We start from the raw sequence: 144179 nt of genomic DNA on the forward strand, positions 1-144179 counted from the left end.
CGTGGGTCTGCCCTGTGCCGTCCTCCAGTTAGGACATGCCCAGAACACTTCACCCAAGAGGCGCCCAGGTGGCATCATAGTCAGATGCCCAAACCACCTCAGTTGGCTCCTTTCGATGTGGAGGAGCAATGGTTCTACTTTGGCCCCTCCCAAATGGCTGCACTGTCTCTAAGGGAGAGGCCAGGCACCCTTTGGAGGATTTCTGCCGCTTGTATACTTGCGGTCATTACCCAAAGCTCGTGACCATAGGTGAGGGTAGGGACATAGATTGACCGGTAAATTGGCAGCTTCGCTTTCACGCTCAGCTTGCATAAGGTTAAATGAATTCATTATAACATAGTTTCACACAAATGTCTGTAGGATATAAGATAAAATGCTAATGTGAAGGCGTAATCATTACAACAAGGTAAAGGGTCAAATTCAAAGTGACATCAGAGTGTTTTGCAAAAATAAAATTTTTGTGGTCAATATTAAATGTCATAACTTGGGAAAAGTGAAGGAGATTGCGACCATATTTCACATTTGGCCAGAACCAGGAAATTAATCTGGTGCACACATCTTAAATTCCTTTTTCACTTAACTACATGTATTATATGAATGTGGACAGACTGCAAAACAGGCTAATTTATTAGTATATTACCTACAAATGATTACTTTTGGAGAAATTAGGAAAACTGCTCTTTCTGATACCATAGTTTTATAAATAACAGGTTTAACTGATTTTGTATTAATCCTGAAAACAGTATTCAGACTTGATTTTTCTTTCATATTTGTGGGTATACAGGCTGTCTTCCTCACTGTTCCTTCTTAAATGTCAGTCACGCTCTCATCTTTAGAATACTCTGTCTGCCCCGTCCCTTCTTTAGCTCTTTATATTGCAGGAGCTCTTTTAAAAACCTCCCTTTATGTCACTCTATCAGTCTCTCCCTTTTCCTCTGAGATGTTAACCCTGAGGGGCTCAAGGATTGACGCACGATGGCCACATAGCAGTGTGGAACATGTACATTCATTATACACACTCACATCTGTATGGACACTCAATCCTCCAAGCACATACATACACACACATACTATAGTACAGAAAAGTACAAGGACATATTCATAATAGGGAATAATAGGAACACAGCGACACACACACAAACATAGATTCACTCACACAAGAGTAGTGGACAACCTTAAAGCAATTTGAATACACATGCTGTGTAACATTTGCAACCAGAATGCGCTCAGTAGAGCATAAGCCATCATCAGTGAACAACTGTTACAGCATTTACAGTGTGTTGCTGGCTAATTCACTGCATTAATGTGACTGAGGAGAACAGCCCTACAGTGAGCTCCTTTTTAGGTCAGCTTAAAATGCAAGACTGACCTCCCCAAAACATGTGTGAAAACCAGTGCCTCAAAACAACATGCTTATGTTGAATGGTTAAGGATTTATTAGGTTCAACCACTGCAGAAGCAAGGTTGTTTCAGCCCTGCAACACAACAGCAAGAGAAAAATATTGTGCATTAAAACTGAGTCATAACAACCTGCTGGTACTAAAGTTCGATGAGTATTGCTTTAGTTCTCCTAAACATGTTGGACTGATTTTAACCCAGGGATTTTTATTGTTTATAGACAACAGAATGCAGGCATTCAGTGTGTGGTTGGGGGACTCAGGTCAACAAAACAGACATTAACAGACTTTGTTTCCCATTTCAAAACTACAGTCAACTTTGGTAATTTAAAGAACTACTCATAAAGGATTAGTTTTAATTTAGCTGGTTGGTTGGTTTTTGAGCCCATAAAAGAGACTTCATTTTAAAGGCCATTAGTTAGTGAGGTGGTTGAACTGGAGTGCTTTTTCTAAAATTTTTTTATTTTTCTTACTATTTGTTCACTACTTTTTTAAAAATCTGCTCTTATGTTAAGAGCTCTTATATTAACCCCATTCCCCCCATTTTCACACTGTCTCCTGTACCCCAGTGTCAGTGTCTGTCTTTCATTCTTTCACACTTTTTCCTGTTTTACACTAATTGCTTTCCCACATGTCAGTTGCTCTCTTGCCAGTTACCTGCCTTGTATTGCGCTCACTCAGAGGAAGTTGACAGAAAACAAAAGTACTGTACGTATGCATGCCATCACATTTCATTTTTGTCCATGCAATCTTGTCATGCTCCACCTAGTCAATCTCTCACTCCCTCTTTGCTCCTGCTGCCAAACTTGGTGGCAGCTGGAGCCAGTTTAGGAATATCATTCTTCATTGACTCTTTTCAGCCCGCTGCTACAGTTCTCTTTGCCCAGCCATCATGCAATACAACATTGTCTTCTTCTGTTGACCTGCAGTGCGCTTTGCACTGGCCCCCATTCTTCGCTGTGGACCTGATAATTTTCAGCTAGCCTACCTCTAATACAGATCAAGCACACCACTTCACTGCCAAGGAGCTACAAACTCCTACTGTTCAAGGCAGAGTATGGTTCCTTTTAAAGTTTACTGTAGCTCCCAAAGAATCTTCTCTTGGGCATTTGCCCTGCTCTAAATACTGATCTTATGAACAAATCTACAAAAACAGAAGTACAAACAAAATGAACACTACCAAAGTCTTTAAAACACAATAATAACACAAAGAAATCATTCTAAAACTTATTTCTAACACTTAATAGTCCACATCCAACTAGTGTTCCTGTTGTTTCCATAATATGTAACAAAAAACATATCCAAGTATCTGACAGATCAAATGGTGTGTTTCACAACAAGAACCATTAGACTTCTTTCCTCTTGACAGCAAAAGCAAGAAACCCTGACAGTCTTCAATTTGAAAAACACTGAACAATCTCTGGTAGATTGCTAAAAACAAAAAAAGGTTTTAAAATCTCTGAGGTCACGGGCCAAAAAATACCTTTCATGTGCTGAATTCTTCTCTATGTACTAGGGTTAGCAATAAACCAGACTTTTCACCGACAAATCACAGAGTACATAATGGCTAGAGCTACATCTTAATATTATCATAGAAACAATGCTATTTGTAGACACGGCTCTTCCCTCTTTCTTCTACCTGTCATAGTGTTTGGCTTTGCTTGTCATGTCCATTTTTTCACTCTCCTTGTTTCCAGTCGTGAGCTTAGCTGTATGATTACAGTCTCCATGAATGTTATTTTACCCTTCATGCTTGTTTAAAAAAAACACGTTTCAAAGAAGGTGGTATCTGTCGTTTTGCCATTTTGCCTGTCTCATTCTCCTTTCCTTCATCACCACAGTGATTGTGTGCATTTCAGCCATTTTCTTCTTCCCCTTTCTCTCTCTTTTTATTTCTACTGTTCTGCTATTTCCTCCACTCGGAGCTGAGGAACCACAATGCTTGTTATTAACTTTCTCATGCCATTTATCTCCCTCTCACCACAGCCATTACCTCCCCCTGTTTTCTGTCATCTTCTCCCGGCTCCCCGTCTCTCCTCTCCTCTCTGTTCTTCTCACACGCCATTTGTCTGTTACTGTCTCATCACTATTCTCCCTCTCTTGCAGACAGCAGGTTAAGTTCGGAATCCCCAGCCCACCTGCATACCTCACTATCCCTATACATTATTATATCTCCTGATCAGAGGTGCAGAACTGTTCTTGTTACTCCTGCTAGTGCAGCCATTACCAGTCGCGACAGTTTGGCAGGTAAGGTTTTCACCTTGTGAGTCTGTCTATATATGTGTCTGTCTCATCATGGCAAAATGTGGTTTTAAAGACACTTACTGTAACAGAAAAAACAATAAAGGAGGTTTTAAGTACTTTTTCGGATCCATGACTACTGGGTAAAGGGTTCCCAGAGTAGGGCCTAGAAGGCCATTAAAGGCTATCAAAAATAGTTGTGATTCAAAATGTATCCATTTAAAAAATATCAGTGCATTCATTTATGTAACTTCACTTGATGTAATAAAGGTTCATTTAAGGGATGCCCAATGATTTACTTTGAAGCTGAGAAAAGGAATTCTGGACCTGCCCACTTCACACGGTCAGCAGTTATTTCACCTGAAGTCACTTGAAGTTGTCGAATGTCACTGACTTTATACCATGCTACTGCGAATTCTAGCAGACAACACTCACAAAAGATAGATGCTGCTACACAGCAAACAGGGTCAAAACTGGTTGCTGTACTATGCCAAAAACTGAACCATGGATGGCAGGAGTTAATGTGGGCTGGAACAATCTGGAACAGTGTTCCAGCACCTGCAATTAATGAGTACCTGTAGTTAATGAGTAATTTAATCCAATAGGCACTATAGGCACTATATCACTATAGTACTATTGCTATTGAGTTAGTGTTCTTCCAGCGACTCCATGGAAATACTTGCTTAGTAATAAGAAAATAATGATATCCCACTGCTCACTTCCACCTTCAACACATCCCTTTTTTACTTCTCAGCCCTGTGATGGTATTGTGATAATATTTATTAATTCACAATAAATAAATATCTTATTTAGGGGGAAAGCACTCACTTACTACAGAGACATTACATTTACTACTGATAGTGATGCCTCCAGCTACGTGAGGTATTACTTTTGTTCAGGCTGTCAGTTTTTTACATGGGGAGAGCCAGTGAGGGATCATTTTTCTCTTTGTGTTTTAAAACATAATATATATAATATATAATATAATATATAATATAATATATTGTAATTATGAAGTGTAACAAAACATTTTATAATACTACAGAAAAAATATAAGTCATAGAATTATTGTGATTGCAGTTCAGTAAAATGTTATGTTTTGGGTTTTTTGGCTGAGTGAGCAGCACAGTAGGAGCAAAGTGCCTCAGAGTAGCAATTTTTAAAAAAAAAACAAAAAAATCAGTGTCATGTTCTCTCTTTTGCCAAGATAACAAGCAAGCTGAATGTAGATACAAAGTGAAGTGAATTCTCAGCTTGTGCTGATTGCTGTTTGTTTTAAACCACAAACAGCTCATGGACTAACTCAGCTGCTGTGACAACAAGCAGCAACTGTGTTACAGAGAAAGTGGCTTTAAGACATAGCAAAAAATCCAGTTCTCCTCTGTTTTTCTTTTTTTTTTCTTAAAGTTTTGCCATATAAATCAAAACAATATATTCATCAGTTTGAGTCAGTTCCTTGTGGTCGTAATCCATGTGTCAAAATGAACTCTGCAGGACCAAATCCATCTTTTCTTAGATTTGAATCTGACTCCTTGATGAATTTTTGGACCAACTAGTTATAGCCACAATTAATATTTTCATGGTTGTTTGATGTTTGAATCCACAGACCAGCAGAGCTATGGAGTCATAGACAGGGAAAAATGTCTTCATAAATTGAACAGAGGCAAGCTTCATTATTCATGACAGAAGGCTAGGGCGTGCGGTACCGGTAAATGATCAAAGATTTTTTTACTTTTAATTTGGGTGCCTGTGCCAAAGACTTCTAGGAATATGTTCAGGAACAAAATTAAAGATTGTTTATTTTCCTGTCACATCAGGATGCATTTGGTTTTGTTAAATTCCCCATGCTACCAATAGCTGTCAAATTCAGGCTTGTGATAAAAAGCCAGGTGTTTGGTTGCCCATTTGTCAAAATGTAATCAGAATATTTTTCTTCACTTGATGCAATTAAGGCTAAAAACCTTCTGATGACTGGTTTAGAGCTTTCACCAAACTGTATGTTTAATGGTTATATGAAACTGAATTTATTTTTTCATTAAAGTGTGTTAGTAAATTATAAATGTCTGTGATCCTTGATGTAAGTCTTATTTTCTCAGCTTCTAAATCTTTAGTACTTTAAGAATGTAAATGTCTATTCATATATAGATTTACTAATTGCTCGTTAGAATATTTTATTCATCAGTTTTATGAGTGTCCTTTACAGTTCTTTTGAATTTAGCTTGCATTTTACTTTTTTAATTAAGAAAAAATGCTGTACAAAATATGCAGACTTTCTCCCACACAAATATGATGAAAACACATTTTTGTCTAATTGGGAGTGTCTGAAAATAATAACAGGATGATGCAGCTGGCATCTCACCCATGGACACTCGGGCATGTGAAGGTTTCAGAGACTGAACAGACAACTCTGAAATTAGCTGAATTTTTATGTTGCTTAAAAAAAGCCTAATGTATGGACATCCTGGACTATTCTGATGTATGTGCTCTGATTCCAGTGGTTGCTCTCTCCCATTCCTGTGATGTTTTTCCTGGATGTCCCTGTTTCCTGATCACCTGCCATTGTCTGTCATCAAATCCTTAAATAAACAGACATCACACCAAAATGCAAGGTACTGCAAGCCCACAGTATGCACGTACTGTACACACACACACACACACACACACTGTCAAGCAGCTCAGTGATATATTATAAAAGGAACCCATCCCTTTCCTGATTAAAGGTGAGTGTGCAGCTACATATGTAAATGTCCGTATATCCGGGAGGTCAAACTGTTTCCTTGATGATGTGACACTCCTGTCAGCTGTTTGCAAAGAAAACTGTGGAAAATGGGACACTATCATGAAAAAGGCCAGTGAGGAGACTTTTAAAAAGAAAAGAAAAGAAAAGATTTGGATGTCACAATATTAGTTAATTACCATGAAGTCTTTTTTCCTAATTATCAAATTAATAAGGATATCGGTTAACATTGGTGAACTGAATCTAAACAGCAGGATCTGAACTTAAACCGGGTAGACTGGGGTAGACTGATTTTCTCGCAGATTAAAATGTAACTTTTTTAGCTTACAGTTTGATTGTGTTAGCCTGCCTGAGTGAGGATGTGTTATGCTGATGATTTAAATCGTGATCCTGACTTTTACACACTTTGCAGCACATTGAACATTATTGTAGGTTTAGTTGTTTCCTGTCACACATTAAAAATTGTTAAATGATGGCTGAAAACTATTACATTTGAGTATAAGACAGTGAATAATTGATGAAACATGACTGGAAAGGTGGTAAAAAATACAGAAAAAAATTATGGAGAGTAAACAGTAGAACGCATGAATATGCAACAGGCCTGTAAAGCAAAAGGCAAGCATATATAAATTATATAAATAACAGGGGAAAAATAAGAAAAATAACACCAGCTGCTTAGAAGGTATTTTCAGACATGCTGAAACATGCAGAAGGCATCTCACAGGTCAGCTCTCCTGCTGTTGAAAACAGGTATTTAAAGGAGGTGATGAATGTAAATGGTGAACTTAAGGTTAAGAGAAAACTACAAGAGCTGAGCGGAGCGAAGGACATTAAAGAGGAGGAGGTGCTCAGACGTGAAGCAGACGTGTTTGTGTGTAGCCTCCGAGGGTGATAAAAGAGCCACTGCCTGACGGCAAGCTCTCCTTAAAGTTTAATGGAACTGCACCAATCCGCCACCAACACTGGATGAGAGTTTTAGCAGCTGAGAAAAACCCTGTGTCATTTGAGTCTTCTCACACTTTAGCACCTTTGTTCTGTCTCCTGAGCATCAATGCTCTAACCGTTTTTTTCCCTCACAGTTTTATTAGAGTGTGTATGTGTGTGTGTGTGTGTGTGTGTGTTTCCTGCTATTGTATTTTATTCCAGTGTCCACCCAGCAGTACAAGTGTGTTCCATGATGGGTCATGACTTTTTGTCATGCTAGGTATTCCCAAGTTTGTTCTAAATACCTAGGTGAGCTTGTCTTTACATCATGCTGTCCTTTAATTTCTGTAAAATTGTGTGATCATTTATCATGAAAGTTTTAAAGATTTTGTGTTTTTTAGTAACTCACTGTAACTATAAAAGCAAGAGTAAAATACATATGATTAAAAAAAAAGAAAAAAGAAAACATTCTGCTATTGAAGAAATTGGAAAGTTGGAAAGATCCTCCTCAACCATGTTCCTTTCTAGGAGTTGTGAAATCTCTGCTGGACCTTGAAAATATGGACATTCATGCAGGCAGGTAATCCACACACACACACACATCCACAGACAGACAATATTGGTACAGAAAGAGGGATTCCTAATGGACAAAACTTGTTACTATTTGGATACAAGTGTATGTGAGCCCTCATTCCGTCTACTAATGCATCTAATATGTCGTAATGAATCTCTTAAAAGGAAAATGGATAGAAGGAATGATATGTAAGGATGAGACACTTGAGAATTAACTGCATATGGCAGATGGGAAAAAATGTCCAAGGTGACAGGAGAAATGCTGTTCAGGCTAAAACACTTCAGAAACCCTCCTCCTATCCTGCAAGGCTAAATATAGGCTCATTAAAAATCTAAAGAGCCCATCAAGGGGAGAGGGTTGGGGGTTGGGGGGGATAGATGGAAAAAGAGGTTGTCAGAAACACAGAGAGTGAGATTAGAGGGAAAGATGGACAGGTAAAAGAGATTTTAAGGGGAGGCAGCAATGATGAGAGATACAAAGTAATGTTAGATATAATGAAAAATTGAGGCATAGAGAGTGAGCAACGCGGCATTTCTGTTTTGTATCACACAGGACAGAGGAGCATGTCACTTACATCACATAGCAGCAACCAGCTTGCCCACTTTCCCTCTTTATTCTCTGGTCTCATCCAGTATTCAATAGCCTCTCCCCTATTTGGCCAGCAGAAATAGATAAATGCCTCTTTGTCATGTTTCACTTCCATTTCTTCTGTAATTGAAAAGTGAGGTGGAGAAGAAGGGGGTTGGGGTTTCAAAGGAGAAGAATAATGTAGATAAGGAACTGATGAAAGTTGTAATCAAAAGAGAAATATTTTTAGAAGCATTATATTTAAAATGAAGTTAAAAGTACACAAAACACAGGATAGAAAAGATGCAATATTCACTCTTCAGCGACAAAAGTGTTTTTCACAATTCCAATAAAACCGTACGAAACACAGATAACTGGTCTGGACAGCTTAGTACAATGCACAGTCACCTCTGATTGTGACAGAATCTTCTAGCGCAGTGGTTTTCAGACATTTTGTGCCTAAGGCACACCAGAGGGCAAGTCAAAGTTTCAAAGCAGACCCTGTAATCATATCTTTGAAAAATAGTCTCAATGCCATCTGACATGTCATCAATATTACTTTATTTGCATTGTCAGATGAAGGCACTTCTAATCATTTGAATCTAGTAAGACAACTATCAGGTAATGATATCCTCTTAGGATAACAAATTAAGGAATTTCAGCTGACAAATAATAATAACAATGTAATAATGAAATTAAAACAAAGTGACCTAATCTGTGGTCAGCACTGGGTTCAGTGCTCCAGAAAGGCACAGAAGATAGAGAAAAACAGACAGATTGTTCAAAACATCTAGCAGAACCAAAAGTCACCAAAAAGTATTATAAAAGAAAAAGGCTTCAGCCCCTGCAACCCTAAATTGGACAAGAGCATGGAATGGAAGATGGATGGTAATCTGTATCTCTTTCCTTATTTAAGAAGCTTAGATCTGTTAGATCTAAAACAACAAATCTAAGCACCTCATCGTGCCCGACTACTGATGCAAACAAAAATTTGTGTTATATAATTCAAGGAATTCAGACACAGATAAAAAACTTTCTACCATTTTGCTTTTTGCACCTGCTGCTGGCTGGAAACCTGATTTGTTGAAGTCTGAATTAGTTACATTTTGACAGAGAAGGCTTCCATGGAGCAAGCCACTGGAATTCAGGGGTTTCAGTGCAGAGCAATGTTGTTATGGCAAAAGCCAAAAACTTTGTCTTACATTTACAGCAGTAGTTCTTTATTTGGAGACATTTCTGTTTTTCACAAATCAACCCAAGCCAGCGGCATTACAGAAGCTTTCACTAGTGAATGCCAGCTGAATGGGTTTGCTTTTTGTTTAAAAAAAAAAAAAAAAAAAAAAAAAAAGCTAGAGTCATTAGATAAAAAAGTCTTGTGTTTATTTCTGTGTGAAACTATAGACCACTCACTTTTTTTTTAAAGAATTGCTTGAATTTTGAGCTTGAATGGCACAGCAAACAATCCTAATGCATTAACCATAAGCACTGCTATGTTAGTTTTTTGGAACAGAAGTTTTTGCTTGAGAAGAGCACCTAGTTTAAATTTTTTTTAATTAAATTTTGACTGTAGCTGTCAAATTTTATGGACTGAACGTAAAGTTACAGGTCACTAAAGGTTAAAAAAAAAAAAAAAGGTTGTTTCATTTTCAGTCTTAAACAAATAATTTGAAGCATGAACTCTCTGGTTTTGAGGCTGAATTTTAAGGTTTCCAGATGAGAAGGTATTCACCACTACACCAGATGGAAATAGACAAGGAAATGAAAATGTCCTCATGCTAGATGATTTTTTAAATGGATTAGATAAGTAATAGAAATCTAGAGAATATAGAGTGTGTGGAGGTTTGTATTTTGTAATGAGGTCTGAGAGGTACCCAGGTGCAAGTCCATGTAGACTCCTTTGGAGTCATTTGGAATAAATACAAGTACATCACCGTGAACCAATGGATGACACCAACTGAGCTCTGAAGAGATAAAAGAGAAACAGACAGAAATGGAGAGATAGGTCTTGAGAGGAATGAGAGCAGAAGAAGAGAGACAGCCTTTGAGGAGAGAGCAGCTGTTCAGTGGAACAGCCTAGGGGCAAATTTCAGAATGCATGACAAGGGGAACCTCCAAGGCCTGGGTACATACACTGACACACAAACACATCCAAGATGGGATATGATTCATGCCATGATGTATGCTTGCACATGCATGGACAGATGTGCATCGTCTCTTTTTGCATAGACGTACAAAAAATGAATATATTTCTCTACAAACATATACCCAGATACACATGCATGATAAACAAATGAGTGCACAGGGGGAAAAAATAGCATTTTCAACCATGGGCAGCTAACCCAAACATCTAGTCACAGGAGTTTCAAGAAACAAAGGGGTTCATTTAGAACACCGGTTCTATAAGTTTAGTGACAGATGTTTTGACTTGCCAGTTTTCATGTCATAATAAACTGTGCCACACCAGTCCATGTGGTGGCAGTAAAGCAAGACAATTACCCAATCCATCAGAAATTATTCAGTGCTATAGTTCACACCCACACTTTTGAAAATTTTGAAGGGACTTTTTGGGGGATAAAATAAAGTTTGCACATGAGACTAATTTAGTTGCATAGCATGTCCACTTTGCAGCTTCCCTGCTTGTCACAAGAACAACAACCAGCTAATCTAAACTGAGTTGGGTAGAGGATAAACGAGTACCCCACAACTTGTAGCAATAAAAGAATCATATTTTTAAACTTCATTATTATATTATTTTGGTAAGGACTCTAAATAACTACACATAACAAATGTTAGTGAAATTTGTTTATCTATTGTGTGTCTGAAAGAAAGAAAATATTAGCCAATATTTCAGATTTTTAAATCAGTATTGGTTTAAAAATATGCTCTATTACATATGTTAATGTGTGGGCCTGAAAATTTCACCCAGGATGGCTGTAATTGTATAACAGAACTACTGCAGATGCAGCTAGTTATACTGTGCCAGTGATACATATTGTAATAATAATAATGTTAAGTAATATTTCAGCCACCTAAAAATGAATTAATTTAAAATAGTTTCATTTACATCTATACACACATTTCCCACAGAAATGTTTGAAATTAGATTTCATGTGGTCCACCCACACTTTTTAATAGTTACTTGTAGATGTAGCAAATAACACTTAATCTTTGAACTAGACTGTGATTGGTTGCACCCATCTCAGATGTACTTACATGACACATTTTAGTATATGGAGTTAACGTCAGCTTGTAGCAGTCTCCGCTCTAATTCATCCCAAAGGTGTTCTGTCGGGTTGAGGTCAGGACTCTGTGCAGGCCAGTCAAGTTCTTTCACACCAAACTCACTAATCCATGTCTTTATGGACTTTGCTTTGTGCACTGGTGCACAGACATGTTGGAACAGGAAGAGGCCATCTCCAAACTGTTGCCACAAAGTTGGGCACATGAAATTGTTCAAAATGTCTTGGTATGCTGAAGCATTAAGCGTTCCTTTCACTGAACCTAAGGGGCCGAGCCCAACTTCTGAAAAATTAATAATAACTCAAGATTAAATGCAGAGTGGTGTATAAACAGAATAAAAAGAGATGAATGAAACAGAAATACTCAGTGTATCATGGGACCCCCCCCCCCCCCCCCCCCCCCCCCCCCCATCAGCCTAGGTCTATAGCAGCATAACTAAGGGATGGTTGAGGGTCACCTGATCCAGCCCTAACTATAAGTCTTATCAAAAAGGTAAGTTTTAAAAAATAGAGAGGGTGTCTGTCTCCCAAATCCAAATTGAGAGCTGGTTCCACAGAAGAGGGGCCTGAAAGCTGACGGCTCTGCCTCCCATTCTACTCTTAAGTATCCCAGGAACCACAAGTAAGCCAGCAGTCTGAGAGGGAAGTGCTCTATTCAGGTGATGCAGTACCATGAGGTCTTTAAGATAAGATGGGGCCTGATTATTTAAGGCCTTATATGTAAGAAGAGGGTTTTTAAAGTCAATTCTGGATTTAACAGGAAGCCAATGAAGAGAAGTCAATATGGGAGAAATATGCTCTGTCTTTCTCTGTCAGTACTCTAGCTGTAGCATTTTAGATCAGCTAATGGCTTTTCAGGGAGCTTTTAGGACAGTCTGATAATAATGAATCACAATAGTCCAGCCTAGAAGTAATAAATGCATGAATTAGCTTTTCAGCATCACTCTGAGACAGAATGTTTCTAATTTTAGAGATACTGCACAAATGCAAAAAAGCAGTCCCACAAATTTGTTTAATATGTGCAGTGAAGGACATATCCTGGTCAAAAATGAATCCAAGAATCCTCACAGTCTTACTGGAGGCCAAAGTAATGCCATCCAGAGTAAGTGTCTGGCTAGGCATTGTATTTCTAAGATTTGTGAGTGCAATAACTTTAGTTAGTCAGTTTTATCTGAATTAAGAAGCAGGAAATTAGTGGTCATCCAGGCCTTAATGTCTTTAAAACACTTCTGCAGTTTAACTAACTGATGTATCATCTGGCTTCATGGATGGATAGATAAAGCTGGGTATCATCTGCATAACAATGAAAATGTATGCAATGCTTTCTATTAATACTGCCTAAGGGAAGCATGTGTAGAACACAGAACCCTGTGGAACTCCATAACTAACCTTAGTGTGTGAAGAAGACTCCCCACTTACATAAAAAAAAAAAAAAAAAAAAAAAATTGCAGTCTATTAGATAAATATGATTCAAACCACTGCAGCACAGTACCCTTAATACCTATGGCATGCTCTAATCTCTATAATAAAACATTATGGTCAAGCGTATTGAAAGCTGCACTGAGGTCTGGCAGGAAAAGTAAAGATATGAGCTCTCTGTGCAATGTTCTTGAGCTGATCTGAAGATTGGAGGTCTGTAGCAATTGACTCCAGAAAGTTGGCAACCTCTGCACACTATGCATCTCAGCATCCGCTGACCTCACTCTGTGGTTTTACGTGGCCCACCACTTTGTGGCTGAGTTGCTGTCATTCCCAATCACTTCCATTTTGTTATATTACCACTAACAGCTGACTGTGGAATATATTTACACACCAAGACTTGTTGCACAGGTGGCATCCTGTCATGGTACCAGGCTGTAATTCACTCAGCTCTTGACAGCAACTCATTCTTTCACAAATGTTTGTAGAAGCAGTCTGCATGTCAAGATCCTTGATTTTATACACCTATGGTCATGGAAGTGTTTTTAACACCTGAATTCAATGATTCTGATGGGAAATACAGTGCATGTCTACATAAATTGTATATATAGATGCATTAATTAATTTGGATAAAGCTTACTATATAAACTGCCTAGAGCAGTAGGATTATCAACATCTATATAGCTTTTGGGAATTATTTTTTAACACTCAAATCCTTACAAATGATATATATTATGTGTACTAGCTGATCTCAAAATAAACAGTGACGTTATATCTACATTGCGTGCACATGTATGTTGTTGACATTACCTGTATAATGTTTGTACACTCCTCTGTGAATCGCCACCTTATCGTGGTGGAGGGGTTTGTGTGCCCCAGTGATCCCAGGAGCTATGTTGTCCGGGGGCTTGTCCCCCTGGTAGGGTCTCCCATGGCAAACTGGTCCTGGGTGAGGGTCCAGACAAAGAGCGGTTCAGAAGACCCCTATGTTTGCAACAACGAGGGAACAGTTTACCCTGCCCGGGATAGGGTTACCGGGGCCCCACCCTGGAGCCAGGCCTGGGGAGGGAGCTCAAGGGAGAGCGTCTGGTGGCCGGGCATTAGCCCGTGGTGCTCGGCCGGGCGCAGCCCGAAGAGGTTACATGGGCCCGCCCTCCTGTAGGCCCACCACCCGCAGGAGGTGTCATAGGGGTCGGGTGCAGTGTGTGCTGGGCGGTGGCCGAGGGCGGTGGCCGAGGGCGGAGGCCGAGGGCGGAGGCCCTGGCGGACCGATCCCCGGCTATCGAAACTGGCTATAGGGTCATGGAATGTCACTTCTCTGGTGGGGAAGGAGCCTGAGCTAGTGCGTGAGGTTGAGAGATACCAGCTAGATATAGTTGGGCTCACCTCAACGCATGGCCTGGGCTCTGGAACCAGTCTCCTGGAGAAGGGCTGGACTCTGTTCCAGTCTGGAGTTGCCCTCGGTGAGAGGCGGCGAGCTGGGGTGGGTATTCTTGTATCCCCCCGGCTTGCTGCCTGTACGTCGGAGTTTACACCGGTGGACAAGAGGGTAGTTTCCCTGCACCTTCGAGCTGGGGAACAGGTCCTGACTGTTGTTTGCGCTTATGCGCCGAATGACAGTTCAGAGTACCCACCCTTTTTGGAGTCGCTGGGTGGGGTGCTGGAGGGTGCTCCATCTGGGGACTCCATAGTCTTGCTGGGAGACTTCAACGCTCACGTGGGCAATGACAGTGAGACCTGGAGGGGCGTGATTGGGAGGAACGGCCTGCCCGATCTGAACCCGAATGGTGTTTTGTTATTGGACTTCTGTGCAAACCACAGTTTGTCCATAACGAACACCATGTTCGAACATAAGGATGTCCATAAGTGCACATGGCACCAGGACACCCTAGGTCGCAGGTCGATGATCGATTTTGTAATCGTATCATCAGATCTGCGGCCGTATGTTCTGGACACTCGGGTGAAGAGAGGAGCTGAGCTGTCAACTGATCACCACCTGGTGGTGAGTTGGATCGGGTGGCGGGGGAAGATGCTGGACAGACCTGGCACACCTAAACGTATTGTGAGGGTGTGCTGGGAATTCCTGGCAGAAGCCCCAGTCCGGGAGATCTTCAACTCCCACCTCCGGCAGAACTTCAACAGCATTCCGAGGGAGGCTGAGGACATTGAGTCCGAATGGACCATGTTCCGCACCTCCATTGTTGAGGCTGCTGCTCAGAGCTGTGGCTGCAAGGTGGTTGGTGCCTGTCATGGTGGTAACCCCCGAACCAGATGGTGGTCACCGCAGGTGAAGGGAGCCATCAAGCTGAAGAAAGAGTCCTATCGGGCTTGGTTAGCCTGTGGGACTCCAGAGGAAGCTGACAGGTATCGGCAGGCCAAGCGGAATGCAGCTCGGGCAGTGGCCGAAGCAAAAACTCGGGTGTGGGGGGAGTTCGGTGAGGCTATGGAAAAAGACTTTCGGATGGCATCGAAGCGATTCTGGCAAACCGTCAGGCGACTCAGGAGGGGAAAGCAGTGCTCCACTCACACGGTTTATAGTGCGGGTGGGGTGCTGCTGACTTCAACTGAGGCTATAGTCGGACGGTGGAAGGAATACTTCGAGGACCTCCTGAATCCCACTGACACGCCTTCTGTAGTGGAAGCAGAGTCTGGGGACGAGGGAGATGACTTGACCATCACTGGGGGTGAGGTCACTGAGGTAGTTAAACAACTCCTTGGTGGCAGGGCCCCTGGGGTGGACAAGATTCGCCCTGAGTTCCCGAAGGCTCTGGATGTTGTAGGGCTGTCTTGGTTGACATGCCTCTGCAACATCGCGTGAGATCTGGGGTAGTGCCAATGGATTGGCAGACCGGGGTGGTGGTCCCCATCTTTAAGAAGGGAGACCGGAGGGTGTGGTCCAACTTTCGGGGGATCACACTCCTCAGCCTCCCTGGTAAGGTCTATGCCAGGGTGCTGGAAAGGAGGGTCCGTCCATTAGTCGAACCTCGGATCCAGGAGGAACAATGTGGTTTTCGACCTGGTCGTGGAACGCTGGACCAGCTCTTTATCCTCTCAAGGATATTCGAGTGTGCGTGGGAGTTTGCCCAACCAGACTACATGTGCTTTGTGGACTTGGAGAAGGCATTCGACCGTGTTCCTCGGGGTGTCCTTTGGGAGGTTCTGCGGGAGTATGGGGTGTCTGGCCCATTGTTGCGGGCCATTCAGTCCTTGTACAACCACAGTGAGAGCTTGGTCCGTATAGCTGGTAATAAGTCGGATTCGTTTCCTGTGGGTGTTGGACTCCGTCAGGGCTGCCCTTTGTCACCGATTCTGTTCATAATTTTTATGGACAGAATTTCTAGGAGTAGCCAGGTGGCGGAAGGCTTCTTCCTCGGTGGCCTCAGAGTCTCATCTCTGCTTTTTGCGGATGATGCGGTTCTGTTGGCTTCATCAGGGGGTGGCCTCCAGCTCGCAGTGGAACGGTTTGCAGCCCAGTGTGAAGCGGCCGGTATGAGAATCAGCACCTCTAAGTCTGAGGCCATGGTCCTCAGCTGGAAAAAGGTGGAGTGCTCTCTCCGGCTCAGGATTGAGTTCTTGCCCCATGTGGAGGAGTTCAAGTATCTCGGGGTCTTGTTCACGAGTGATGGGAGAAGGGAGCGGGAGATCGACAGGCGGATCGGGGCTGCCTCTGCAGTGATGCGGACGCTGCACCGTTCTGTCGTGGTGAAGAGAGAGCTTAGTGTAAAAGCGAAGCTCTCGATTTACTGGTCGATCTACGTTCCTACCCTCACCTATGGTCACGAGCTTTGGGTAGTGACCGAAAGAATAAGATCGCGAATACAAGCGGCAGAAATGAGTTTCCTTCGAAGGGTGGCTGGCCTCTCCCTTAGAGATAAGGTGAGGAGTGCGGCCATCCGGGAGGGGCTCAGAGTAGAGCCGCTGCTCCTCCACATCGAAAGGAGCCAGTTGAGGTGGCTCGGGCATCTGATTAGGATGCCTCCTGGCCGCCTCTTAGGTGAGGTGTTCTGGGCATGTCCCACCGGGAAGAGGCCCCGTGGTAGACCCAGGACACGCTGGAGGGATTATATCTCTCGGCTGGCCTGGGAACGCCTTGGGGGTCCCTCCGGATGAGCTGGAGGAGGTGGCTGGGGAGAGGGAAGCCTGGGCTTCTTTGCTTAGGCTCCTGCCCCCGCGACCCAGCCCCGGATAAGCGGAAGAGAATGGATGGATGGATGGATGGATGGATGGATGTTTGTACATAAATTTTGCTAAACAATTTTTAGTGAACTGGCACTTTGGAGTAACTGGAATGTGTTGCCATGCATATCTGTAAGTAAGTGTAAATCAAATAGTGATGCTAATAGTGCTTGTAACTGATACTTTGCCTTTTAGAATTAATATGTAGTTTGACAAGAAGGTGAAGCAATATATTTATTTATTATTCATTCGTTTGGTGTTTATGAACATTCGTTTTTTCCATCTCACTATATACAGGAGAATAAGGAAGATTTTTAAGAAAAATACCATGATAATTAGCATACACCTCTGTGTTGAGTGAAGTGAGCAAGCACTGCAGGCCTGGCAAAAACTGCCCATGGGTTGGGTTTTTTCTATTAAAACAAATTTGAGTAGTTTAATTTGTCAAAATAAGTAAATTCACTTTAGGGTTAATTCTGGTAAAGTATTATACAGGTGCTGGTCATAAAATTAGAATATCATGAAAAAGTTGATTTATTTCAGTAATTTTATTCAAAAGTGAAACTTGTATATTATATTCATTTATTACACACAGACTGATATATTTTAAATTTTTAATTCTTTTAATTTTGATGATTATAATTGACAAGTAATTAAAACCCCAAATTCAGTATCTCAGAAAATTATGTAAGACCAATACACAAAAAGGATTTTTAGAAATGTTGGCGAACTGAAAAGTATGAACATGAAAATTATGAGCATGTACAGCACTCAATACTTAGTTGGGGCTTCCTTTGCCTGGATTACTGCAGCAGTGTGGCGTGGCATGAAGTCGATCAGTCTGTGGCTCTGCTCAGGTGTTATGAGAGCCCAGGTTGCTCTGATAGTGACCTTCAGCTCTTCTGAATTGTTGGGTCTGGTGTATCGCATCTTCCTCTTCACAATAGCCCATAGATTGTCTATGGGGTTAAGGTCAGGCGAGTTTGCTGACCAATTAAGAACAGGGATACCATGGTCCTTAAAGCAGGTATTGGTAGCTTTGGCACTGTGTGCAGGTGCCAAGTCCTGTTGGAAAATGAAATCTGCATCTCCATAAAGTTGGTCAGCAGCAGGAAGCATGAAGTGCTCTAAAACTTCCTGGTAGATGGCTGCGTTGACCTTGGACCTCAGGAAACACAGTGGACCAACACCAGCAGATGGCATGGCACCCCAAACCATCACTGACTGTGGAAACTTTACACTGGACCTCAAGCAATGTGGATTCTGTGCCTCTCCTCTCTTCCTCCAGACTCTGGGACCTTGATTTCCAAAAGAAATGCAAAATTTACTTTGATCAGAGAACAGAACTTTGGAGCACTCAGCAGCAGTCCAGTCCTTTTTGTCTTTAGCCCAGGTGAGACGTTTCTGATGCCGTCTCTTTTTCAAGAGTGGCTTGACACAAGGACTGCAACAGCTGAAACCCATGTCTGCATACGTCTGTGCTGGTGGTTCTTGAAGCACTGACTCCAGCTGCAGTCCACTCTTTGAGAATCTCCTCCACATTTTTGAATGGATTTTGTTTCACAATCCTCTCCAGGGTGCGGTTATCCCTATTACTTGTACACTTTTTTTAACCACATCTTTTCCTTTCCTTTGCCTCTCTATTAATGTGCTTGGACACAGAGCTCTGTGAACAGCCAGCCTCTTTAGCAATGACCTTTTGTGTCTTGCCCTCCTTGTGCAAGGTGTCAGTGGTTGTCTTTTGGACAACTGTCAAGTCAGCAGGCTTCCCCATGATTGTGTAGCCTACAGAACTAGACTGAGAGACCATTTAAAGGCCTTTGCAGGTGTTTTGAGTTAATTAGCTGATTAGAGTGTGGCAGCAGGTGTCTTCAATATTGAACCTTTTCACAATATTCTAATTTTCTGAGATACTGAATTTGGGGTTTTCATTAGTTGTCAGTTATAATCATCAAAATTAAAAGAAACAAACATTTGAAATATATCAGTCTGTGTGTAATGAATGTATATAATATACATATAATATAATATAGTTTCACTTTTTGAATGGAATTACTGAAATAAATCAACTTTTCCATGATATTCTAATTTTATGACCAGCACCTGTACATGTCACTGTCTGTTTTATTTTGCTAGTGTCCTGGTCCCTGTGGGTTGTGTTCAGTTTTGCTTCCCCTGTCTCATTAGTATCATTCTGTACACCTGCCCTTCTAAACTGGTCCCTCTTGTCTCATTACCCCTTGTATATTTATTGCCTCAGTTTCCCCCTTGCTCTTTGTTGCGTCCTCATCTTTTTTGGTCCCCTTCTGCTGTGTGTGCTCCTGTCTATGTCTAGTCAAGCCAAGCCAAATTTGAGTTAGTGTTTAGTGCTGCTGATTCCCCACCAGCTCTGTTTATGTTCTGCATTTTTGCTAATAAAGCTTAAATCAAAGTTTACAGTAGTTCTCGCTTAAACTTTGCATTGGGGGTCCTATGCCTTGCCTGCCACAGCAGTTCCATGACAATAGACACCAATAGGAACAGGTTTGGAGCAATATCAAGAGAAGGTGTGAAAGTGGGCAGGCAGGTGAGTATTTTGTTGGTCAAAGTCAAGCAGGGATCTGAGGGAAAACTGCAAACAGGTAGGGAGAATCCAATCCAGCTACCAGAATAATCAGACATGCACCACAGAATAGGCAGGGTAAGTGCTTAGCCACAAGAAGTGAATACAAACACACACTAAACTAGAGGCTGACCTTTACCACTCAAAGAAGCTACACGATCTGTCAAAGAGTGGATGAATTAACCGTTCTTTAAATACACAGGCTTTATGAGGAGACAACCAGGTGGATCAGACAACGGCTGATTGAAAGGCCTGCCTTCATATGGGACCTCACCAGGGCAGGGAGGGTCCTCCACCTGAGAAGAGGCAGGAGAGGAAGACAAGGCAAGAGAGAGAAAGGAGAAGGAAGCAGGCAGGCACTGCCGGACCATAACGTGCAGTATAGTTTCTCCTTCATTCCTCTTAAACACATTACATCCATTTTACTTACTGTCCTCTCTATCTAACAGGGCTTCAAGGCCAATTATTTTATTGCAGCTCTGGTTTTACTGGCTGGTGAACAATGCTGTAAATGCAAATTAGCACACACACACACAATTACAACTCCCTGTTTTGCTATGTTTGTCTCTTTTATACCGTGCGCACCCCTTCGGTTTGTTGCTATAAACTTAAACATTTTCACAATAAAACAGAAAATAATTTGAATGTTCAATCAAAAGAAAACTGGTGGTAGAAACTGATTAATTTTTTCTAAAATTACATCTAAATTTGACCCTATTATTTCAGGTGATTTCAGTATTCACACGGACAACAGCAACAATTCCAACACCAAACAGTTCCTCGGTTTATTAGAATGTTTTGATCTTAACCAGCATGTGACTGACCCCACGCATGCAAAAGGTCACACACTAATTTTTCCAGAGGCCTCGATGTCAGTCACAGATGTTCTAGGTGTTGCTGTTTCTGATCATTATTGCATGTTTTCAGAAGTTTATTTATCTGTCAAAATAGCTACCAACCAATCTATCAATAAGCATCATGTCACTGCCAGCATGGCTGATGCATTCATTACTGAATTTTCGAAGTGTATATTACTGTTACTGCCATCATGTGATGAAATGATGGACAATTTCTCGTATGCAGTTTCTCAAATTATTGACCACCTTGCTTCTATTCAAAACTATTAATATATGTGGTCCACCAAAAGCACCCTGGAGAAACTGTGAAAAGGTAAAATTGGCAAAAAGAATCTGCCAGAAAAGTAAACTACAAATGAATCTTGAAATCTATAAAAAAAAAAAAAAAAAGCACTTTACTGCTACAACAATGAAATAAAATTAGCCAGGCAATCCTGCATCTCCCAGCTGATTAACAATAACCAGTCTGACTGTGCTTTTTCATTTTCATCTGTTGATAAAACTGCTTAATCCCTCCAAAACCGTACCAAATGAATTTCTTTCAGCAAATAAGTGACTAATTTGCTTCTTTCTACAAGAACAAAGTTTATAATATTAGAGGTAATATCTCAGCACTCTCATAGTAATTTATCTAGTGCTGTCTCACATTCTGATCAAATTACTGCCACAAGCACAGTATCCACATTCTCACCTGTAAATTCATCAGTTAAAGTTTTGCAGCTCTTTACGTGACCCCATCCACACTCAACTATTCAAATCTGTGTCTCATTGTTTTACAAATCATTTATTAAATATTATCAACGACTCTATACAGACCGGAAATTTCCCTGTTTCTCTTAAATGTGCTGTAATCACACCGCTACTCAAGAAAAATAACTTAGATCCGTTGGTAATTAATAATTATGGACCTATTTCTAAGTTTTCATTCCTCTGGAAATTATTTTTATAAACTGTTAAACAGCTGAATGAAAACCTTTCATCTTGCAATATTAACGATAAGTACCAGTCAGGGTTCAGATCCAATCATAGCACAGAACCAGCCCTTGCTAAAGTCATCAGTGACCTAAAGGTCAACAGTGATTCACAGTCTGAGTTTTAGTTCATCTTCAGCTCACTGCTGCTTTTGACACAGTGGATCATGACATTCTAATTCAAAGGCTTCATGAATCAGTTGGTCAGGTCAGGTTCTTTATTGGCTTGCATCATATCTAAAGGGTAGATGTTTTTATGTTTTAATTAGCAGTTTTAGATCTGTACAAATCAAAATTTATGGGTGGCTGAAGGGCCTGTCCTTGGTCCAATAGTCTTTAACCTTTAAATGCTTCCACTTGGTACTGTCATAGAGAATCATAGTATATTCTATAATTCTTATGCAGATGATACACAGTTGTACTTATTTTCCTCTGATGAGCTAACCTCTGTTCACAAACTAATGAGCAACATTAATGACTTCAACTGCTGGATGTTTCGAAACATTTTAGAAGTGAACAGAGCCAAGACAAAAATACTTGTTAGTCAAAATAGTCAAAGACAGAAAATGTTTTCATATTTATCTTCTGTCTCTGAAACACTCCGAGCAAGTAATTATTGTCTGGGCTTTGCCATATAACATAAAGTGCCTTGAATTGACTGTTTGTTGTGATTTGACACTATATAAATAAAATTGAATTGAAATTGAACTGAATCTTGGCATCATTACGGACAGTGATTTCAGTTTTGATAATCAAATCAATAAGGTTACCAGAACCGTTTTCTATCACTTAAAAATACATATTTAAGCTTAAAACATTCCTATGTCAAACAGACTGAGAAATTGGTCTGTGCTTCCATGTCAAGCAGGTTAGATTATTGTAACACTGTGCAATATAATAAGCTTTAAAATTCTTCTATTAGTCAGTGGTTTGGCCCCCCAGAACATCTCTGACTTGCTCACTGTCCACAGCCCAGTCAGACCTCGCAGGTCATCAGTGCAGTCCTTTTAACTGTTCCCAGAATTAGATCTAAGTTTGCTGAGGGTGCTTTCAGGTATTGTGGAACAAGCTGCCTGCTGACCTGAGATCAATCACATCCCCGCATACATTCAAAAACAGACAAATCCCCTCTTTATTTACACAGGTTTACATGTAACAGGTGTTGTTGCTTTATTTTTATATATTTTTTTTGTTTAATTTTGTTGTTTCACTGTTTTACAGCATTGTAAACCTACACAAGTTTTTATGTTTTTATCTTCTGTGTTAAGCACATTCAGTTTACATGTAATGAAATGTGCTGTATAAATAAACTGCCATTGCCAAAAGAAATTTGTCTAATTTTGGCATTTAAAAGACGTTTTACTGTACACTACATAAAATAAATCTGTGTACTCAAAAATCATATTTTTTTCAAATATATTAAGCATTTTTTTAAAATAACTGTATATGTTTTTCAGGATTTACTTACAAAATATTTTAACAAGAAGAGAGTTCAACTAAGAGAAGTGATTTAAATAATGACATCATACACACACACACCAGCATGTATATTTTGAGTATATAAAATGCACACTTACATTTCAATATGAATTTTCATATTTCACTCTTGAATATATGACAGACCTTGTGAGCAAATAAATCCAATACAGTATAATGGAGCCTACTGGGCTTGAGCATATAATCATTACTAGCCATATCAGCAGCAGAGAGCTCTTCATGAGAAAGCCCATCAGAACCACACCTGCCTATATTTGAGTGTCTGTGTGTGGGTTTGATTGGCAGGTGCAGAGCTGACCTACTGGCAACTCTTCAGTGATGACTGTTGTGCAGAATATATATATATATATATATATATATATATATATATATATATATATATATATATATATGTATTCCATACAGCATGTGAGCCTGTACACCAGAACATTCTGTCTCTCACACAGTCACATGTAAACTGTTAAATATTGCTTCTTAATCTTTTGTCTGTCAAAGAAAGACTTGGACCACACATTTTGCCCATAACTCTGACTTTCCTCTGGAGGGCTTTGCACTTGTGTAATTGCACGAGAACGTGTGTGATGACTAATACATCAGCCCTGATAAAGCTTAAAAGAAAACCTTGACTGTCGTTCCAGAGGTAACGCCAGCCTTCCTGTGGAATGGAAGGCAAGAAAACTGACATTCACAGACAGAATGGCACTTTAGAAACTTCTCAGTCTCCTTCAAAAGAACACACTCTACGCTATTTCCTAAAGAGGCAGCGTCTATTTGCACATGTGTGGGATTTTGTATGTATTTTTAAATGTTAAGGAACTCTGTGTGTCTTACTAATGTTTAAAATGCATGACATAGCTCAAGGCTGAGAACTAGAAAGAACAAAATTTAAATATTTGTGCACATTTGCATGTGTGTCAAGAGGGACAAACTGAAGGAAGTGGCTCATAAAGATACCATTAGAGTTGATGAAGAAGTAGAGATGAAGCGACAGGGCAAGTGTTTGTCTTGTCTGTGGAATGAACTGCAGCTTAATGAGCTTTTTTGATTAACTGTCCTCTGCTACAGCGTCGTCTGCTCAAAATGTATGCTTTCTTCAACGCAGACTACAGCATTATTAGCTTTTGTGTTTAGACAAAGGCAGCTCTGTTAAGGTTAGGGGGGAGATTTGATGTAGAAAATATCGACACTGATTTGGAAAGCAGCAGTCTGTGGTATGACGATTGTCTGCGTGGTAAGCTGATGGATGAATTTAAGACAGATGTCACTTAAAGACTGCAGAGTACATTCTTGACCCTCATTACTGAGACGTCCAGCTGAAACCTCTCTCCACCTTGAGAGGATAAACACAACTTTTCAGTTTGCTGCTAGTCTCTGCTTATGATTTTCAAACTTGAAAAGCGCTGCAGATCGTTTAATGCTGTGACAACCACAGACAAAATTCCATTGATCTCAGTTGTCTAAGGGTGCCGATAGAAATCAATAAAATCTTGGCAAATAAAGTCAGAACTGTGTGATTTTTATTTGGCATGGTTAGTGGCATTTATTTGCTAGCTAATAGCATGGCTAGATGCCACTAGCTATGGCATTAAGAATGAGAAAATGTACTTTCTTGACATTAACTAAACTAAATTAAACTTGGAACATGTACAAGTATTTCATTTTGTGAAGAAAGAGAGTTTATTAGACCAGTAAACACATATCATTGTTCTTCAGGCTCTTTGCTTTGCAAATTTAATATGAGATAACTGGTTACACTAAAGTTCCAGGTTTAATTTCTCAAGTTTAATATACAGTTCTTTCAGTATTGAGAGAGCTGTATGGGAATCTTGTAGCACAAAATTTCTAAAGTTTAGTAGCCAAAGGTAAATGAAAAAGCATATGAAGTCAAACAAAATCATGGAATTTTTTTTTCTTTTTTTAAATAAATAAATGGCAACCTGAAGTCTTGACCCACAGACACAAGACACTGTATCATCCCTGGTGATTCTCTCTCCTGGGTCTTTGGTGCAGCCACCTTCAACCTTTGCTTGCTGCTCACTTGTGCAGTCTTTTTGCCTGCAGTTTGATCCCCAGTGAGTGCTATGCAGTTCAGAATCATCAAGAACTGTCTGCCTCTTTACCCTGTAAAAAGTTGTGTTGCTTTGGCAACAACATCATTAAATGATGATATGCCATTTGTGTTTTGATGCATTTTGCTAGATTTTAGACTACAGAATACCTACGAATACCACTGCATTCATCCTGTTGCTTCCATTAGCAGTGTAATCATCAGTCCCAGTGCCACTGTACCAGTTCCATTGGTTGGCATACATGTCCAAGCCATATCAGAACCACTGTTTGAGTCATGGCATGTTCCTTTCTTTCATTTTTTTTTTTTTTAAAAAGGGGGGGAATGATAAAGGGTTTTTCATCAGTCTTCAAAATATTTTATGGTTATCAATAACACTTTCGGTCTTCTGTCTACCAGGTCATTTGGTATAAAGCCTGTTCTCATGTGCACACCTTGCTTTTTATTACCCTCTTTGCTGGATAGGGCACATCGTTTCCTGTTTTCCGCTTAGACTGAGGTGGACAGACAACTCCACCTGAATCTAAGTGGAAAGTTTGACCTCTGGGTAAACTTGCCATTTGTGATTTATGAATATGCTTGCAATTTCGACATCAATCCATTTTCTTAACTGCTTGCCCAACCGTAATGAAGGTTTGAAGCCTATCACAGCTGACACTGAGCAAGAAGCAGTGTACAGCCTGGCGGTCCATTACAGGGCTAAACCAGAGAAATACACAACCATTCATCTTTACAGTCAAACCTACAGGCAATTCAGAATCAGCAGTTAACCAAACATGCATGTAATTGGACTCTGAGAAGTAACACGAGCACCAAAAGAAAACTGATGCTTATCCAAAAGAACATGCAAAGTCCAAACTGAAAAAGCCACAGCCTACCAGCAGGTTTGAACCCATAACCTTCTTTCTGCAAGCAATACAAGCAAAAATTTGGAAAAGATGTGTTCAATAAATCTCACATTGAATATTATACCAACTCCAATAAAAGCTAAGACAGAACACTTATATTTAAGGTTAGTCAATCATATATTTCCATGTGTTTAGACTGAATTTGCATTTTTATGTGATTTATACACTTTTATACAATTTTTTCTATAAATTGGATCACATACTTTCTAAATGTAGAAAATTAGCTTACTTAGAGCTTTAAAAAAATTATTTCAGTGCTTTTGCTTTAAAATTTTATTTTTAGCTCTGACTGGACACCACAAAATTACTTGCTGCTTACTTTGACAGCAGAAATTATATAATTATAGTACCCAACTGTGCTAATCAAAGGTATACAATTTGATTCAGTACAAAAGTACAAAAACAGGGTAACCTGCTCAGCAACTGAGTCAGGCTGAAGGCTATAAGAAAGACACAAGAAGACAATGGCCCAGAACATAATTACTTGTTTGAACAAACCCAGAGAAACTGGAATTAATATCTTGCGCTCTGTCTCTCTCTCTGTATGTGTGTGTGTCTGTGTATGTGCCTATGTGTGTGCATGTGGAAACATGTGCACTGTAACAGAAGTGCTTCTCTTTTTATTTTTATTGGCTTCAGAGGCCATAAACCCAACATTCACATGCACCAATGTCAGTGCACATAGTATGTGGATGTATAAAATGCAAGCTTTTATCACTTCTTTTACACACATATTTTCACACGATTTTGAGGGATGCTTAATCTGCACATCCTATTGCACTGACATGAGCACGAGCTCCTTGTCACTGACAGATTCTTGCGTCCTTCTGCAGTGATCCACTTGTTGTGAAGTCGTGTAGAAGAAAAGGTAGTTTCAGCTGAAAAATGCTAACACATTTGTGAAACTTTCTGAGAAACAGTGGCAGTCTTTTTTCCCCCCTGAAATAGACATTCATACAGGGTTTATATATTTATTTATTTATTTTGGCACTTTGAGTACCACAAGGCAAATGCCATTATATTGCCAATATCTCCCAAACTGGGCAACTCACACAAAATGATATAGATGGATAAACAGCCGGAGGAAAAATATGTAAATTTGTTTCAGGGGCAAGTTGTCCCTGTTAATAAATAAATAAATAAAATAACTAGTCAGTATATTTCCAGTGAAGAAAAAAAATCTGTGCTAGCTTGGCAATAAAGATGATAAAAGTTGTGCAGTATTATTGTCATCGTAAGGTCATCATTTAAGGACCAAACTACACAACTTAAGTTTCTTCTGCATTGTTAAAATGCCAGCATTTTGTGATCGTGAGTCACTCAGTATGACTCACAAACTCTGCAACAATAAACAATACAGCCAATTTAGCATCTGGAGGTGTGTGGAGCAAAAAAAAAAAAAAAAAATTAGGGAAGCTGACAGACTCCAAAAGTACAAAGTTCAACAGCAGTAGAAATATTAGAGAAAAACCTGAATAGTCAAGTTATGATAAAAAGAAGCCAGCATAAACCAGCATTTACTAATTCTGCTGGCACACTGCCCTTCCAAGTTTTGCATAACATCATCAACCCATCACAACCCAATTATATTCAAATAGAAAACTCAAATATCCCCACAAAGTACGTCATATTCTGGCTTAATTGCTTTATAGGAGCAAGAACAACTGGTGATGTTGCCACAATATTGTAGCTGAGAGCCAGGCAGGAAATAGGAAAGGAGAAATCTATGTTCTTTCCCATGATCATTAGCATGGACAGTGCATACAAAACATATGCATGAATTTCACATGTGTGCATCTTCACTGACTACATTTACAGCCACAAAGTGCTTAATATATTTTAAGGTGTACAAATTAAGACACATACGCTCTTCTGAAAAAATTGGAAGATAACAAGAGTTTGATAACCATGTCAGGATACTCAAAGGTAGTCACACAACATAACATACACACATTGTCATACATAGATATTTCCTCATATCATTCTGGAAATGCTCATATGACCCATACAGGAAGATACTGATACTGTCATTCGGACTGGAGGACAGCAACAATTCTTTTAATACAGAAGTAGCTAATCTGCAGTAGCTGCAACAGAAATGCAGAATCAGATCAGCTTTGATAAACTCCTTATAAAGTTTTACCTTGAGTTTTGTTAACTGCAGAATGAGAATGTATTTTTGAGTGGCAATAAATGCTTGATAAAATGCATGTAGTGCTTCTATTTTGTGGAGGCTGTATAGAACATCTGAAAATGTGTAGCTACAACAATCTATACACTTTTACTATAGGACAGATTCTATTTACATTTAAACTGTGCATTAGATATCATTTTCACAGGTTATAACAGCTGCAACTGGTTTTGTTCCTCCCACATGTCAATTAAAGAACACTTTCAGTGACTCATAACTCCTGTTTTTTTTCAGTCGATTTTATGGGTGTTTTTTAATGGCTTGTTCACTAAAAGCGTATAGGTTTAGGAAGAAAAAAAATTTGTTTCAGTATTGCTTTGGGCAAATATGTAACTACAAGACAACAGGGTTTGGTGTCAAGGTGGATTGAGTGGCAGAAGAAGCAGGAGAGAAATTGCAAGTTTATTCATTCATGTTGGTTTGGAGACATAAAAGCAGATAGAATTTCTTCTGTATGTGTTGAGAAAAAGCAAACTGTGTTTGTCCTGGTTTCCTTGCAGCTCCCGATTCATAATAGCCTGGCTACTGTCCAATAAACAACCACAAGAAGAATCCCAATTTAAACCTAATCTCGATATTCATGAAGCCAAACTAAAACACTACATTATACTAATAAGTAGTCAGATTCTGTTACTCTGTTACTACTATTGTAAGCTTTGAACCTTGTCTAGGAGATGATGCCCAAGGTTCACTCTTATTTTACTTCATCTTACACCACTCCTCTTCTTTGCTTCATCCTACAAAACATCTTTTCTTCTTCTTTCTGTTTGCAGCATGAATTTCCAGAATTGCTCCACCTTCTACCTTTGGCTAACAGGGAAAAGCTGCAGAAACAGTACCAGTCAAAAGTCTGGACACACTTATCCATTCATAAGAATTTGTTGTCCAACTCCTCTTGGATGGCACATCAATACGTGCCATTGCCAGAAGGTTTGCTGTGTCACCCAGCACAGTCTAAACAGCATGAAGAAGATTCCAGGAAACAGGCAGTTACTCTAGGAGAGCTGGACAGGGCTGTAGAAGATCCTTAACTCAGATGTGACAGACCCTTTCAGACGTGAAAGGGTCTGGAGAAGCTGTGGAGAACTTTGTGCTGCCTGTAACATCATTCAGTTTTGGTGGTGGGTGATTGATTGTCTGGGGAGGCATATCCATGAAAACTCTACAGGCTCAGGAATAATACCCTGACTGCCATTAGGTATCAGGATGAAATCCTTGGACCCATTGTCAGAACCTATGAACCCACTGTCATGCATAGGTTCACCTAATGCATGACAGTGCCTGGCTTCTTGTGGCAAGAGAATGCAAGGAGTTCCTGGGTGTTGAAGGAGTTGATACCATTGACTGACACCCACACTTGCCTGATCTAAATCCAATAGAATGTCTCTGGGACATTATGTTTTGGTCCATCTTACACTGCCAGGTTGTATGTCGGGCTGTCCAGGAGCTCAGTGATGCTGTTGTCCAGTTTTGGGAGTACAGGCCAGGACACCATCTGTTGTCTCATTAGGAGCATGCCCCGACATTAGGCATGCAGGTGGGGGCTATGTAAACTACTGAGTACCATTTTGAGTTGCTGCAATAAAATTACGGCAAAATGGAAAAGCTTATTGAATCATTAGATGATGGGAATGCAGCATTATGGAAATCCCTACTGCAACAATCACTGAAACCAACCAGCTAATCTATTCCACAGCAACATGTGCTTTTTGAGATACTTGGCTACAGGGGCGTAGGAATACGTTTCCTATTGGGGGGAACACATATCGAAAACCTGAAAGATCCATAAATACTCTGAGCAAAGCATAAAAAAAATGCTATTTGATCTTTTACTTTCTTCTTTTTCAAATGTTTCTTGGAAAAATAGTGCTGTGTACACCTACATTATTGCATGTATAATTTACATATGTATATGTTTTATAATCGTAAGATGTGGGCAAACTGGCTTGATCACACATAAATGTTACCAGTGCATAGATAATTGTTACCAGTGCATAGTTACCAATGCACAGATAATTGTTACCAATGCATAGATAATTGTTACCAGTGCATAGTTACCAGTGCACAGATAAGTGTTACCAATGCATAGATAATTATTACCAGTGCATAGTTACCAATGCACAGATAAATGTTACCAGTGCACAGATAAATGTTACCAATGCATAGATAATTGTTACCAGTGCATAGTTACCAATGCACAGATAAATGTTACCAGTGCACAGATAAATGTTACCAATGCATAGATAAATGTTACCAGTGCACAGATAAATGTTACCCATGCATAGATAATTGTTACCAGTGCATAGTTACCAATGCACAGATAAATGTTACCAGTGCATAGATAATTGTTACCAATGCATAGATAATTGTTACCAGTGCATAGTTACCAATGCACAGATAATTGTTACCAGTGCACAGATAAATGTTACCAATGCATAGATAATTGTTACCAGTGCATAGTTACCAATGCACAGATAAATGTTACCAGTGCACAGATAAATGTTACCAATGCATAGATAATTGTTACCAGTGCATAGTTACCAATGCACAGATAAATGTTACCAGTGCACAGATAAATGTTACCAATGCATAGATAATTGTTACCAGTGCATAGATAATTGTTACCAATGCATAGATAAATGTTACCAGTGCACAGATAAATGTTACCCATGCATAGATAATTGTTACCAGTGCATAGTTACCAATGCACAGATAAATGTTACCAATGCATAGATAATTGTTACCAGTGCATAGTTACCAATGCACAGATAAATGTTACCAGTGCACAGATAAATGTTACCAATGCATAGATAATTGTTACCAGTGCATAGTTACCAATGCACAGATAAATGTTACCAGTGCACAGATAAATGTTACCAATGCATAGATAATTGTTACCAGTCCATAGTTACCAATGCACAAAAAAATGTTACCAGTACACAGATAAATGTTACCAATGCATAGATAATTGTTACCAGTGCATAGATAATTGTTACCAGTGCATAGACAAATGTTACCAATGCATAGATAATTGTTAATAGTGCATAGGCAAATATTACCAGTGCATAGATAATTGTTACCAATGCACAGATAAATGTTACCAGTGCACAGATAAATGTTACCACTGCACAGATAATTGTTACCAATGCACAGATAATTGTTACCAGTGCATAGACAGATAAATGCCTAGGGCCCCCTGGTGGTCAGGGGGCCCTAGGCAGCGCATATGTCACCTATGCCTCAGGCCGGCTCTGTTCGTGGCAACGATCCCAACAGACCGTTTTACCTCATTCAGGAGTTTCTGACTCCTGCCGCTGTCTCCCGCCTCCCAAACACTCAGAGCCGTTCAGAGGAGGCGGGGGGAGCGCATGTTGTGCCTTCAAAATAAAAGCACGCAAGTTATCGATTTCAAAATCAAGTATTTTTCCCCTCCGCTGTGTAATTTTTGGTTGGGACAAATGCACCTGTCTCCAATATTGGAGGTCTTCTTTACCCCTCATGGTAAAGAAGACTTGAGGCCAAGATCAAGGCAGCATGAAAAGAAGTTAGCTAACTATCAGAGCTGCAGAAAAGTGTGATGAAGAAAGGGTGGCATAAGAAGTAAAACAAACTGCACATACCTGAGACCTGAGCAAAGATTCATGGCCTTGGCTAACTGCTTGAAGAGGTATATCAGAGAGACAAAAGCCAGGAGAATAAAGCAGATGTTCTCTACTGAACCATCCAAGGTGTGTTGTCAGTGGCAGTGGAACAATATGAGAACAACACCACCATGGCTGGAGATGAAGAGATACAAGAAGAGCATATCAGAGAAAGATAACAACAATGCTCATTGGCTAGTGGATCTAAGAGCAGACCACAGCAACTTCCCTGAACCGGATCCAGTAATCAACATAGTGGCAGACACTGAAGGAAGAGTAAAAAGTAAATAGTTAAAAAAAAGAAAGTAAATATATAAAGCTAGACAGCACCAGGTCCTCACATGATTCACACATTCTGGCTAAAGAAACTAACTGCACTCTGTGAGTGCCTGGCAGCTCAAATGAACCAGCTGCTAATTGCTGAGATGCCCTGGAATGGCTGATCGAAGGCCATACAGTCCTGATCCCCAAGGATCCCTGGAAAGGACCAGTCCCATCTAACTACTAGCCAATAACTTGCATCAGCACAACATTTAGTGGCTGAAATGAACAGGCATGTGACTCAATATATGAGTAGGGCCCAAAAAAGAACTGGCAGAGATACCAGAGTAGCAAAACACCAGCTACCAATAGACAGAGCAGTTACTCAAGACTGGAAGACCAAATTGACCAACCTGTGCACCACCTGGATTGACTAAAAGAAAGTCTATGACTCAATGCTTCACACGTGGATCCTGGAATGCCTAGAACTATACAAAATCAACATGACCGTAAGAGTCATGGGATGTGGAAAACAACACCAGAGGCCAACTTCAAACCATTTGCACAAGTCACCATCAAGTGTGGGATTTACCAAGGAGATAGGTCTGAACCCCCCTCTGCCAGATCAAGAAAGAAAGAAAGAAAGAAAGAAAGAAAGAAAGATCCTTAGCATGCATGGAGAATTTCACCCCAAATCCAGCACCCTAAGACTGTACACAAAGCGGATGTAAGGAGGCCGAGGACTAGTGAGTGTCAGTGTCAAAACCTTTATCCAGGATGAAACAATAAAGATCCATTAGTACATCAGAAAGATGGCCACAGCTGATCATGTGTTTAGTGAATATCTCAGGCAGCAGAAACCTAAGAAACAATAAAAGCAAGAACAGGAACCATCATGGTAGGACAGACCCCTGCACAGTATGTACCGCTAGATAGAAGAAGTGGCTGATATTTAAAAATTCTACCAGTGGTTGGACAAAGTTGGGCTGAAAGACAGCACAGAGGCACTAGCCATGGCAGCACAGGAACAAGCTTGAAGCACAAGCTCGATAGAGGCTGGGGTCTACCACACCAGGCAAGATTCTAGGTGCAAGCTGTGCAGAGATGCGTCTGAGACGATCCAGCACATAAAAGCAGGGTGCCAGATGCTAGCAGACGGGGTATACAGGGTCATCTGTGCCTGTGTGTGGCCTGGATGTCCCAAGGTCAAAATGGGACATCCTCCAAAGTTGGCTGAAAATGACTGAGCTAAGACCCTATGGGACTTCCATATACAGATGGACAAACTGTTGATGGCTAACCAACTGGGCATAGTAATGGTGGACACGCAGAGGAAGAAGGCTTTAGTGATAGATGTAGCAATACCAAGTGATAGCAAGATCAGGAAAAGCAACACAAGAAGCTTGAGAAATGCGAAGGGCTGACAGAAATACTAAAAAATATGTCAAAGGAGTTGCACAGTAAGTCATTCAAGTGCTTTAAGCAGATAATTGAGACATTTTAATAAATCCCCCAAAGTCTCTGAATGACTCAGTAACTGATATACCAATCTCACTGTAACTATAACTATAACTAACTAGAACCATAGAGATATATGTAACTATAAATCAAAATCCATGGTTCCCTTGGACAGATCCGCACTTCTATAATGCTTTTCTATGACATCAAATATGCAACAAAAAGATTTAAGCTGCACTTAAATCAAACATCTAAAATTTTCAATGAAACCTGTGGTTGCACCACCACAGGACACACATACTGTACACAAACTAACACCACTTGCAACAACAAAACCAACAAGATGACAATAACAAGGGAAGTTCAAATATTAATTACTTAACATTTGATAGCATGCCTCCCATAAGAACAGTCCCCATGGGCTACTTATTGAAGGTACATTCATAGGTTTTCTCATAACATGAATAGGCATTTCTAAACAAATAACATAGTGCTTACAGTATGTGCCATTGGCTGTGTATGTGCATAGGTGCCTATGTGTGAGTAAGGGTGAGGGGGAAAATGGAAGGGGCTTTTTTATGCATGTTCGCCATTAGCAGGGTAGAGAGTGGCCTTCCTAATCTGCTTTCTCCTAATTAAAAGTCTGTGACTAAATGGACCAGCACCGGAGCTGTCTGCCAGGGAAATTAAAAAACGAGAGATGATTAGAGGACAGAGGAAAGATGGAGGTGGCAAAAAGGGACAGAGGGACAAAGGATATAAGACACTGAGGATGGAGCATAACAATCCAAAGGGAGGGAGAAGGAGGTAAAGTACAGTGAAAGGGTGTGAGTCAAAATAGAGACAGCTTTGAGGAGGTGAACAAAATGTAAAGAGGCCAAAATTGAGACAGGAATAAAATGAGATATGGATATAATGGGATGAAGAAAAGTTGGATCAAGGAAATGAGAAAAAAGTCACAAAAAAATTGGATAGATGTAGATGACTACAGTCGTCTAGCTATACTTGAATCTAAATGGTAATGTTTAGCAGTGTGTGATAATCATGTATTCTGTACTTGTGTTAACATTTGCTACCTTGCACTAAACAGAAATTGCAGCTTCTTACAGATGAGAAGTCATTATTTTGCAAGTTCCTGGTCTTGTAATATGTGTATAATCTCGATGGCGAATCTTGATGAAGCCAGGAGATTGACAAATTGTTGAGAGATTTCAGTCAGAAATAGGGCTGAGCCTGGGGACTAATTTTCTGGTCTTTTAAAAGTACTGCAGAACAGCACTAGTTGGCATGGCTAATTCACAACTTCAATTCACAGAGAGCGAGAGAGAGGCCCAGCCATCTGTGAGAGCTACAGCCCTGGATGGAGGCCACTGGTGTCATAAAATCTTTGAACTGGTACCTGCTGTTGTACATTAATAAAATAAGAAAAATATTTTCAACTGACTAATAATTCTGGCACTGACTAGCCAGGGCAGCAAAATTCAAACATCTGCCTGTGCACATTCCTAGTCAGAACCAGTGATGGACAGACTTAAATTGCCTTCTTAAATACTTCAAATGGAGTACTGGAAGAAACACTCATAATTTTTTTTCTTTTTTTTTTAAGCAGAGTGAAGATCAAAAGAAAATGTTGCTCAATTCAAGGTATTATCTCAGTGCAGAATACTTCCACATCCAACAGTAACAGGTGTGAACAGGACCTTTGGCATTGCTACAGAGAACTTTTGTCCTCCAGCACATGTACTGTACCTAAACTTTAGAGGAAGCAGTCTTATGTGCTACTAAGCTTTGCACCCATAAGAAAACAAAGATTGAGAGTACAAGAAAAACGGCCAGAGAAAGAAAGAAGGGGGGTAAGGGTGGATATAACAGACAGAAAAGATACAGAGGAGAAAAAAGTGCCCTCATGACCAGACTGTTTGATCATCCCAGCTGAATCAGCCATGTACTTTGGCTGAATGTAAAAACTGATGCTGAAACTCTGCAATACATTTATATGTATCACTCACTCCCCTCTCTCATTCTGTCTCCAAGAATCTCTTTCCCAGCAATAAAGCATGCCAAGCTTCTCCCTTTTGCATCCAAACAATAAAAAAACATTCCAGATATGAATGCTTATTTCCCTCAGTTGGAAAAATTGCCAAAAATGGTTTAACCCCACAGCTTTGAATGTACAAATAAGAAAATATAAATGTAAAATGAAATACACACTAAGTGAATGTAAGTGGGTGCTCTTATTCAGAATGGCTAGAGGTGCAGTGGGTGAAACAGCAGTAACAGCCCGACACCAGTGTTTGGACTGGCAAGCAGTACATGTTTTTTAGCTGCTTGCAAGAAGGATATCATCATCTCCATTTACAGTTTGCATTTCGTAAGTGCCAATCACGCTTCACTATGAGCCAAAGGGGAATGAATAATTAGCTGGTAAATAACTGGGCTATGAACACAAGCAGTTGTTGTCTAGATTGTTTGTCTCAGGGGTGGGACAGAGCAAAACAATATCAATCTTCCCCATTATTCAGCAACAGTTTGAGCGTGGGCAAGGACAAATTACTGTCGGTTCTTGGTAAAAATACAATGTTTGCATGATGGTGCCGCCATCCTTGTTGCTTCTTAAAACTACAGCATGCTGCTGCACTGTGAAAAAAAGACCCCCCCCCCCCCCCCCCCCCCCCCAAAAAAAAAAAAAAAAAAGAAAATATACCTCTTGTAAAACAGATCTATTATAAAATAACAACAGCAAAGAAGGACATCAAGTTGGCCAAAAGACTGTCTGGCATACTGATTGAGAGACTAACTGTATGTTCTCATGCGCTGCCATAGCTTTGACTGACTGCAATGGTGATCTTGCATTCATTAGTAAAATAACAATAATTATAACCTGATTCACTTGCAACTCAAATTACCTCCATGGTAAATGTAAAGCATTCCTCAGTGACATCATTTATGTGGTCTTTTCATGTTGGCTGAAATGCTGGCAGTGCTGCCAGATAGAACAACACACATTTTATTTCCATGATTTTCCGTGGCAGTGCATGCAGATGTGATAGTGATTATGGGCAGAAAAAGATTGTTTTATTAACTATATTGCTTGACAAAAATACACATATCAATGTCAGAATAGCAAGAGCAGAAATTAGAGTAACTCAGCAGACCTTAAGATCTCACCGTGGTTGTCCACAAGTGCACTGCTATATTATCATTGTAATGGATTCATCTGTTCAAAATATTACCTTGTAAACATAGTATTATGTGCCCTTGGCATAATGAGGAAATTGACAGCTAAACACTCACTGCTGATGTGTCAACAGTGTCTGACAGTTTTTGTTTGGAGCTTTGGAGTCACCTTTAATTTACAATTATATATATAGTATATATATAGTACTTCTGTAAGAAAAGTCCTTATATACTTACATCCCAGTGTATGATGAGTTGGTAAAGGTATAAGCAGTCTTTTTTTTTTTTTTGTTAATGAAAAACACCCCAGAGGATCAAGTATTTTGTGTCTAAGCACTTAAAAAAAGGGGGAAAAGTAAGGCATTTTTACTCTCTAGAAAAAAAAAAAAAACAATGCCAAGTAAGTAATCGCAAATGCTGTCATGGTAAAGTTCTCTTTCAGTTTCAGTGGTGGTGACCTAAATGTGAGAAAAGGCCATTTGAGAAGAGGATCATTAGTCTGATCCTCTGAATTGGCAGAAAGACTAGCACAAACACAAAAAACAAGGCAAATAAGCCCCCGCTGCTTCAGTGGAGTAGCTCAGTGGTCAACAGTGGCCCCCTGTTGTGACTATGCGAAATGCAAGTGTGTATGAATGTGAAATAGGGCACTGTTTAAAAAAGAGGTACCCTGAATGAACAAAGTTTGACAAAATTATCACTAAAGCCAAAATAGGCCACAGACCTGTTTCCACTGAAACCCCAAAAATGAAAGAAAAATATCCATGAATATTTTAAGAATAATTAGAGTGCATGGATGAATGCTGTAGTCTGAATGGATGTCCTTGCCTTAACTATGCAGCTGTGTGCTTGAGGATCAGGCTATCCTGTCACGTAGCAGAGTAAATACCTCTGCAGACCACCACCAGCCAAGCACGGGGATTAATGGGCCATTTGAGGCTACTTGACATTTCTGACTCCTATTTCTTCTGCAGGGAACAAGAAACACAACCCTGGAAGCCCCCACAGCACTGTCCCCAACATGATCACACAGAGGAGCCCCCCAAAATGCAGATCTTAGGATACTGTGGCTGCATAAAAATATCTTACAGATTTGACAAATTCAGCATATTTTAGCAAGTTAAATACATGTCCACCCATTCCTAAGGTGTTCCCCACATGCACACATAAACTAAATTGCACAAAGACATGAACAGAGGAAGAGATGTGGGTAAATAAAGCCAACTGATGGATTTACAGTGAAATAATATCCTGTAAACACACGTATGGTCCTGTTTCATAATGTTCTTAATAAATGTAGTCAGACTCTCAGATTATTCAGTGTGTGCACTTTGTAACTGGTGATAGATCTACCAAATTAAAAGACACATTTAATGAAACAAAATCTTATCAAAGTTTACTTTTGCATGGCATGCAAAATTACTGGCATTAATCTATGTTTTGCCAACATAACTAGAATTTAACCTGAAACTTCAGTAAAGCAATGCATATGAATTAAATAATGTGCCATCTGAATGAGGTTATTTGAATATTAGATTATCTATCAAGACAAAGAGAAACTACTTCATCAAAACTGTGCCCTGGATAAGTGGAGCCACTTTTTAGTAAAGCTTAGAATGCATTCTTTGCTTCAAATTTTAATGTTTAGTGCACAAAAAGGACATTCTCAGGGTAATAACCTATGGATTCCTCATGAATCAGTTTAAATGGCTAGACAGAAACCCATAAGAGAAAAATATGTAATAAAACTCAAAAGGCAAACAAAAGGTTACCAAAAAGTGTACTAAAGTGTACTGGTATTTGCTTTATTACTAAATAGGGGACCATACAGCCATTCCAGACATCTTCTGTGGGTTTTCCATCATCTTCTGTCTAATGGCTAAAAATCATATGCTGAGATAATATTAACGTTCTATTCTACCAGAATATCATGCTTAACAGAAAACTTAACAGAGATTCATTTAGAAGTATAAAATTTTTTTTTTGCTGCACAGGTGGCACCCTATCACGCTTCCACGCTGGAATTCACTGAGCTCCTGAGAGCGACCCATTCTTTCACAAATGTTTGTAATAGCAGTCTGCATGCCTAGGCGCTTGGTTTTATACACCTGTGGCCATGGAAGTGATTGGAACACCTGAATTCAATGATTTGGATGGGTGAGTGAATACTTTTGGCAATATAGTTTAAGTAACTACAGTACTGCCGTCGGTCAGCTGTGTGGCAGGCAGGAGATGGACCCAAAATGCAGGACTCAAGAACAGGATTAAACTCAACTTCAGCTTTATTCGCCGAGTGAACAGGGTTTATAAGGTTATACTTTTTAAGTCAACATTAATTGTATCTAGATTCTTGTGGATGAATTGTGCATGTGTGACATTCCGGTATTTAATGCTTAGGCAGTAAATAAATTGTTTATTTTTGTGTTTTCGTTTAAATCATGTAATGACTGTAAAGGATTTAATTTCACATTTTATGACTCTGTTGTGTGCTTGATAATACGAACTAAGGCAATTGAGCCTTATCAGCTGTGTCGGGAAGCAATATGTACACTAATCATTTGTTGTGTATAGTGTGTGTATGTGTGTGTGTGTGTGTGTGTGTGTGTGGGGGGGGGGGGGGGGGGGGGGTATGAATACATTACCAGTCAAAAGTTTGGACACACTCACCTATTCATATGAATGGATGAGTGTGTCCAAACTTTTGACTGGTATTGTACATTCATTGGCACTGTATGTGCATCTGTTTGACTCCAGTATGAAACAAGCATGTGCTCTAAGTGCTTGTATATGTATGGTGGGTTTTTGTGTGCACTGGTCCAATGTCCAATGCCTGTTAAACCCTACTATTCTTGTATTCATGCTGAAGGTGTGTATTTGTACTCGAGAGATTCCGAAATAACTTGTGTATGTCATACATGTGTGTATGCATTTTCATATAAGTGTGTATATCTTTGAGTGTGGATATGTGCACTTAATGTCTGCTTGTTGGCTTTATATACAGTGTGTATATTGTATGTGTGTTGTTTTGTAAATTGTAGGCAAGAGAATTGTGCCAGTGGAGCAGAGAAAATTAGACAATCGATATCCTCGCAATCCCCCCTTTGCCTTGTTGCCTTGTGTTGCCTTGTGTCAGATAACAGACAGACCTAAACAAAATATACAAATATGCATAACTTGCATATACAGTAACTGCAGCCACAAAAAACAAAACTGCCATTATTAAATAATAATTTTGTGACTTATGGGTCAAACCCAAAAAAACACACTGTTGTAACTAGAGCCTGTTAATACACAAAATTTAGTGATGCTTATTGATATAACACTACACTAAAAGTTTTAGTTTGAACTGCTTGACAAAAATGTGTTTCAACACATCCTTCAAATTCCTGCTTATCCAACTATTGTTGAAGGGGTCGGACTTTAAATAAAAGCATTTCACAGCAAAATAAAAGGGCACACAGACAAAGCAAGCCGAGTCCAACACACAATCAATACCCAATCTTAAAAGTTCAAAGAAAATGTTTTCTTCCTTTGTAGGTTTTGTGAAATCTTTGCTTCATCAGACGAGGAAACAAATTGGCACTGAATACGTCCACCTCTTGTGGATAAGCAGTGGGAAATCCATGCAGACACATAAACCAGAACTGGATGATCCACACTTTTTCCTCCACACCCTGAACTTAAGTCTGCCTAAACAAGCAACTTCTAGGAAGTTTTCTTAACACAGTCATTAAGTGCAAGACTGATGTGAGTTGCACAAGGACTAGTGATTCATCCTCTTTAATTTATGCTTTATAACCTGTACACTACACGTTTGCTTTCCTCTTTAAACTTACTGGCACCTAGACAGATAATAATATCAGCCTTCATATTCTGAGACACCATGCAAATAATCTCACCCTTGTAGTCAATGGTATAATTCTGTAAGTCAGTGACATATGTCAACAGTAAAATTACTGACAAAAATTTTGTGCATTTCAAAAAATAAGACCAAGGATCTCACTGCACTCACTTGATGCACCATGGTGACACTGACAGTGAATTCCAACTCCAGCAGAAATGTGACACTTATCACTTCCCTCTCCCTTTGGGAATCAATTTTCCCACTGGGCTTCCAGTGTCCACAAATCATGCTGCACCAAGATGCTCCTGAGAGGATTTATGTCTTTCAACAGAGACGCCGCCAGTTGTTCATTGAATTCAGACATGCATCAGTGTAGTAGAGGACATTCCAGTTATCAAACAACCAGCAAGGCTTGGAGAGGTCATAATTCCAGTTAGGGGGATAGCATAGCTGGCTTTGTGCTTTCTCACAAGCTGTAGTTGCTTTTATCGAGAAAAGTGACCACTGTGTTTGAACAGTATTTAAGGTGTATATTCATCAGTGATAGGAAACAAAAATATTAGTGGGAAACTAGGAGAAAGCAAGTTCACAGACTGGATCCCTGTTGGTTCTTAATGGCTGTCCATGTTTTGCTCCAAATCTGTTTCACTTTAACTGTTTTTTTCCTCAGTCTTCTATACTGAAACTAAAAAAAATCAAATAATAATAACAACAATGTGAAAGGTAGAATAAATTCTATGTTTTAATTACAGCAAACATTTTTTACTAAATAATACTTCAAATTAATGGCGGGAAAAAAGGTAATCAATCAACAATGTGTGTGTGTGTGTGTGTGTGTGTGTGTGTGTGTGTGTGTGTGTGTGTGTGTGTGTGTGTGTGTGTGTGTGTGTGAGTGACTGTGACTGGTTTGTGTGCTCTTGTTACACATGACAGACACAGGTTCTCCTTGCAGTAGATACAGATGCCATAACTCACACCAGAAATACAGAATCTCTAATTACTGAAAACTGGAAATGGAACGCAATATGGTCCACACACGTCTGCAAGAAAACACACAAACATGCAGTCACGATCACGCACACACTCAATTAGGCATTCATATCAACGCACTCCACAGACAGGCACTCACCTCTCTCCCTGCCTACACACCCACACGGTGCAAGCACAGCACAAAAAACCAGGAAGTGCATGCCTCATTGCTCACATTGCGACACACACAAACACCTACATGGGTAAGCACGCACTTGTGTCTTCATACAAACACAGAGTGTTGAGCTCATTAAGAGATTCTCAGAGGGCAGCCAAGAAAGACAGCCTACTGTGGGAACCTGGAGGAATCTGCCGCTCTGACCTGAACATACACATTTTTTATGTACAGGAAATAAAAACAACACAAAAAAGACAATATGTTGCTTTGTTCTGATGAGGGACTATAGACCACTGGTAGCTAGACCCACTTCTGAGCATTTTTGTTTTGTTTTTCTAAGTAATTAAACTAATGGAGAATTAACTCATATCTAAATGGAAAACAGAATTAGAAAGCTTAAAGTGATACTTCAGCCTACGATGAATGATTTTAGTGTCAAATAATAACCCCAAGCTTTATGCCGAGCTTTGGCAAAGGTCTTCCATTGAAGGCTAAGATAATAACTGCTTTGGTTATAATTGATTAACTTTACATTACTTATAAGTAAATATTCATTACAGAAAAATAAATATCAGAAAATATAGAAATATCTAAGAAGAGCTGTTCAACATAATCTACTTCTATGTGGCCAATATATTCTAAACTCACACACGAAGATAAATTTAAATGTATTAAAGCAGGTAAATTGTTCCAGCATGCTGAAAATGCTACTTCTGCAAAGTGTTGTCTTTTCACTTGGACTGCCCAATCTGAAACTCGCTTCACTTACTACATTTTGACTTGTACAGGTTAATGAGTAAAGGTTGCTTCAGGTTTTATGTCATGGCTCCAAGGCTGATCAGGCTGATCAGTACACACAAGTTGCCCATGTGCTAGTGCGCGCGCACACACACACACACACACACGCACACATGCACACACACATTCCACACTAAAACACTGGGCACATGTCCATCTACTAAAACTAATCCCCCTTCATCTAATGCTAAGCCAAAAGATGGAAGGATGAGAAGGTGAGCAGAGGATGAGCCAGCGAGAAAGAAGAAAGCAGAGAAAAGCTAAAGAGAACAGTGTTCCTTGCCCTATTACCCTTTGACCTGTGGTGTCGTGGCTATTAATCCGATGCAGTGTGTCTGCAGAGATTTTGATTAATCAGTTAAGATAAGATTTTTATTTTGCACATTTTGACATGCAGACTTGTAGTTTAAAACTTTTTCAAACACCAGTTTTTTGTTGAGTATTAAGATCATTTTAATGAGAGATTTTTCACAAAAATATAACGAAGCTTTGACTGTTTATGCAAGCTCACATGCACCATAGAATCAAATAGAATCCACAGAATTGTGCATTAATACAAGCAGCTAAGAACAAGCAATTGCAATCAACATATAGGGCGATACTTTCCTGGAGGCACTCAACCACTAATAGAGCGATTTTTTTTTGTTTCTTTCCTTCCTACAATTGTCTTTCCACTCCTCTCAGGAAAATACAGCCCAGAGTGAGAACAAATACACTTTTTTGTGTGTCTGGTCTTTACAAAAACTGGGAGACTGACACATTTTGAGACTTAACATTGAATACACGTATAACCTAAAAACTATCTGACTGAAGAAACTCTATGTCAAGTTAATCTTCATTTCTTTCAGCCTTAATAAAGTACAGTCTGACCTCATTTGAATTCCAGCATTGGTGTTTCATTCTCAAATGTAACATAAACTCTTTTTGTTCCACTCTTTATCGCTTTGTTTTCTTTTCATCCTTTTCTGAATTTCCATTCCATTCCTTCTTTCTCTTTTTTTGTTACTTATATGATTTGGGGCCATTTGGAGCTGGCCCCAAATCATAAGGTCTTTTATTTATATCATGAGTATTGTTATAATTAGGCAACAAACACATAGAGATGTGCAATCTCTCTCAGTCTCTCTCTCTCACACAGAAACACACAGACGCATGCACACTCACAAAAACAGACATTCATGGATATGTCATCAAGACCGCACCGATCTCTCAGTAACCCTAGCCTGACTGGCCCAAAACCAGAAACTGTATAATAACTTTTAAGCGTGGGCGTGTGCCTGCAAGAGAAAGAAGTGAATAGTACCTTTGTAGTTAAAGATTTTCCTCAATCAACTAGTTTCTCACAACTCTTGACAGTCAAGGTATTTGTGATTGGCATGACTATATCTTAAAACCTTGGATTATCAGAGATGTACAAGTGAAAACAGCATTGTCATCAACTTTATTAACTGCAGCTTGGTAGGTGTAGAATTGGAGCACATAGTTGATGGTACATATTTACATAGATACAGCCAGGGGTGGCTGTTGCCCTCTGAGCAGAATGGATCATCTACCACTCAGAAGGTTGGTGGATCAATCCCCGGCTCCTCCGGTCAACATGTGCTGAACCTTAAATGCTTCTCAATGCATACATCTGTGTGGGGGTTATAGATTTAAAAAAATTGTACAGAATAGACAAGTGCATAGAATAAAGTGGTATGTGAATGGGTGAATGTGGCTTGGAGTTTAGACGTGCTTTGAGTTCTCAGTGAGTATAGTAAAGTGCTACCAGTTTATACAGTGCTGCACACAAGTTTTAGGCACTTTATATGTTTAAAATCTTCTCTGTAGTGTCTTCAGGGAGCCATCTGATCAGTCCCCTCATTCTGACAACAACCCCAATCATCTAGCCATATTCACAAAGAACTACAACAGACATTTTGGCCCCTGCAGGACCCCATTCCAAACATCATCAAATCAGTCTGGGATTACATGAAGAGACAGAAGCGCAGTCTTAATCTACAGAGGAACTGTGTGATAATTCTACCCTTAAATATATTGTGGCTCTGTGATTTTGTTTTGGAAAATAGTTAATAGAAAGGTAGCAAATTCTTAAAATGAGTCTGACATGCAAATCTTTTTAATTCTGTTCCAAAATATTCCTTAAAATATCTTAATTTTAGAAGTGTTATAATCACAAGTCATAGATCTCTGAGCCCAGTTATACTTTGCTAACATTTGATTAGGCACAGAATGAGATTATTATGAAGGTGCTAAAGACATCCTGGCAAACCAAGAGTGAAATCTACACATACTCTGGATTATCAAGATCAATATTCAGACTTTGAGGCCACAGTGTTGCTTCACCAGGCTCAGAACTATGCAGAGCTTTGCTCAAGGTAACTTCCAAAGTTACAAGAGGCCTGACAGCGCTGAGGATTAAACCAACAGATTAGGAGGAAAGCCCACTTCACCCATAAACAAAGACACACAATTAGACATTAGTGTTGCAAAACGTCCATGCAATGTGTGGCTGCTTTAGGAAAAAAAAAAAAAAAAAAAAAAAAAGTTTGTTTACGCTGACACAGACACAAACATGCCAAAAGTAGAAAACACTGAAGATGTGAGTGAAAAAATCCTATCTGCATTTCAATCTGCTAATGTTCATAGTCTACATTGAAACCAGTGACACAGAATATCCTTAATGTAAAATTGATGGTAATTCAGTTGCATCAACATGGCTACTGTAGTTGGTCTCAGCTGTGAATGTGATGTTATTTTCTCCATATGTGAAATTAGTGTTTACTTTTAAGATCCAATAACAATTCCCTTGTTACTACATTCTTGGCAGGTTAATGCTGTAAGAAGGTTTCTTCTCTGTGCGTGTATGTGTGTGTGTCCATATACATGGTGCATGATACATGTGTGCCAACCACTGATCTCTATGTGTACAGTACTTACAAATTCCCTCCCAGGGTGCATATGCCTTTGAAGCTCAGCAGGGTAGTCTAATAGCTTTTAATTTTAATTAAATTTCTCTCTCAATTAATAACCTATATAATTCCCTAAGTGGTTCCAAGTTTTAGAGGTGCTGCATTAGTCATTAGCCAATTGCTCCGTAATGGGAAGGCTTTGCGCTGAGTCAGCAGAAACCTGAAGTTGGCGGGTTCATCCCATAAAGTCTAAACTCAGAGAATTTGATGTGATTATGCACACGAACATGGGGCAAAAAATATAATTAAAAAGGAAAGCAAACAAGACTTGTTAACGATACTTGTGTGACCACGGAGTGGAAGAAGTGATTAAAAAAAAAAAAAGTGAGTGGGAATTAGTCCAGTCAGAAACACACTCATATTATATTGCATAATAGTTCATGTAATAGTTTATTTGCAGATTTATCACGTACTGTATACTCTGTTATCTTGGGTTGCATCTGCTCATTTTAAATAAGAGTGACCAGATGAAGAAAACTTACGCTCAGTGAGGACAGCAATGCTGTCATTTGCTGTGACTGCTTGCTTTTAGCCAAGTATAGTTTGCCAGTATAGTTCAAATACTGAAGAGCTAAGGCAAGCAAATTCCCGATCCTGAGTTAGTTCATGGCACGTTTCCCTTCGTGTTACTGGCGACCCCCCCCCCCCCCCTGCACCATTTCCTATGGATTTCCCAAAAAAAAAAAAAAAAAAAAGTTTCCTCTGTCGCCTCTCTGCACTTCCTCGTTCTACTTTGCAAAGTGTGTTCGAACAGTAATGTAAAGTACTTCATTACAATACAAACCATAGATAGATATCCACTCTAACCTAACACCTAAGCATCTCACCCACAGACCCACAGCAGTCTAGACGCTCACACGCCGTGCGCACGCGCCACTCATTTGGTCTGACGCCCTAACTTTCATAGTGCAGATGCGTTAGAAACTGGAGAACTATGCGGGATATTTCTCAGTGACAGAACAGAATTTTTGGTTTCACAGTGATAAGAAGTTCGGCGCCTACACTCGCCCCTCTGACCGTGAGCGTAGCTATATTATCCTCCACCTGAGTTTTGCACTTGGTACGTCTGTGCGCGCATAACTTTTAAAAGAAGGCAAAGACTTCCAGATTTTGGCACTTTGGCACAAGACGGGACCTCGAGTGCGTCAGGCTTCATGCGCTGGAAGCAACAAGTGACTCCAGTTTACGGGTAAAGGAGAGAAAGATTCAAACCTCAAAGTTATTGGAAATGTTAATGGACAGCTTTAGACAACTTTAAAGTACATCATCTTTCCCTTGAGCCACAAGACGGTGAAGAGGACATTTACAAAATATTACTGCTGTTCGTTTTAACGTATCATTTCTAGCACCATGACAGGACCGGTGTTTTTCCACATGTGGATGGTTGTAATTTTGGGAACTATAACCGGAGTTGTGAGGGCTCAGGTCTCTACGGCCAGAGTGATGAGGGGCAACAACAGAAGAGACGGTGAGATGCGTTTTTTTTTTTTCCTCCTTTAGCTTTAACATCGATGTAGCTTTAATGTCGTTAATAGGCTCAAATAATTAAGTGATAAACAGTCATTTAGGTGCACTGACTGCTCGTTTTGTGGTAGGCTGTGTGCGTGTGTGTGCGCGCAAATGACTGACTTGTCTGTTATGAGAGAAAACTTGGACACACTGGTGAAAGTTAAGTGATCTAAAGTAAGTGCAAAAGAAGCTGTGGACAAACAGCGAAATTTCGCTGTATAGCAGTGTTCCATTTTTTTCCCTGATTTTTGACAATGAAATAAAGAACAGGCACCACCTCACCCAACTGGATGATGAAAGCCTTTTGTAACACAATTACCGTCCATCTCTAAATAATTTAAGCTTAAGTCTTCAGATTCTCAGAGGCTTGTGGCTGTAAAAGTTTCTGGATATGTGCCATGCTTACTTTGCTCTTGTGCCTGAGGGTAAAGTCATGGTGAAGTACCTTTGAGTGTTGCACCCAAACAGCTGCAGCATTGCTTTTGGCTGGAAAGCATGAAAATACCTCTGTATTAGGTTCTAACTGGGATGGCTGCCCCTGAGACCTGTTTGACCAAACTCTCCTGTGTGGCTGTAGAAAACAAAAGGTTGCATGGAGAAGTAAGCCATGAATTAAGGTCTGACACATTATATACCCTAAGACCCATTAAACTGTGTGAAGTTTATTATTATTATTATGAATTGTTTATTTGCTGGGTGTTTTTGTGGTTTACCATTTTATGAGTCACCTCAGCCAAACCTGTCTGCAAATTTAACCACATTTTGAATCTAACCACATCAGTGTCAGAGTTTTATCATTTGAACCCAAGGGTGCAGCATCCACCTGAAGGATGTTTCACTGTCACCCTGTTAGATAAATGCATGTATTTACGCTTAATAATGTAGCACATCACAGTAGCCATTACTGTGCTGTAGGAGCATTATGAGGCAGAGGAAGAAAAGCAGTAAATGATAAAGAAATGGCTTGTTAAAAATTAAAAGTTGGTACTGTAAAAAGACAACAGTTGCATCAAAGTAGCAGCAGGATGAAAAGAAAACAGTATTAGTTGCAAAGATCAGAAGAAGGCAGTGTTACTAGAGTAAGTTTTTAAAATACTGTTGAAATATGAACTTTTAATACTTGTTCCAACTTTGTTTTTCTTTTTTCAGTGCTGCATCATAGCTCTGTTGAATATCTGTCTTGGCAGTTGCTATTGTTTTCGTGTTTCATGTTACTGAAGTCTGTCTGAGACTACAGTTGTAAACACAGCTATTCTACTCTTTTAGTTTGCCAGATACTCTGATACCAAAGTCAGTATTTAATAACAATATTTGACCTTTATGACCTTTATTACAGCAATTTCTATCAAGGCTCCAAACAGTTTCTCTTGTTTGTGTTGAGCTTTTATGCATTTTTGTTAAGAACTGTGTGTGTCATGAAGTTATTAGAGCCCAATAGATACTGTATATTGGCCAATATTAGTTATTTTCTGATATATCAGTATGGACATTTACAACAGTTGATAAATGGAAATTTTAAAAGTAAAGAAGATGTGGGAGAAACACCCTTCAGACATGTTATCAGTGTTGACGTTGCCTAGTTTGGCACTCTGCCCCTTTCCTGTTGAAACACCACAAACACAAGAACCAGCTGATATGAGTTGGGCAGAGTGTAAACATGTAAACCACGGCTTACTATGAGAATAAAACAAGATTATTTTTAAATTACACTGTCATATTACCTCAATAAGGACTCATAAATAAGTACACACAACAAATGTTAAGGAAATCATTTATATTTTGTCCTTCCATCCATTTTTTTCCCGCTTATTCGGGGCCAGGTCGCTGGGAGCAGCAGCCTTAGCAGAGAAGCCTAGACCTCCCTCTCTCCAACCAACTCCTCCAGCTTATGCGGGGGGAATGCTGAGGCATTCCCAGGCCAGCTGAGACATACTCTTTCCAGCGTGTCCTGGGTCTGCCCCTGGGCATCCTCCCAGTAGGACATGCCCGGAACACCTCACCCAAGAGGTGCCCTGGAGGCATCCTAGTCAGATGCCCGAACCACCTGAACTGGCTTCCTTCATCCCTCCTGGATGGCTGCACTCCTCACCCTATTTCTAAAGGACAGGCCAGCCACCCTTCAGAGGAAGCTCATTTCTGCTGCATATATCCTTGTTCTTTCGGTCACTACCCAAAGCTCGTGACCATGGGTGACGGTACAGATGTAGATTGAAAGCTATGCTTTTATGCTCAGCTCCCTCTTTACCACAATGAACCAGTGCGGCATCTGCATCACTGCAGTCGCAGCCCCAATCCATCTGTCATTATACTGCTCTCTATCCCGAGATACTTAAACTCCTCCACTTGGGGCAACAACTTGTCCCTGACTCATCCCAGGTCCAAAAAGCACATGTAGATTGGATGGGCAAACTCCTACGCACACTTGACTATCCTTGAGAGGATAAAGAGCTGATCCAGCGAACAGGACGAAAACCACATTGTTCCTCTTGAATCCAAGGTTCGACTAACATACTCTCCTTTCCAGCACCCCAGCATAAACCTTCCTAAGGAGGCTGTGGAGTGCAGTCTCCCAATAGTTGGAGAACACTTTCTGGTCCCCATTCTTAAAGATGGGCTTTTCTACCAAGACAGTCCTACAATATCCAGAGCCTTTAGGAACTCAGGAATGTTGTCCTCTTCAGGGGCCCTGCCACCAAGGAATTGTTTAACCACTTCAGTGACCTCACCCCCAGTGATGGGTGAGTCATCCCCCTCATCCCCAGAGTGACATATTTGGCAGTCCTATTAAACATTACATTTATATCTGTTTATCAACAGATTATTGAAATAAATTCAGTGTGGCATTAGAGTTTGCAAAAGTCATTAAAACAACAGTGTTTAATCAGTCTAAGTCACAAGAGTTTTAGAGATGAAAGGGTAACTCTTTTTACACACTCACACTAAATAAGATGAGGTCAGCCATTTGATAAGAGAGCCTCCTGACACAGTTGTCAAACCTTTTATATTTTGTGATAATACTAAATCAGAGTGATGTTTCAAAGTGAAATCACAGTCACGTGGAATTGAAGCAGCTGTTGAGTCACACTCATTGTTAGATGCTTAGATTTAACAGCTCTTTAATCCATTGCATAGTCTTAAAATAATACACTGCTGAGAAGTTATCTTTACTTGTGTGTTTGTATCTAGTTTTTGCCAAAACAGATGGCTTATGTGGAATATGAGAGCTTGGCTCTGTTATTTGATTGACTGGAACTGATTAGAGTTGTTTCTATGTGCAGGAGTGAACCTAAAGCTGATAGGGCCTCCCCAGTTTTCTTTTATCCATTAACCATTGCGAATGTGCTCGTGTGTGTATTTGTGTGTAAATGTTCTGACGGAATGCCTTAGCTTATTTCAAGGAATTCCCCCCAAGGTTTTCCTCTCCTGTATTTGTTCAGCATTTTTCTCATTCTTTTTGCCTGCTATTGAAGTGAGTCTACGTGCGCATTAAAGGGGTTTGGGTGGTGTGGAGATGGGAGGGTGGGGGTAAGCCAGGGAGACAGCGCCTTTTTGTAGAAAAGGAAACACAAAAATACACATGTAAACACATACAACAAAGTAAACACTATTTGGCCTTTCTGCTCAGAGCAATTTGTCATCTCCACTGAAAAGACCAGATGACCCAAATACGATAAAAACTAATACACAAGCACAAACATACACACATGCTCAGCCACTACCATCAAAAACATCATAAAATATCACAGATGTTTCCCAGACTGCTTATATTATGATAGCTGCTCTAATTGTTGTTCTAGATAATTATTATACCAATAGCAATTTAGGGAAACGTGTTAATATGCAGCACACTGTGCAGTGAAATATTTAGAAATTGATGTTAAGTGTGACTGCCCTACACTGGCTTTTAAGAGAAGCATAACTCAATACTATCTGAGTGAATTCAGTATTCATCTCAGCGAAATGATATCCTCAGGTTTTCAGAATGTATTAGAAAATCATGTTGCATGCAAAAACCCACGCTATCATCATAGCTGCCTTAATTCTTCTTGGCATAGATTCAACAAGGTGCTGGAAACATCCATCAGAGATTTTAGTCCATGTTGACATGACAGCATCACACAGTTGCTGCAGATTTGTCAGCTGCACATTCATAATGAGAATTTCCCATTCTACCAGTGAACTCATAGTCAAGAAACCAGTTTGAGATGATTTGAACTTTGTAATATGGTGTGTTATCCTGCTGGAAGCAGCCATCAGAAGATGGGTACACTGTGGTCATAAAGGGATGGAGATGATCAGCAACAAAACTCAGGCAGGCTGTGGTGTTAAAATAATACTCAGTTGGTACTAAGGGCCCCAAAGTGTGGCACGAAAATATTCCCCAGAACATTATACTGCAACCAGTGGTATGATGAACCCAGGATACAAGGCATCGTGAATCCATGCTTTCATACCATCTGAATGTTGCAGCAGAAATCGAGACTCTTCAGACTAGGCAAAAATTTTGCTGAGCCTGTGAAAATGTGGTCTGTGGCTGTGGCCTTATGTTTCAGTATCCCATCTGCTATTCTTTCTGCTGCTACCTTGGTTGTAACAAGTGGTTATTTGAGGTATTGTTGCCTTCCTATCAGCTCAAAGCAGTCTGGCCATTCTCCTGTGATCTCTGACATCATACTTGGTTTGACCAAGGCTGCATGGTGTGTGTGTGTGCATATATATATATATATATATATATATATATATATATATATATATATATATATATATATATATATATATATATATATATATGGGGAAAACAGAAATATAAGATGGATATTTGGTGAAATATTAATCTAGTTAATATAACATCAACAACTCCTGATGGAATCATGTAAGGAGCCTTCCTCCTATCATAGCCTGTACTGCATTTTTTATGTAAATTAAAAACTGCTGACATCAGCTGTACTGGAAATGCTAAAATATTCATTTTTAATTAATTTTTATCCATATAGTATATTAAGATCTGTCCTTGTAATATTTAATTTTATCGTGAAGCTGGGCTAATCTGAATGCACACAAATGTGTTTAGCATACTGAGGTCTAAGGCAGATGTGCAACTTTTTGAGAATGAGGTAACGTGAAATTCTTCAGAGATATAAGAGCACTATCTTCCTTTAACTGTTTGCTTCAGGATTATGGAAGTTATGCAAAACTAAAACATGCACAGAAACTGAATTTGAAAGCATATCCCATATTCAGGGGGGTTTATGGTACCACACTTGTGTCCAGTTTCAGAGGTATTTGCCCTTGCAACCTACGTAGGTATGCAACCTACACAGACATGTTTGTGTGCAGTCCTCTGAAAAACCAGCGGGTCCCAGCTCAGCGTAGATAACACAGTACATCAGAAAAGAAGAAAAAAAACCCCTGAAAAACACAGACAGTGGCTAGGATGGACACGTTTCCTTGTTTTTAACAGTCACTTCAGCTCTTTGCATGTTATAATGTCAGTCCTCTCTGCAGCTGGCGGAAGAGCAAGCATGAATAGCCCACAGACTGGTTGTTTGTGACATTGCCACCTGGTGACAGTAAAGAATTGCAACATGTAGACGACTGTAGAAAGCTGTGCGTAGGCTCTGTATAGGACCAAAGTACAACTATGTTTGAGCCATGAGCATGCATGCTCTCATGCACCACACACACTTGGAGTTACACTTTAGAGAGTAACCGTGATCGCAGTTAATCCCAATGAAAACCAATTCTTAACAACTAGCAAAAAGGTTTCGGTGTTTTTGTTGTGAAACCATCATTTAGTCATTGAGTGCATCTGCTGACTTTGCTGGACAGAGATGATAACTTATATTCCTAGTAGTGAGCACAATATTTTTTTTTTTATTAAGAGTCTTGGCAAATCCTTCTGATTTCCTCTCCTCTTTCTTCCAATAATTCTTATCTTTTGCCATCCTCTCGGTGCCGTCTTATCAGTCTGTGCCTCACTACATATCACTTCATCTCTCCAGATCCTCCTCTTTCAATCTCTCCCTTTCTCATGTCTGTCTCTATCTCCCAGTCTTCACCCATCTGTTTCAGCTGTTTTTAATCAAAAGCTATTTCACCCCGTTGGCTCTGTAGGCAAATACAATGTGACAAACAGTGTCACAGACATGCACACCGGCGTGCTAAGACAAAACAGAGACACCTGCAAAAGGATAACACATTTAGTCAAATGTGGTTTGTAAACCCACAGATATTCTATCAGACACTGTGGATGCACCTGAATGACCTTTATTTACTTGCCTACTGAAAAAAGGGGCACAGATTGCGAGAAATAAGCAAAAAGCCACACGCTGAACTGTAATTCACATAGCTACTGGTACAGATAATGTCCTCACAAAAAATATGTTTGCATTATCAGGAATTGTGATGTCCTGCGGGCTTTCAATGTTTTTTAGAATTCATTGTGACCAGCAACACAAAGTGGCACAATCATCCACTAATCAAAACAGTCTATTTCATCCATGCACCACCAGACTTGCAATACACTAATGGAAACCCTTTGAAGAATAGTTCAAGGTAGAGATTCATGTTTGACTAACCAATTTCACCTTTATATCCTCTATATAGCTTTTCCAAGTGTTTATATTCTTGTGGAACTGTGTATTCAATTTTCCATTTCCTGGACAACTTTAAGGACTCTTTTCCTTCATGTTGGCTTAAAAGTCGAGATCCAAAGTTTGTACTTGACCTTCTTGAGCATCACCTGACAACACAACACCTGAGTGGACTAGAGTAATGATGTCAGTGCTAAGTTCAACAGCATGAGAAAGTGGAAGTGATGTAAAGAGTACACCAGAAGTCTGAAACCCAGGCAAGCAGGCGAACGAGTGAATACAGATCTTTTTTTTTTGAACTTACGCACATGCTTCATTATCATAAAATACAAAATACAGTGATTCTGTATTATGTGTTACATTACGATATCTCTCTGGGAAGCAGTTTGTCAATAATGTATGTTGAGAGAAATCCAATATTATATATATTGCTTTATCAATAGTTTGTCCAATGCCTAATGCCCATGAACCCAGTCACACCATCTTATTATATCACACAAGCCTTGACGAACTGAATAATAACAGGATGTAAATGGGTTCCAAATGTTTCTGTGTGACTATATTATACACAGGGGTGACAGGAGGGAGGACTATGACTGAGGTTATTTGGAATTCATGAGTCAGATTCAGGACACCCAACATGAAGCTACTCCCCAACCGCCCACCCAGGCTGATTCAAACACAATTACAGGATCTCCCTTTCAAGGGAATCCCCCAGTAAACACTTTTCATCCAGCACATACACCCACTTTGCCTCATGAGCCAAAGTTACCCCACCTCTAAATGTTTGGCAGATGGTCTTTTCCTCCCCTGCACAGAAAAAAATAGGGTGGTGACCAGTTGAACAGTGTGGTGGAAGAGGAGTGTGTGCTGTTTGTGTTACGAGGGGGTGGGGGGCAAAAGGTGAAATTATGGCTTGGAAATAGAGTGGAACTAGGTGTAGACTCATGCACGATGTGGTGCTCATATTTTAGGAGGCGGAGAGGCCAGTGGGAGAGAAGTGGAAGTTTGAAAGGAAGCTTAGAGGGCACAGAGGAGGAGAACAGGGAAAAGGTGTGTAGAAAGAGATATGCCAAGTTAAAAGACCTGTCCTTCTACTTTTCTGCCCTGTCAGCTTCCAAAGATATATAGTGAGACCAATTGCGAGCCAAACGGACAGAGAAGATGAAGGTAAGCAGAACTGATAGAAGAGGGAAAGATAAGCTATTTCTGAAGAGGGAGGGGGCGGGATCAAGAACCAGTTCCAAACATCAGCAGATTATCTGATCTTAGGATTTGATTAAAAAAAAAAAACCTACATTAAAATTAACAATGGTCATAGTAATGCAAAATAAATATTGTCCTTTCACCTGTTCCATTAAATAAACAACAATGAATTTTACAATATTATTATAAGTTTACAGATAAACAAAACAAGCAAACAAAACAACAGTATCTAATATGCTCCATTAGGCACAGCGATGTGAGAATCCAAGAACTGCAGATTCGTGATTTAAAGGAGAATTAACCATGACCAAATCATCTTACAGAAATGTGGTTATAGAGGTTCCAGACCAATTTAGAAAAGCATCATCACAAAAAAATTAGTGATGAGGAAAGTTTTGTAGTAAATATTTCTTTCCCTTACATTATTAGGAACATGTTTATAATCTAATGGAATCCGATGAAATAGCTGTGTTGCATTTGCACTTCTACCGAGCTTAAACATTTTAATTTTCCCTTTATTTTTCTAAAATGATCATTTTTCTTTATGTTTCTTATACATGAACTTAGTACAGTGTTTGGAGAACCCCTGTACACAGTTGCACACATTTTCTCAACTGTTGCACACAAAAGAAGACAGCATCAGTTGTTGGTTTAGGCGAGAGTACTAGATGCAGGAGTCAGGAGACATCCCTTTTGCTAGCTGTGAATATACAGCTAATGAATTTAGTCCTACATTTGCTCATATTATACTTACAGGGCAGCTTATTAGGTACTGGGTCGGACCTCCTTTTGCCTTCAGAAATGCCTTCATTGCTTGTGACATGGATTCAGCAACGAGTTGGAACCATTCCTCAGAGATTTTTGTCTATATTGAAATGATAGCATCATGTAGTTGCTGCTGATTTGTCAGCTGCACATACATGATCCAAATCTCTGTTCTACCACATCCCAAAGTTGCTCTATTGGATTGAGATCTTTTGACTGTGGAGGCCATCTCAGTGCAGTAAAGTCAGCAACAATACTCTAGTAGACTGTGGCATTTAAACGATCCTCAGTCGGTACTAAGGTGCCCAAGTGTGCCAAGAAAATATACCACCACCACCACCAGCAGCCTGAACATTGATGCAAGGCAGGATGGCTCCATGATTTCATGTTGTTTATACCCAATTCTGATCCTACTGTCTGAACATTGCAGCAGAAATCAAGATTCATCAGACCAGGCAATAGCTTTTTCAAACTTCTCTTGTCCAATTTTGGTGAACCTGTGTGAATTGTAGCCTTAGTTTCCTGTTCTTAGCTGACAGGAGTGGCCCCCGGTTTGGTCTTTGTTGCAGTAGCCCATCAGCTTCAAGGTTCCACATGTTGTGTATTCTTCTGCATACCTTGGCTGTAACGAGGTTATTTGAGTTGCTGTTGCCTTCCTAGCAGTTCGAATTAGTCTGACCATTCACCTCTGACCTCTGGCATCGATGTGGCATTTTCACCCAGACAGCTTCCACTCACTGGATATTTTTTTTGGACCATTCTTTGTTAACCCTTCAAATGGCTGTGTGGGGAAATCTCAGTAGATCAACAGTTTTTGAGATACCCAGACCAGCTTGTGTGGCACCAACAACCAGGCTATGTTCAAAGTCACTTAAAGCACCTTACTTCTCCGTTCTGATGCATTAGCAGGTCGCCTTGAGTTTGTTTATTTGCTGCCATGTGATTGGGTATTTGTATTAATGTGCAGTTGATTCCATAATTTTAGTAACCTCGTAATGGTGTCCTTTCCTAGCCAGATCTCACTCGGAAAACACATTTTGATCTTAAGGAACTTCCTGGTTAAATTATAATTTAAAAAAGAAAGGTGCTTTTAAGAAAATGACCTGTTTTTTCTCACATAGGAATTACCAAAGTACACAGTCACCTATTCATATGAGTGGGTGACTGTGTCCAAACTTTTGACTGGTAGTGTGCATAAATTACATTACCATTTGGATATTTGCATTGTGACGCATTTGACTGTCTTACATTGAAACGGTTTCCTAATATCGTATCCACCCAAATGATACACATGAGGGGGAAACTGCCTTCATATTTATTGTTCCCCCTGCTAAAGTGAGCTGCAAACATTACAGGAGAATAAAAAACTCTAATGTGTGGTCATGCCAAAAGTGGGATAATGCAAAAATATTGTAGTAGAAAACTTTATAGTATTTTGCAGTCTATACAGTGTGGAGACGTTGATTACTGAAGCTTCGCTTGTTAATGCAAGCTTGTTATGAGTTGTGCAGAATCATTTATCTCTGCTGATGTGTATTGTCTTCCTTAGCTATAATAACTGAATTTACAAGCCAGCAAAGCACTTTTGAAAATGAGCTGAGTTGGGGACTCAGTAGAGGAGAATTAGAGAGTGAGATAGAGAGAAAGGGAGACAGATGTTTAGTCCTTGTAGAGTGTCAGTCTTGGCAGCTGAGCCATCTGAGTGCCAAATAACAGGGTTCAAATAACAGAGGAGGGAAAGAAGGAGGTGGAAGGTGCATAGAAACAAAAAGTGATTGGACTAGTGGATGGAACAGAACAAAAGATTTAAAAGAGAATGAAGGTTAAAGAAGATAAAGAGAATGACGGTTGCAAGAAAGGAAATCTGAGTTTTTGGAGGGTATGGCAGAGAGCAAGGATGAGAGAGGGGAAGAAATTAATAGAACTGGAAAAAGTGGGAAGCTAACTAAGTAGGAATTTATAACTGTATACTGTAGCAGACAGGAGGTTGAGCGGGGTGAAACAAAGAGGGAGAACTAAAGAAAGGGAGGAGCGAGATGCTGCATTCTGCCAATGTCTTACAAAAAACAGCTGACAAGCAGATGAAAGAAAGAGCTTGTGAAAGTAAGAGGGATAACTTGAGACAACAGAAACAGAGTGATGGATATGAAGAGAGACTGTAGAGGTGTGAAAAGAGTGATATAGAGTGGATGGCATCACAGAGAAGAAGTATGAGTGGGAGAGGGTTGTGCTGAATAAGCAGTGGATGTGAGATAAACATGAGATTGAGGGATAAGAAGAGGATAGGAGGAGACAAAAGTTTGGAAAGAGAGAGGGAGGGGGGGAGTCTCTGAATAGAGATTCACAGCACCCCCTCAACCTCAGAGAACCACAGATGAATAAGAATGAAGAATAATAATAGGGAGAAAACACAGTGTGAAGAAAAGGGAGTGTGTACTTTGAAGGCAGTAGATTAGCTGCATACTGAGCTTCTCTCGCAGCGTTGACTCTGCCCCGGTCCTTCACAAACAATGCTAATGCGAGTCAACAGTAAATGCATGTGAGAACTGCTGATCTGTTTGTATGAGTGTGCTAAAGATACAAGAGAGGAGGATTGCATTTGTGTTAATATGGTGGTTGAGTCCAATAATACCTTCTGGCTTGTAAAATTGTTATTTACTTATCTCAATTGATATCCCTTCATTTTCCCTAAAACTACTCAGCTGCAAAGCAGCATTTCAGCTCAAATGTAACTTATAATGTATCAAAAAGTGAAGACTACTTGTACGTAGCTTACAGAGTGAAAAAAGTGAGTCTTTGGGTGAAAGTGTTAAAAACAGTAAAATAAATAAATAAAAACAGAAAATGCCTACTTAAGGTGCCTGACTTCCACGAGCTGTCAGAACAGCTTCGACTTCCTATTTACACAAACAAATTAACTATAATTATCAATGCCACTATAGTTGTAGTTGCAGCAGGTGTGTTAATTACATTGATGTCCCTTGGTGCAAGGTGGTACATTGAAACATGCTCTCTGAGGGGACTGAGAGTGAAATTAATAGAATCTGTCTTGCAGCTATTTGGCAGTTATTTAGATTTGAGTTGGAAAGCTGTTCAACTATATCACGCTGCAGGGAAAATAAGTGCATAAAACCAAAAGCTGTTAACATCCTCAGTGTGGCACAAGAATAACTGAACCAATTTTGCATCTACCACAAAGTCAAAATGATTTCCTGCTGAGCTACATTGAAGGTAAGTTTGACCTTATGGCTCTGTAGGGTTCAGCCCATGATTGTTTGTTTTTTAGCCCATTTAACCTCATGGGAGTACTTCTTAAAAAATGGCTCACGCTTTGGTCAGATTACTTAATTAGTAATGTTACACACAGGATTCAAAATTAAGATATAATTGTTTTGGATCTCTTTTGGATTATTTCAAAATCAAAGACTGAAAATATTGTACTAAAACTAAGAAGTCAGTCAGTTGTGAACACAGCCATGAAATGCTAAATTATATAGAATAGTTACATCAAGTGCATAAATAGTATTGTAGTGGATACTAACCATTAGTGGTGTCACAGTCACAGAAATTTAGTAGTCAGTACCAATATCAGTATAATTACACAGTTCTTGACACTCAATTTGATGCCACAGTAAAGATACATAAATGAATGAAATGTTTATTCCATGAACTTAAATATAAACTCAGGTGGTGTGATGGTTAGCACTGCTGCCTCACAGCGAGAAGGTCTGGGTTTTAATGGCCCGGGCCATGTGTTAGCCCTGCGACAGGCTGGTGTACAGGGTGTACCCTGCCTCTCGCCCTATGATAGCTGGTACAAGTTCATCTTGGTTTCACCTCTCACTTTTTTTTGTAACCAGAAGTTTGCTCCTTGCTGTAAACCCTGTGTATTTATATTATTGAGGGCATCTCTTGACACTCCTACCTCCTCAAGAGTTCTTAACCAAAGAATGAATTCTGCAATCATCCACTTTAGGTGTCTTCTGTGGTCTTTCGGGCCTTTTGGTGTTGCTGAGTTGGTATATTCCTTCTTTTTAAAAATTGTACCAGATTGTTGGTTTGGCCACTTCTAAAGTGTTTGCTATCTCTCTGATAGGGTTATTTTGATTTTTAAGCCTAATGATGGCTTCATTTGCACTGACATTTCTTTGGGCCTCATATTAAGAATTCCAGCAAAAAGCTACCTAATACAAGATCAACACTAGGAATGAAGTCCTTTTATGTTCTTAATTTGTCAAGAAATATTTAGGGAAAAGGCCTCACCTGACCATGATACTGCTTTGCAGTCAGTTGTCCAGTTACTTTTCAATTTGGAACCATTTGTGTATAAAAATGTGTGTAATTCCTAAACAGTAAATACAATATACTTTTGTTAAACCTCTTAAATTAAAGCCTAAAATCTGTGCTTTAATCACATCTTGGTTGTTTGATTTAAAATCCGCTGTGGCAGTGTACAGAAGCAAAATTACAAAAATAATGTGCCACTACACTAAAACGTGAAAAACGTAAGGGCTGAACTGTACACCTTTGTATAAGCCTATTTGCTGTTTTTCTTTAGGGCTGGGTTATCCTTGGGGGAAAATTATTCCCATTCCTCAATATCTGCTGCGCTGACCCGGAAGCATCCCTGTGCAGTATGTTGAGCTCAGACCCTTGTGACCAATAATCCACTCAACATATCCTGTTTTCTTGAAATGATCTGTGTCAATATGCCAAGGAATACTTTTTCAGACTTGCGTTCATACAAAACCGTATCGCTTTCTTACAATCCAGTTTGCCAAAGAAAAACAGTGGGTAGTAAAATGGATTTACTTCAAGAATTTTATATAGTAAGATTTCAAATAGTTGCCAGATTATTTCCTCAAGCTACACAAAGGAATAAAGTATTTCAGGTGTTTTCAATACCTTCTGAAACTTTAAAGTACAAGGAACAGATCCTGAAAAATGGTATGATACCGTTCATTTTCGTGCAACCAGGACTAAGTGAGGGGGAGAACATAAATGTCAGAAGTGACACTGCAGAAAGATGAGAGCAGGAGCTGCTCTCACCCCAAGAGATTCGTCCCCGCTGAAGGAAAGAGATAAACACTCTGTGTATTTATGCTGCGTGCTTTTTTTTCTATATGTGTGTTTGAGTGTGCGAAAGAGAAAGTGTGTTTGACAAATCCTCTAGTGCACTGTGAGAGCTATGTCTTTGTTACTCTGACAATGGTGCACTGACACAAATGAAAAAGATTCCTTTTTTCCTCCTCTGTCAAACACTTTTATCCTTCCTTCCCCTACTGTCAGCGTTTCTCCCCATATTCTCCCTCACTCTCTCTGATTCTCAGTTTGTGTATCTCAGCATTCCTCACACCATCTCCTACCCTCTACACCCTGTCTCCTCTCGTCTTCATTAGCTTTCCCTCTCCTGTTTTCATTTCATCATTAACTCTCTGAATATTGGTATCTGAGCAGCAGAGAGTGAAGAGGAGGGAGCTGCAAGTGTTGAGGGAGAGAAGCAGAGAATTATAAACACAGAGCAGAGAGTGAGAAATGGGGATAGGGGACCTGGATAGCAGTAAAGGGAGAAGACATTGTTAGAGGGATATCAAAGAGGGAAAATGAGAGAGTGTGGCAGAAAGAAAACTTATGGCAGAAAAAGGAAACAAAAGAAGACAGAGAAACAAAGAAAGAAATGACAGGAGGATGTGCTGTGTGCCACTGTGGAGCCCACAGAAGGATAAGTGATCCCAGTGGTAGATAGAAGGTCAGATACTCACTGACAGTGAGACCACTGTTTAACCCTACACTAAGACCACACACACACACTCACACACACACACACACACACAGGCAATGCTGTGTGCATAGTTCCTACAACAAACACAAACGCACATTTGCAGACACACACACACAGCTGATGTGAGGCGAGCAGACTGAGAGCAGGATGGCTGTCAAAACATCAGCATCTGCTCAGGATCACACACAGCGCTCAGAGCAAACACACACACAAACATACATCTAGCAAACATCGTCCAAGCCGCCCTTAGAGGGATCAAGTCTGATTTTTGATAAACTTGTGCTACCCCAGCTGGGGCTTAACAAAAACACGCGCACACACATACACGCGAGCAGATACTGCCACAGCCCAGCACAATTTCCCCCTCATTTCTTCTTTTATAAAGCAGAAAGGTTACAGTTTTTTTTGGAATAATGAAAACAAAAAATTAAAGACAAATAAGCTTGTTTGCAAATGAAATTCAGTGAATGTTGATCATGATGTGGTTGCAAATACTGTATAAGGTGTGTTTAAATCAGTGTGCATCGTTATGCAACTATCAGTGTGAGTGTGGGTATGTATGCGTGCAAATCAGGGCTAATTGATTGTCCTCGTCAGCCCTGCTGTTCAGACTGCAGTAGCTGTCAGCAGGAGCCAACTGCTGCTCTAACAAGCCTTACAACCACACACTTTTATATTCTCACAAGCACACGGATTATCGCGTTAACTCTTAATGCAGAGACACACAGACTCGCGCTAAATGTACAGTCATAGAACATACAAATTCATGCAGACAGGCAGCTCGAGAGATCTAGAAAACCCATTTGCATGATGGGTGTTACCTAAAGAATCAACAGTTGGTTTTGTTTTTTAAGGCCTTATTAGTAAAGGTGCGGCATTAAACAAAGAGATACTATAAAATATAATGTAATGCAGGCGACAGGCAACACTCTGCATTAAGCCACGCTTACTATATAGACACACAAGCTCAGATGGGGAGGATATTGCTGATGAGCGCTCAGTAAATACACTCCATCATAGAGTTTGAGGTTATGTCAGGACAAGACCCTCTCATGTCTCATCCTTTGCGTCTCTCTATCCTGCCCCTCCCTCAGAACCTCCTTACAATCTGTTGTTACAACTTGAGCTGGTTCCCCACACCTACCTGCTTTCTCCTCTAACTTTCTCTCCTGCTTGCAGGCATGGATTTCTCTCTCCCCCCCCCCCCCCCCCAGGTCTTCCTTCCTCTTTTCTCCATGTCCTCCTGTCAGTCTTTCTTTTAACATCATTTCAAGGAAATTTTTCTTCCATCTTCCTTATTTAGCAAGATGGAGAAAGATGTCAGACACCATACTGTGACTCCTTATCTATCCTTCAGCTGGTGTAGCACTGTATTTGTGTATGTGTACCACACAGCATGTGCAACACTATGGCCAGAAAAGTGTTTATTCATGTTATGCATAAGCCACAATCTGTATTCAGCTTAGATGTTGGAGAACAAACTTTCTGAAAGAAATACCCACAAGCTTCAGACTTAGTTACTGTATTCTATGTTCTTGTAAAATAATCAAAAAAAAACTGTTGTAAAAATGTTATTAGCTTTAGTAATGCTGTGCAATAAAGGGAACAAGAGTAAGTGACATTACTGACATAAATTAGGGTCTAGTATGCGTCGTTAGCATGCCATAATGTATTGTTGCAGTGGCAAATGTGTTGACTATGAAACATGATTTAATCTGCATTGATTATGCATTTGAGCCCCATCTCCCTAATTCGATTTCTGTGTTTATGTGAATATGTCATGCATCCATGCATCTGCTTATGCATGGTGCCTCTGCATTCATGTGTCAAGGCTGCCAGAGTCGTTCAGCCACAGTGTCTCCACTGACCTGTCCTCAGTGCTGATTCAGCGAATGTTGTTCCCCCTACTGCATTATTCAGCGAGCTTAGCCAAGGTGTTAAACAGGAGCACATCACTGCAGAGGATGGGAGCATGCTAAGTGGACTGCCAGAAGGTGAGGAGAAGGTAGAGATGTTAACTTACAGTGCTATGGAGAGATTAGCTTATAGAAACAAAACTAAAGCTGATTTAAGGATGTTAAAATCCAAAGTAAATCTACTTGACTTTTTAATTCTGATTAATATATTATCCCACTGTGTAAGGTATAAGTACTGTGGCAGATTGTCACGGTCACAATAAGAACATCTAAGTACCTCATGGGACATGAGAACAAGTAATGTGGCTTAAATATCTAAACCACTGGCTTGTCTTGATTGTGGATTTGGAAATTGCTTGTGTACAAATCTAAAGAGCATGAAAACCAGAAATAATATTTTAAGCTGTTGATTTCCACTATACAGGAATTTCAAGCTTTAAGCAGTGTCACTCATTCAAGTTGTTTACAGCTTAGAAGCAACCTCCAGTGTGAATTAAAGAGAGTCGATCCCATCTTAACACTGGAAGTTGCTGGGTGCATTGGGGTGCACCAGCCTAGGGTCTGACAGTGGGTCCAAGAATTTCATCCCAATACCTAATGGCAGTCAGGGTGCTGTTGCCTAGTCTGTAGAGGTCTGTGTGTTCCTCCATGGACACACAGACCTCCCCAGATCATCACTGACCCACCATTAAAATGGTCATGCTGAACGATGTTACAGGGAGTATATGGTTCTTCATGGCATCTTCAGACCCTTTTACATCTCTCACATGTGCTCAGGGTGAACCTGCTCTCAGCTGTGAAAATCATAAGTTGCCAGTGGTTGACCTGCCAATTCTGGTATTCTATGGCAAATTCCAATCGGACTCCATGGTGCCGGCCAGTGAGCACAGGGCTCACTAGATGACATCGGGCCCTCAGGCCACCTTCATGAAGTCTGTTTCTGATTGTTTGGTCAGAGACATTCACACCAGTGGCTTTCTGGGGGTCATTTTGTAGGGCTCTGGCAGTGCTCATCCTGTTCCTCCTTGCACAAAGGAACAGTTACCAGTCCTGCTGATGGGTTAAGGACCTTCTACAGCCCTGTCCAGCTCTCCTAGAGTAACTGCCTGTCTCCTGGAACTCCTCCATGCAGATATCGCCTCATGTGACTAGTCAAAGAGGCGAGGCAAAAAATGTCGGTGGCCTTCACCTGTATAACCTGTAAAAACTGTTTTTGGGGTTGTCTCTTTGTTGCCCCTCTAGTGCACCTGTTGTTGATTTCATTAACACCAAAGCAGCTGAAAGTGATTAACCACCCCTTCTGCTACTTAACTGACCAGATCAATATCACAGATGTTTAACTGACTTAATGCTGTACTCTGATTAAAAAGTGTTCCATTAATTATTTTGAGCAGTGTATTTAAGAATCCAGTAATAAACAAAGGATATAACAAACAACACAACATCTAACACATTTAAATAATTTAATTATTGTAGAAGAGAAACATTATAGAAAAATTAAAAATGAATTTTGGATAACATGTGGTAGGGTTGCACAATTTTGCCCAAAGTGATTACCATGATTATTTTGATCAATATTGAGATTATGATTATTTGTCACAATTATTTTGACAATTTTAGACAATAATGTGGTTATTGCACTGTCACGTAAACGCTGCTTTCACAACCATGTTGTGCTGCATTCTTGCTAATGTGCAAATCTTTGCATCAAAATAAAATTGCCCCTCCATTCACCTAAATTCAGAGTATCTCTTAGACAAAAAAAAAATAAAATTAGAAATAAAAAAAATGCATGAAAACTTAAAATCAAGTCCACAGGCATTGCTTTAATTTTTACATTGTGCTGCATTCCTGTTAATTAAAATATCTTTGCAGACAAATAAGGTGTTTTTTCACCTGACCTGAGTGCATCTAATAGAACCAAATATAAAGTCTTTCACTCCATTCATTGCACCTGCATGATGGATGTGAATAACACTCATATCACTGTACTCCACAGTTATGAGAGCCCTATACATTTCCCCTGTGATGTTTTGCCTCCAGCGCAGGTTTTTTTACTTTTGAAAAATTACACAAGAGGATAAAATATCTTGTGTCCTGCATGTTGGCCATTTTCCTGAAGGCATCGTTACTCTTCACATTTAGTGGATAGATATCTTTGTGTCCACTAAAAAAAGAATGATTGCATTGGTGATTTCTTTGCATCTTTGTGAGCTGCATGGATACACTAAAGGCTCATTTTTACAGACATCTGAGTTGATGCTGCATGATTCACATTAGCATCCAGTGCACCTGGCCTTCACTTTTTTGTCTTGTATTTTTAGGTGGTTGAATAAGTTAGTTGTGTTGCTTTTGCAGTGCAGACAACTCTACAGCACTCACTTCTTCATGGTTAACGTCACTTGCTCTAAAATTGAAGTATTTGATGATGATCGTCTTCGAGGGACAAGCTCCTTTCCTTCTGCTTTGCCAGATGTTTGAATTTTGTTGTGTATCTGTCTTTTAATGTAGTGTTACTTGTCCAGTCTAATCCAGTAAACTTCAAGCTGCACATTGGCACAGTGATTTAGGGAGTGCTTGATTGTCTTTGTGTTCTGTTGGTTCAGCACACATTTTCAGTATCACTCAGTCATGTTCATTTAAGTGTGGAAAGACAAAATCATGATCAAGATTAAATTTCCATTGTGCAGAAGGCATAAAAAACACAGAGCTTACTACTGTATGAGACACATTGAACAGCTCATTGCCAGCATTTTAAAATTGATCTCACATTTCGCTACAAAAAAAAAAAAAAACATAAATGAATTATTGCAAAAGTAGAACAAAGAAAGTTTATCATCCACATCTGCCTTCTCTTCATCGGACTTGTAGTCTCTCTGTCTCTCATCCACCATTCACAAGGCTCCACCTCAGTCTGTAGCCTTCCTCAGCTCTGCTCCTCAATTCAATTCAATTTTATTTATATAGCACCAAATCACAACAAATAGTCACCTCAAGGTGCTTTGTATTGTAAGGTAAAGACCCTACAATGTTTAAGGAGAAAACCCAACTGTCAAAACTATGAGCAAGCACTTGGTTACAGTGGGAAGGAAAAACTCCCTTTTAACAGGGAGAAACCTCCAGCAGACCCACGTTCAGGCTCATGTTATAGCATCCTTCATATCAAATTGTATGTAAACAATGTGTGTTACTAGGTAACAGGCATGCTGCTAATGTTGAGCCCAGCATTTTACATTGATTTCTATTAAGGTCAAAATGTCTCTGTCAGTGGTTCTGTCTGTAAGTGGTTGTAATTGTTTTTCTTTTTATCCCACGCATCCCAAAAGTCGCTACGTGGTGAATTCACCCTTTATTTGAACCATTCCTGGGGTTCAATTTCACATGTATTTGGGCCCCTATAAGGGCCCTAGGATTGTTAAAGGGTTAATAGAGTTACAGGATTATTAAAATGCTAAGGCCCCACTTTGGCAGTTCTAGTGTTAAAAGAAGAAATAAACATGTTTACAGCCTGGAACACAAAACACTTTTGGACTGTGGACCTAATTTTTTTCTTTGAGACAACTTTACAGGGTGAATTTTTTTAAATTCCAGTTTCCAGTCATATCCAGCTAAAAGCACGATTGAGGTCATAACAGGTGTGTCCTGACAGCTGGGGGCTGTTACAGGTCGCTGCCAAAATGGTTTCAAATGGTAGTCCACAAACCAGTGGGTGACATGATGATGGTTTTGTCCATGCAATGCAAAACACATAACATCCTTTAGAGGGTAAATATTCACAAATAGCCTACATATCAGTAAACATCATTAAGAAGTTTTAACACATTATCATTTCAACTTAAGCTCTGATTTCCACTCGCTAGGGTGCAAATCAATAAGAGCTGTTCATCCCCTTTCTCTGTACCCATTAGACTAATTTGCCCTCATCAACAGGTGTTGAGTCATAGATGCCTGAGAGCCACTTGCAAAAGTTAAGTGGATCCTAATGCTAATCAAAGGCCTAAAAGGACCATTGAAACTCGCTGGCGAAGATGTGAAGGCCGGCTAAAAAGCTCCAGTTCCAAAGGAAATGTAAATGCATTGTGAGTCATGGCTTTGCATTGATGTTTCTTCTTTGTTTATGCCTTTGAAATAGATGAAAAAGCAAGATAATGATGAATTTGCACAAATCGGGTACATCGCAACAAAGCAAGCGGAACATTTACACAAACATACACATACGCTCACATTTACACACAAAGCAGTTAATATTTTTTTTTTTTATATTTATTTTTTTTTTTTTTTTTTTTTTTTTTTTTTTTTTTTTTTTTTTTTTTTAGCCTGTCATGTCTGGTAGATCTTGCAAGCAGAACTGTGATCTGAATGCGTTGTTGTGCCAAACATATTTGCTATTTCAAGATGAGCTCTATAGGTTCTCAATAGGCTCTTCTTGTTGTTGTTTTAACCCTTTATTTTATTTATCTGAGTTATTTTTCCACATACTATGTAACAGCCAGAGCTGACAGGCTGAAGAAGAGGAAAATAAAGAGAAGAAAAAGGGAGAGAGAAAGGGAGCAAAAAAAAAAAGGGGAAAGAGCACAAGTCTATTAATCAGATAATTCATCACTTTAACATATAAAAAAAAATACTATCAATACTTGCAAAAATAAATTTGTGTGTGAAAAACAAAACTAACAAAGCATGTTACGCACACCAACAATTTTGTTGAGTTGTGATTGAGTGGGCGTTTGTGTCTGTGTCATGTTTGTGTCTGTGTCATGGAACGTACTTACCAATGAGGGCAAAACGCTGCAGCTCCACCCATCAGAAGCCAGAGGCAGGTATGGAAAGCCCCCAGAACCCCAGGCCACCAGCAGCCCACCAAGGGCCAGGAAGACCCCCGGCCACTCAGTCCAAAGACAACCGCACACCTACCCCAGCAGACGGGAGAGGGTGGTCTCAGACGGAGCCCCCCCAGTCGAGGAGCGAGGGCTCCAGGGAACCCAAGGCGATGAGAAGCCAGCCCCCCCCCAGCGGCCAGCCCCCTGCACTGGCCGGCGGCAGGGCTCCCGGGCCCACGGCACCCAAGGACCGCCCGACCCTCCACAGAGCCCCCCCCCACGCCGAAGAAGCCAACGCAGCCCCGCACCGCACCCCCAAGGGGGGCAGGCCAGTACCCACGCCAGAACACCCAGCCCCACCCAGGAACCCCGAGGCACCCCCATCCCAGGGGGGTAGGGGGGAGGAGGCAACCAGCAAGGAGCGGCCAGGAGGCAAGGCACAAGGCCCAGACCCAGGTCCAGCCATACATACAAACACACCCAGACACCCGTGTACACATTTATACACAGATACTCATACATGCCCATACATACTTACCCACACACAGATATGCCATACATACACATTCACTCACCCACCCATACTCACGGAGACGGTGACAAATACACAAAGACACACATTCATCCATAGCTACCCACCCTCTGAAGGCGGGGCAAGTGGAAACCACCCCAGGGCCAACAGCGACCCCAGGACGCCACCAGCCCGGTCCCCAAGGAACCACCCGACCCCTACCCCGGGCGAGACGCAGGAAATCGGGGTGTAAGATGACCCATCCACCCCTCCTCCTCCCCAACTTGTAGGTCTATGTGTTAATGTTTGTGAGTGAATGAGGTGTATAGGGTGCAGTTAAAATTGAGGGGACAGTTATGCCACAAGCGCCAACTGTTGGTCGTCAGCGCTTGCCCACACTGCCCCCCCAAAACCCTCCATGTCTAAAGTGCAAATAAAATTTGGAGACAGACAGTGACGAGGATCCGAGTGGGGCCACCTCAGCGGCCCATCTCATCAACCTCTGAGTAACATGCCTGCCCCAAAGGTCCTATGTGTATCAGGGTGTAAGTGTGTATGTGTTGTGAGTTATAATGACTAAAGTGCAATTAAAACGGAGAGGCAAGTGGTGGTGCAGCTCTCCACGTGGCCTCTCCATCCTACATCTGTGAGTGATGTGTATTCTGTGTGTGTGTGTGTGTGTGTTTGTGTATGGGGAGGGGGAGGGGGGGGGGGGCATATGACCAGGAAAAATCCTGGAAGAAGAGAGCCAGCTGGCCGCTGGCTCAATAGGCACCCCGACCTCCCACACCCCAGCACAGGGCAGGGGGAGGTGAGCCCGGGGCCGCGGTGACAGCATCCCGGAGCACTGCAGCACCCGAGGTTGGCGCCCTCGCCCCCACCGCAGAGGGCGGCCCGCTCCTCCTAGATGCCCATTCACTCAACAATAGACACAAACAGGCGACAGGACATACTGGCCTGGGCATGGAAATGCAGTGCCCAGTCCCCCCCAACCACCCCACCGCGGCCCCATCCCCCACCCCACCCCCCTGCAATGCAGGCACCCCAGGGCCCCAAAAGCGTAGACCGGACATCCCGACGTCAGGCCAACCCACCCCACCCGGCGGCGCGGCCGGGACAGCAGAGGCCCCCCCCGCGCCAGGGGGGGCCCACCGGGAGCCGGCGCGGCCCCAGTGCCGGGGCCCCAGACCCCAGCCCCCAAGCCATACAGGGAAGACCAGCCCACCGACCGAGGGCCGGCACCACCCCCCCAAGCACCCCGCCCACACCCCAGGACCGAAGGCAGCACCATCCAAGCCCCCACCACCATCAACCAGGACAGGCACACAGACATCACCAGAAGGTCGCCCCAGGACCCCAGCCCCAGGAGGCTACCAGCTACCCAGGCCCCCGGAGTCCCCCCCCACCCCCCCACAAAGCACATCAGGAGCAGAGCCCGCAGCCCACCACCCCCACTAAGTAATGGAGCTGAGCAGTGGGAACCAAAGAGAGTCAAATTCCTCCAATTTGTTTTTAGAAGAAGCAGACATTCTCTCTAAACTAACATGATCTACTAATAAATTTCTGTACTGAGTAATACATAGTTTATTTTTTGTCTTCCAGTTCATGAGGATCATCTTCTTAGCGATGCACAAGGCAGTAAGAACTATGTGTGATATATTTAACTCCATAATTAATTCACTGACATCACCTAAGATGCATAGTCTGGGGGAAGTTGGGATATGACAGCTAAACCATGTGGATAGATCTTCACAAATCCTCTGCCAAAATCTCTGAACTGGTACACAAGACCACAGAGCGTGTAGATGATTATCCTCTGAATTGCTTGTACAGTGGGTGCATATGTTTGAGTGTGTAAGGCCCATTTGGAACATCCTTTGTCCAGTGTAGTATGTTCTATGGAGAATCTTATATTGTACAAGTTGTATTTGGGGTCTTTTAGTCATTTTGAAGATATTTAAACATATTTCTGTCCATAAATTTTGATCCAGGTTGACAGAAAGATCACGCTCCCATTTTGTAATTGGGAGGGAAACTGAATCATCAGTTTTTATTAATAATTTATATAATTTTGATAACAATTTTGGGGTACAGAGGTTAAGAAATTCTGTTACCCAAGTAGGCATTTCTAGATTCAATTGATTAAGGTTAATTCTTCCCTGTAGGACGGACTTAACTTGTTGATATTCCAGAAATCTACCGTTGCCAATTCTATATTTTGATATAAGTTCTTGGAACGTGATAAAATTTCCATCTTGGATAATATGTTCTAAGTTATTTATACCCTTATCACGCCATAACGGAAAATTCAGCATTTTCTTTTTCTGACAAATATCTGGATTGTTCCAAATGGGTGTTAGTTTACAGGGGATGAGTGAAGACTTAGTTATTTTTAAAAATTCCCACCAGGCTGTCAGAGAGGTATTTATACTAAGGACTTTATAGCAGTTATGATGTTTAATACTGGAACTAATGAAAGGTAAATCTGAGATTTTTATTTTTCCACAAAACGCCTGTTCTAGATCCAGCCATGGGTTGTCTAATGAGTTGGATTTGATCCACTTTGAAATATACTGCAATCTACTGCTTAAGAAATAGTAATAAAAGTTTGGTAATTCTAGACCTCCACTGTGTTTTGGCTTTTGTAAAGTTTTTAAGCTTATTCTTGACGGTTTGTTTTTCCATAAAAATTTTGAGATGTTTGAATCTAGTGACTTGAACCAAGGAATAGAAGGTTTATTAGGGATCAATGAAAATAGATAATTAATTTTTGGTAAAACCATCATTTTAATGGCAGCAACTCTCCCCATAAGTGATATAGGTAAACTGTTCCAACGTGTGAGATCATCCTCTATTGTTTTTAATAAGGGGATATGATTTAATCGTACCAAGTCTGAGAGCCTGGCGGAAAAATTTATGCCTAAATATCTAATATTTCCTGACTTTAGTGGGGTCCTAGAGGTTCTCTGGAAATTACAATTCAGAGGCAAAACTGTTGATTTACTCCAATTGATAGAGTAATCAGATATAGATGAGAACTTATCTATCAGTGTGATAGTCTTCAAAAGAGAGCCTTGTGAATTCCCAAGGAAAAGTAATACATCATCAGCATAAAGGCTAAGTTTATGGTCCATATTTTCAGTTTGAATCCCTTTAATATTTGCATTTTGACGGATTGCTGCTGCTAGCGGCTCAATGAAAATTACAAAAAGAGAGGGAGAGAGTGGGCAGCCCTGCCTAGTGCCCCTCTGCAGACTGAAACTTTGTGAAATGAGATCATTTGTCCTAACTCGCGCATTCGGAGAGCTGTGTAGTGTTCTGATCCAGTTTATAAAGGATGAACCGAATCCAAATTTTTGCAGAACTGCTAGTAAGAATTTCCAATTTACCCGATCAAATGCTTTCTCTGCATCTAAAGACACGATTGTCGTCTCTAATTTGTTAATAGAACAATAGTCTATTATATTTATCAGTCGACGTGTATTATTGGCTGAGTGCCGACCCTTGATAAAGCCTGTTTGATCTGGATGTACAATAAATGGAGTAATACTTTCTAATCTTTTGGCAAGGGCTTTGCAAATTATTTTAAGATCTACATTAATGAGAGAGATTGGCCTGTAGCTGGATGGGAGTGTGGGGTCTTTGCCTGGTTTAAGAAGCAGGCTAATGTTAGCAGAGTTTAAGGTTGGAGATAAGATGTGGTCATTCTGAATCTGAGTTACCATTCTGAAAAAAATGGGAGCTAGCTCAGACCAAAATTCTTTATAAAACTCGGCTGGAAAACCATCTGGGCCTGGGGCTTTATTATTTGGGAGATGCTGTAGGGCTTCACTAAGTTCAGACAATGAAAGAGGTAAATCCAGAGCTGCAGCCTGGCTGTCATTTAGTTTTGGTAGATTTATATTATTAAGAAATTCTTCAATTTCAGTATCAGATGGGTTAATCTGTGGTGAATATAAGGCTTCATAGAAGTCTCTGAAAGAGTTATTTATTTGTTGTGGGTCATGAGTAATAATACCAGTCGAGTCTTTAATAGAAAAAATAGCTGTTTTTTCTTTATTCAGTTTTAATTGCTTGGCCAGGAATTTTCCAGATTTATTTCCATGCTCAAAGTTTTCCAAACGCAGCCTCTGCAACATAAATTGTGTCCTTTTATCAATTATTTCATTTAGCTCCAGTTTCAGTTTCCTCAGGCTGATAATTGTATGTTCTTGTGGTGAAGCGGCATAAGCAGTTTCTAAAGATTTAATTTTTTGTTCTAATTCTAACACAAGTGCTTTTTCTTTATTTTTCCTATGCGAGCAGTAAGATATTATTTTGCCCCGCATTACTGCCTTTCCTGCTTCCCAAAGAACACATGGTGATATTCCTGGAATATCATTATATTCTAAGTATGCTGACCATTCCTTTTTGAAATAATTAATAAAATCTTCTTCTTTAAGTAATGATGTATTAAATCTCCAGTTCCTGATTGGTGGTGTGACTCTTTTCTGTGTCAGAGACATAGACACCGGTGCATGATCGCTAATAGTGATAGGGTGAATCTGAGTGTCTGTGATATCCATCATTATGGAGCTGCTAACTAAAAAGTAATCTAAGCGGGAATGAGATTTGTGTACTTGTGAGAAATAACTATAATCTCTCAAAGTAGGGTGATGTGAACGCCAAGCATCGCAAAGTCCAAAATCCTTCATGTACTGTTTAAGAATGTCTGCAGACTGCCAGTTCCTCTGACTCGCTGCTGTACTGAGCCTGTCAATATCTGCATTAAGTACCAGGTTGAAGTCTCCTCCTATTACAAGTGTGGTGTCAGAGTGATCTGAGAGTGAAGTGAACAAAGCATGAAAGAAGGAGGGGTCATCAACATTTGGTCCATATATACTAGCAATACATAAATCTGTATTCTGTATAGATAAATTAAGTATTATAAATCTACCTTCAGGGTCTATTGTACTGTTGCTAATGTTAAAGTTTATCTTCTTGTTAATCAATATAGCTACACCTCTTTGTTTGGAGTTATAGCAGGCTGAGTACGTGTGAGGGAACTGTGGAGAGGAAAGAGTGAGCACAGATGTTTTGGACACATGTGTCTCCTGTAGAAAAACAACATCTGCTTTTAAGTCTTTTAACCGATTAAAAATTTTTAGTCTCTTTTCCCTCGAACCAGCCCCGTGCACATTCCATGAGACAAATCTGAGTGTGCTCATATTTAAACTAACTGATGGACTGTTGTGTGCTCACTAAGGATGTGTGTGTGTGTGTACATATGTTCTGTATGTTGGCGTGTGCCCTTTATATTGATGTGTGCGTGTGTATGTGCGCTGTATGTTGGTGTGTGTGCATCTGCGCTGTATGTTAGTGTAGTAAACTGTAGCATTGTAAGTGACGTAAACATATTGCTGAGTGCAGAAAGAAAAAAGACGTGTAAAAAGTGAACTAAGTGACATAAGAATGAAATTAGATGAGGGGAAAACAAAACAGAACAAACAACCAAACAAACGATCACGGTACTATGCTGACTCGTCGGCGTTAATGGTACTACTTAGACAGATTTAGACTATTTAATGGTACTGTTTAGATAGTTGAAAAAAAAACTCAGAAAAGAACGTTAATATGGACACAGATCACCTGATCGATCAGCTGAGCCATGGCGTGGTGTTTTTGTCTCGGTAAAGCTGTCCGTTTACATACAGTTTGTCCACGGCGATGACAGCCCGGGAGCCTTCCTGCATGAGCTTCTTCCGGATGGGGAATAGGGCCTTGCGTCGCTCCAGAATCTCCTTTGGAAACTGGTCGTTGACGCTGAAGTCCGTCCCTCTCAGCTCCCGGCCGCGGCTCTTCACCAGCTCTTTTTCTTTGAAGTGTTCGAATTTGGCCACGATCGGTCTGGGTCTGCGTGCTCCGGGTCGCTTCCCTCCCAGGCGGTGGACTCTATGGAAGGCGATGGTCTTCACGGCGTCCTCCGGGAGCTTCAGGTGAGTTTGGATAAATTCCTTCACTGTAGCCTCCGGGTCCTCCTCTGCCTTCTCCGGGATACCTGAAAACACAAGATTTTCTCTCATGCTGCGGGCCTGAAGCTCGATAATCGATTCTTTAATTTTCTTATTTTCTTCTGAGAGCCGGGTCGTTTCCTCGGTGAGGGAATTCACCGACTCTCTGAGGACAGCGTTTTCAGCAGCCAGTGTTTCCACCTGATGCTGGCTGAACTCGACTGACTCCCGCAGGGCCTGAAACTCCTTGTGAAGGATTTCAACCAGGGCCAAGCGGGCGTCAAAGCTGGACAATTTGTTATTAATGGACTCCAGAATGTCCACAATATTGGTGGTGGGTGGCGAAGTTGCCTCTGGGGAATCTTCTGGGCGGCTTCTTTTTGTGGACGGCGTTGCTTTGCTGGTGGAGGGAGTCGGCGTCTTGTCTGTTTTCCCCATGACGACTCGCTCAAAACACCCGTCGATGTACCGCAGCAAACTATCCAGGTCCTCTCCACCGTCCTCCAGATTGTTGAAAATAATTTAAGTTAGGCTAAGAAACTACCTATATTTTTTTAGTTTTAAGCCTGTCTAGTTATAAATTGGCGAGAAAAAAAAAGGCTAATCACGCAAATGTTTGCTGATAGAGTCACGCCGCCATTAACGATACTGCCGAGATTCACAAAGTCTCGCGTGACTACAGCATAGTCTCCGTCTCCGTGCCCCTTTTTGCATATTTATGAGTCCAACTTAAACATGCTCTTTGGTGTAGCCTATACGGTTTTGATGTGCTGAGATATCTTGGGGCTTTTCTTGTTGTTTTTGCAGTGGCAGTATTGCTCCCTCTCTGTCGCTGCAGCTGTCCCTTCTTTCCTTTTCTATGCTGACCCTTCATTATTTTCTCTCTTTGTTTCTCTTTCAGTCTTCTTTTTCTCACTGGCCTCAAGTTTGCCAGTTTTTCCTCTCATCCATTCCACCGTTCTTCATCTCTGCTCTGTCTCCTCATTGTTTCGCATCCCATATTCCCCATCCTACCACCTTTCCCTGTGAGGATGTCCACTAAGAGTTTTCTAGTTCAGTTAACAGTAATAGCTGTTTGTTTAACCTCATCTGTCCATGTCACAGGGCATGCCTTTGTTTCAGCTTCAAAGGGAAGTGAAACTCTCACACATTCACGCACACAAATGCCCACGTAAAAAACAAACAACAAAAAATCTTCTAACTCCTTAAACAGTGGCATGTGTGCACCCACCTCATACACCTCGCAAACGCTTTCTTATGCTCTGTTTCAAATGCTCACGCTGTCACCCTGAAAACATCCACCCACATAGACACACACAGAGGGTGTAACTGCTGCTATGAGTGGAGAATGGAGAGAGGCGAGCATCCTACGGTGTTTTGCAATTGCCCCCAGGCAGGGGGTTATAAGGACAAGTGCTTGGTCACGATAAGCTTGGTCATGATAAGCTTTTTTTTCACTGTCTTGAAGAACACAAGTGAAAAAAAAAAGAAGCTCCAAACACCCAAATGGAGAGAGCAGGAGAAATGGATTGATCTGATATGCGCAGCAGAGAACCTGAAAGAGAGGGTGGGTAGTGGGAGCGTGATGTTTGCATGTGGAAAGTTAAATATGCATGTAAATCAGTGTATTTACACCCCTGACACTGATATGACTCAGACACCAAAAGCTTTGAAATACAAAGTTCTGTCTGATAATGTTGCCTGGCAACCGAGAGTTTTCTCAGAAAATGTTTCAAGTCAGAACTTAATATGTTGCACACATTTATAGTTTAGCTGGAATATTTGCCTCACTTTTTACCTAAGGAAATGGAAATTATGATGATGCTGCAGGTGTGATACATAGTTTTTGGGCATAGTCATTGGTTTGCCGTTAAGTGACAGATGTTGCAAGATATGCGTTGTCATTTCCTGTGGCTTGTAACTACATTATTGCTGGGTATATCTCATGAAATTTCCCCCCGTTTTCCAACAAGGTGACGTAGCTCATGTTATGTACAAGCAGCAACTCGTGGGCCTGAAAAATGAAGCCAATGTGGTGTAAAAAGTGCAGATGGCCACTTGAGATTAGTTTCAAGGGAACCAATCAACCATCAGTATTGTGGTCATTACTCAAAATAATGTATTACAACATTGTATTACTATTTTTTTTTTTTTTAAGCATTACATTACTTAATTGCTCGCTTAAGAAAGTAAAAGTTATTCTACATTTGCATCTAGCATGGCCTGGGATGCAGTGTCACATAGTTACCAGTTAATAAAACAACCGTTAGGCTGCAGTCCCGCACAAACTGACAGAAATCCCTATCTCAATAAGGACACACATGGGATCTTTCCTTTAGTGTTTAAATATTAACACAAAGCTGACAACAAAACTGAAAAACAGCCCAAAGAGCACTTCATAGCGATTCCACTATAGAAACAGGTAAGGGTAGAAATATGAGGCTACAAACCTGACTGCTCATCACTGCTTTTTTGGTTACCTGTTGCAGATCTGACTCTGGTGTCTTGGCTGGGGTCACCATATTTAGGTTAACTAATAATCACTCTGGGTTCTTTGCTACCAGATATGTATTAGTGTTTAATTTGTATATGTTTGCAAAGGTTTGTGTTATCTTTGTTATATTTGTGCAATCCCATACACCCCTTTATAAAACTGTATACTGTATTTTCATTGATTATCTCACAAGTTCTATCAAGTGATAACATCTTTTCTCTCAGTCCTGTTTGTCTTCTGCCTCCTTCATCATACCATCACTCCACACCAAAGTCCCAATGGCCCACGCCAGAAGAAAATTAATTGGTTTCAGCAATGTAAAATGTAAGACTCTATCTTGGGTGTCTGTTACAGGGAAAGGGGGGAAAAGTGATTCAGCTGTGATTAGAAAGCGAGGGAAACAGGCAGAAGAGATGGTGCAGGATGAGGAAAGTGAAGAAGAGAGTAGATATGCAGGGTAAGAACCAATGCTGACCAAAGCTGACACCCCCCCAGCATGCAATGTTCACCTCCAGGATGTATGTGTGTGTGTGTGTGTGTGTGTGTGTGTGTGTGTGTGTGTGTGTGTGTGTGTGTGTGTGTGTGTGTGTGTGTGTGTGTGTGTGTTTAATGCTTTTTTTTTTACAGAGAAACAAGGGAGCATGTTTACAGCTGATGTCATGAGAAAGTGGTAAACCAGTGAGCCAGCTTAAGCAGTACAGTGATGCACACACATACACACACACACACACACAACTGATAGATAGATAGATGGACACACACACATGAATATGCCTTGAGCAAACATTTAGTGAGATGGAAAAGGCTATGGTTATTTCTCATACTCTGAGGGCGTAAGTACAGCTTCCCACATCCACAACCGATGCACTCTTAACATGTACGCAAACACTGACCCATATATAGCCTAGTTTCGAACAGATGTGCACATATGAAACTACTGTACACACAGCTAAAGATACAAACACACAATTGCACAAGCCACACACGCTCCCTGTGTTTATCAGCAGTTTTGCTGCTAATGGCAGTGTTTTACACTCTGTTACCAAACACAGATGCATAAACAATTCGGCAGATAACGCAGATGGGTCTGTAGTAAAAAAAAAATTAAGCTACCGTCTTTCTTTTCTTTTTTTTGCAATACTCTTTCTACAGTTTCATTAATGCCAGATATCCTCCTAAGATCTTCATTCAGGTGTAGCTCATGGTTGAGCTAGTATTTGTGTCATAGTATGAATAAAGTTGGCCAAAGTAATCCAATGCTGCATACAAACTACTATGTTACATACTGAATGTTTTATTGTTAGAACTTTCTTTTTATATTCTGACTTTTTGAGGCACAACAGCAGACTGAGTGGTTTCATTGCTTCATAGTCTTGTAATTACAATATCTTTTCACTGTCTGGATACTCAGCCAAGAAATTTTCCAGCAGTTTCTCCTTGTAAGATTATGCAATTCTACACACAACTTATCGTTTTAGTTTTTTTTCTAGACACAAAAGTGACTAAGAAATTTAAGAGATGCTTGTATTACCTTTGAACTGAGCCAGACTAGCCGTTTCTCTCTGCTTCTAGTAAACCAGTCAGCTGTTGGTTGCAGCTTTAACAGACATCTGAGAGTGTATCAATTTTTCATTTGAACATTTTCCAAAAAAGTACTTTGACCTATCCATTTAATGCTTGATTGTGATTTTATAAAACTGGTGTAATTACTTGAATCACATCAAATCCCACTCAACAACATTTTAAACACCTGTTTTTTTTGTTTGCTTGTTTGTTTTGTTTTAGATGAAAAAAAAAATGGGAATGCCACCATGAATAAAAACAGCAATCTCTGGGGAGTTTTTCACAGCTGAAAGTGAATGCATTATGTGTGTCCTGCTCGCCTGTGTGGGTGGGTGTGTGTGGGTGGGTGTGTGTGTGTGCGTGCATGCACGTGTGTGGGGCTTACAAGAATTCATTTTGAGAATATGAAAGTCAGACAGGATGTGTTAGGCAGGGGATGGCAGATGTAGGAAATGGGGTCGACTTGTTATAGGTAATGTCCTGTGGGAGTGTGTCTCTGAGTGTGAATGTATCATACAGTATGTAAACTGTCACTCAAGAAAATAAACTCAAACTAAAAAAGATGGAGGTTAATATTTACTCTTTGCACACCTGTGATTTCACCAAAATCAGATTTTAATAAAGAGAGAAATATGAAGTTTCATATCTTAGCTTCAATGTAAGTTCTCTCCTTGCAACTTCAGTGCGTTCTCAAAAGAGCTATTTTTCCTTCCGTGATGCATCGTGTTGCTGGTGATTAGAGTGTGATTGGCACTTGGATCAGAAATAGATCTCAGCGCCACAGAGAACATTGCACTCTGACACTGGAGGTGGGAGAGAAATTTAATTAGTGAAAATTAACCACATACATCTTTCAAGTCATGCATGCATGCAAATACACACATATAGTTTTTCTTTTAACCTACTACATCCATAAACACGCACAGCCATGTATCCATGACTTCAGAGGACATTGCATTGACTTTGATTCATTTTATGACCCTAACCATATCAACTAGGGCTTAACTGTGAATCCTAGCCTAAGGCTAACTTTATAAAAATCTCTCTATCTCAAAAGGAAAGGATTTAAGTTAAAGGGACTTGTTTTTGGAGGGCAGGTTTGTCTCATAAGGAAGACACAGGCCCATAAGTAACAGGTTTTAGGTCCTCACAAAATGAGTAACACGCACGCACACACACACACACGCACTAACCGAATGCCAATTAAACTTTTAGATTCCTGATCTGACACGTAAATAACTGTGACAATGATGCTGCGTGACTGTGTGGTGAGTTTGTGAGTGTGGAGCAATGTGTGTACGTGTGTTTGTGTGTTTGAGAGACAGGGCGAGAGAGGGAGGGTGTTTAAGTGTAGGATTTGAGGTAGACAGTGATAATATCAGCACACCATCATATTTTCTGTGACTGCAGAATGTAGTAACTTTTTGTCAAGTTTAGGGTGCTGGGGTGGCTCAGAGGTTGAGCAGGCAACCACATACATATGCCATGTAATGGTGCGGGCAGCGCAGGTTCGAGTCCTGGCCAGTCACCATTTCCCACATGTCCTCCCCTGTATCTCTCCTCCAAATTTCCTGTCACTCTCCACGGTTAATAAAAGCTGCTGTGGCTAAAAAAAAAAAATTTTTCAACTTTAAAAATATATATAATGTTTCATATAATTGTTTTTATATAACTGGTCAAGATTAAAGACTCTATAATGAAAAAGTCATATTGTGACTAAGTGCTAAGTTTTGTGATATTGGTGTAGGTGTGCATGTTTGATACATTGTATGAAAATAATTACAATATTTACTTTTGAGAATATCTTATACAATAACACCTATCAATTAATTAATTCATTATATACACAGTCACTGAGCAAGGTTACCAGGACTAACAGACAGACAACTATTCACACGCCAACAGTCAATTTAGCTGTAGGTATTAACCTAACCTATTAATATTATTTAATTAATTATAAATATTTTAAATAATAATAATAATAGAAACTACACTGAAACAAGCAACCTCACTCTGGAAACACAGAAAATGAAAATGAAAAAAAAACTAATAAAAATGCAAACCTATGAAAATCTGAGCTAAATCTGTTGAAAATATATCCAGACTGCATGCATATCTGTCTGTGCCCCCAGATATAGCTGCTGGCTTCCGGAGGATTCTGCTCAGTCCATATGAGCCTTTTACCAAAATCCTTTGCAGGCTGATAAAATAAAGCAGTTAGTTTCTAGCACTGTTAATTCTCTGGACTGGATCATTAATGGAAACCTCCTTTCTAATCACTGTATCATTTGCATTAATTTGCAATAGTGTCACTGACATCACTGCATGATTTATATTAAGGTCACGGTGTGACTGCAGAACATCATCCCAAAGAGCTCATTGCTTCCCAGGCGCATTTGCATCTTTTCTCATTTTAGTGTCTCCCCTCTTCTTACACACAGACACACTCATGCCTGCATGCATGGGTGGGTGCAGTATTGGATGGGTGCATTAATCCAGGTTTATTGCTTTAGAGCGGTTATGTGCTAGACTGTTGCATGGTCAGAAGCACTGACTTCTATCACCTCATCTGTTTCAGTAGACATATGACGCTTCATGGTGCTTTAAACAGTGGTGCTAACATGGACTCACCTTTATAAGTACAAATATAAATACTAAGAAACACATACATTCTGTGCTTGATAGACTACCATACATAGTCACATGCATTTTAACACAAATTACCTTATGAATAAAAGTGAAACGGACACACTCTGCTCACCAGGGACATTAGTGGGTTAAAGTTCCATACGTAATTATTTGACTGAGTGGACCCATGCAGTCAGGCTTCTGATCAGCAAAGTGGAAGAATTTCATTACAAGCAAATTCTGCCCCAGCACACACATGCACTCACATTTACACACATGCTCCAAACTGGAAGTACATGCTGCATCAATGTCTGCTGCCCGTGATACACACTAAAGCACGGTGTTAACTGCTGGAGCCAGAATCAGCAGACTGTTGAAGGGAGCAGAACGTCCGGTGGCTGAGGCAAAATTACGGTACTGTAAAGAAGAGAAGCACAGAGAGGAGGTGAGAGGTAAAGATGGGACTGAGTAAGAGGAGGAATTAAGAGAAGTCCAGAGTGAAGAGGAGGAGCAGGCCAAAGCTTCATCATCACCATCATCTCCCAGGGGTGCAGGCTATGCCTTGATTATGCATTCAGTACTCTAAAAAACACAGACCACTCAGAAAATGCAGCCCTGTCAGCCTACTTCAGCACACAGCCTGACCTTCTGAGAGTGTGTATTTTTTATTTATTATTTTTTGGGAAATTTCAGAAACTCAGCAACAGATTTGTTAAGCCAATTGAGTTTTCTAGTGCAACGTCAAAATTAGATTTATGATTTAATTGATTAGCTACGGCTGCATTTTGAGTGGGTGTAGTTATGTTCATTGGTGCTGATGAGCAGTTATACTTTAAAATCTACCCATATAGTATCTATAGCCATAATGGTTTTAACTATATACTTTAGAAACTACCCAGATTGTTTATAGAAGCAGTTAGTATATTAAAGTAAAGCAATACATGTAGATACAATAGATTGATGTATCCATATGGTAATCTCTCCTATGAGAAAGGTGTGTGTGTTTGTGTGTGTGTTTTTGTAGTTCAGAACACTGAGTGTAGACATAGAGGCAGTATTTTTCCTGTTTTGGGACCACTGAAATATTTGTATTTTTCAAAAAACAAAATCACACCCTGTTTTAGGGGTTCTGTTGTATGTACAGTAAATGCTATACAATACACTTTTCCCAGTGTTGCCAAGTGATAATGGTACTACAGTCCCAATACTTTTTAGTCCAGATCAGCAGTATAATGGGTCACAGAGGAGGGGATGCCAACATGCAGCACCAAAATCCCCAAAACTTTAATACACACAGTAAGGGTCAAACACAGGTAAGCAGACAGACAATCTGAGCGTAAAACCTAAAGCAGTACAGAAATCCAAAATAGCATCATGAAAACACACACACAAAAAAAACTTACAGCAGATAAGGCACTCAGGAGTCAGGAACAGGCTGAGGTCACTGAGAACAGGAAGCTGTCTGGAAAGCTTGACTGCAGTGAGTACAATCTGGTGACTGGTAGATAAAAAGCAGGAGGTATATATAATGTATATATACTGGGGTGAGGGACTGAACACAGATGAAACAGAAAACTAAGCAAAAACTTCAAGACATTACCTTCTTGAGGTAAACCTCAAGAAGGTAATGTCAGTTTGTCCAGCCACTGTTCGCAAGAGTTGCTACGAAACAGGACCAGAGTCTTAGTTCCAAGAGAATTATTTCTAATTATTTTTAGTGGGTTACTGTTTATATTTATGACCTTCAATGAATGGATATTTTTGTTGACCTTTTCTATAGAATAAATGAGGCAAGTCAAATTTCGTTAGTGGCAAATGTCCACTTGAACTGAAATATTAAAATGTAATAGGTGTGAAAAGGTCAGGCAATAATATTCTTATTTGACACCAAAATAAAAATAAATGTTAAAAACACAACCAACTCTTTGTCCTCTGAAAGAGAGAAAACTTAAAGAAATGTGAGACAGACAGGTAAATTGGTCAGGCTGATATTGTCATTTGTTGCTGTGTCAGGCAGCCAGGTTGCAGACCCAAATGCAAGACTGAGACAGGAACGCGAACTAAAGAAGACAGCTTTAATGCTGAAGACTTGCCAAAACACAGAATACAAAATAATACAGAGCAGCCACCAAGGACTCACAGAGTACACAACATGAGGGAGAATACAACAAAGAACTGAGGAAAACTTAAATACACACACAAGGTAATTAGGGAGAGAGGACACAGCTGAGCAAACAAGACACAGGTGAATAGAATCCAACTAACAAGACAAGGGAAGCAAAACTAAACACAATGCACACAAGACTAGCAAAATAAAACAGGAAGTAACTAAACATCAGACACAGAGATGGGGACTTGACAAGACACAGGGGAGGCAGGATAACCAGCAAAGAATTGAATATCAACAATAACCAAGAGCAGAAATTAGATAATTAAAACTAAACATGACTGAGAGCATAAAAACTAACCACAAAAAGAAAACCAAACAAAATATCAAGAACGGATGACTAAACTGAGACATCTTAACCTTAAGAATTGGAAAACTAGAGACTAATGAAAAACTCAAACCACAACCAAAAACTGGAACTAATAACTCAGATGTCAAAACATTAAATGTTTTGAGTTCAAAACACAAAGTGCTGGGTCAAAAACACAGGACCATGGTAGATATTAGATACACTAATAAATGCCCATGCCCGTGTCCTGTTCTACTACACAATTGTTATTTCAGCCCACTGCTAAATAAAACATCATATACCATATACATTCACCATATACTTTATTAGGTATACCTGTTCACCTAATTGTTAATGCAAATATCTAAACAGTCAGTCATATGGCAGCTCAATGAATTTAGACCTGTAGCCATGGTCAAGACAATCTGGTGAAGTTCAAGCTGAGCATCAGAATGAGGAAGAATAGTTAAGGCTAGTGGTTGTAGTGTAATAACGTGGGGGGATATTTTTTAGCCACACTTAGTACAAACTGAGAATCAATAAAACACCACAGTCTACCTGAGCATTGTTGTTGACCATTTCCATCCCTTTATGACCACAAAGTACCCATCTTCTTATGGCTGCTTCCAGCAGGATAACACATCATGTCACAAAGCTCAGATCATTTCAAACTTTTTTTTTTTAACATGATAATGAGTTCACTGTACTCAAATGGCCTGCACAGTCTCCAGAACTCAATCTAACAAAGTACCTTTGGGATGTAGTGGAATGAGTTATTCACATCATGGATGTGCTGCCAACAAATCTGCAGTAACTGTCTGATGCTCTCATGTCAATATGGACCAAAATCTCTGAGGAATATTTCAAGCACCTTGTTGAATTTATGCTATGAAGAACTAAGGGGATTTAGGCGGTTCTGATAACAAAAGGGTGTCCAAGTCAGTATTAGCAATGTATATGTAAAAAAAGTGCCTGGTGGGTGAATGTGATAATGTTCAAGTTTTGTAAATATAAATTGCCATGAAATAAAAAGGATTCACTGCTTTTATAAGGGGGTTATAGGTGTATAATTGCAAAAATGGGTAATTTTAGCCCACTGTTAGGTGGTTGCTCAACACTTTGATGATGTGATAATATGACATCATCAAGTTTTGGGGGGTGGGGGGTGCATCTGTGAAAAACCTGCTTTGCTTTTCTTTTTAATCATAAATGGACTAACTAACTGATTAGTTGTAACCACTAACAGACAGCAATCACCTCACCACAGACTTGTACCGCAAGGAGGAAAACATCACGGTAACACCACAGGGTGGAGTCATCCACAGCCCACGCTACCCCAACGCTTACCCTCGCAACCTGCTGTTGTCATGGAAACTGCTGTCACCACCAGGGAGCCGCATACACCTGGAGTTTGACGGACACTTTGGACTGGAGGAAGCTGAGAATGGAGTGTGCAGGTAAAATTTGGCAATTCAGAAATTAGAGCAGAAGATCTAGAGAAGTAAGGAGGGCGACATAAAATGCCTTTAGAAAAAAAGACAGAAAGAGAGAAATCCAATACTGGAAACAAGGATTAAGGTGCTGAGCAAAATGAAGAAGGAACACTGATAAATTCTGAGCAGCTGTAAAGGAGAAACGTCAGATGAAAGTAATAGTCATTTAGGAACCTGGGTGGGAGACAGATTGATGGAGAAGAGTGACAGAGAGAACAGGAAAAGTGTAATGTGTAAAAGCCTCAGGTCTGAACAATCGCAACAGTAAAATATGTGTGAATTATCTGGTAATATATTCACACTGGATTCAAAATAAATTGGGATTTAAAGGAACTGAGAGAAAATAATATTAAAAGGTATAAGGTGGTGGAATCACTACAGGAGAGATGGATAACTGAAGTTTGCTTTCTTGGCAAGAAGTATAAGAAGTTTGTCCTTGAGGGCTGCAGGGAGAAAATAGACTTCTTAATCCCCATATGCAATTCAGCCGTCTTTGTAAGCACTTTCCTGAAAAGACAAGGGGGAGCAGCAGGGGGGCGTGTGTGTGTGTGTGTGTGTGTGTGGGGGGGGGGGGGGGGGGGGGGGGGGGGGGGGCAATTGGAAAGGTAGTACGAAGGAGAGAGAGATTTGCCCAGTCTTTCAAATCTCGTTTGTCACGTTGACTCTGTGTGTATTTTTGTGGGCTTATTGTCAAGCACTTTACTGTGGTGGCCTGCTTGGCTGAGAATATATCATAAACTTCTATCATCACAAGTCTGATTACTTAAAGTGCTTCATAATACTAAAACCTACCTAAACCACAACAGAGAAATGGCCAAATGTAAACCATGGCTGTAAAGAAAAATTAGTCTTTATTGCTGTGTTATTTGTCATCCGCTGTCAGTCTAGCTGTCTGTCTACCACCTATTTGACTGACTGGCACAAATTATTACACCATGAGAATGCGAGAAGTGTAGCACTGCCCATGATCCTTTTAGCATGTTAGCATCCTCACAGTCTGAAGGACAATAATGACAATGGTGACATTTTATATTCTAAATATGCAGTCATGGTTAAAAAAAAAAAAAAAAAAAAAAAAAAAGAGAGAGTACATCCCTTGTCAATTCTAAGGTTTTACATATCTAGACTTAATTAAAAAAAAAAATCATCTGGTCCTTAAGGGGTCTAAATACAACCTGAGATGAACAACAGAACTAACATATTACACAGAGTCATTATGTATTTAACAAAAACAGAGCCCAAATGCAGAAGCAGTGTATGAAAAACTAAATACACCCTTAATGCTTCCATAGGATTTAAGATGGTAAGTAGCGGCCAGGTGTTGCTCATTAAATGCACCTGATTAATTGAGCATCGGCAAGTGTGAGCACCTCTACAAAAGCACAAGCTGGTCTGGAGTATTCAGGTGTGTGTTGACATAATGCCAAGGAGGAAAGACATCATCAATGATCTTAGAGAAGCAATTGTTGCCGCCCTTCAGTCTGGGAAGGTTTGTGTGGTCATTTCCAAACAATCTGAAGTCCATCATTCTACAGTGCGAAAGATTTTTCACAAGTGGAATACGTTCGAGACAGGTTCCAGTCTTCCCAAGAGTGGACGTCCCAGCAAACGCACACCAAGGTTAGATCGTGCAGTGCTCAAAGAAACTGCAAATTTGGTTCATTCTAGTTCATGACAGTAAAACTAAAAAAAAGACTGAACAAGTATGACTTTTTGGAAGGGTTGGAAAGGAGAAAGCCTCTTCTCTAAAAAAGAATATCGCAGCACAGGTCAGGATTGAAAAATTGCATCTCAACAAGACGTTGAGATGCACAAGACGTCTGGAACAATGTCCTTTGGACAGATGAGCCCAAAATAGAAATGTCTGGTTATAATGCACAGCACCATGTTTGGTGAAAACCAAACGCAGCATATCAGCACAAACATCTCATACCTACTGTCAAGCACGATGGTGGAGGGGTGATGATTTAGGCTTATTTTGCTGCCACAATACCTGGACACCTTACACTCATTGACTTGACCATAAACTCCTCTGTATACCAAAGTACTCTAGGTAGAGTCAGATGTGAGGACATCTGTCCAACAGCTAAAGCTTGGCTGAAATTGTGTCATGCAACAGGACAATGATTCCAAGCACAGCAACAAATCTACAACTAAATGACTGAAAAACAGAATCAGTGTTGAAATGGCCCAAACTCCAGACCCGAACCTGACTGAAATGCTGCGGTGGGACCTTAAGAGCACTTACAATTGACAGAGGGTCTACTTTTTTCTTGCCATGATTGTAAGCATGTTAGAATTGTTATTGTTACTGTGCTAACTGTAGCATAAATGCAGCATAGAATGGAGGTTTAAGGCACTTTTGCGTTGGCCTCATTTTTCCGATCTGAAAGCTACATCCATGATTTATGCTGTCTGTGGTCTAGACACTTAATTTGCATGTCCTGCATAGGAACAAACACAAGTAGAGATACCATGTGTCAGCTAAAAAAATTTAGCAAGTTTAACTGAAATGTTGATAGTAATAATCCTCGTCACTGCATGAGAAAAAAGCAAAACATTTCTGTAGAGACAAACTTGTCTGTAAACTGTGATGGCTGTTTAGTGTTTCCCAGTTCTCTTGACTTCTCAAAATATTATCTTGCTAAATGAACTGCCTTAGCAAGAACAACATTATTATTTCCAAGAAGAATGAAAACTACAAAGAACATTCTAACTACTGCTTATCTTAACTTTCTCAACCTTAACTTTCTTTGTGTACTGTTTTAATCCTCTGCCCTTCTCTCTTTTCCCCCTACTTATTAATATACTTCTCTATTGCTCTCACTCTCTCACACTCCAGGTATGACTTTGTTGAAGTGGAGGACCAATCGGAGACCAGCACTATAATTTGGGGTCGGTGGTGTGGTCAGAAGGCACCGCCTAGTCTAAACTCCAAAACCAACAAGCTCAGAGTCACCTTCAAGTCTGATGATTACTTTGTTGCAAAGCCAGGATTCAAAGTCTATTACTCACTGCTGGTAAGGGAACTACACACACACACACACACACATAGATGATGATAAATTATGGGCTGTTACTTGAATCACAGCATAAAGTTCTTTATTTAAGTATATATTCTTTTAATCAGATCAGGTTCAGACTCAGTACCACAGCAGCGCCCTAGGTAAAATGCCTCTTTCACAATTTTAGTTGGCAATAAAGAAAAAGGCATGAGATGGAGATAAATAGATAGGAGAGGCAAGAGGAACAGGAAAAAAAACAGAGGATCTCCTAACACTGTCAGTAGACTGCCGACATGTGTAAGCCAACCGTGCTTTTCTCACATGTCCATTCAACAAAAGAGGAGAGATGAAGGGATAGGTGAAGGAGGGCAGGGCGTAGGGAGGGAGGATGAGAACTTGTTCTCTCAAAGGCTGTCAAACAAATTGATAAGGAGATTAGCTTTGTCATTCTGTCAGGAAGAGGAAAGAAGAAAGTGAGGGAATCCGATGTGAAATGTTCACCCACCCTATTGTCGGAGGGGAAAGGGGAAGGGAAAGATCAGTGGAGAGACACACAGACATTTAAAGATGTTCCCAGACTTCCTCATTTATGATAGAGAGGGGAAGCGACACAGCATCACAGACAGGGTTGAACTGGTGGCACTGCTTATTATCTGAGAAAAAAGAGAAAAAAAAGTGGCATGAGCACAGATGGAATAAAGGCCAAAGCTGGCAGAGAGTGAAAAGGAGAGATATTGTATCTATTGATGATTCTTCCCTTTCATAGTGTCATTTTTTATATTGCATTCATTACATTTGATATTAAAATACCCCAGCTGTCATTAAACTTTGAACTCACCATAAGCTGTATAGGATATATAGGTTAAATTAGCCCTTAACTACCTCAATCACAACCACTACACAGCAATGTCATTCAACCTAATGTAATGACAATGAAGTAAATGCACTTCATAATAGAGCACTTGCCTAAATGTACCTACTTACTTTCTACCAGTGGCATAAACCACAAACTGCTCTCTTATCTCTCCCTCTCAGACTCTCACTGCCTTTCGCTGCCATCCCTCCCTCCTCAGTCTTTGTTATTTCTCCTCTGGTCAAATAATCACCCTTCTGTACATTTAAAGCAGAATCCAACTCCAGAGGCTTATCTCATTTAATCAGTTTTACCCATTTTTCAAAGAGTTTCCATGTTTGAGTGTGTGTTTGTGTCTTTCTGTCTTACACACACACACACGCACACACACACATATACATAAACACAGTTTCCCTCCAGCTAGACTGGAGCTTTGTGTGTGGCTTAATTTAGCAGGTCTAATTTGTTCTCTCCAGACCTGTCGAACAGATAAGGAGGAGGAGGAGAAGAGGCAGAGGGAGGAAAGGAGGAAGTGAGAGGCAGAGAGAGGTAGGCAGAGAATGAGGAGAAGCAGCATTGGAAGGAGAGAACAGGTGTCTGAGATGGTATCAGCATGTCAGCTAATGACTAAAACAACCTGGACTGAGAGAGACAAAGGGAGAGAGAGAGGGAGAGATACTTGTGAGGAACTAAGTTATAGGAAGTGGACTAAGGTGGATTAGATAAAAGAAAAAAACATTAGGGAAAGTAAAACAGTCAGTATAATTGAGGAAAGGTTGACTCAGAGTCACACAAGCAAAAAACAAGACCAAAAACACATTTTCTTTTCTGTTAAATCCTCACCATGTTCACATCTACACCATTTGCTTTCCAAATCTACTTAAATCTCTATTTGGGTCATGGGCATTAGGGGTCATGTGGGATCTAATGTCTTAGATACCGGGACCCAACCTTTGCGTGAGCTGCATGTAAGCAGAGCAGCAGCAGCTTCAGTGCTCCATACGTGTATCTATCTTTGGAGGCGTTGCAGAATATCAAGCCATGGGTCATCTGCATAAATATACTTATCCTGTATTCATGGGGGTGCAGCAGGGGTGAAACACAAGCCATTACGCCACCTGGTATTAAAATAATGATGAAAGCTAGGAACATATCTTCTCACGAGAGGAACATTTTGGGATTGGCTTTTGTAATCAATGCTTAAGTCTGGCTGGGTCCAAATCAAATTTAGTCAAGCAATTTTTTACATGGTATTGGTCTATTGCCACATCTTGGCTTTAGAGATCAACCAAAGTAGGTTGCTGCAGACTCACAAGCAACTCTGCATGTATGTCACAATATTCACCCAAGAAAAATCTGTTCTTTGAGGTAAAATGAAAAGGCATAATCTGTGACATTTAGGAAAAATGACAAGTTACTGCTCATAATGAGCCTATATGGCTGCTCATTAATTAAGTGGGCTTCATGTTCTCCTCCTTCTTGACTACTTTTCTAGTGTTTACTTAAACCTTCAGTTTGTCAAACACTGATCTAAATGAGGCAGAGCTGTAAGAAATAGCATAAGTTCAAGAAAACAAATTTCCCTCTTGGCTAGAGTTGGATTTCTAATTTGTGTAACTTGGAAAAAAAAAATCGAGGCCAGATCTGTCCAATGGAGGGGTTTATGTAGTTCAATGTGAACAAAAGTATATGGAAATTCATCTGTACCCTACTATTAAAATTGAAATGGCAGCTGTAAATGCAGTCCTATCATTTGGGTTAAATTCCAGTTTGGGAATGAGTGTGTGTGCATGTGTGCGTACATGCGTGCGTATGTGCGTGCATGTTTGCATGTCTTTATTTCAGAATACATCTGCTAAACCATCCAAAAGAGAGACAGACAGGCAAAAAACCCTGTAGGCATCACTGCAGTCAGAGGTCTAACTTGTTATTCATGTCAGTCACAGTTTCCTCCTAAAATATGGTTTTAAACTGGTGTTACTCACCACCTGCAATGCAGACCTACCTGAAGTAAAGTGTGTATTTGATTACATAAGAGAAATATTTAAAAAAAAAATTTTTTTATAAAGGCTCAAATATGTCTTTGGGTACCTAAATCTGCCATCTATTTACTGTGAACAGAAGCTATTCACCATTTATCTTTGTAAGAATATTATTGATTTTCTGTTGGTTTTGTTTTTTGTGGTGTTTCTAGCAAGTGCTGGTACATCAAGCGTGGGGAATATTAGTTCCCAGAATCCCATTCTGATTCATTCAACACAGTCATGTTAAAAAAAGAAAGCTTTCACAGGGCTCTTTGCAGTCCTGTGAAACTCAGTGGCTCCTATGATTCAACAGTTGTAAAACCACTTTTAGCAACTTGTAATGGTTTTTCTTTATGATGTTATCAGTCCCTCAAATGATTCTGGAGGCGTTTTGGGCCACTTTCCTTTACAACATTGTTTCAGTTCATTAAGGTGTGTGTGCACCACCACATTTTAGTCAGGTTTAGGTCTGGGCTTTGGCTGGGCCATCACAACATGTTGATTCTTTTGTTTTTCAGTAATTCTGTTGTAGATTTGCTGCTGTGCTTGAGATCATTGCCCTGGTGCGTGACCCAGTTTGGGCCAAGCTTTAGATGTTGGGCAGATGTCCTCACATTTGACTCTAGAATACTCTGGTGTACAGAAGAGTTCATGGTCAAACCAATGACTGTAAGGTATCCAGGTCCTGTGGCTGCAAAACAAGCCCAAATTATCAACCCTCCACCACCATGCTTGACAAGTCGGTATGAGGTATTTCTGCTGCTTTGTTGCGTTTGGTTTTCATCAAACATGCTGCTGTGCATTATAACCACACATTTCTATTTTGGTCTCATGTGTTCAAATGACATTGTTCCAGACGTCTTGTGGTTTGCTGAGATGCAACTTTGCAATCCTAAGCTGTGCTGCCATGTTCTTTTTAGATAGAAGAAGCTTTCTCCTGGCAACCCTTCCAAACAAACTGTATGCGTTTAGTTGTTTAGTGTACTATGATGAACTTTGACATTTAACATGCTAACTGAGACCTGTAGAGTCTCAGATGTAGCTCTTGTGTTTCTTTGAGCATTGCACCATCTGACCTCGGAGTGAATTTGCAGGAGCATCTACTCTGGGGAAGATTGTTGCATTGTGGTAACACATTCCATTCTTCAGACCAGCAAATTGCCACAATTTCCACTTTTATAGATGTGCTCACACTTGCTGATAATGAATTAATCAAGTGCATTTAATTAGCAGCACCTGGCTGCTACTTATTCTCTGAATTCATGTGGAAGCAGCAAGGGTGTACTTAATTTTTCACATGACGGCACAGAGTAACATGACTGTAAGTGTGCTTTGAATACTGACTGAACTCCTATAGAATCCCTGAAGTAGATCTGGGGTGTCAAAGAGACACCAAGAGGTCCAATCTGGCCCACAGGATGGCTTTGCCAAGTAGAAAAATTGCAGTAAAATTGAAAGTGGGTTTCTGAATTGCAAATTTTAGAGGTTGAGTCAGAGGTCTGAGTCATCATTACTGACAAAGGCATTACCTGTGGGTTGCCATGTCACACAGAAGCCAGATGGTAAAGAGCTTTGCCCATGTTCATTTTTCTTTATAACAATAGTTTTTTTTGTTTTTTTTGGGGGGGGGGATAAAAGCCAGAATGTGGAAAATCTGAGACATGTAGCAGTGTAGTGTAGGGGCATTATGTTGTTGAAATTGCACTTATTTTCCTCAAGGCTTCTTAGGACAAGACATTTTTTCTTTGTTATACTGTACCCTTTTATGAAGGGTCTTACTTACTTGAGTAGGCTGTATGGTCTAAAATGAGTTTCATACCATTGATCCAGAAATGTAAAACAAAATATATCATGTATCACAATCTACTGAAATATTTATATACATTTTTCTTTATCGGTTTGTCTTTTTTTCACATTGCTGGCATGTGTATGAGATTCTTCTGGTTTGTCCTGCTAGATACTCATTTCTTTTTGTACTTTAACAAAGCAAACCTCCATTGGCACTGCTGCAGGAATTACTGTATTAGTTTTAGTTTCTGGTTGAACATAAACTACCAAAAGAAAACATTATAACTGACGCATTCAAAAAAACAAAAACGAAAAAAAAAAAATACAAATTAATCAAAGAGGTATAACACTAATCTATAAGTATTTTCAAGTCTCTAACCTTAACATTAGCCCAGGACTCAAACATAGATGAGACAGCATAAAATGTGGCCAGTGTGATTTAACTTCGAACTTAAATGTCTTCTGGCTGTAAGCGAGATAACTGCTCATGCGGGGTAAAAGTCAACAGAAAAATGCTCTCTCCCTCCTCACCGTCTACTACTCACTTAATCCTCAGCTGCTCCACTGTCCAACTATACAAAATGGAGGTTGAAAAGGGCAGCTCCCTGATGTCCCTACACTAGGCTGCTACTGTAAATAAGAATTTATTCCCTCGGTACCAGCAAATATGGCATAGTGTCTTGAAATATTAAGGTTGCTTCTGCAATAAACATTACATCGTTATTGGAAAATTATCTCCCTTTCTCTGCGTCCTGTAGAATTGAACATTTCTCCTGACTTTTACTTCCTCTTCTTGGCTTTGTTACAGGATATTTACAAAGAACCTTTACAAGATTCTTTATAATATATCTGCTCCCATGTACTGTTTATTGCTGTAAAAGCTCAAATGTACAAATATATTTTCATGCTTTCATCGGTTTATAGCAAAACTTTAATCATTTAATCTGTAAATAATGACCTGACCTTCATTTATGTGAATTGTTTAGTAACGCTATCAAAAGTATGGTGCTGCACAATAAAGCAGGATTCTGTGATACGGCGTGACATTTGTGTAGCATTCATCTATCCATCCATTTTTTTAACTAATAATCCAATTCACAGTCACTGGGGGACTGGCGCCTACTCCAAATGCCACCGGGCAAGGGCTGGGTACACTCGGGACTGCATTGTAGCAACAAAATGATAAAATAATGCTCCCATTTGCAGAGAAAATGGGTTTAATCCCATAAGAACTTTGCACAATGGAAAGGCCTCTGGATATGATGGGTTTGTTAGCGAATTTTACAAAGACTTTTCTGCCCTATTAGTAGACCCCTTACTTGGCATGTTTAATCAGTCATTCTTGCAGAGCTAACTGCTTCAGACTGTGAGAGAAGCAAACATTTACTGTCTCTTACTGTCAAAAAAGAGAAATGTCCAAAGTCCTACACCTTATACTGTATGGGTCCGTAGTCCTTCTTAGTGCAGACTGCAAAATCTTTTCAAAAAATCTTAGCTGTATGATTTAGAGGCCTCTTAACTGAGATTATTTTTAAAATTATCAAAACTGAATTGCAAATTCTTGCAATGATCTTCTTAGTATCATCCAGACTTTTCCTCATAGAGAGGCTGATGGTCTATTGCTCTCTTTGGATGCCGAGAAAGCAATTTTAGTTGATGGGTTAAGGTCCTGTATAGTGATATGAAAGCCACTATTTTTGCTAAACGGCTTAGAGCAGACAGCTTCCCAGTATATAAAATGTGTTCAGAAATATACCAGTGAGAGAATTAGAAAATAAATAAATAAATACCAGTCAGATAAATAATGAAACAAGCAAGCATTCTGCACTTATATGATGTAGCCCTTGAATTGAGTTGAAGAAAGTCAGTTTTTCTTCTATTTTCTGTTGAGTTGCAGTCATCTGCAAATCAAGTTTCCATTCAACAAGAAAATGAATTATCTCAGTCCAAAGCCCTGTAAGGAGACAGGTTTCTATTAAGTGGTCCTCATGTGCTTGACATGAAGCTTTTGATCTTAAAAGGAAATGGGACTACGCATCTGTAAACAGAGACAGATCCCCACACAGGCATGTTTTCATTACTTCAGAGGACATTACATTGACTTACATTTATTGCCTGCTGACTTTCCCTAACCAGACTTTGGGTAACCAAACATAACTTAACCTTAACTTAAACTTTACCCTTACCTTAAAATGGATCTTTACATTAAAATGTTAAAGTATAAGTCCTCATAAAATGAGCAATACAAGTGCAAACACACACACACATGCTCTTACAGGAAACCTTCTGACCTAACTCACAGCTGGTTTGGGTGTGCAGTTATTTGTATGAGTACATTTATCCAAAGGCCACATGTAAAGAATCTGTTAAACAAAAACCTTTGCACACTGACCGTCTTTGATGTCAACACTATTACTTACTCACACACACACACACACACACACACACACACACACACACACACACACACACACACACACACACACATACACACACACACACACACACACACCAAGACAAAGTGAGGGCGCTGTCATCTTTGAAGTGCAGTTGAGACAGATTTACTGTTCCACATTGACCGGAGATGGTATTTAAGACTCTTCAAGGAGAGGGATTTGATAGCTAGAGATTTTGTGTGTGTGTGTGTGTGTGTGTGTGTGTGTGTGGTGTGTGTGTGTGTGTGTGTGTGTGTGTGTGTGTGTGTGTGTGTGTGTGTGTGATCCCAAAGACATTGTACAGTATGTGTGTCTGTGTGAAAACAAAAGGGCAAAAAAGACAAGGAATGTGTGAATGAGTGCCAAGTATTTCAGTCAGATGAGTGAAAAATGCTTTGACCACAGTCTGATTTCTTTCTCACACAGATGCACATACGCATATACAAAGGCATGCTGCGACCAGCCTCATTGGAAATTCTTTCAGGGTTTTGCTGACATGCTGACAGTTTATCAGCTGGACAGGCAGATACCTGAATGTCTTGGAAAACATGCAAATGCTCCTCCCTGTATCCTGCAAGCTGACTCCAGGGGCAGCCATTTGAAAAGTAAAACTGTGAGAGCACTGAATTGATAGATGGAAGCATTTACCTTTAGCAACCAGAGTTTCTATCCTCACTGATCATCGCAATCCTCTTCTAACCTTTACTTGGAATATAATGTTTGCCTGACTTCAGTCCAATCATCACTTACAATAACTGTAGTTGTGCTGATATGTGGAGCTTTGAGGGAATGTGGAAATATGTGCAGAATGACTGTGATGTCTGAGCGATTTCAGAAAAAGGTCACTTGAGTCACTTGAGGTCACTTGGGTGGCATTACCACTAAATTGAAATCCACATCAACAGTGTTTATAGGTCAGTCATTCACCCTATGGAACAGATACACTTCTGTGTCTTCACACATCAAACCATGCAATCGATGCGTATGCTGCAAAAGGCCACAGAGGAGGGTGGAGTGATTGTGTGGACTTACAAAATGTTTGACCTTGCCAATAAAAAATATGTTTAACGTCCTTTTAAACAACATTTAAAAGTAATTCATCTGCATTTACCTTATATGTGTGACGCGTCTTATCCATGTAGCCTCTGTGTGCAGACTTTTTAGGAGATAATTATACCATAAGCAATAACATCAGTTATTTCTGTATTCTGCTTCTGCAGTATGAGTCTCCTTTGCCTGCATCTAACACCAACTGGGAGGCTGTCACCATACCCATGTCGGTAAGCCATTCTCACACAAACTTAATTTATGAGTTATGAGTATGAAAGGGTTATATTAAAAAAAAAACAACAATATCAGTGTTTCTACCAAGCTGTGCTTTCATATTTAGCACATGAAAAAACACATGTACTATGCCTGCCACACTTCCAACCCACACATAAATGCATTTGTAACCATACTAGGAACAGTGGCTAATAGTTGTAACATACGGCCCATTTGCATAGGCCAGCACCCACCCACACAGATACATTATTGCATGCATGTACTGTATTTAATATGCATGAACCTTAAAATGTCAAATGACTTGCTTCCTTAAACTAATGTTTAAAGTATGCACATGTAATCAGCATAATTTGTGTCTAGAGTAAGTTTGACTTATGTATGAAAGTTTTGATATATAGATTGTGTATAGACTGATTGGTTATATGTTTTTGCTTCTGTATTGTTTGTTTATATTTTTCGTGGTTCAAACCTCTGAGTATATGCAAAGTGTGACAGTTACAACGATGAGACAGGTTGATTCTAAGAAACGTAAAAAGACAAGTTAATGCAAATTTTATTTTATATGAGCTTGTTTCACATTTTTATTGGAAGATTTAGTGATACTGAACTTATCATTTTTATAGTGTACTTATTAAGCCACAATAAATCTTAACAAACCTCAGTGTCTGTTCCCATGTTACCTTCAGTGAATCCAAGTCTCCTCCATAAATTATTGAAGTACCATTAGAATCCTTGTCCTTTGACCTTAATTAAAGTCATTGCTGATCATAGGAGGCAATGTCACACATATAATAGTCCACAATGTCATAATTATTTTACTGCCATTGTCTCCAAGCTATTTAACCAGCCTGTAGCACAGAGTGGTTACTATCTGAAAATCATCGGCTTAATCTGCTGCTACCTTTTGTGCACCCATTTTCCCTAAATTGTTGTGAGGAACTAACTAGCAGAGAGTATATGTCACATGCAATATAATTTGAAAAAAAATTAAAATAATAGACAGTAGTAGTATTATTATTAGTAGTAGTAGTAGTAGTTCAAAAGCATTGCTGCAAAGATTTTGACATTAACAATACTTACAATATGTCTAAGTGCAGAATTATTGCACATTTAGGAGGACTTATTGTGTTGTTACTGTGTCTAATATATGTTGTAATGCTCATGTGTTCAAGCATGTGATGATTAGTAGCATTTTCAAGTTTGGTACGAGGTCAGCCTCACACCCAAGATTGCTTACAGGCCAGGATGCACTCATTCATTTGAGTATTTCCATCACAGTAAAAGGAAGTTCCTTAAGGCCGCTCTCATATTTATATGTCATGTGTAATGTCACAGCAAATGCACCAGTTGCATTGTAGGTTTCATTTATTTCACATTTCACAGTACAAATTAATTAAACAACAGCGTGTTACTGTAACTGAAACTGAAAGGGGTAAAAGAAACTAAATCTCTAAAAAGAGTGTTACAGGAACACTGACTTGGGAACCTTTACACCTATGCGAGGTGGTGGTGCAGAGGTTATCTTTTGTTATCTTCAAATCTTCTCATGCATCCTTGGAAATCCTTTCAGTGTTTTCAAAACAGTGCTGACCTCCCTGCAGCAGAACACGTGTTAAGTACACCCTATGAAATGCTTTTAAAAAAAAGAACTGAAAAAAACATTGTCAAGGATTTTGCCAAGTTCATAAATCTGATGTTTATTCTGCAGAAATTCATATTTGGTGTAGAAATCTGATTTTTTTTAAATGATTAGGTAAAGGCTCTCATGGTGAATAACTGTTGAATTTAGGATCATTTTAAACGAATAATAGACTTAATAATGTTGTTTGACCTTTTGACCTTTGCTCCTTACAGGACAGCGGTGGTGGGAAGGTGTCAGCGGCGGTCACAGAGCAGGTGCCTTTTTCACTAGATGATTTAGACAGAACCATAGCTGCCTTTGACACTGTGGAGCAGCTTCTCAGATCCCTCAACCCAAACACATGGAGACAGGACCTGGACAACATCTATACTCAAACACATATATATTATAGATCCAGGGCCTATCATCTGGCAGGCAGGCATAATAAAGGTAAGACAAACAAGTTTTACAACCATCTGAGACTCATATCGTTCTGTATTAAAATCCAAAACTCTTGAAGAACACACATGATGTACATGATGCCCTTCACCTCAAACAGAATACATCATTTTCTGTCAGGCTTGCACATCTGTGCTTTTTGCATCACAGTTACTTGCATTTGCTTTAAAAGTAATTTAAAAGTAACCTTAGACGGTGACTAGAGAACTGAAAGAAAAGACAAGAAGTTGCAGAACAACTAACAAAATGAAAAAGAGACAGTATTTACTACATTTGCAAAAAGTGAAAAAAGATGGTTTTGTAGCAAAAATTGTTACAAATAGATTTACAAGAATTGCATGTAATTTATACAAAACAAGATGCAGTGGATGGGTAAATGCTTTGTTATTTCTAAAAACAGCACTGAGTCAGCATTGTGGTTCAGGAGCACCTTTTGGGAGCAGAATTTGGCATCTGCTCTACGCATAGAACTTGTGACACTGCAGTGTACCGCAGAGCAGATAGGTGGATGCTGGGGTGGTGGAGGGGTTGAAACAGCAGGCAACAGTGGCACTGACATGTCAGAAATAGAGATGGGAAGTTTTGCAGCTCAAACAGAGCATTTGGTATATGACATGAGGAGAGTGAGGCACATAATGCGCATGCTGCATGACGCAGTGCAGTTCTGGTTGCTGTCCTGAACTTCATTTGATGCAGTAGGATGAAAGCGGTAATGTTCTCATCCCATTTTATTGTTCTGCAGATGGTGATCCTCAGAAACTTTGCTGCGTGCACAGTATTTCTCCTCATGCCCCTGCAGTCGGTCTTTGGTTGCTTAGAGGAGAGGGGGAGAGCGTGAAGCCTTATGCTGACCCAGACAGACCCAAACAGCAGGAGGCCCTTTCTAACATACTGAGCTATACATAAAACTCAGTGGTACAGCACTGCAGAGGAAGTCTGTGATTCTGCAGTTTGAAGGAAATTAGTCACATAAAAAGTTTTTTACTGTATCTTTAAATATAGCGCAGATGGCAGTCAAAGACAACATGCTAATGAAAAGGTGCATTAGCCAGCCTCTGTCACTTAAGAAAGAGATCTGTTGTAAAAGTTGCCTATCTAGTGGTTGACCATAATAATACTTATTTTGGCATTTAAAAAAATGTGCATGCATTTCCAGCATACTGATCAAAGAAATGACAAGAACAAAGACAGTTCTGATTAACTGTGATTAAACCTTTTTTTTTCTATAAATACCAAAGATCTTTTTTTTTTTTTTTTTTGGGGGGGGGGGGGGGGGGGGGGGGGGGTGGTCTCCATATTATGTGCTAAAACATTGCTTTAAGTCATTGCATTACTGAATTACCCTTTGGAACGGCTTAGTGAGTCAGTAACAAGTTTAAGGCGAGACAGAACTATGCGGTTCTTTACTGTGAAGTCAGTGCCAGCGACCTGCAGTCATTCAAGCAGCACATTTTATCCTTGGGGATACACACTGCAGATGTCTTTGAGCAGATATGAAAATTAATATGCTTATTCCATACACAATAGAAAGGGAGTGTTTGTGTGTGCATGTCTATAAAAAATAAAATGTTCAAGCTTGCAGCATTATGAGTGCTTTTGACCCATCTCTCTCTCACCTGTGCTTTTGTATCTCTCGTTCTACCCGAGGGCTCTCCTGTTCTTTAGTAAATATTTGGACTTGACAGCAAATCTATCTCATTTATTAGTGCATGTGTATGTGTGCTCGGCTGACACGAGGAGGAGGCTCTGTATAAGGGCAGTTTGCAGGGCTACCTAGAGCTGCATAGATGCTGCAGGTCTTCGATACACTAGTATAGCGCGCTCTAATTGGGAATTCAACCTGTGTAGTGGAGCAGAAATCTGCCACAGTCAGCAGCTTGGCTTTGTTTTCATTAAGACACACACACAAAGAGGGCTGACACCCATTTATGTTCTCATGAAGGACAGCAAGCCAGATAATAATAATAATTGGGTCAGCTCCAGGTCCCTGTAGCAACTTGCACACATTCAGACACAAATATAAATAATTTCAAATGAAATTATTCTAATATTAATGCAAATAAAAAACCTTCATAGAAATTACAGTGAACAGACTATGTTCTATAATTTTCCCACACACACATAAACTACGCTTCGTTCACATTGATAACGTGTGAGTGACACAGTCATTTTTCGAGTCTTGCTTGCTCACCTGTCTCTGTCTTTTCTCCCTCCCATTTCCATACCACTGCTTTTCTGAGATTATGCTCATGCTCTTTAAACACACACAGGCTCAGCCCTGCAAGTCACACACATTCACACTTGCAAAGTCGCAGCATAAAAACCCATAAACAACGCATGCCTTTACCTTCACCTATAAAAGCATGCACCTTACCACAATCTACACAAACACACTTACCGGTTACTGGATGTGCCCATTAGAGGCACCACAGTAACATAAGGCTGAATGTGCTGCTGTACTATTTCTTTTGCATTCGATGCTTCATCACGTTGCAAAGTCTAAACAAACATTACCCCACAATTCTGTCACCAACCGTGAAACTATCACTTGTTGAAACTGTGTTATTTTGTTCTTTAGTAAAATCACAGACAACATAAATGATGGGTTTAGTGTTACCTGCAAGGAGGGGGCAAGGGGAAAAAACTATAATATGGTAAACAGAGACAAATTTAGTGTGACAGAATCCACACTAAATTGTTCTCCAAGTCAGGGTTTTGTGTGTGTGTGTGTGTGTGTGTGTGTGTGGGGGGGGGGGGGGGGGGGGTCGTAGGGAGAGAGATACCATGGATAGTCCATCACAGGGCTAATACAGACAGGCAGAGAACCTGATAACCTTCTGTCGACACCAAGGGCCAATTTATAATCACCAGCTAACCTGTCAAGCATGTGCTTTGGGCTGTAGGGTGAAGCTGACCACCTAGAGGCAGCAAGAACATATAAGCTGCACACAGAAAGACCCCGGCCAACCAGATAGTTCAAACCAGGGACCTTCTTGCTACAAGGTGACAGTGCTAGCCACTGCTCCCCTGTGGCAGGTTGCACATGGCTGTTCTTTTTTTTTTTTAAGGAAGAATTTGAGTAGCAAGTGATCATTATTCTTAATTTCCTGACATTTTTATTTAAATAAAAAAGATTTATTCAAATGGGCAGATAGGCTTAAACTGATTTCACGCTATCTTCTCCACTCATCCAATATTGGCAAACAGTTGTCCTCGTTTAACCTGTTAATACTCTCACAAATGCCAACATAATACACTTTTCATTTAGTCTGAAGCAGATGTGCAAATATAAATTGTCTCTGAGACTAAATGCAGGGATTTTAGAGGAACAGGCAAACAGCACCTCACATAGAGATCCATGTACATTCAGAGCGTCTGCATATAGTAGCTTTTGTTTGCTGCGTTTCTTTTCAATATTACACATAAGTCTTGTCATTGCCATTTTACCAAACAAGGAGGCCTAAAATCAACGATAATCACTATTGTATGTGTAATATATACAGTTACTATCTACTTCCATCCTCTCTTTCACTCCACACTGCCAAAGCAAACGATGGAATCTTTCCTCACTTCTCTCTGCTAATGGCAGTCATGCTGCCTTGCTGCCAATGTTCTTTCTTTTTTTTTTTTTTACAGCACTACCTGAACTGCTAATGAAGCTCTGCTACCATTGAGGCAAACATACATTTCCTAGAATGTATTTGGAATAAAAGCCTTCTGCACTTTGCCAGTTCGAAACTTTTAATCTGAAGTAGCACAGTTTGCATAGTGCAAAATAAAAAAGGGAGGAGGCACAGGCTCACTACCCTAAAGGACCACAGTCACAGTCAGCCCACTGGAATAAGTATCATCATATTCTGGCCAGGCTGGTGGAAAAATCTTCTCCTTATTGTTGTTCATTGTTCAATGTGATATTGAAACCGTCACTGCAATGTGACCATTGTCTATTGATTATCAACAGCATTAGGTCTCAGTTGACCTCCACTGTCCTTCCCTTTGGTTTTACATGCACAAAACTAGAATTTTTTTTAATCATATTACAGTTGTCATATGATGTTCATGTACATGCATTTATGAGGCACAGTTTTTATTGCATGACTGATGTTCATTGTTGCTGTTGCATTAAAGCGGGACTCAGTGCATAAGATGCACTTGTGCAGTTTACTTCAGATATTGATCTTGCCAAATCCTTCATACTTGTATATACCTGTTTACTTGTAATGCCATGAAACATCTACTAGTCACCTTAGAACAGTAAATTTTGCTACACATTAATGTAATATAATCCTGTTTGTCTCAAGTACACTATATGGACAAAGGTATTGGGCCACACCTCTTAATCATTGAAATCAGATGTTTTCAGTCCCATTACCACGGCTTTATAAAGTCAAGCATGTAGCCACTGAATTCAAGCATGGTGCAGTAACAGGACACCACCATTGCAACAAGTCAGTTTGGGAATTTTCTTCCCTCCTAGATATTCAACTGCAAGTGGTATTTTTAGAAAGTGGAAGTGTTTAGGAACCACAGCAACTCAGAAATGATGTGGCAGACCATGTAAAGTTACAGAGGAGGGTTGCTGGGTGATGAGGCACATATTGCCTAAAAGTCACTAACTCTCTGCTGATCAATAACTGCAGAGTTACAAACCTCCTCTGGCATTAACATTAGCATAAAAACTGTTCACTGGGAGCTTCATGGTATGGGTTTCGATGGCTGAGCAGCTCCTGTACATGTAATGTTTAGGTGGCCCAGTACTGTTGTCCATATACACAATATAAATTCACTGAGCTCTTTAGAATGACCCCTTCTTTTGCAGATGCTTGTAAAAGCAGACTGCATGGCTAGGTGCTTAATTGCTTAATTTTACAGCAATGGCAATGAAGACACCTGAATTCAAATATTAAGAAGTGTGGCAAAAATACTTTTGTCTATATAGTTTAGTTGCAATAATTATAAAAAATAAATTATCTCACTTCACCTGCTTTGCAGTGTCTGTTTTAGACTTACTAGGTGACTAATTCACTTGAGAACTTTGGTAAAGACAGAGTAGATTCATAAACTCATTACATTAGATCCTGAATGAAAAACAGATCTGCATGAGTAAAAGAAAGTCAACTAGTGAAAAGTACACTGAGCAGAAGTCAATACATAGGCAGGCACCAACACACTGAATAGCTATAGACTGGCAATTGAGTGCTCAAGCCACGACTACAGTTGATTCGTTTAGGGATTTCTCCTTGTACTTTCTTTTGGACAGAGGACAGTTGCTTTTCACCATAAAGGTGAACGCATCAGCAATTTCTTCTTGTCATGTTGCTTTTGCCAAGCGCCAACACAGTCACGCTCCCCTAAAGTAGTTTCTGCAGGCAGTGAAGCGTCGGACTGTAGTCCAATAAGTGCTGAAGCCATAGTACTCAAGTATGACTGCAGCAAACCTTGGGAGACCACTGAAGAAATATTTACAACCTTTTACAGCTACTTTTATCAGTGTGATAAGTAAATAAAATAAATAAATAAAACCTTAGTGTTCTTATCCACTTTATCTATGCTGTGCATGTTGTAAAGAATCACTACCACCTTTGTGCATTGATTATTATTCTGTTGACCAATCAGTGAGCAGTCAGTCCACCACTGATTGTTGCTCTTCTTCTGCTGTCTTTTCTATTTTTCCTCTTATCTTTTGCCTTCAAAAAGCCTGTGGTCTCTCTGAATTGTCCTCAGATTAAGTAAAATAGTTACACACTGTCATTTGTCTGTAGATAACTGAAATAACTGTTGTGGTTCTTTGCTTAAGCAGATTACAAATCTATCTTTGCACCACAGTCATTTATTGACATAAGAACAAAAATTGACTTCTACAGTTTGACCCAGCAGACTTATGTCAGACAGCATTTGCTAATGTCAATACCGAACGTATAAAGACACAGACAGATTCTAGTCAAACTCCAAGATCTGAATCTTTTTTCTTTAATAGCAAGTGTCTTAATTCTTTATTTTCTGTCAGCCCATCAAATAATCCTCTTAATTCTCCCCAAATTAGTTTTGAGCCATTGCAGTAGGTCCGGCATGTGCTAATGAGAGGATTTTTCTCCAAAGCGATGACACAAAGACTGTGATCAATAGATTCAATCTACAATCAATGAATGCCCCCTTGCTTTCTTTGCTGCCCTCTTTCTTCATCCTTGGTTCCCTTTCAGTCGTCTCTCTATCTCTACAGCCACTTGTCATTGCAATTGTCCCCATAACTAATAGTGCCTCCACCTCTCAACCATTTTCCCTCAGTCGATATTAAGCATATTTTCAGTGTAAATCACTTCCATCCGTCCACTCCATTCTTCCTTCTCCATCTGCGCTATGCCACAAATTTGTCTTTACAATCATATAAAGTGAAAACTGAACAAATGTGTCTCTTTCAATCTTCTTCTCATGTTAAAAGATATAAAAGAAAATTTGTGTTGTAATACCATGTAAAAAAGAATTATTTGCCTGATTGTTTTCATACTATAAAACACAGTAGTAATTGCTTCAAAGTTAATAAATAAAGAGAAGTTAAGTTGCCATGACAGTAAATAGTAATGTGAAGCCCGAATCCCAAGGGAAAGACAAAGCCCTGTCCAAAATCCAGCAAAGTTGGATAATTTATTAACTTTATACTTTTCTGTATTCCTATGCAGTTGATCTGAACCGCCTCCACGACGATGTCAAGCGGTACAGCTGTACTCCTCGCAACTACTCCGTGAACTTGCGAGAAGAGCTGAGGATCACCAACGCCGTCTTTTTCCCTCGATGTCTGTTGGTGAAACGCTGCGGGGGCAACTGTGGCTGTGGGACCGCTAACTGGAATAATGGTTGTACCTGTCAGGCCTCCAAAACAACGCTCAAACTGCATGAGGTAGGTTTACCACCATGAAGCCACTCACACAGAGTTCAGATAATTACAAACTTATGGACCACACAGCATCACAAAGAAAGAAAAGACACACTGTACAGGCACCCACACAGGCACACTAAGATATTTGTGTCTTAACAGTAAACCAGTAGAATTGTTTTTTAAGTGGGAAAAAGATCCGGAACATTAGAGGGAGTGGAGGGGAATTTGCTAAATATTGCCTCTACTATCTGGTGAGCAGTGGCTTTCAAACATCATGTTTTCCATAATGGCTCATGTTATCTGCACTGGACCTGTAAGGACATGTGTGTAACTTTGCATACGTTACAAATGAAGAAAATTGTTATGATAATACACTTTTATTATAACTAACACAAAATCTCAGTTGTATAGGATTACCCAGATACAGAGCATCATTTAGTCCTGGTGTGAAATACTTGGAAACAAAGGAACTAAATTGGAAATAAATAGTGAAAAGCACACTATCAACTTGATATCTTCAAACATTTTTTTTTTTTTTAACCAGCACTCCAAGATCCAAACTTTTTACTTTACTCTGTGGCAACAACAACAACAACAACAACAACAAAATCCTGCATTGGAAGGATTATGATGCTGCTAAGTAGTGTGTACTCAACTAGTAGCTTGGCTTGTTTTTTTTTTTATAAAAGCCCTAATACATAATAAAAACACTGTTTTGCCTTATTTTTTATTTATTGACGCCTTAAGTAGGTCATACAATTCATTAATTTAGATGTTTTAAATGGTGCAGAAACTCTGGTTACAGAAGTATTACAGAAACTGTAAGTTCAAGCACAAGAGCGACATTTAAAATTTCCACAACCTGCTCTGTAAGATGCTGTGTGAGTCAGAGAGTGAATGAATGAAAGAGTGACTGAGGGGAAGCGATTTAGATGCAGAGTGAGGGACAAGCAGGGAGAAATTGGGCGAGTAGTAGCAAGGGCTGCATCAACAATGAAACAGCAATGCACCATCAGTCTCACACTTTCTCTGTGCTTCCCTTCTCAGTGCTTTGTGCCGGCTCGGACTTTCGCTTTCCAATCTGTTCATATCTCAATGCATTGTTAGCATTCTATCTCTCCGGGTTTCCATCATCCTTTCATTCTACCCAATTCCCATTTTCAATTTATCCCTTTGCAATCCACCATTCTTATTCTTTAAGCCTGCCATTCATTCTTTTCTGTCACTTCCCTCCATCTCTTTGTGTCTTTGTTCTTGCATAGCATCATTATTGAAACATAGTACACAGGGCTCTGTCTCACTGTCTCTCTTTCACTCCTTGTTAAAAATCATACAATAACAATTTAGACAAAAGTGGGATTTGAGTTGTAATGTTGCTATGTGTGTGTAAGAAAAAACAAAAAGCAAAAAAAGAGTGCATTGTGTCTATGCATTGCAGAGTATAGAACCGCCACAATTTGGAATTCTCATGAGTGCATTGTGTGTGTGTGTGTGTGTGTGTGTGTGTGTGTGTGTGTGTGTGTGTGTGTGTGTGTGTGTGTGTGTGTGTGCGTGTGTGTAAGAGAGGGCGAGATACAGAGACTGAGACTTGTATTGTTCACTCTTCTCCTTACCGGCAATCATGGACCTGTAACTGCCTCCTTCAGTGACTTAAATTCTGTAGAAACACATTATTACTCACACTACTGTTTCACTGCTGGAAGTCCTGACATTAATCATTGGCTGCCTCTCTTTCATTGAGCTTTGGAAAACAAATTTGCTGCATCATTTGTGGAACAGTTTGTACTTTTCCTCTTTTTACATTAGAGGAAATGCAACAGACTCAGTCATAGTGAGATACTACAGGGATCTTGCCAGGAAAAAATTCACAGCCTGGCAGTATCGGGCGACCGGGGATGGGGGCTGGGGGGGTAGAACCAGTACAGTATGATCAACCGGGTGATCAACCGCTGGCCAGAACCCTGTACTAAGAGAATGCAACTATGATGTCAGTTCAATCATTCTTACTTGTTACCTGATAATGGGAATAAGTTCCTGCTCCAAATTACCCTGAACACAAATAATAAGAAAAGAGCAAGTACGAAATTAACGCAAAGATTCAACTGTAACCTTCTATGATCAACAGAGAGAATAGAAACTCCTGAGAAGCCACAAGATGATTTTTCATGATTTCTAGAGTTTCATACTACACCATCATCCCTGACTTTATCTACATTTTTGACCTACCCCACTTGTTTCAATGCCAAGTTTTGTGACATATTCAACTCCTTTTTATCTGTTGAACTTCTGTAGTGTTTTTGTCATGACTAGTGATTTTCCTCTTGATATTTTCTCTTTCACATTCACACAGGATTCCACAAATACAATCACCTGACAGCACAAAACAATACCTGCCAATGAGACAGAAAACAGTTTGTGCCCATTTTCAAGTCTTCATCCTCACCAGGTTTTTTGCTTCTCTGTACCTCTTCTAGGTGCTGAAGTACGCTCCAGAGCCCATTCGGTATCAACGCCAACAGAGTTCAAAGGTCCGCTGGGTCATTGATGAAATTTTCCTCTCACATCATGAACAGTGTGAGTGTGCGTGTCCTTCCCAGCCCCCACGCTGAGCTGCACACACTGGCATGTACACCTGGAACTGTTAGATGAGTTTTACTTTTTATCTATTTCGCAACGGACTTCATTATAGCAACAGTACTGCTGACAAACACGCAGCAAAGAAGAAGGTAACAACTGACTTGTAAACTGCAGCTTGCATCTTGCACGATGGCATTTGTTTTTGCAAGTAACTTACCTTTCCTCTGTCTATGGGCCAGACTTGTAAATGCAACTCCCACCCTAATGTTTGCAATTTAACATTCCTGCAACCTGGTATTTATGTCTTCACTATTCATGATACATTTAGACGTTACATGTATGATGTAAGCGTCAACTACTCCAAAGAAATTCCCATTAAAGTGATTCAAATTTCTTTCCTCCAAATGATTAAAACCAACAATTCTGCACACTTACATTTACATTTTGATTAAAGGATTTTAAGGGATGCCAGCCTGATTGAACTGAAGCTGAATTTTTCCTCCAAGGCCTTAGAAACAGTCTTATACTTCTATTTCACATGTAGTTGCATTTTTTTGTGTGTTAAAATAAGACTGTTTCTAGAAACTTCAGGCAACTCTTGTGCCAGGAGCATGCTGAGATGAGTGAGTGTGAAACAGAAGGACAGAGAAAGAGGGAGGGAGATGGGTTGAAAGAAGTTTACACCAAAATAACACTTTATCTTGATATGAACTACAACCTCCAGGCTAACTACAATGCTCCAGAACTCATTTTCACATTAACACACTCATATGCACACACATCCACTCCAGGCTTCCTAAAGTCAAAGCCAAAAACTGTAGTTATTTATACAGAATCCTAAGGGTTCTTTTGCTTTGTCTGGATATCACGCTAACTCTCGTTATCTGTCCGTCCATCTACACACCTCATGCTTCTTTTCCTTTTCTTTCTCTCTCACTGCTTCTGCCTCCGACACATCAAAGAAAATGTCAGATCCGGCCCCTGCACTGTGCCCAGTTTTCCAAGCATTCCTGTCATTCCAACTGCTAAGCAGAATTCTGCTAACACAGATAAAACCGCAACACTTAGAGCCTGAATGCACAACAGAGGAACGAGAGAGGAAAACTCAGGAAGCGAGGCAAACAGGAAGTTTATAGGAAAGGCGGCTGATGGAAAAGGGGAAACCAAGCCTTCTATTTGTAGATTGCTAGCACTTCAGAATGAGAGGAGAGAGACGCTTTCAAGATAGAGCTCACAAGACAAAATTATTTCCTTATGTAAATGCTCACAAATTGACCCACTGCTCCATAAGTTTGCAGAGATCTGTTGGAATTACCATGAGCAATGTTCTTGATCTCTGCTCATAACACAAGCAGTACTTGAGTGTGTGTACTCATGTCACTCTCCATGTAACAGCTCAGGAAGAGGTCCTTTTGTTTAAAGGGTGGAGGGTTACCAACAGTCTGGAAGAGCTGGCAGCAGATACAAGCATGTGAATGCTCACTATGTGACTGTGTGTGTGCATGCTGTGTGTATGTGTGGTAGCTGTCAAAGTTTACTGGAGAATGAAAGCAACAAAGCAAGAGATCAAATTAAATACTTACCACTGTATTATTTTTTGTAGGTATCACAACTTTCTGAGATGCTCTGCTGGAAAGTGTACAGCTTTATGAACAACTTTAAGTATTACTGAAACAAATACATGACAGAAAGATATTTATATATATATATATATATATATATATATATATATATATATATATATATATATATATATATATATATATATATATATATATATATATATATATATATATATATATATAAAACCTGCCTACCTGTCTTCAGTTTAATTTACTTGAGTCACTTGTGTTATTTCAACAAAATACTGTGTTTTGTCAGGTTAACTCAGTGGCTTCTTGTTGAGTCCAGCCAACATTTTAGAGTAAAATGCAATCAATTTCTTAGGAGTTATTTAACACAGTTGTGTGAAACCAAGTGAAATAACTTTTTTTAAGTAAATCCAACTAAAGAGGATTCTGTAAAACCAACAATAGTGACATTTCTTTTTTTTTTTTGAGTGTAAAAAGTTATAAAGACATCAGCTGCAGCAATTTCTTGACCATTTATATTATAGAGGACTAGTTAATTATATACAAATTTATGTATTGTAAAAGTATGTGCGTGGAACCTGTGGTTGAGTGCCTGCATGTGTGTGTGCATCCTGTGTCTGCCAGTTTGCTGCTGTTATCAGCACATTCCACTGTTGCATACTCCAGTGACATGCGCTTTTTCCATGTAGCTGTTTTGTTTTCTCCTCCAGTTCTTTATTATGGGATCACATGGTGAGACACATGTGAAACTTTAACTAGTTTATTAACTAAGAGGATCAAAAACAGAGGACCTTTGGGAACATTTCAGATTGTCGTACCTTTCAAAGAGACTTGTGTCAGAGTTTGAGTTTCCCTTTTGAGAATTTCTGTGGGTGCGCTAAGTACTTTTAACTCAGAGACTAGCTGTTGGTGTTGGTTTTAGCAAACAAAAGTCAACCTCTGTTGCTGCATTCAAAAAATATTAAAGACAAAACTGTATGCTTTACCTAAATAATTTATTGTGTCCTTTTCTGTTGTTTTATTGAAAAAAAATCAGCCTGTTGGTTTTGATAAATAAAATATTTCAAGCATTACTGGCTCGAATGCTTTGTGTTTTTTTGTTTAGTCTTTTTCCTGCCAAAAATGTTTTTATCAGGTCTTTGTCCAGGTTTTATATGATATGGAACAATGACTTATTTGATCACCTGTGCAAATCAGTTTTTTTTAGTGGATCCCACACACCTGATTTAGAAATGTTTGATGTAGAGAAACACTGAGAACTGCAAAGACTGAGCACATGCACACAAAGAAGCTATCAGATACATTCTTGCACACAAGGCACAGTTCACACAGGTCACCACTGAAACCACAAATGCAATTTTTAAGACCAATGTACCACTAGTAGGTTCAGGAGGGGCCAAATAATCAATCCAATCAAATGTTTATTAGTTTTCCACAATCGCTTTTCAGAACCACCTCCACTTTGCTCTGATCCTGCGATTCGGCTGCAGTCCAGCCACTTGGGAAAGATTAGGACATCTGGATAATCAGACTGGACTTTCATTTTATTCCCACTTCACCATTCAGTCTGAGTAAAAAATAGAAATAAAAAAAAAAATTCTGTTTATTTCCAGAGCTGCATTTGCAGTTGCTGAGGAACAGATGTCACTTTGAATAAAGTATGATGCATAATTTGTTATAATAATGCATTTTGTAACTGCATCAGTTTCATGAGCACTTCTTGACACATTGGCGTAAATTATTTTGTAATCAGTTTGGTTTTCCAACCTACTGTGGTCACAATTGCATTGTGAACATGCTGACGGTCATTATTATTTAAGCATATATTTTAGCTTGCTACTATGCTAACAAGAATTAAATAGAACTAACCATGAGGCAGAGCTCAAACTTAAGGAAATATTAAAAGATATTGACACATCCACAGATTGCCTTAAGTATTTTTGTTTGTTTGTTTATAATCTACAACAGTGACAGTTTGGGGTTTAGTATCTTGCTCAAGAAACCTTTGACATATGAACTATAGAAGGTGGGGGGATCAAAGCAGGATTAATGCTGTGAACGGGCCATATTATGACCTAAACTTAAATTTGCACATACTGTAGGTGCTGCCTGACCTGTTAGCAGCATGACTAATTTCTTTGCCATCATCACTTCCAGCTGAGCATTGTTTAATGGCTGCTTAGAACTTATAAACTATTTAAGAGGGGTATTTTACTGGGTATGTGAGTCATGCTTTATAATTTCTTTCAAGATTGTGGATGGGATTTTTTTTCTCTTCAAATGACATTTGAAACGAATTCTGTCATATCAGGTTAGTAGGCTATTTTGTTAAACATCGGCCCAACAGTTGTTTCCTGAATATCCATTCCAGCGTTGAAGTTGACTGCAATGGCTAAACTCAAAATGTTTTCATAAATCTAAGGAAATACCAGAAGTTAGCACTTCTGCAATGGTGTCTCCTTCAATATGTGTGTTTTATAAGCTGTTCTAACAAGTATAGCATACAATTTTTTTACTTTTACTGGTTACTTTCTGTGTCACACTACTGGGAGACCCAGTGTACTTCTTTGCTCCTCCAACAGTAGTGAGAAACTTCAATTTTGGGGGGAAAAAAAAATTTGCAAACTACAAAAGCCTTTACAAACACCTACGACTATACACTTTATAACGACTGACTGGAAGGAACAAGCTGTTTGCCAGAACTGGATTTATAATTTTAGCAGAAAGGATTTTGGTCCCAAGAACAACAACATGAAAGGCTTTGGTTAACAGCAGGCAGTTTCACATTGACTACAATGCAGTTCCCTAAGGCCTCAGTCACACGGGCCTCAATACTGGTTGACGACTACCTGGAAACCACTGGTTCCAAAGGGAAAATGTGTACTCCCCGACTGGCTGGCAAGTGACTGCTGGCAGTCGCGGTGAAATCGACCGCTAAAGCCCAAGTCACGCTGGCCTAGAGACCAGTCAGTGACAGGGAAAAGTGTATATTCTGTGATCAGTTGGCAACTGGTTATGGGAGGTTGCTGGCATTCACTAGGTGAAATTGGTTGCAAAGAGGTATATGATGCTGCACCAAAAACCTCTTTGCAATTAATTTGGTCACTAGCAGATTACTGCAGGTGGCTATTGTTTGTATGGAAGACACAAACTTATCTGCAAACACTCACCAACTACTTGCCCAGTAGTAAAGAAAGTGTGAAAGGTGTGATGCAGAGAGAAATATAAAACATCCACCTTCAAACTAAAAGGTGCATTTTTTTTTAAATGTGGTTGTTTCAGCGGTTTGAAGGCAAACGTTCTCCATTTCCAGCTTGCGTTGCCTTTTTTCAAGTTTCGCTGCCACCCAGTGGTTAGTAAGCAAGTGTTTGCAGGCAAGTCTGTTTCTTTCATGCAAATTATGGACGAGCGCGTGTAACAGTATTTATGTTGTATGTGATTCCACTTGCCATAATAACCACAGTTTGTAACGTGGAGGTTTACTGGCTCAATGGCGCCCTCTCTGAAAAGGCAATGGATAAATGCCTCTGGCAATGTTATAATGTGGCCAGATCATGAGAGACGAGCCTGAGGTGGGTTGTAGCGCACAGCAGTGTACATGATTATTAAGTATCAACATCTGTCTAGCCATTATATGAAGTGTATGACTACTATAAATGATGTAACTGCTAACGGAATACCTTAAGTGGACTATTGCAGTCGTGGAGTGCTATAACAATCATATAATGACAGGATGCACCGGCTAAGCTAGCTAGCGAACTTCTGTGCTTTTACAATGTACCGTCCTTTTGTAGAGCGCTGTGCTTGAGCTGCCCCGTACTGAGCCAACCTGCCTGACCAGTATATGTTCTGTTCTTATCCAGGTACACAATAATTTTCGTATTGTATTTGTTTGTTAATGGATAAATGCCTCTGGCAATGTTATAATGTGGCCAGATCATGAGAGACGAGCCTGAGAGCGCTGTGCTTGAGCTGCCCCGTACTGAGCCAACCTGCCTGACCAGTATATGTTCTGTTCTTATCCAGACAATAAAACGGATCACATCTTAAAGATAAGCAGCCTTCGTCTATTATTACTACACAACGCAGAGTCGAAGAGGTTTATTTGGACCAGCCAGTTACAGTGTAATTGTGCCTGGTTACACTGGTGCCGTGACCCGCGCTTCTGGAGACGACGAGAGCAGGGACCGTCTATTTCCTGGAGGATCGTGGCTGGTGTCGGAGCCCTCAGCTCGTGGAGGGAGAAGCTCTGCAGCGAGTGTATCTCAGTTTTCTACACGATTGCCCTTCATCTGCTGCACTCCTTTCTGCCATGGACTATGTGCAGGTTGATTGATGTTTGTTTAGAGTAGATTGGAGTTTATTTTCTTTATTTGGCGATTAAGGCCGTGCAAGGGCGCTGTGCCTCATTTCGTCACAAGGTGGCAGTGTTTCCTCGCATGTGGCTACTTTTATAGTCTTAAGTGTGTTTTTCATTTAATCTGTTTTCTGTAGGTATCATTGGGAGGGGCCCGCGCTTAATCTGTGGTTCGCAGTTGAGCGGCTGTTTTCGTTTCTGTCATGTTTGGGGAGATTGAGTAACTTTGGCCCCTTGTGATTTTTGTTTTATGTGATTTTTTTTTATGCTCCTGGGTCCGTAATATATTTTTTAGTGTTGTAACGATCCAGTAGAGCATTTTAGAGTGATTCCCGGCAGTTTGGTCTTTTTGTTTTGAAAAAAGAAAAAAAAAAAAAAATTATTTGAGGGTTCTTTTGGTTTGTTTTTGTGATTTCTTAATGGACAACAGTGTCATTTTTGGTAGGGGGCGGGGGTCAGTGCCATTCACCCCAATACCCTCACTTGGCAGGGGCAGAGTGTTTTTAATGCCTGATTCCTCTACGCCAGTGCCTGGTTTTGAGGATGTTTTGCCGGCCAGTAACACTAGTGGTGGAAACCCTCAAAGTGATCCCCTCACTCAGAAATCAGAGGATAAGGGCACTGCTGAGAATCTTTTGACAGACATGGCATCAAGAATTGGTCTCTCCATAGGTGAGAGCATCGCTTCTTGCATTGAATCACGCTTGGGATGCGGGATGGGGCCAAGTATGGTTGGAGCAATGGGCAGTATGGGAGCAGATCCATCATTGCTGAATGTAGTAGTCAAGTCCGAAGTCAAGGAGCCTGTGAGTTTTAAAGGGGATGGGCATGACACTCTTACTGTTCAGGAGTGGGAAGCTGCAATGGTGGCTTATATGAGGAAGAGAGGTGTTCCTGTTGCAGAACAATCTGAAGAAGTACTGAGTAAACTAGTGGGGAGAGCACGAGAAGTTGTCAGGGTAGGCATACGTAGCAACCCATCTGTATCCCTGTCTAGTGGCCCGAGCCCAATCTTTGAGATACTGAAACAGCACTTCAGTGATACACCCTCTTCTAACATGCCTTTGGCTGACTTCTATGCCACACTGCCTAGCGCAGGTGAACATCCCTTTGACTACTGGTTGAGGTTAAATAGAGTTATGGAGGTGACAGAGGATTGCCTTAGGAGACAGAATAAGACTTTTGATAACCTGTCACGTGACCTGACTACCATGTTCATTCGTCATTGCCCTGATTCAGAACTATCCCTGATATTCAAGTGCAAACCAGCACAACAATGGACAGTTACTGATGTGCATGAGAAACTTGTTGAACACAGCAGAGACCAGAAACAGTCATCACAGTTGAGAGTGACCTCTGCTATAACTGCGCAGCAACAGGGAGTGACTCCCAGGTTTAGTGGTGTGGACCCTGTTAATAAACGGGATGTTACGCTGCCAGTCCCTGCTTCAGTACAGTTGCCACGGCAACAGGCTGAAGAGGCCACTGATCGCCTTGCCCGCATTATCACCATGCTGGAGCGTGTTTTGGAAGTGCAGCCACCGCAACATGGTTTACCCAGCAGAAGTGGTGGACATGCACGCCGTAACCACAAAGCTGATTTCAAATTCTCTGGGCCATGTGACGTTTGCGGAGATGCTGGGCACACTACCCACTACCACTGCAGATTCAGCCATCTGTGCTTCCTCTGCTATGCAGCTGATCACACACGTGTTGACTGTCCCAGGGTTATAACCACCAAGCCCCGGAGTAATGTATCAGCGGCTCAGCCGGAGGGAAACTAGTTGGCCTGCATGTGGCGGGGGCAAGTGTTGGGCCTGGATGTGATCCCCCAGAGACTAATGACCTGGACGATTTAGATTCTGTCTGCCGAAGTGTGTATGAGGAAAGGGAGCTTGGCCACAGGCCAGTTCTCCATAACATACAGAGACTAACACCACACGATGAACTTTTCTTTGAAGATGTAACTTTAGGTGGTAAGATGTCAGTTAAAGCTATGCTCGATAGTGGATCAATGGCTTGCACACTGAGCAACAGTGTGATGCCTCAGTTGTTACAGCAGACAGTGTTGAAAACCTCTGTTTTGGAGCCCACTGATGTTGTTTTGATTGGCTGTGGTGGTTCAAAGACAAAACCACTAGGAGTTTGTGATGTAGAGGTAGATGTCTATGGATGTAAAGTGGTTGTGCCAATGCTAGTGGTTGATGGTCAGTGTGAGACCCTCATCATTGGCTGTAATTTGCTAAGATACCTAATGCAGTACCTGAAACAAGAAAGTGACTCACTGGATTGTGATCCAATGCTTTCAAAAGATGAATGTGACCCCCATAAGAAGCTTTTGAGTCTGACAGCTGCAGTAGAGGCGTGTGCAGTGAACACCCCTGACAGGGTTGGAACTGTCAAGACAAAGAGAGCTGTCACATTGATGCCTATGACTGAACACTTGGTCTGGGGCAAACTGCAGCGGGCGAATAGTTTGCCTGTTGGCAGTACAGTCATGATGGAGCCTACGAGTGCAAAATCGAGGCCAAGAACTGTCATAGTTGGGCGGACTGTGGCACTTTTGAGCGATGATGGGTGGCTGCCTCTGAAAGTGATAAACCCTTCTGACAAGCCTATCACACTGAGACGTAGTGCTAAGCTAGCTGATGTGTATCCATGTGTGGCTCTGGAAAGCTTCAGCCAGCCTGAGGGTTGCAGCAGATCCCAACCTACCTTCCAGCAGCACGTCCAGTTGTCCACAGGCAGCCCCATCTGTTGCAGTGAGGCGCAGAGCCTAGTCACAGAGACTTCTAGCCTACCTGACCGTCCCTTGGTGAACAACCCAGGTAGCGAGATTGGTACACTTCATTCACGGTTGCATGATATGGGTCTGTCCGACATAGACATTGACTCCTGTGAGGTGTCACCGGTTTGTAAGGAGCGGCTTGTTGATCTCATTGCAGAGTTTCAGTCAATCTTCTCCAGAGACAAGTTGGATTGTGGGAGGGCTAAAGGTTACCTCCACCGGATTCGACTTGTGGATGACAAACCCTTTCGGTTGCCCTGTCGGCGCATACCACCCACTCAGTATGAGAAGCTCAGACAGTTGCTGGATGAGATGGAAGAGCGGGAGATCATTAGAAAATCTAGCAGTGAGTTTGCGTCACCGTTAGTCCTAGTCTGGAAGAAAACAGGTGACATAAGAATCTGTAATGATTTCCGCTGGCTCAATGCTCGAACCATCAAGGACGCCCATCCTCTTCCTCATCCTGCTGATGCCTTGTCGGCTTTGGGTGGCAATGCCTTTTTCTCCACTATGGACCTGACTTCTGGGTACTATAATGTGGAAGTACATGAGGAAGACAAGAAGTACACAGCTTTCACGTCACCATTTGGATTATATGAATATAATCGCATGCCCCAAGGGCTGTGCAATAGCCCTGCAACTTTTATGAGGATGATGCTGAGTATCTTTGGTGACCGAAACTTCCTCGGTCTTCTGTGCTATCTAGATGATGTTCTGGTGTTCGCTCCTACAGAAGACCTAGCGCTGGAAAGATTAGAGATGGTTTTTCAGCGGCTTAAGGCCCACAACCTTAAGCTTGCTCCCAAGAAGTGCCACTTCCTACAACGCTCAGTGAGGTTTCTGGGACATGTTGTGAGCGCTGATGGGATAATGTCTGACCCAGATAAGGTTGTAGCCATCACTTCTTTGGCAGAATCAGACCTTATGGAGCCAGGCACTGGTGTTCCCTCACAGCGAAGAATCCGGTCTTTTCTTGGTATGGTGGTGTTCTACCAGCAATTCATTGAGAACTGTTCCTCCATTGCCAGACCTCTGTTTAGGTTGACAGCAGGTGACAGGAACCCCCGTGGAGTGGGGAGGAAACACCGTCAGGTTCGGAGGAAGCTGAGCGCTGACGATTGGACAGATGAATGCAGGCAGGCTTTCTTTTTGCTAAAGCAAGCCTTGATGGACCAGGTTATCCTGGCCCACCCAGATTTCAGCGAGCCTTTTCTGCTCTCTGTTGATGCATCTAGTAATGGCCTCGGTGCTGTGCTGTCACAGGTCCCCATTGGTGGGTCCACCGCCAGACCTATTGCTTTTGCGAGTAAATCGCTTAGCTATGCACAGTCAAGGTATCCCGCACACCGGTTGGAGTTTTTTGCCTTAAAGTGGGCTGTGTGTGATAAGTTTCACCACTGGCTACGGGGCCATCAGTTCACTGCATGGACGGACAATAATCCTTTGACTTATATATAGTCCAAGGCACGACTGGATGCGTGCGAGCAAAGATGGATTGCAAAATTGGCACCTTTCCGGTTTGACATCAAATATATTCCGGGGCCCAAAAACGTGGTTGCCGATGCCTTAAGCCGAGAGCCATTTGTGCAGCCCAGCACATCCCATCGGTTGACAAGAGTCCCGTATCGGGACCTATTGGCTGAAGCGGCTGCAGTGTGTCCTCATGGAGTGCGGGAGGCATTCCACCGTTCTGCTCATCCTTTTGACTGTGTTACAGAAGGTGGGCAGCCTATCGCTTCCCAGTGTTCAGCAGTTGCTGAGGCCGGAACCATGACATCACATGAGGTGACTGCTGTTTTTGATGCACACATGCAGCAGGATGATGGGATATGTCCCCATGCGCTCTTGCTGCCCCAGTTCCCGCAGACTGTGTTGATGCCTGAGCACAATGGCTCAGAGGTGCTCACGCATGATTTGTTGAGAGGGAGTCAGCGAAATGACTCCATTCTCAGCAGCGTGATCGTGTATGTGGAGAGGGGTTGGAGGCCATCAAGGAGAGAGCGGCCCAAGGAACCTGCTGAAGCACTCAAGCTGCTCAGAGGTTGGGACAAATTGCAAATGAGGGATGGTATCCTGTATCGTGTTACCAAAAACATGATAACGAAAAAGAAGTCTTACCTGTATGTTGTTCCATCATCACTTCGCTCCAGAGTATTGAGGGGTGTACATGATGAGGTTGGCCATCAAGGTCAACAGCGTACACTGTGTCTGGCAAAACAGAGATTTCACTGGGTAGGACTGAGCAGAGATGTGGCTGAGTATGTGAGAGGTTGCAGGCGGTGTGTGGTGAGCAAGTCACCTGAACCTGAAGCCAGGGCACCACTGGAGAACATAAGGACTTCAGAACCTCTCGAGTTGGTGTGTATTGATTTTTGGACAGCTGAGGATTCTGCCAATAAGTCGGTGGATGTGCTTGTTGTCACCGATCATTTTACAAAACTGGCTCATGCCTTTCTGTGTCCCAACCAAACTGCTAAGGCAGTCGCACATCAGCTCTGGCACAACTATTTCTGCATTTATGGTTTCCCTAAACGGCTTCACTCTGACCAAGGGGCCAATTTTGAGAGCAGCCTGATTGCTGAGTTGTTGAGTGTGGCAGGTGTCCAAAAATCACACACGACTCCTTATCATCCAATGGGCAATGGCTCGTGTGAGAGGATGAATAGGACATTAGGGAATATGATCCGTGCACTGCCCTCTAGAGCGAAGCACAGATGGCCCGAGGCTTTGAAATCTCTCACGTTTGCTTACAACTGTACTATCCACGAAACAACAGGCTATGCACCATTTCTGCTCATGTTTGGCAGGGTGCCGAGGCTCCCTGTTGACATAGTTTTTGGCTCTGTCTTAGATGACCAAGAGGTCACCAACTATGACAGCTATGTTCAGTCCCTGCGGAAAGCACTGATGGAGGCCATGGAAATAGCGCAAGCTGTGGCATCCAAACAGTTGCAGAGACACACCGATTTGTATAACAAGAGGGTTCGTGGAGCACCTGTGGAAGTAGGTGACCGTGTGTTGCTGGCCAACAAAGGGGAGCGTGGCAAGAGAAAGCTTGCTGACCGCTGGGAAAATGCCATCTATGTAGTGATTGGAGTCAACAAAGAGAGCCACACCTTCAAAATCCAGCATTCCTCTAGTGGTCGGGAGAAAGTGGTGCATCGAAATCTGATCATGCCAGTGAACTTTCTCCCTTTGCTTGACACTACTTCCCAGGATGAGGCCAGTACATCCTCGTTGTCTGGCTCAATGGGACTTGTTGAGAGAGACGTTGTTGCTGATGCTTCTGATGGTTCTGTGGAGTATCGGACCAGAGTGTGGGTGTCAGCCCTGCCATCCACAACTTCCAGCCAGGTGGATGTGAACAGTGCTGGACAGTCAGGGGACACTGATGCTGCTGCTGTTCCACCTGTGGGTGTTGTGCTGCCTGAGACATTGGCTAGTGGGTCGTCTCCCAGCTCATTACACCTTGATTCTTTCACGGAAGACCACTTGAAGAGGGAAAACTGTTGCGCTGATTCTATCGGCAGTTTGGCTGCTGCGGAGATGTCTCCCAGCCCTACTTCTGGTGCAGGAAACCAAGACTCGCCTGGACCTGTTCAGCACAGCATTGGTACAGCTGCTGGGGCTGAGGAAGTTGAGAATCGTACCCGATCTAGAGCAGGGAGGTTGCTAAGACCTGTTACTAGACTTATTGAACTTATGCACCAGAGGACAAGTGTAGTTCTATAGGCACTTTGTTCTGTGTGGGATAACTGTTTTTCTTTCTCTTTTGTTATTATTACACTTGTGGGATCAGTGTGGTCTCTGATGTTTTTTTTCCCTTTTTTAATTGTTTTCCTTTGCCATGTACTGAGACGCGTACCAGTTACAATGTCCTTTAAATATGTAACAGGCATATTTTTCCCCGTGTGTGATGCAGAGGTCTGGCCAACTTCTTCTCACACTGACTCTTGCAGAGAGTGGTTTTCCAATTGGGTGTTTGTGACTGATTGTTCATGGTTGATCTCTCAGTGTGAGACAAATGTGAATTGTGTAGTGGCATGAATGGCATAAAATTTCTTTCTGTATGCTTTTCTTAACAGTTTTGTGCCTGGTGCTTACTGGTCAACTTTTTATTCTTCAGTCTTTTGTTTTTGTTTTGGGCAAGTGGAATTCAGCAGGGGGGAATGTAACAGTATTTATGTTGTATGTGATTCCACTTGCCATAATAACCACAGTTTGTAACGTGGAGGTTTACTGGCTCAATGGCGCCCTCTCTGAAAAGGCAATGGATAAATGCCTCTGGCAATGTTATAATGTGGCCAGATCATGAGAGACGAGCCTGAGGTGGGTTGTAGCGCACAGCAGTGTACATGATTATTAAGTATCAACATCTGTCTAGCCATTATATGAAGTGTATGACTACTATAAATGATGTAACTGCTAACGGAATACCTTAAGTGGACTATTGCAGTCGTGGAGTGCTATAACAATCATATAATGACAGGATGCACCGGCTAAGCTAGCTAGCGAACTTCTGTGCTTTTACAATGTACCGTCCTTTTGTAGAGCGCTGTGCTTGAGCTGCCCCGTACTGAGCCAACCTGCCTGACCAGTATATGTTCTGTTCTTATCCAGGTACACAATAATTTTCGTATTGTATTTGTTTGTTAATGGATAAATGCCTCTGGCAATGTTTATAATGTGGCCAGATCATGAGAGACGAGCCTGAGAGCGCTGTGCTTGAGCTGCCCCGTACTGAGCCAACCTGCCTGACCAGTATATGTTCTGTTCTTATCCAGACAATAAAACGGATCACATCTTAAAGATAAGCAGCCTTCGTCTATTATTACTACACAACGCAGAGTCGAAGAGGTTTATTTGGACCAGCCAGTTACAGTGTAATTGTGCCTGGTTACACGCGGTAATCCGAGAGCTAAAACAATCACAAAGACAACTTTGTGATCGATTTTCATCCTGCAACAGCCAGACCTTTGCGACTGGCCTGACTAAACATGATGAGACAAGTAAAGTCAAGTAAGTTAAAACTATTGAGCTAGCTAACATTACTGGGCTATGACCCTTTCTAGGAGCCATTGTGGTCACACAGAATAAAACTTAATTGGATATTTGTGACATTATCATGAACATTTTTCTATAGAGCAACCTAACAGCCACAAAGTTAGCGTCACAAGCAGAATGCTGGGTCATCAGTTACCAGGGTTACTGGCTCATGTCATCATCTCTGTGACCCATGGTATTGTCGCTGTCACTAGATTGCTGAACACACAAATTGGTCGCTGGATTTGTCTGTAGAAACGAGCTAACTGTTTCAAGTAACAATACTACAACCCCTACTATTTTATCCAAGTCTTTTTCTACATATCTTAAGGCTGTTTCCTGTCCCAGTTGTTGCTGTGGCAACCCTTCCTGTGCTGTTATCATTACACAGCAGTCTCCCCCCATATAGCCTGACAGTCACATCCCACTACAAACAGCCAGACATTTGTCCATCCATCCACCATCCATCCATCTATAACTGAGTAGTTTTTGAGTTACCCTAAGAGAAAGAAAAAAATTCAACAAAGTACACTCTTCTGAATCCCTATGGACATGAAAAAGACTGAATATGAAACATAGAGCGAGATAAACAAGAGTGACCAGAATTAAGATTAAGCTTTGAAAAAGTGAAGTAAACAGAGGGAGACTAGGGAAAGGGAGATCAATCAGAAAAGAGAGAGAAGGTCAGAGAGAGACAGGGCATGTTGTTTGTTTGAGCCCATCATTCCTACACGGCTATTTTTGAGCCTGTCAGCAGCTTCTTATCTTTTCCTTGTGGGCAAACACACACAAAATGTCAACTCACTTTGTCTTACAGATTAGGCTGCCCCCAGGCTAGTTTCATTTTTTTCTTAAACATGCATACATTTAAATGACTGTCGTACAGCTCCATTAGTGAGGCTCTCTCATTCTTGACCTGATTCTGTGCTTTTTCATCTGTGCCTTAACCCTCCACTCAATCTCCACTCCCCTGCTCACGCTCGCTTCCCACTTTCCTTTTGATCAAGGCGTGTTTCACATGCATTTTGTCTCTCTGTTATTTCTTCCTCATTGACACTGACTCTGCTCCTACTCTCTGTGGCATAATGATTTCTGTCTTTCTTACAGCATCAGAACAAATCATCACCCCGCAGTTAGCTGAGAAACCAGGAAATTAAACCTGGAGGGAAACATTCAAGGACCTTTATTCAAACCTCTGTTATGAGATTGCTCTCCTGCCACTTCTTGTAAATTTTATATTCCTTTTGTCATCTCCCTTTTTCTAATGGTGTTTAAGTGCATTCCTGGAAGCAATGGTAAAGGGGCTGTCACTGTTCAATCTTTTTTGTGATTTATTAGTAATAGGGTTAGCATCTTACAATCATAATACCTCAGTGTGCTCTTTCTCTAAGCACTTTTTATGTATATCTCCTTTTCAGCTGACTGAGGGTAATTCTAGATGATTTAATCTGGAAATTTGAGGAGTCTGACAAAAGCAGGCCATGCTGAGGATTAAACAGTTGCTCTGTGTCCTTTTTTCAAGACTTTAAGTTAATCATCCCAGTGACTATCACAATCTCACAATTTCTAGCATTTTCAAGCACATTTTGGCTTATTTTGCGGACAAACCTAGCCTGACAGGGCACATGGTGAAGTGAAAAGCTTGCTTTTTAACATTTTGTGCTCATGTGAGCTGTAGTGCAGTTAAACTTGTCAACTCTGGGCATGTTTTTGTCTATCAAAAGTTAGAGCCGAGTCAAACCATGATCTAATTTAGGGAGGAGGCTCATCGTGCTTAATTAGTCTGGACAATATTTGGGATGGAAAGAGTTGGATGAATTGATTAAGCGACAAACGGGATTCAGCGAGGAGAAAGATATACTTGACAAAGACAGACAGGACCAGACAGGAAGATTTGAGGGGAAAACTGAAGGGAATTGATGGAGAGGAGTAGACACAAAAAGACAGGAAAAAAAAGGCCTTAAGACAGAAATGAGCGTTTGAGAGAGACAGACACACAGAAAAAGTGACACATGGGCAGATGATGAGGAGGTGGAGGATAGCTGATGAAGTCATTGAGGCATGTAGGAAAGAATGGTGAGAATATGACCCTTAACTGAGACACGATGTAGCGAGACAGCATTGCCCTACATCACACACAGTGTGAACTGACATGCAGCAGAGATGAATGGGAGGAGTGCTGTCAATCTTTCTTTTTTCAATGACCCTGTCTCTTTTTCTCCAGACAATTTCCAACACAAGAAAAGAACATACTTCTCTATGACTATTTAGTGTTGCAACCATTTTTATCACTCAAAAAGTAACAATAACTACTACAGACTACCTTTTTACTTTGTTGCCCAAAAGTGTGCGAAGATTTTATTTTTCACCACTTTGAAAAGCATCAGTTTTTCCTCCCTTTGCCTGATTCTTCTAATTTTATTTTCTCAGAATAAACCTTTTTACTTACACACACACACACACATGCGCGCGCGCACACACACACACACACACACTTCTCTGACCCCCCCCACCCCCACCCCCAACCTGCAGCTCTTCCTCCTTGTCCCTTGCCCCCATCTTTCCCCTCTTTCACATTACATTATAGAACAGCTTTCATTTAGGTATGAATATTAGATATTTCCTTTGAATAATGGAGAAAGACTTTATGTGACGAATCTGCAGACATAGGGAGAAAAAGGACAGTTGTGCTTGCGGGGCTTCACTTGCACATTTAAAATAGTCCAATAAAAATGACATTCTCAGATCCAAACTGTCCCATTAAATAAATGATTAACTTAAAGTGCAAGGCAAGAATCCAGGTCTGTGTCTTTCTGTACACTGCGTTGCTTCAAAAGGTGGGAAACTGCAGGCTTCTGCCTGTGACGGTTCCCGGAGCAAATGATGTCGACCACAGTTCTTTCTGATATACTGCAGAGGCAGGTTACTGTGTATTCTGAGTGGTAACATATTACAGCAGTTAGTAGAAAGACAGTGATTTTTTTCTTTATTGGGACATTTCATGGTGCTTGGTGCTCGCTACACTTTATGTCGGTGGAATGCATTAAAAGTTTCACACATGACTTCTCAAGGAAGAAAAAACAAATATCAAAGTTGTTTTTTTTTTTCCAGTTCAGTTTCTTTCTTTCTTTTTTTTTTTTTTTAGTTCCTGAGAAGTCGGGTTTGAGAAATTACGTTTATAGCTGCATGATATTGGAAGAGAACAAGGGATCACTGAGAAAAAAGGAGAGAGGAGGGTAGAGGAAGAAACAAATAACACAAGCCCCAAGGCACGGGATACACTTAAATTTGATAAAAGTGATTCACTGCTGTGTGTGAGTGTAAGTGTGCGTGCACAGGTGAGTGTAGGTATTACTTATAAGAGCTCATTCTGGCAGGAACCTCATGGCACATTTTATTGTTGCAGACTATTCAATTACCTGAATTATCCGCTGCAAGCTTATTCACACACACCCACTGCTGTGTTTTTGGCACCTTTGAGGACATCACTTTGACTTCCATTTATTTCATTGAGACTTACCCTAATCACAAGTGACCATTATGTCCACAAGATCAGTCATTTCCATACTTCTCTTTATTGGGATCAGCTATACAATATTCTCTGGAGTGGAATATATTGCACAACTCCTCATTTGCATAATGTGTCTAGGTTGCTTTATGCAAACCAGGAGAGTCAAGCGTGACTCAGCACCTCTGGAAAATCCCAATAATCTTTTAAACTAACCTTGCTTATCTAAAATGAACACAGAGTCAACTTTAAATGTTTTCAGAAACAATCCAGTGAACTATTTCTGCAATAGAAGCAAATTTTGCAATTATGGTTGCTCTTTCTTTTCGCATTTGTGTAATATTTCTAAAAGTAGAAACATCCTTTCTCAGCATGATGCTGAAAAGCTAATTCATGCATTTAGAACTTCAAGGCTGGACTATTGTAGTTCATTATTATCAAGCTGTCCTAAAAGCTCCCTGAAAAGCCTTCAGCTGATCTAAAATGCTGCAGCTAGAGTACTGACAGGGACTAAAAAGAGAGAGCATGTTTCTCCCATATTGGCTTCTCTTCATTGGCTCCCTGTTAAATACAGAATTTAGTTTAAAATCTTTCTTCTTACACACAAGGTCTTGAATAATCAGGCCCCATCTTCTCTTAAAGACCCCATAGTACCGTATCATCACAATAGAGCACTTTGCTCTCAGAGTGCTGGCTTACTTGTGGTTCCTAGGATACTTAAGGGTAGAATGGGAGGCAGAGCCTTCAGCTTTCAGGACCCTCTTCTGTGGAACCAGCTCCCAGCTTGGATTCGGGAGGCAGACACCGTCTCTATTTTTAAGATTAGGCTTAAAACTTTCCTTTATGATAAAGCTTATAGTTAGGGCTGGATCAGGTGACCCTGAACCATCCCTTAGTTATGCTGCAGTAGGCCTAGGCTGCTGGGGGGTTTCCATTTACCTCTTTTACTGTTTATACACCATTCTGCATTTAATCATGAGTTATTATTCATTTCTGGTTCTCTTCCACAGTATGTCATTTGTCCTGTCTCTCTCCCCTCACCCCCAACCGGTTGCAGCAGGTGACTGCCCCTCCCTGAGCCTGGTTCTGCTGCAGTTTTCTTCCTAGTAAAAGGGAGTTTTTTCCTTCCCACTGTCACCAAGGGTAGCTTTGATTGTTGGGTTTTCTCTGTAATCATTTTATGGTCTTTAGCTTACAATATAAAGTGCCTTGAGGTGGCTGATTGTTGTGATTTGGCGCTATATAAATAAAATTGAATTGAATTAAATTAGCTTTTATGCACAGACACGCATACCTGCAAATGAGTACTAAATAATCTCACCTAAATAATCTCTGACCAAAACTGGTGGCTTACTTGAATGTGTCATGGTCCTGGGCCTTTTGCGCAGTGTATTGTGATTTGATCCTTTAAGTTATGTTGTCATTCTTTTGTTTTTGAGTTTCCCTATGGTTTTGATGTTTTGAGTCCTGTTCTTATAGCTATTGCATGTAATTTCTGTTTCCCTGCGTCCCTGTGTTCCAGAGCCTGTTTTATCCCTCTGTGTTCTGTAGGTAGTTTTGCTCCCTGTGTTGTGTTACGTCTTCATTTGTTTACCTGTTACTCACTTCCTCTTCCTGTGTCCTTGAGTTTAGCTTTGTCTTGATTAATTATTCCCAGCTGTGTCTCCAACTGTTCCCGTTCCTCTCATTATCCTGTGGTGTATTTAAGCCCTGAGTTTCCTCCAGTCCTTGTCGCATTATCGTCGGTGTTTACCCTCATATGTTGTGCGGTGTTCTGTTCATGTCAGCCCTGTTTGTATTTTGAATAAGACTCATTAAAGTAACCTCTCAGTCACGTTTGTCTCCTGAGCGCTGCATTTTGTGTCCGAGCCTGTCTGCATTCACCGCACGTTGTGGTCTGTACTTTACAGCAGGCATTTATTTTTGTCACATAATCCCACTGAAAATACCCCAAAGGCACCCACACAGCAAACATGATTGTTTGCTGGCTTATATTAACAGACATGAAACCTAGCAGAGAGCTATCAGATACAGCTGCCTGTATTGACACACCTGTCAAATCAAAGAGGCCTTTCAAATTTAAGTCTTAAAATTATCAGAATGGATGAGTCCTTGCAATTTTTTAGTTTATTCGCTAAAAAAATAAATAAAAATTAGGGATCAAAACCATTTTTGTACCAGACTGTACATGTTTTACTCACCAGCCTCAAGTGGCCACTCCAAGAACTGCAGTTTTTGGTGCTTCCACACTGGCTTCACAAAATCCAAGAAGCAGACAGCCTGCAAAAAGTGTTTGTCCAGTTAGCTGCAGCCGAGTGTTTACAAGGCTGTAGAAGGCCTGTCATCTCCTATGGGACTGTCTAGTGACATGTCTACCTTATGTCCAAACCTGGAAAGTGGCATGTACTATCACACCTATCCTTGTGTTAATTTTAAACTACATCTTCATGTGAAATTTTAATGATTTACACTGTATGGGGCCCAGCTTTCAAAAACACCTATTTCAACTGGGGAAAACACAGTATGCTCTACATTAGAATGTATTCAGCAACCAATGACATGTAAAAAGGAGTAAAATAAAATTGAGCATAAACCTGGATGTCCAGAATATTACTTGCATTGGAAAAAAAAAAAAAAAAAAACTATGATTGCACAAAAAGCCACATATGCTCTTTAGGACAGCCTCAGAAGGAAAAGGTCAGAAATCCTAAAAGAAACCAGTAGAATTTTGGAGATGCTGTGCGCCAATAAAATAAAATCAGCCTCACAAGGAAAATGAGGATAAAAAAGGAACATCTCATGACCCAAAGCAAACCACTGCTGATGGTTCTGTTATTGATTTCAATGTGTGGCAGCCAAAAAAAAAAAAAAAAAAAGCACAGGCATTTACTGATGATTTAACTACTAATGAGCTTTGATTACTGTTGAAACTCCACATTCTTTGCACAGTGTATTCAAGTGCTCCTACATAGTTGCTAACTGTTCAAATAATTACTCTGAATTGTATATCTGAACATGGACCTCATTTTGTTCAATGGGGAGAGAGATTCCAGAGGGATTTGCACCCTGATGTTTCATGTTATGCGGAAATAAGGCTAAAATAAACGTGCTTTCACCCAGGTTCAAATCTTGGCAGTGATGTATTTGGCTCAGCCTGTGCAACAAACAGAGTTGGCAGTGACTGCAGGTAGGAACACTGCCAGTCATGTCCTGGTCACTGTATGGCTGCCAGTGGTTGATCAGGACACCTGTTTTGAAGGGATGGGGCAATCTGCAGTAGGCAACATGAAACTCCGATGTGAAACTCCTCACTGTGTCTCTAAGCTGGTAACTGGTGGTCAGTCATCTCTTTTATTATTATTACCTTTATTTTACCAGGAAGTCCCATTGAGATTGCAATCTTTTTTACAAGGGAGACCTGGCCAGAATGAGAAGGGTTGGCAGGGACGCAGTCCACATACATGATCTGAATTTGGTAATGAACCGTCTTTTCATATTATACCACATGTTTGTGTCAATAGTTTTTGGGTAAGACTTTTGTATGGCTGATTGACACCTATCAAGCCACTACAGATGGGAAAAAAAACTATGAATCTTGCTAACTTCTTGCTGTGTCAGAGTGGGTTTAAAATGCAAATGTAATTGTCCTGAGCCCTGTACTATAAAGCAAGTTAAACATATCCAAGGTATCTTTCCATTATTTCGATGCACTTACACCAACATCTGCAGTCAGGATAAGCAGCCGCACAAAGCTGGTTATCGTCTCAAGTTAATCCAGGGTTTCTCGTGCACATTCACATGAAAAAGGTGGTGTTGGCAGTATCTGACAGAGGTGGCAAAAGTACTGACATTCTGTACTTAAGTAGAAGTACAAGTAATTATGTTAAAAAATACTTTAGTAAAAGTCGAAGTACTGGTTCAACCTCTCTACTTAAGTAAAAGTAAAAAAGTACAGGCTCTGAAATGTACTCAAAGTAAGAAAGTAAAAGTACTTCTTTGGAGGATGTTTCTACCTGCTATTTTTGTGTAAAACTAACCGAACCTCATTATATATTATTGTAATAATATAAAATAATATTACATGAGAATACAAATGTTATTCCAATCTAAATTTTAATCCTAATGAGTGCACTCAGCTTAAAACTGTTATGTAGGACACAAACTGCGAAAGGGAATTTAAACACAGCTCTATTCTCTGTGTCCTCCATAGTAGAGGGTGACTGTGCCTCCACCTAAACACCAACATGAGGATACTCAGGGGTTACAGTGGGATTCAGCAGGTGGAGGAACCCTAAGATCAGCTGTAGTGGCTCTGCATGGGGAGAAGAATCACAACTTTCTATTGTGAGCTGCAGTAAATGATGTTGGTGTGCAGGCTGTGATCAGCTGACCTGCTGCTGCTGCTCTGAGGTTTACTGCTCTGTGTGGATGAACTGAACTCAAAGATGTAACCCAGTATTTCACAGCTATCTGAGCTGATCTCCATCCCCTACACTGACAGCATACAGGCTGTAGAAATGTTGGACTCAGTGAATGAATCTCAGCATCAGCAGCTTTGATTCAAACTCATCTCTGCTGCACTGATGTAACCTGTAACTCTGACCATGAACACAAACACTGTGCTCCAGTCCAACACAGAGCTTTACTGTAAATACAGTACAACAAGCTAACCTAAACTGCAGTATTTTCATAGAATCTTTGAATTACACAACGTCAGCATACTTCAGTTTATTTTCCAGTCCTTACCTTTAATTCTAACCTCTCTTCTTCCTCTCCTGTCCTCTTTCTCCATCTCTGAGTGAACTTCTCTCTCTTTGCTCTCCCTGAAATACAGCAGCTCTTCTTTTAGCTAGCAGACACACTGTGTGACAAACTGCACACACTTTGTGTGTTTGCTGATATTTGTTGAGCATTTAGAAACGTTGCATTTACCTGCCACACGTTACTCCCTTCATGCTCGCTCCTCTTCAGTAGTGCTAGCTAAGCTGTTTATGTGCCGCAGCGCAACTTACGGACTCGGTCCGGCCCGCTGTAACCCCTGATTATAGCGCTATAAATGAGACATTAATTATATGGGTTTGCGTATTTAATCCCTTTGTACGAGATAAGCCCCGATGATGGAGGATACGCCAGTACGATTGTCTCTTATGTGTTATTATTCCTCCGTTTAGGCTCAGATCGTTTGATGACTGACGGCGCACTGACCGGAAATGCAAACTTCTCTCTGACGTGTTAAAAAGTAACGAGTCTGTTTGAAAATGTAAGAAGTAGAAAGTACAGATACTTGTGTAAAAATGTAGGGAGTAAAAGTAAAAAGTAGTCAGAAAAATAAATACTTAAGTAAAGTACAGATACCTGAAAAATCTACTTAAGTACAGTAACGAAGTATTTGTACTTCGTTACTTCCCACCTCTGGTATCTGACCAATCACAAACACTGTCAGCAGAGTGACTAATTTTACTAAGAAAAGGTTAAACACATAACAGACTGTAAGCAGCACAGCTGCTGCAGACAAAGTGGTATGAGAGGTACAGCACTGCACAGTAGCTCAAAGCACTCTATGAATATGTGGCTCAGTAAGACTAGAAAAGAGCTACTATATTAATAATGTTTAGCCTACTTGATGTCAGGAAAGAAAGCCAGCATAAATGCAGACTGTCTAAGTTAACAAACTTCTCAATATCACAACTCTATCGTTAAGACATGGGAGAAACTGATGGATTATAATGAATTAATTAAATTAATGTTTAAAAGTCAGTTTTGGTTCTTATTTTTTCAGCTGCAACCTCAGTGGTGTTTAACAGTCTGAGAGCAAATAAAGGAGAAATCTAAAATCTGGATTCAAACATAGTCTACATATAAATCTGATGTAAGGTCAGCAGGTGTCCTGTTTTAGGAAAAAATGCTTATAGGACAATAAAATTGTAAAATTCTTTGCAGCCAACAGTATAAAAAAAACCAAGAAGTTAAATTGTGTCTTACTGATCATCAGGGGGACGTGAAGACATTTGACACTATTAAAAAACTTTAGGCCCTCCTATTGACAGCCCACAGAGGTCTGAGGGATCTTCCAGGAATGGTGACACTATTTTCTTATTAGTCAGTGGGTGGTGATTTCATATCTGTTACCTGGACAAGACAAAATCCTGCTTCGTAGTGCAGGCCTCAGGTGGATAATTCAACAACTAAATGAGCAAGTGAAAAACACACACTGTAACCTCATAAACATGTCCACGATGTTTTTATATTTCCATTCAACACTCTGACCAAGCACTCAAAAGATTCATGTTTTCCTGACCGTCCTCGTTTTCATCTCTCTCAAAGAAAGAATATCAAAACTACCCCAATAAAAGCATAATAGATGGAAAGAGCAGCTTTTCAAAAAGAACATTTTGATGATCTCACAAGATGATCTGAGCCAGGAATGTGTGTGTGTGTGTGTGTGTGTGTGTGTGGTATGTGGCTTGTCTGCAAATTACAAATTATTTTTGTGTACTTGTGGCAGATCCATCTGGGAGCTTTGGTCAGACAAAAAAAAAAAAAGAAAAGAAAAAGGTGCAAAAAACAGGAAACACATGTTGGCGGAGGCTACATAGCTCACCTTTGAGTATCTATCACACACACCGGGAATGTTTTGATAGCCTTAGGGTTGTGTTGATAGATTCACACAACAGAAACTCAGAAGATAAAGGGCAATATCTCCTATCACATTAAAGTACAGGCAAGGTAAATATGAGAAGGCCTATGCCTTATCTGTCCCAAACCAAAAACCAAAAACATAAATAATAAATTACCAGAGACTAAAAGTTAAAGCAGTTCTGAGATCCTGCTGTCACAACACCTCTGGGCCATTAGCGCATTAGCAGCACTGTCAATGACACATGCTAATGCTTAATAGGTTTAATGTGTACAAAAACACAAAGTAGAGCTGACGCTAATGGTAATGCTGTGTTGTGTTTGAACCAAAACTCTGAGGACTCTGATGCAAGATGTGACACTGGAATAAACCTAAGAGATTTATGACAATAAATCATACTGAATTGAATTCAAGGTCACTGGATTGAGAGGCTGATGTTTGTGAGTGCTGCAGAGTGGGCAGACCAAACCAGAACTGAGCACTTGACGCTGAGATGCTGCCTGGCACAAAGTAAAGGTCTAGGGCACAGGAGAGCCAAGGTGATTCAGAGGGAAAACAAAAAATCAATACACAAAACAGAGAAGGATGAATTCGCTAGAGAGCCTCAGCAATATGACTGACAGAACGATCTGGAAAACGGTGAGCAAAAGAGCGAGAGTTTAAATGCAGCAGGTCGACTTATTAACTGACTGGAGACAGATAGAACCAGGAGGAGCAGGTAGCCAGAATCACCCACATTCTCACACACAGAGGACAGCAAGAGGACCATATGGTTTTGAAGATATTGGACAAACTGATTAGGATTCATCTTAACATACACTATATTGCCAAAAGTATTCACTTGTCTGCCTTCATATGGATTTGAACTTGAGTGACATCCCATTCTTAATCCATAGGGTTTAATATGATGTTGGCCCACCATTTACAGCTATAACAGCTTCAACTCTTCTGGGAAGGCTTTCCATGAGGTTTAGGTGTGTGTTTATGGGAATTTTTGACCATTCATCCAGAACTGTATTTGTGAGGTCAGACACTGATGTTGGATAAGAAGGCCTGGCTCACAGTCTCCCCTCTAATTCATCCCAAAGGTGTTCTATCGGCTTGATGCCAGTCAAGAAGTTCCGCACCAAAATTGCACATCCATGTCTTTATGGATCTTGCTTTGCGCATTGGTGCGCAGTCATGTTGGAACAGGAAGGGGCCATCCCCAAACTGTTCCCACGAAGTTGGGAGCACGAAATTGTCCAAAATGTCTTGGTATGCTGAAACATTAAGAGTTCCTTTCACTGGAACTAAGGGGCTAATCTAAAGGCCACATGAAGTTTGCAGGTCTGTAGTGAATGATTCTGCAAAAAGGTAGTGACCTCTGCACACTACAGTATGTGCCTCAGCATCTTCTGACCCTGCTCTGTGATTTTACATGGCCTACCACTTTGTGGCTGAGTTTCTATCATTCCAGTTTGTTATAATACCACTAACAGTTGACTCTGGAATATTTAGTAGTCAGAAAATTTCATGACTGGACTTGTTGCACAGGTGGCATCCTATCAGTACCATGGTGGAATTCTCTGAGAGTGACCCATTCTTTTATAAAAGTTTGTAGAAGCAGTCTGCATGCTTAGGTGCTTGGTTTTATACACCTGTGGTCATGGAAATGATTGGAACACCTGAATTCAATGCTTTGCATGGGTGAGTGAATACCTTTGGCAATATAGTGTATGTGTGCTCGTGTCATTGTAATAACACCAGATGGATATCACCAGTAGGCACCCACACATACCTACACCCAGTTAACCTAGAAAAGTGAGTTTTCTAATACATGGTTCAAATTTTCTTTTAACCCAAACTATCTTTTCTTAGTCCTACCAAGCAATTCAGGTGCCTAAACCTAACAGTTTGAAACACAAGCAGAGTAAAAGTGAATGTAAACAGCGAGTCAAAGCACCAACTTTGGTCCAAAATGGATGCCATGAATAAGTCCTATCACTTGCTACCACCACCTTATCTGTCTTCTTACATCGAGCGCTGCTTGTGTTTTTGTGGAAACAAAAAGCCTGTTTACTCGGTGGCTGTTATGTTAGAGGCATTGTACATCTCATAATGCTTGAGTGAGCCTGAGACTTATTTTCATAAAACTTTATAAGCGGCTAAATAAACAGTAAATAAAACCTAAACTGCAGCTGCAGAGACATCTGTGTTCTTTAAACACAGTAAACACACAACCATCTCACTTTATCCTTGGCTACCTTCTAAAAACGCTTTACATTCCAAGGTTGTTTTCCTGACTTTGGGGATAAACTCACAGCCACTTATGTTATGGGAATGTTTACAGCACTGCAGACGCTGTTTACTTTAGGCTTTGGTATTTTAGCAGGTGCTGTGAAAAAATGCAGTGGAGTTAGGAAGGTTCCACATTAAGGAAGTTTCAGGATGAAGGTGAAACGCTACGTGTGGTTTCACATTTGCTGACAGGGCTGATATACAGTATATCGAGAAGTTACAGAATAATAGATACAGGTACTCCTAAGCAGGTTGGATTCAATATGATTGCTGTAGGATATATGTAACAACAATCCACTGCATATAACAGTTCAATGTATAGTAACCATTTGCTTATTCAGTATTTTATTCATTCTTTCATTCATCTGTTTCATTTCAGTTGAATTTAAAATCCTTCTCCTCACATACAAAGTCTTAAATAATCAGGCCCCATCATATCTTATTATTCCAACAGAGCGCTCTGCTTTCAGACTGCAGGCTTTTTGGGAGGCAGCGCCTTCAGCTATCAGTCCCCCTCTCCTGTGGAACCAACTCCTACTTTGGATTCAGGACGCAGACACTCTCTTTACTTTTAAGATTAGACTTAAATTAGACTGCAATTAGGGCTGGATCAGGTGACCCTGAGCCATCCCTTAGTTATGCTGGTCCTGCTGGTGGGCTTCTCATGATGCAATGAGCACTTCATCTCCACTCACATCTTTTTCATGCCTCATGTGTTTATACACCTTTAATCATTAGTGTTTATTAAATGCTGTCTCTGTCTCTCCCACAGTCTGTCTTTTGTCCTGTCTCCCTGTGTTCTTTTCTCTTTCCCCCTCACCCCCAACCAGTGCCAGCAGATTGCTGCCCCTCCCTGAGCCTGCTTCTGCTGGAGATTTCTTCCTGTCAAAAGGGAGCTCTTCTTCCCCACCATCACCATAGATGGTGGGAAAGATTGTTGGGGCTTTCTACCTGCAGGAGCTTTACCCTACAATATAAAGTGCTTTGAAGGAACTACTGTTGTGAATTAGCGCCATATAAATGAAACTCAGTTGAAGTGAATTTCACACGTGTGCCTGAGTGAATAGTATATGTTGTTATGGAACTTTCTTTTAAATCATATTAAACAGTGGTTAGCAGTGTTGCCTCACATCAAGGGGGTCCTGGTTTCAAACGTGAGCAGGAGTCTTCTGTGTTGAGTTTATGTGTTCTCCTTGTGACTGTGCAGGTTTTCTCTGGGAGCTCTGCTTTCTCCGACCATTGAGAAACACGCTAGGTTAAGGCCGCCTCTGTCAGCCAAGGACACTCTTGCAAAACAGATTTTTAATTTCAAGAGTTTCATTTCCTGGTTATTTCATTTTTTTCTGTTTGTTTTTAAATGCATAAATAATTTTTAAAAAATGACATTATCATTATATCAGAAGTGCCACACTGCAAAAACCTTTCTTTACAAAAAAGGAAACAATCACTGTTTTCATTTTAATTAATACAAGATAAGCTATGATTGTCACCTTTAAAAAATATTACATTGCTTAGTTTTTACATCAAATCCTAACAAAATCATTTTTTTATAAAAAAGAATCATCAGAACAATTTGCTCATAATAAACCATTCCTCCAGAACAGAAGCATCTTCAAGGCCAAACAAATCAGACACGACTTCACCTTCTGAGTAAGCAACCACTACAAACAACGCCTCCGAGCAACACTTCACTCTGCACAACAAATTTATGCCTCCCCACCAGTATCGGCTTTTTGACAAGATCTCCAAAATGCAATCACTTCTTTTTAGCAGTGGCAAAATCCTTTACATGCACAGCAACTACAAAAAGACGGAAAGGACAGATTCTAAGCTGAAACAAAATGTGTAAAGCCATTTGGAGGGGTGGGTGACCACAGCCTCCTCTGCTCTATTCCCCTCTAGTCTACTCAATGAGGCAGTGGATTAAACTGAGGGGTGGGGCCAATGGGGGAAATATTGGGACTGGGTCCAAACATTCCTTAGGAAAAAGTGCTCTCTTTTGTTATTGTAAAACAAGATGTTTCCCATCATCAGTATTGTTTTAACTGGAATGCAGCTATTTTAAGGACAGTTTTCCCTACATTTCAGTAATAATAACTATTATTATTGTATTGTTTGTTGCTTTTACCTGAATGTGAGTATTTTTCTGTGTGGTAATCAGCTGCATGTTACAGAGTAGTATAAAAGTATCCAATTCATCTATCTGCGTGTTCGTGTGTGTGAATGCAGACACCCCCACCCCGCCCCACCCCGCCACCCACGGACAGGTTATCTGCACTATGAAAGGAAGCCTGCTCTCTGACACCTCAGTGTGACTGCCATAACTCATAACTTTCAGCAGCCACAACACACACAATAGATACTGTGTGCAGATAATGATAAATGAATGCACTCAGATCAGCACACACTTAAAAACAGAAGCACACAGAGAGGCACACACACCACCACTAAATAAAGTCCAGACTGGCTGCCCTGAATGCCCTTCAGCTACATAATTTACGGTGAGTGTCTGTGACTGTCTGACCTGTTTTTGATGATGTTGGTGGAAACTTCCAGAGCATTATTCATGTCTGTACAAAATCCTGACTCAGGGACACACATTTTTTTATTTGAGTGTAATACAATGTGCTTGACGGGAAAAAGTTTATTTGGGCTTTTTATTTGATGGTTCTCATCTGAAATATGTTTATCTAAGATAATTGCAGGTACATGCGGGGAGTCAGCCACGTAGTTTGATAAACTGAGCTTGAGGCTCAGCTGTTGATTCTCAGTGGGGTGGTTAGTATTAACAACCATTTTTATTTCAATATTCAGCCAAGTTGTTTGATCAAATCTTGACATCAATATAATTTAATGGCGCTTTAAGAAATGTCAAGGCATGGCGTGTGATTTATCTACCCCTGTGGTAATATGCTGTCAAGATTCATCACCCTTCCATATCTTATGAAAATTGTAATTATGATGAACTTGATGAAACATGCAGACAGGATGTTGTTGTGTTGTACCTGTGGTGTGCAAGACTTCACGTCATAGTGGATCATTCCGATGTCTAATAAATACATGCACAACGTATTGATAGATGTATGGCGTAAGGGAATCTCGTAAAAATGACAGATTTATGCTTTAATGGGAACAAGTTGAATGCTGCAGACTACGCTCTGCTATCTCACCTTTGCTGTACTTAAACTCTCGTAGTCTCTTTGTAATGTTGGAATGGACAAGATTTTCAAAGTGCGGGATTCTCCACCTAAACACTGAACAGAAAAACTTAGACTACAAAACTCACAGTGGAGTGTGATGTTATTTTCTCTTAAGGACACTTGTATTTTAGTTAAAAAAAAAAAAATCGACAGTCACTTAGAAAACCACATTCCCATTCTCTAAATTTGCCCTTTGTTTCCCTTTTTCCTTTATTCTCAATTTGAGCATTCAAAAAAAAAAAAAAACATTTCTTCCTACAAGCCTCATTAACACAAGTGACTTTTTTTCATGTCTAAGCACTTTTCATCTAACATTAACACACTCACAGTCTAATAGATGCATCAGAGGCAACTCAGGGTTCAGTATTTATTTTGTCCAAAGATACTTCAGCACGCAGGTTGGAGGAGCCTGGGATCAAACCATTGAACTTTTGATCAGTAGACGACCCCCATGAGCCAAAGCTGCCTCTTGTATTCAGCAGAGCGCTTGCTGTGACACTGTCGGAATTCCTTAGGACACCAAGAAGATTTCTGTTTGTATGCTTTGCAATGCTGAGATACATTCATTTATAAACCTGGATCAATCTGGGGTGGGAAGATAGGTGGGTTTACATTTTTTATATTATTTATATTTCACCTTGTTTCTGTTTTGCAGTTTTCTATTTGTTGTTTGTTAAAACACATGAAATTGGCATGTTTGAATCTGTTGTGAGATCCTGTATGAATACAGAATAAGGTCCTAATAAAAGTAATTATACTAAAAAAAAAGACATTCTTGTATCTTTAGAGAGCTCACAGATCTAATCTCTACTCTACTGGCTTTCATTGCAATGTCAAATTGACATCAAGAAGACTTTTTTTTTTTTGTCTTTGAAGCACTGAATAACCTTGCAGTCTGACATGTTTTACACACTTAAAAGCTATGAACAACCCTCTTGCGCTCTTGTCATCTTGTTGAACCAAGGTCAGTTCATAATTTGAAGCATTTCTTCTTTCTTTCTGTCTTGCTTTTCTCCATAATTAATAATAAATGAATATTTTGCATTTGTGGTTTCTTGGCTGCTTGTTATAACTAAACAGCTGTGGAAGAGTCTACTGCTTCTTAACTGGAAAATGTATTTTATTTTATTTCCATTTATTTTGGTCAGAATTCACTTATCATTGTTGGTAATGCTGTTTTTTTACCAGCAATGACAAGTCAAAGTCCTAACCCTCCTAAGAGTTCTTCTTGAAGCTAAACACACCATAATTAAATCTCATTAAAAACAAACAAACAATATACTAGCCAGAAGCCCAATTACAAAAAAAAAAAAAAAAAAAAATTGAGATGCTGCATATGTTGTGTATGTAAATAAATGTAAATAGAAAAGAATACAATGATTTGCAAATCTGATAAACCCATATTTTCACAAATGAGCACAGAAAACATATCCAATGTTTAAAATGTGAAAATGTATAAGAAAAATATTTGCTCATTTTGAATTTGATGGCAGCAGCATGTCTGAAAAAAGTTGGGACAGGGTCATGTTTACCACTGTGTAGCATCTCTACATCTTTTAACAACAACATCTGGGATCTGAGGGGACCAGCTGTTGCACTTCTTGGATAGGAATGTTGTCCTGTTCTTGTCTGATAGCGGATTCTAGCTGGCAGGCAAGCCAGTTCAGCACCTGGACTCTTCTGCTACAAAGCCACACTGTTGTAATAGATGCAGTATGTGGTTTAGCATTGTCTCGATGAAGCACTAGAAAAAGACATCACATGGACGGGAGCATATCTTGCTCTAAAACCTGTATATACCATTCTGCACTGATAATGCTTTTCCAGATGTGCAAGCTGCCAATTCCATAGACATTAATCCCCTAATTTATTTATTTATTTATTTTGATCTCCATTAGCTGTAACAGGTACAGCTACTCTTCCTGGAGTCAGTCAAACATAGTGCTACTAAAACAGTGTCTTCACAAGCCTTCACAATACCACCAACACAGTGACATAATTTTAAGAAAAAATTAAATAACCCCCCTCCTCCCAACCTCCCCGCCCTTTCACACACACACACACACACACACACACACACACACACACACACACACACACACACACACACACACACCTACAATTACATAAATATTCACAAACCTAGAAACCAATAGCTCAATGTAAGTATAATTTCAATATGATCATTACAAAATAAAATAAAATAATCCACCAAATCAACCATCATTTCACAAACGTGTCATTTAACCCAAAAGTTAATTTCTAAGAAGATAACTTTTCACAAAGTATTTAAACTGGTACTTACTGGTTGCATTAATAGTGTCACTTGGCAAATTATTCCAGCCAAACATTGCTCTGTACATTACAGTACTTCTTCCTTTATTTGTCTTTACACTTGGAAGCATGAATCTGCCCTCTGTAGCATGTCTAGTTTCATAGTCATGTTTCTCAGAACTGAAAATTAACTCAGTATAAAGAACTTTTGGAAATTTTGTTGTAATAATATTTCTAGTTAATTTCATCAGTGAGGCTGTAAATCTATTTTTCACTGTAAGCCAAGACAATATATTATGCATCCAGTTCACATTGGTTCTAAGAGGACATTGAAGTATACATTGAGCTGCTCTGTTTTGGATCATCTGTAAATTCTTTATATGAGTTGTAGCAGCAGATGACCAAATCTCAGAGCAATAGTCCAGATGTGACAGAACAAGTGTTTTTAATCACATCAGAAGTAGTGTTCCAAGATAACATATGGGAACATCTTCTAACCATTGAGAGACTGCTGCCCATCCTGTGCACTACTGTACTAATATGCTTAGACCATAATAGTTCTGCATCAACTTCAATCCCAAGTAATTTGGTCTCCTTCACCTGTTCAACACATATGTCTTTGACAGTAAGATTCAGTTTGGGTTCATTCCGTAGCATATGTTTGGTTCCAAAAACCATACTTTTTGTCTTGCCAACATTTAGTAGTAATTTTTTATTTATGACCCAATTAAATACACATTTTAATTCTTCATCTAAAACAATTTCAAGTTCTTGAACTGTACTATGTGATGAATAAATAGTTGCATCATCAGCATACATTGCTATTTTAGCCTTTTTCAACACCAATGGCAAGTCATTTGTATATACAGAAAACAGGAGTGATCTTAAACAGCTTCCCTGTGGTATACCACAGCAAACAAGTTTTCTCCTCTGAAAGGCTTCCATTAAAAAAGACAGTTTTTCTCCTGTTTTCAAGTTAACTCTTAAACCAAAGTAATGCTGCTGGTCTGAACCCATAACACTGTATTTTTCTAAGCAGAATGTTGTGATCAATAAGATCAAAAGCTGAGCTGAAATCTAGCAATACAGCTCCTGGTAGCTAATGTACCATCAGAGATGCAGACTTATGAATTTAGCACTCCTGTCAGGCATCATAGCAGCTAAGATGAACAGGCACAGTGCTCAATACATGAGCAAGGCCCCAAAAGGAATTGGCAGAGATACCAGGGGAGCAAAACACCAGCTACTGATAGACAGAGCAGTCACTTGAGACTGCAAGACCAGACTGACCAACCTGTGCACCGCCTGAATTGATTACAAGAAAGCCTAGGACTTGATGCCGCACACATGGATCCTGGAATGCCTAGAGCAGGGGTGGGCAACTCCAGGCCTCGAGGGCCGGTGTCCTGCATGTTTTAGATGTGTTCCTGAGCCAGCACACCTGAATCACATATAGAAGTCATTAGCAGGACTCTGGAGAACTTGACTGCATACTGAGGAGGTAATTCAGCCATTTGATTCAGGTGTGCTGGCTCAGAAACACATCTAAAACATGCAGGACACCGGCCCTCGAGGCCTGGAGTTGCCCACCCCTGGCCTAGAGCTATACGAGATCAACAGAACCCTAAGAGCCTTCATCAAGAACTCAATGCGAATGTGGATAACAACACTAGAAGCTAACTTCAAGGCAATTGCACAAGCCACCATCAGGTACTTCAGGCAGCAGAAAACCAAGAAAGAATAGGTGAAAGAACAGGAACCATCATGGGAGGACAGGTACCTTCACGGTGTGTACCACTAATCATAGCAGCACAGGAACAAGCTCAAAGCACAAGATCGATAGAGGCTGGGGTCTACCACACAAGGCAAGACCCCAGGTGCAGGCTGTGCAGAGATGCCCCCGAGACAATCCAGCATATAACAGCAGGTTGCAAGATGCTGACAGGCAGGGCATACATGTAATGCCATAACCAAGTGGCTGGCATAGTATACAGGAACATCTGTGCCGAGTATGACCTGAAGTCCCAAGGTCAAAATGGGATACGCCCCAAAGGGTGGTCGAGAATAACAGAGCTAAGATCCAGTGGGACTTCCAGATAAAGACGGACAAACTTGTGATCTCTAACCAACCGGACATAGTAGTAGTGGACAGGAATAAGAATAAAGCTGTAGTGACACTGCAACACCAAGTGATGGCAACATCAAGAAGAAGGAACATGAGAAGCTCGATAAATACCGAGGACCCAGAGAAAAGCCAGAGAGAATTTGAGAGGTGAAGATAACAGAGGTTCTAGTGGTAAACGGAACACTCGGGGCAGTGACCCCCAAACTGGGAGAATGGCTCCAGCAGATTCCAGGAACAGTATCTGTGATCTCTGTCCAGAAGAGCACAGTCCTAGGAACAGCTGAGACACTGCACAGGACCCTCAAACTTCCAAGCTGCTGGTAGAGGACCTGAGCTTGGAGGACAAAGACCAACCACAGGGCGAGCTGGGATTTTTTCTTTTATATATGTGTGTGTGTGTGTGCGTGTGTGTGTGTGTTCTTCCTCATGCTTAATAAAGTGAGCACTGTGGAGGAAGGTAAGAAGAGGCTACCTTAAACTGAAGTTGGATCCTTTTATAGCATTTCTGACTTTAATGAACTCCGTATTTCACACACAGAGGAAGACCTGATGGCCATTGATGAGAAATGTGTGGAAGCAGGTAAACCTCCATTTTCCATTTATTGCTAAACTGACTTGTTTTATTCCCTTTTTAAATACAGAGTGCAAACATTCACACACACACTTCTTTGCTTCTTTTTTTGTTTTTTTGCTCCGATAGATGAGGAGGCATTTGAATCTGGTAGGTAAGTCTTTGCTGATTTGTTCCCTTTTGTCTCTGAATTTGTTTCATGCCCCTCAACAGAGACTTTTGTTGTCGTCACCTAATTTATTAAAAACTCAAATTAAAGTAGGAAAACTCTTAATTTGTATATGACAAAAACACTTTAGATTTTTAACAGAGGTAATTCACGTGTTCTCTTGCCCTGATGTTAAATTATATCTTTCAATGACATTTAATAGAGCAGGAGTGCAAGAGGAGGCAAGGAAAAAATGAGCATTAGAGTCCTCTGTTTTAGAGCGGATGTGTTGCATTGTGGGGAAATGTAGGCTCCAAAGTTTTTGCAGGTTAACATTGGGGTTTCTCCGCTGCACCAGCTTTGATTTTTGGCTTTTCTGTTAATCCAGCAGTGCATCATAAATCCCTGAAGTACTATTTTAATTTCCAGACATCTTTTAGACTTTCCTATAATTTACATTGGGGACACGGAGGCTGACATGGTTGCTTTGGTTGGTTTAAGGTCAAAATGATGCCCTGTTATGTTTTGCATGCTTCTTTTTTACTGTCTGTGTTTTGTTTTGTTTTTTTAAGATATTTCATTTTTCAATGTGTAGGGCTTTTACTTGCATCATTACATAAAAAAAATAATCAGTACCTCTTGACTTCCTCAGAATCAGCTGATTTTGGGCTCACAGCACCACCCAGCCATCCTACCACACCTGCTGCCCCAGCAGTTGCTGCACTGCCCTCAGCAGCCCCTACCAGCAGGCGGTTCGCTACCAGCGCCACCCAGCGGATGTACACCTCCTCATCGCCCTTTTAGGTACGGGAAAGATTTCAGTCTATTAGTTTAGCTCCAAAACCTGCATATCTTATGAAACATCTACATTCACGGGCCTCTTCATTAGATACACCTTGCTAACCCAGGGCCGGGCCTCATTTTATCTTCATTCTTCATGGCACATGAAACATTCCTCGGAGATTTTGGTCCATGTTGACCATGGTCAACGGCCTTGGCCATGTCTACAAGGCTAAAGGGATTGAGTTTCTGCCATTTGATTGCCTGAATAGATATTTGCACTATGAGCAGTTGAATGCAAATATCCTAATAAAGTGTCCAGTGAGCAGATAGTCATTTTAAAAATAATTTAAACTAAACGAGCCTTTTCATCAGGTCCATCTGGTGTAGATGTAAATGAACTTCAAAGGCGCTTGGTTGAGATGAACCCAAACATCTTCCAGGGACCAGTGCCGCGTACGTAATCATCGTTTCAGTCACAGAAATGATAAAATGTCTTATTATGACAGAGAAAAACCTATTAAAAACATTTGTTGTTGAGTGCTTTTGTGTCAAACTGTATTAATC

General features: G+C 40.4%; 1 protein-coding gene across 2 annotated transcripts; it reads left to right on the forward strand.

Annotated features, from left to right (window-relative positions):
* The first annotated feature begins 46578 nt into the window (after positions 1 to 46578).
* pdgfd (platelet derived growth factor d) lies at positions 46579 to 109993 on the forward strand. 2 transcript variants are annotated; one of them, XM_030744644.1, is made up of 7 exons: positions 46579 to 47134; positions 85143 to 85353; positions 88232 to 88409; positions 96715 to 96774; positions 98633 to 98849; positions 105536 to 105753; positions 108207 to 109993. In XM_030744644.1, exons 1-7 carry the CDS (start codon positions 47017 to 47019, stop codon positions 108339 to 108341), a joined length of 1137 nt encoding a protein of 378 aa, XP_030600504.1. In that variant the 5' UTR covers positions 46579 to 47016; the 3' UTR covers positions 108342 to 109993. The 2 variants fall into 2 exon arrangements, with proteins under 2 accessions (XP_030600504.1, XP_030600505.1); XM_030744645.1 differs by having other exon boundaries at positions 85164 to 85353.
* Positions 109994 to 144179: the final 34186 nt, after the last annotated feature.

The sequence above is a fragment of the Archocentrus centrarchus genome, chromosome 13 (assembly GCF_007364275.1).
Source record: "Archocentrus centrarchus isolate MPI-CPG fArcCen1 chromosome 13, fArcCen1, whole genome shotgun sequence".
Classification (NCBI taxonomy): domain Eukaryota; kingdom Metazoa; phylum Chordata; class Actinopteri; order Cichliformes; family Cichlidae; genus Archocentrus; species Archocentrus centrarchus.

What these genes read in the sequence shown, in the direction of transcription:
- pdgfd (XM_030744644.1), top strand. Translation starts at nt 47,017, where the DNA reads ATGACAGGACCGGTGTTTTTCCACATGTGGATGGTTGTAATTTTGGGA. An exon ending in GGGCAACAACAGAAGAGACG is followed by an intron (nt 47,135 to 85,142) that starts GTGAGATGCGTT and finishes AACCACTAACAG; the next exon opens with ACAGCAATCACCTCACCACA. An exon ending in CAACGCTCAAACTGCATGAG is followed by an intron (nt 105,754 to 108,206) that starts GTAGGTTTACCA and finishes TACCTCTTCTAG; the next exon opens with GTGCTGAAGTACGCTCCAGA.